Source organism: Arvicanthis niloticus, chromosome 1 (genome assembly GCF_011762505.2).
Source record: "Arvicanthis niloticus isolate mArvNil1 chromosome 1, mArvNil1.pat.X, whole genome shotgun sequence".
Taxonomy (NCBI): domain Eukaryota; kingdom Metazoa; phylum Chordata; class Mammalia; order Rodentia; family Muridae; genus Arvicanthis; species Arvicanthis niloticus.
Window position 1 is genome coordinate 52,012,354 of NC_047658.1, and position 144,179 is coordinate 52,156,532.

Consider the following 144,179-nt stretch of genomic DNA (forward strand, 5'->3'; position numbering starts at 1 on the left):
ACAAAAAAGAAAGGTTCTTTGGAGCAACTCCTGTTTGTGCTGTCTGGAAATCAGCAGTTCAGTTCACAGAGTCAGCAGCAGCTCAGTCCACTCACAAACACTTCACGGATGCACTATCAGTCCAGTTCTGTAGAGTTGGGATAGCAATGACCGTGACACGACCTAGCTCAGCCTAGCCTCAGCCCAGGCTGAAGTCAACAGGAAGGACAAGAAAGGACACCAGAAGAAGTTCTCAGCTGTGCATCTCTCAGGGACGCAAAGATCAGTGATGACGTGACCCACAAGTGCTGCACAGCTGTACCAGCAAGCCAAGCTCTCTCTGTCGCTCCATGCAGTCCTATTTATACCACCCAAACATCAAATGTCCTCCACGTGTCTCGCCTCAGCACAGGTCTCGCCTCAGCATGTCCATCCAATTAGCCCAAGTCTGCAGAAACAGCAACAGACTGCAGCACACCACCAGAAATCTCCTGGTACGTTTCTCTCTTTGGTGTCCCGACAAATGCAGTCAACTATGCAATGTAAGGCGGACCAGTACAAGCATGTCGTTAGCAAAGAGTCCTTCATCACACACCCTTTAATGTGCTTGCTTTAGCAGAACGTCCTTTCTCCTGTGTCTGCTTCAACTAAACCTTCCTTCACATGTCTGCCCCAGCAAAACACCATCCAACCAACTTTCCAAAGAACCCTTAAGTTTCCACTTCAAGACCTGTCTCAAAAAAGAAAAGAAAAAAAAAAAAAGGAATCTTTATTAAATGTCTACTGCCACATCAGCTGAATGAATGCAGTTCTTTTGGGGCCTTGCATTAAGTCCGATGATTTCACCTCTTGAATAGTTTCCTCCTCCTCTCCTCCTTCTCCTCCTCCTTCTTTCTCTTCTTCCTTTTCTTCCTCCTCCCCCTTTCTCCTCCTCCCCCTCTTTCTCCTCCCCCTCTTTCTTTCTCCTTCTCCTCTTCCTCTTCTTTCTCCTCCTCCTCTTCCATGGCCTCCTCCAGTTGCCAAGGGTCATGTGCAACAATGCAAACAGAAGCAGGAACTCAGTAATCGACAGTTCCCGGTCCATGGGTAGTAGTGGTACAATTAGCAACAGGCGGTGGCTTCCTTTTCCTCTCTCAGCCAGTCCGAGTGTATGACCCAAGCTGGTCCTGAGCTTGCTCTGTGGCTGAGGCTGGTCTGTTTGCCTCTGCTCTCCAAGTGCAGGGGTTACTAGTCTGAGTCATCACACCCCGTGAACTGCTGTGTGCAGTGAGTTTACCCTGTGCACAGGTTAGGCAAAGCTCACGGGGGGGTGGGGGGGGGACGACGACATTGTAACCTCGTGTCTGAAATCAAGGAAGGGTGGCATTCAGAACAGAGTGGCATTGTCTGTGTCAAAATAGCAGAGGGATTAGGAAGATTCAAACAAGGAAATGGAACAGAAGAAAAATGACTAAGCCAGGCGTGGTTGTGCATGCCTGTCAGCACAACACTTAAGGAAGCTGAGGCAGGAGGATCACCATGAGCTCAAGGACAGCTAAGTCTACAAATTGAGACTAAGTGGGGAGAGGAATGAAAGATGAGGATAAGGGGGGATGGGGGGGCAAATTAACCCTAAGGGCCATTTGAGGGTCATATGGGATCCTGCTACTGTGGACGCTTCCTATAATATATACATATGTGAAAGAAACAGTCGCTAAATAAAAGGGGAAACTGCCCCCCATGTCATTTGCTACCAAGTGCTGGGAATGGGTTATACCCATTGGCCAAAGGGGCCCCATGGAAACCCCACACATCTCAGGTTATTGCCAAGGCTATTGGCTGCACTCTACAAACTGAGGGTAAGGCCTTATTACTAAAGACAACACTTATGTATCTCAGTGGACACAAAGGAGTTGAGCTGGCATCTAATTAAGCCTTTGCTCTACTGGCAGGTGCCGTGGTACTGGAAGGTACTCTGCCCACTGCCAAAGGAGACAGGCAACCACCAACTCAGCTGCAAACCCTGTGCTCTACAATGGTGTCCTGCATGCAAGATATGCTGGTGTAATAGTGACACAAATGTGTCAGTAACCAACCGCTCTCTGCTTGAATTTAAGGCCCACTCCATGAGATAGAAGCCGTGGTAGCCTGAGTTTTTAACTCCTCTTTATGCTCCAGGAGGGTCTTGCGCTTCCAGCCACCTGCCCAGGAACTCTTTGGATCCATGAATGAAAGACACACACATTAGCTTTTATTTATTTATTTATTTATTTATTTATTTATTTATTTATTTGGTTTTTAGAGACAGAGTTTCTCTGTGTAGCCCTGGCTGTCCTGGAACTCACTCTGTAGACCAGGCTGGCCTCGAACTCAGAAATCCGCCTGCCTCTGCCTCCCGAATGCTGGGATTAAAGGTGTGCGCCACCACCGCCTGGCCCACTAGCTTATTTTTGAAATGCCATCCAACTCAAGGGCTGGGCAGTTCTTATCCTCTGCCTGCTACCCCAGGCCCAATCAGATAAGTGCCAGTGGCCACTTACCCAAATTCTTACATGGCTCGTTGACTCTCCTGCAGCTCTAAATCTGATCCATCTCCCTGCCACCCCCCAACATCATGGAGATCCTCCTTTTCCTCCTCTCTGTCCTAGCCTGCATAAATCTAAAGCTTCCGCCCGTCTCAGTTTACCCAGCCATTGGCTGTTGGCTCATTATTAGTCAATCAAAAATCAGTTGGGGACAAGGACCTTTAGCCTTTGGACACGCAGATTCCCCTTTAAATCAAAGCATGAGAACCAATCCCCAACAGGATAGGCCACGGGCCTAGGGGAAAACCAAGTGCTGTTCAGCTAGAGGAACACCAGCAGTAGAAGGACTCCTAAAGACACTCTGCTTTACCCACAGACCCGTGCTCACTCAGCCACCCTCAGAGAAGCTTCTGCTGCAGTAGATGGAACCAACACAGAGACTCACAACTGGACAATGTGCAGAGAGTGAGAGACCTCGGAACACTGGGTCCTAAATGAATGTCTTCATCCGACCCCCACCCCTCAGGGCTCAGGGAGTTTACAAGGGAAGTGCAGGAAGAGCCAGAGGGGCCGGGGACTCCTAGGAGACGTCTTTCAGACTCAACAGGACTGATGCACATAGGAGCTCACATGTGGGAACATGCCCAGGACCTGCACAGATTCAAGACAGACAGGGTCCCAGCACTGAGAGGGAGAGTGGACACAGACTGCCACCCCTAACCAAGAAGCTATCTGCAAATGATACCTTGCAATGGAAAAAATTGTTTTTTCCCAATGGAGTCTCACTGGTTGTATTAACTATGTGTAAGGGCAGGCCTGGCCCCAGCAGCAGATGGTCAGCACAGAGTGAACTCAACGGTGGTTCTGTAGCCCATCTTGTCTGTCTTGCTTCGTTTGGGCACCTTTGGTCTTACTGATCTTTTGCTTCTATGTTATGGTTTCTGATTTTGTGTTTTTATGGATTTTATTTGTGTATGTCTTTCTTGTTTTTTTAAATCTGTTTTTGTTTGTTCTGTTTGTTTTCTAAACAGAGAAAGAAGGGGTATGGAATTAAGTGGTGGTGGAGGTCTGGGAAGAGTTGGGGGAGGGGGAGTTGTGATCACTATGAAAAAAAATTAAACAAAACAAAATTGTGGGGCAGAGGGAGAAGAGCAGTTGCTCGCTTAACTAGAGATGGGATCCAGAGCCTTCTGCAGGGACTATGGAAGGAAGGAACAATTCTGCCACCAAGCTGTACCCCAGCCTCCTCAGGGTGTTTTTCGTAAGGATTAAAGCAGAAGGGACTAAGGGACTTTCTTTCTTTTTTTTTTTTTTTTTTTTTTTTTTTTTTTTTTTTTTGGTTTTTGGTTTTTTTTTGTTTTTCGAGACAGGGTTTCTCTGTGTAGCCCTGGCTATCCTGGAACTCACTTTTGTAGACCAGGCTGACCTCGAAGTCAGAAATCCGCCTGCCTCTGCCTCCCAAGTGCTGGGATTAAAGGCGGGCACCACCGCCCGGCTGAAGGGACTTTCTTATTGTGTTGACTCTGGCAGATTGGAATCTCATTTTCAGGAAAAACTGGTCTGTTTGAGGGTCTTCTTTCTTAAAGCTTGAACCTGCCTGACTGAGCCCTTGAGAAGTACAGGCAAGAGGATCAAGGGTTCAAAGTCATTCTCTGCTAAATTAGTGAGTTTGAGGCTACGGGTTACATGAGACCTTGTAAAATAAAATACATTGTTAGATATATGAGCTCTTATTTCAACTAGCTGAAAAAAAATTCTGCTGTGGAAGTCAACCTAGAAATAAAAGGAACTCAGTGGTGTGATACGCACTTGTGATCTCACACACAAGAGGCTGGGGCAAGGCTGGGGCTACGTGATCAAGGCTAACCTGGGCAACACATTGAGGAGTAGGCTAGCCAGGGCTATGGAGCAAGACAGTGGTGTCCAAACACCAACACCAAAACCAGAGCAAAATGCAGAAGAAATTGGACTTTGCATCTATGACTGTTGTCTACGGTGTGTATACTAGAAGAGATGGCATGATGGCTTCTCTAGAGTGGCCCAGTTTGAGAGACTGCAGCCTCTTGGTTGTGTGTAGGTGCTCACATGTGTGGATGCAGGTGTGTGTGTCCTGCAGCTAGTGGGGAGGTCAGATGACGAACTTCCGGGGTCAGTCCTCACCTTTCACCTTCATAGAGGCTTTGGAAGCCAAACTTGCTGGCTCTGAGCTTCAGGAGTTTCCTGTGTCTGCCTCCCACTTCCTGTGGGCACGATGGGATCACAGACTCTTGTGCTATTGTGTCTAGCCTTCATTTGGTTTCTGAGAATCTGAACTCAGAGGTCTCAGATATATGTAGTAAATGCTTTTACCCACAGACCCATCTCCCAGGTCCTCTTCCTCCCTGTCTGCTTGGTCCAGGCCCTGGATGAACAAGAGCAACACACACAAACACACACATAAACACACACATATACACAAACACACATACATACACATACACACATGCACACATACATACATGCACACATACACATATAAACACAAACACACACACATACATACAAACACACACATATATACATGCACATATGCACACATATACACATGCACACATGCACACATGCACACATATACACACAAACACACACACATACATACACACAAATATACATACACAGATATGCACACAAACACACACACGCACACATACACTTCTCGTGAGCTCACGAGATGTCATGGCTTGAAGAAGATACACAGAAACATGGGCACAGGGGAGCCCCAGGAATGCTCAGGGAGCCTAGAGACCCCAGTTGGTGAAGGAAACAAAACACAGTCATTGTGCAGAGCTGCAGGTCACCAGGAGGGTGGGCAGGGACTGAGTCAGGCTAGCAAGGCGTGCAGGACAGTGGCAGAGTCAGATCAAGCCCATCTCCTTGAGATCCTTGTTCCTCCTTAAGAACTGGGGTCAGGCTCCTTCCAAAAGGCCAAGCTAGGCTCAGTCAGTTGCCTTGATGACAATCTGCTCTGCACAGCTGTGTCCCTTCAGCACTCAAGGCTGGCACCCATCACTGCCCTGCGAGGCCAAGGGAAAATACTCTTACAACAGGAAAGCCTACTCGTGCATCTGAAGTCAGCTCCTGGGAACCTGCTCTGGGGTGAGCCTGGGTCAATCCTGGGTGAGGGGCCTGCTACAGCCCAGCCTCTTCAAATCTCTTACACATTCCAGTATGCAAGGGGACATCAGACAGGGCAGCTGTCACAGTATGGCTTCTTTAGCAAAGACTTCAAGTAGAGTGTGCACAGGAGCTGGGCATCCATAAAAAGTTCTGGGAACCTTGAGCAAAGGTGAGGCTCCTTGGAGGTGCTGATGGGAGGCCGCTCCTGCTCATGGAGCTGCCACCAATACTTTAGCAGGGCGCCCCCACATTCTTCAGAGACTCAGCCTTCCTGCTCTGTCTGACTCCCACTTTGCCTGGGTCTGGGGCAGAGGACAGAGATGGAAGGTGGAAAAGCTTAGGAGTCAGTTGGCCCTGCCCATCCCTAGTCACGTGACCTACTCTTCACACAATTCTGCTCTGGTTTCCTCATTTATAACAAGGCAACCCTGTACCTCCCAGATGAGATAAACATCTGACAGAGAGAAGGCCTTGAGTCATGTGAACAGATGACTGGGAATGGAGGTCAGTTGGTAGGCAGTTTGCCTAACATGGCTGAAGCCCTGGGTTCTACTCCAACATCGCATAAAACCTATGCACACCTGTAATTCCAGCCCTTGGAAGGTAGAGGCCGGAGAGTCGGAAGTTCAAGGTCATCCACGGTTATATAGAGTTTCAGGACAGCTTGGGTTACATGAGTCCATCTCAAAAAACTGTAACTGGTACTTAAGAGATTTTCCTGATGGGAACTGCTTGGTGGGGTGGGGGTCCATGATCTGCTGGGTCTGCAGAGATGAATCACAGCTCTCTGCTTGTCACCTCTCTGTGTCATGATTGCTGAGCCGCCCTCGCAGAACAGCAGACAGTACACTACAGGGGAAATGCCGTTCTTTCCTGAGACTGAGACACAGAGGTGACAGCCCCCGCCCTCCCCCAGTGTTCTGACATTCACCTGCCTGGCTAGGGATGGGGGTGAGCTCAGTTCACTCGCCAGTTTTGGGAAGGGTGCTTGTGCTGGAGCTCACCTTGGGGTTCTTTTATCAGGAAGCTCTCTGGGGTGCTCAAGGCACAGTTCAGGCAGCTTTGGGGGAGATGGTGGAGGTTATATGGGGTGATACTTCTGAGTTGCAGGAGATGAGGCCGAGAATGGTAGTCTTGCTGACAGTGTTTTCCTCCAGACTCAACCATATCAAGAATCCTCCATGGTGTCCTTGGTGTCCCAATGCCCTATGCTTCCTCCCTAGGAAGCCCTGTCTCTCCATGAACGATAACCAAGACTGCGTTTTCACTTACGCTCAATATCACTTCCTTTTTATGAGTAAGGGATGAAATTGTCTAACTCCATATCCCACACTTGCTGGAATACACTATACAGCCCAGGCTAGTCTTGAACTTGGGGATATCCTCCTGCCTCGGTGTGTAGGAGGGTTGGGAACATAGCTGTGAACCACCAAGTCCAACTCCCTTTGTTTTTTTTTTTTTTTTTTTTTTTTTTTTGGTATATTGAGACAGGATCTCATTATGGATTCCAGGCTGGCCTCAAATGCGTGATTCCTCTGCCTCAGCCTTCCCAATATTGAGCCACCAGGCCTAGCCTTTTGTATCTTTTAGTCCCGCCCCCTTCTTTGAGCTCAGGTCTCATCATTTTTTTCAACAAACCTTAAACTAAAAATAGCTAGGTTCCCCATTATCTCAATTACTGTCACGGTTCTTGCCACATCCATGCTTTGCAGATGAGGACCCCCCCCCATCCCCACCCCCAACTCTGGAAACTTGGTGGAGGTTGTTTAGTAAGGGGCTGTGTGCTTTCCTCCATGCTGAGCATGAGGCCCCAGAGGGGTCAGAGCCAGCAGGATGAGGCAGGGCTGGACCTTCCCACGATGCTCAGGCAAAGAGGCCCACAGGCAGCGAGGAGTGACCATCAGGGAAAGGCTTTCCTGGAGGGGCTGGAGTTGGGGGGAAGGTAAGAAGACTTCCAGAGCGTGGGGGGAGGGGAGTTCAGTTCTGAGTGAGGCTGAAGGCTCAGAACAGGAGTTGGGACTCTGCTCATGGGGGTAGGGTAGGGGACTGAAGGACCTCAGGTGCCAGGGTGTCCTGCACCTTCTGCAGCTTGCCTGGGTGCTAGCTAGAAGACTCCTTCTAGGTGGGTTTAGGACCCACAACTGCACTAGGGCACACACTTCTGGCAAGAGTGTCACTGGCTCCTCCTTCTAAGAGGGCTGGCTGAATGCCTGGGAACCAAGTTGCCTTTCTGAGCAATTCCTAGTCCTCAGCCACCCCAGCCAGTGTGTGTGTGTGTGTGTGTGTGTGTGTGTGTGTGTGTGTGTGTGTGTATGTGCTAGGTAAATGCTTCACCACTGAGCCATATCCCAGCCTCATCTTCCTCTAGCTGGAAAGCCAGCAGACTCAAGTCCCAGGGCCTGAGTCACACTGGACATCTTATCTTTAGCTGTGACCTTCAGAGGTTCTGGGTTCTCACACTGTCTTCCTGAAAAGCTTATTTACACTAAACTGTCAGTGACTCACACAGCTTAAAATGGAGTGACTCTCAGGTCTGGGTATTCATAGGAATCATCTTAGGGGTGTGTGTGTGGGTGGTGGTGTATGTGTGCTGTTTGTGTGTATTGTGTTTGTGTGTAAGTGTGTATGTGTGTTTGTGTACATAATACATATTCAGGAAAAGAACAAAGAACAGGATAGCAGCCCTCTCCCCTTAGGAGGACAGCTTCAGTTGGGTGTAGTAGTGTTTTCCTGTGAGTATAACATTCTTGAGGGTGAGGCAGAGCTGCCTGCCATGAGATCCAGGTCATCCAGGGTAAATAGTAAGACTCTACCTTAAAAACAAATAAATAAGGGCTGGGCAGGGGCTGTAGCTCAGTTGGCAGAGTGTGGGCCTGGTAAGGATGAAACCTTGGATTCAGTTCCCAGCATTTCATAACCAGATGTGGGCAGACACCTGTAATCCTGGTGGTTTGGAGATGAGGCAGGAACACTCAAAATTCAGAGCCATCTTTGGCTATTTCTTAGTTTGAGACCAGCCTGACCTAGAGACCCTGTCTCACAAACAGAGGCTGGCAGGATGGCTAAGCCTTATTTCCCAGTCTGAGGATCTGTGTTAGATCCCCAGGACCCACATGGTGGAAAGACTTTTAAGGACTTCTTTAGGAGTTCTTTATGGCTGTACTTACTTTGTGCTGTGTGTGTGAGCATTTTACTGCATGTGTACCTCATGTGTGAGCCTAGTGCCAGAGATCAGAAGAGGACATTAGATCCCCTGAGACAGTTGTGAACCATTGTGTGAGTGATGCCCATTGAACCTGGTCCTCTGCAAGAACCACAAGTGCTCTTAACTGCTCAGCGCTCTCCAGCCCAAGAGAATGCACTCTAGACAGCTGACCTCTGAGCTCCACACATACACTGTTGCACGTGGGACCTTCTTCTACCCACAAAACAAAACAAAACAAAACAATGTAATAAGAACTTTAAATAAATAAATCAGAGTGCCAGCTGAGGGGCAGGGTTTTTGTTTTGCTCTCAGCTCTGCTCCCAGCATCTAGAACTTCCTAGTACAAAGTAGATGCTCACCACAGCCATTGTGTCCTGTGGCAGAGCCACGTGAATGCCACATGACCATTTTGTTCTGTCCCTCTCCCCCTCCCTTCCTCTCCCCCTCCCTTTCTCTGTCGCTCTCAATCTCTCCCACCCCCTCTCAATCTCTCCCTTCTCTCTCTCTCCTCCCTCCCTCCCATCCCCCCTCCTCCCCTCCCTCCCCCACAGGGTCTCACTGGGCTGGGACTCACTATGTAGCCCTGACTCTGGCTCAAACTCATAGAAATCTGCCTCCCTCAGCTTCCTGAAAGCTGAGATTAAAAGCAGGAGGCATCATGCCCAGCCTCTGTCTTTTTCAAGACAAGGTCTCACTATGTAGGCCAGGCTAATCCCAAATTCATAGTAATCCTCCTGTCTCAGCCTCCCAAGCACGGGGGTGGTGGTGGTGGTAGGGGGTGGTGGGGTGGGGTGGTGGGGTGGGGGGGTGTTTGCAGATGTACACCACCACCACAACCAGTTTGAAAGCCACATTTACATAGAGAAGTTTGGCTCAGGAGAAGGAAACAAATGCTAGATCTGAATAATTCTAGAGTAGGGGCTGGGCTGTAGACTGTAGCCTAGTGAAAGCACAGGTGGACACCCAGGCTTCAGTCTCCAGCACCAAGAAAAGAAGAGTTCATCTCATGCCTGTTCCCTTCTACTTTGGTTATTGTTTTGAGACAGGACTTGACTCTGTAGCCAGAGTTGACTATGAACTTGCAGCAATCCTCCTGCCTCAGCCTCCTGAGTGCTGGGATTACAGATGCCATCCAACTTGGTTTAAGAGGACTGAATTTTATTTGAGTTCAACAACAACAACAACAGCAGCAAAAATAAAACAAACAAAAACCAAAATCTAAACAAACAAACAAAATCCCACCACCAACCAAATTAAACCAAATCAAACCCAAAGTATTGAATATTGAATCAATTTATTTTTACAAGATACATTGTTTCATTAATGATTTCTCTAAGGCTAAGAGTTACCACAGAACTTGGTAAGAGTTGGAAATGTGAGGTTAATAAACGGACTTAGTGGCCGGGCGGTGGTGGCTCATGCCTTTAATCCCAGCACTTGGGAGGTAGAGGCAGGCGGATTTCTGAGTTCGAGGCCAGCCTGGTCTACAGAGTGAGTTCCAGGACAGCTTGGGCTACACAGAGAAACCTTGTCTTGAAGAAGAAAAAAAAAATAAAAGTGCTTGCCATGTAAACATGGAGACCTGAGTTTGGATCTCCAGAATCTACCTAAAAGCTGGTAGAATTGATGGGTGGAAGCAGGTGGATGCTGAGGCTGACTGCCTAGCAGTCTAGATGAGACAGAGCACTGCAGGTTCACAGACCCCCGTCTCAAAGACAATGAGGCTGGAGAGATGGCTCAGTGGTTACAATCGCGTACTGCTGTTCCAGAGCATTTGAGTTCAGCGCCCAGCTCCTACATACATACGAACGTATATACATATGCACACATGTATACACTAAAACCCATCGGAAGCCAGACTTGATGCTGTGTGCTGCAGTCCCAGATGAGTGTCAGGAGGCTGAAGCAGGACGATTTTGAGTTTAAGGCTAGCCTGAGCTGCACAAAATCCTGTCTTGGGCAATGTTTACTGTCTGTTGCTGTGATAAAACACCTGCCAAGGGCAGCTAGAGCAGGTTTATAACCCCTCGGAGGTTAGAATCTGTCATCAAGGAGGCTGGGCTGGAGCTCAAGTCAGGACCCTGAATCTAAAAATCACAGCCCTACTCATCTCCATCATAGGCTTCCTAAACTGAAGGACAGGAAGTAAAGCCGAAGCCACGGAGGAGAGCTGCTGATTGGCTTGCTCCACTTGGTTCACTCAGCCACCTTTCCTAGGAGTGGCTCCACCCACAGTAGACTGGGCCCTCCCTCCCACATCAATCATTAATCAATAAAATGCCCAACATAGTTGCCCACAGGCCAGTCTGGTAGAAGCAGTCCATCAGTTAAGGCCTGTCTTCCCAGAGGACTCTGACTTGTGTCGAGTTGACCAAGAAGACCAGCACAGAGGGAAAAAAACCCGCTTCATTCAGAACATGATCAGCTTTTGAACTGAAAAGGATGCCCATCCCTCCCCATCCCTCTCTCCACCCCTCCCCATCCCCCCATCCCTTCCCATCCCTCTCTCATATCCTTCCTTCCTTACACCCTGGCTCCCAAGGTTTTATTTTTTTCTGGAATGGAAAGCTTGCCCGACCCCCCTTTTCTTTCTTTTGTGCTGGAGACGGAGCCTCTCACAGCCAGATAAGAGCGCCTAACACTCCGCGCTCAGCCACCTCATACTTTGGGCGATGTGTGTCATCATTAGATCAAAGCTGTGGAAATCTGGCGGCAATGCAGGGGAGCTTGCTGCAGAGGCACAGATGAATGGTGTCCCGTGGAATGCGACCATTCGTTGCCCCGCGGGTATTGGTCAACTCTGCATATAGATGTAAATCTAGTCCGCATTCTTTCTTTGCCTACGTACATGTTCCAATCTTCTTCTGAACCAGCTGTCATATATTATTCATTCCTTAATTACTTAACAAGTTAAGTAAAAATTTTGACATGTGTTCATTTTATATTTGTATGAGAGTCAGGATTTTACCGCTAAAAAAAAAAAAAGTACCCTTTTAAACAGCTAGCTAGATTTCATTGCCTAGCCGTTTTAGTCTTACTTCTAAAAAGGGCTCGTGGGTGCTATTTTCTCTGACCTTTCCATGTTCTCTATAAATCCGAACAACTTTACTGGGTGTAGTTTTCTTGGCTTCCTCTTTTTTACAGAACTTTGAAGACTGTGGAAAGGCTTGAGGTCACATTGATTTCTTCTGCTTCTTTGTGTATAGTTGTGAGTGTACATGGATGTGTATGTGTGCATACCCACATGTACGTGGGTGAACACAGCGGGAGCAGGTGCACATGTGTGGAGGTGGAGGTCTGATGTCTTCCCTCTCCTCTTTCTATGTGGAGGTAGACTCTCACTTGAAACCAGAGCTCGCCTATTCCGATGGTCTGGGTAGGTCTGTGTAGCCAGAAGGCTCAGGGATTCCCCTCCGTGCTCTGGGCTAACAGGCCAGCTTTGCCCCTCTCAGCAGTGGTGTGGGTGTGGCCATCCAAAGTCCGGACCTCATGCTTACACTGCTCTTTACCTAACAATGATCTTTGGTTTTTATTCCTTGTGTTCCTCTCCCCCTCCCCACTGCATTCCCTGTATCTCAAGTCCACTGTCTCACCTCAAACTCACTACAGCCAACAGTGACCTGAACCTGGATCCCGCAGCCTCCACGTCCCCAAGTGCTGGGATTACAGGTGTGTACCACCACACTGGGTTTCATGTGGTGCTGGGGCCAAATCTGGAAAGTTGTACATGCCAAGCATGCTCTGCCAGCTGAGCTCCATCTTATGTAGTCCAGGCTAGCTCTGAACTCACATGTATAACCAAAGGCTGGCTGTGCTGTTTATATTTTTGTCGACTTGACACAAATTAGAGTCAGCTGGGAAGAAACTCGGCTGAGGAAATTCCTAAATCAGAGTGGCCTGTGGGCATGTCTATGGGACATTTAAAAAATTATTTTGTCATTAATTGATATAGGAGGAGTGGGTGGGCCATCCCCAAGCCGGTGAGTCTGGGCTACATAAGAGATCTGGTTGAACAGGAGTCAGAGCGAACTGGTAAGCTCCTGTTCATGGCTTCTGCTCCAGGTACCTGCCCTGACTTCCCTTGTGATGACCTGTTACCTAAGTGTGTGCTAGAACAAAGCCTTCCTCCTCTAGGCTGCTTCTGATGGTGGCATTTGTCACAGCATCGGGAAGCAAACTAGAACCCCGGCCTTGAGCTCACGCAGTGATCTCTCCCTTTCCTGGGGATTGCTTCTTCTGGGTGCAGTCTTCCTTTTATATTTTATTCTTATTTTTTTTGAGACTATGCAGCACTGGCTGGCCTCAAATTTAAGAGATCCACTTGCCTCTGACTCCCTGATACTGTGGCTAAAGGTGTGTCCACACCTAGCTTCCTTCTATATTCTTCTTATTTATTTATTTATTTATTTATTTATTTATTTATTTATTTTGGTTTTTTGAGACAGGGTTTCTCTGTGTAGCCCTGGCTGTCCTGGAACTCACTCTGTAGACCAGGCTGGCCTTGAACTCAGAAATCAGCCTGCCTCTGTCTCCCAAGTGCCAGGATTAAAGGCTTGCACCACCACCACCTGGCTGCCTCCTTCTATATTCTTAAAAAGTTTAGGGACTGAGAAGACGATTCAGAGAGTGAAGAGTACTTCTTGCAAAATATGAAACTTACATCAAACTGGACTTGGTGGTGGGTTGTCATCCCAGCGGGGCTGAGAAAGGAAAACCTCTGGAAACTCTCACCAGCTTGAGACCAAACAAGGTTGGAGGCCAGGACAAACACATGAGCATCGTGGCCCATGAGTCCCACTCATATACACAGACGCATGCTCACACAAGTCTAGTGACCCAGGTATGGTGGCACATGCTTGTAACCCAGCCCTTGGGAGGGATGCTGAGACAGGAGGATTGGCAGGAATTTAAAGCCAGGCTAGACTATGTAGTGTGCATGAGGTAAGCCAAACCCAGGCCTGGCACATGCTCCACCGAAGCTTCGTGTTTTGGGACTTGCGTGTGGGTGAGTCTTCTTCATGAACTTGTGACCCTGCTGCTGAGGGGCTGGGTTCCTCAAAAATCATCCTTTTAGTTGTGAGCTGCTGTTTCTCTCTGAATTCATTGTTCTCATGCTATGGTTTCAAGTTTCTGCCCCTGCCCTCTGCCTTGCCATGTGCATGTGTGTATGTCCTGGGAGCATCCTTAACCAGGTAACCGTGCTGTTGGGGTTCTGGGTGGCTCTCACGGCCCTGCAAACTTTCTTTGCTTGTGTCTGTGTCCCTTGTCATCCAGCCACAGTCACTTTGCTGTGGCCTGAGGGACCAGTTTTCAGGAAGCGGCCTGTGGTCCCTTCATCAGTCACTCATGTGATTTCCTCCACAAGCCTGCCACTTGCCATGAGGCTCTCATGCAAGTTCCCGTCTTCCTGTCAGCCAACCCTTCCAGACGCTGCTTATTCTGACACGGAAGCCAGCCCACCCATCTGGCTCCCAGTATGGCTGTGAAAGCCAGGCGTAGTAGCTCATGGCTGTGATCCTGGCATCAGGAAGCCGAGGATTAGAAGCAGTTCAAGCCTAGCCTGAGCTACATAGCGAGACTCTGCTCTAACCTTCTAGCAGAGCTAGCCTGGACTGAGGCATCCCTGGCTGGGGCCACATGTTGCCTTCCTGTTATCCCTTCAATGCCCTGTTCTCCAGGCTGGTCCTGCCCAGCCAGGACACTGTCCACTCTCAACCAGTGTTGTCTTGTGTCCCTGCAAACAGGCCCTGCCGCATTTCAACGGAGGCAGTCTTCTGGGTTTTTATGGGTTCATTCTCCCTGTGATTTATTACTCGTTTTGTCAAGTATGGGCAGGAGTCTGAGCTCCCCTTCAGCCTGCTTTTCCAGTCTCACTCTCCCCCCCCCTACCCCCAGTACATGGTGTGTGGGGGGGTTCACTTCCCTCCAGCTGTGTTATGAGAGTCTGGGCTGGATGGTGGCTTCATGCAGGTGATGTAGGCGTTCAGGCCTGGGGCTGAGAGCTGGTGACTCACATCCAGGATATTTGCCTTCTAGTCAATACAGGCATGCAACTGCTTACTGCAACTGCTTATGTAAGTCCTTACAGCATCCAGCCTGCAGCAGCCTTGGAACACCAGGGAAGCTTGGATCAACCCCCCCCCCCATTGTCTCTTGTCTCTGGTCACAGAGTCAGCCGCACACAGGGAGGCTTAAAGAGTTAAAACTGTGACTCCAGATCGATGGCCTAGAACCTGGGTGGTCCTTCTCAGAGGGCAGAAAAGTCTTTGTCTAAACCACCAGGAGGCTCCTGCCCATTTCTGGGCCTCAGAGAGGAAATGGTTAAGGTCTTCTTCTGGGGACTTTTGTTATAAATGTCACCTAGGGAAGATGGCCAAATTAAGAGGAATGCAGCCAATGTTAGCCCTCCTGGGAGATGAGTGACCACCTCCTCCTGGCCCGCTCCTATTACAGCTGCTCCAGCAGGGCTCCCAGCTAGGGGCTTGGTGTGGACCTTGGCATGAAGCAGCTGGGTGAGTGCCCAGGTGTATAAGAGGCATAGGGAAGGTAGGCAGTCTGGGACAGTACCTGGAGAGTGACTGGTTGGTTCTGGGAGCATCCCATATCTGCCTGGGGCCAGAAATGACTGGGCCATGACTGGGTGGCAGAGCTGGGCAAAGCAGTTGAGCCAAGGTGTCCTGGGTACTATCAACTCTTGGCTCATTCTGTCCTACCAAGAGGTGACCTGACGATGTCTGCCTAGTGACAAGCGGAAGCCCTGGCAGTTCCCACACCTCTCACTTATCCGACTGCCCAGGCCACTCAGCAGCCTCAGATGTAAGAGGGAAGAGCAGACAGCACCTTCAGGCCCCAGCTGTGTTGACAGGAGACGGAAGCTAAGGAAGGCTCCAGGACAAAGCCCAGAGAGGGCGGGGCTCAAAGTGGATCCACCCCACAGGATGACCAACTTCTTACTGAAGTTTAGGAGACAGGAAGGGAATCCCACCAGTCTTTTCTATCAAAAACAAACAAACAAACAAACAAAGGCTGGCAGGAGGCCAGGTGTGGTGGCACTCGCCTTTGGTCCCAGCAGGTAGATCCCTCTGAGTTCCTTGCTAGCCAAGAAGTGAGACCCTGTATCAAAACACCCCTCCCTCTCAAACAAAAACCAAACCAAACCAAACCAAACAAACAAACAAACAAACAAACCCCAAAAAAAACCAAAACAAAACAAAACAAAAAACAAACAAAAAAGCTGCCACAGGACTGTTGCCTTTGTCATGCTTCTAACATCCCCACCTTCTCAAACTTTTTGTCTAAGCAAAAGCCTTGCCTCAGGATCACACCCCTTATCGTTTTTTTTTTTTTTTTTTTTTTTTTTTTTTTTTTTTTTTTTAATTTATTTTATTTTTTTAAAAAAAATAGGACTGGAGAGATGGCTCAGCGGTTAAGGGCACTGACTGCTCTTCCTGAGGTCCTGAGTTCAATTCCCAACAACCACATGGTGGCTCACGACCATCTGTAATGGGATCCGATGCCCTCTTCTGGTGTGTCTGAAGACAGCTGCAGTGTACTCATATAGATAAAAATAAATAAATAATATTTGCTGGGCAGTGGTGGCGCACGCCTTTAATCCTAGCACTTGGGAGGCAGAGGCAGAGGCAGGAGGATTTCTGAGTTCCAGGCCAGCCTGGTCTACAGAATGAGTTCCAGGACAGCCAGGGCTACACAGAGAAACCCTGTCTCAAAAAAACAAAAAACAACAACAACAACAAAAAAAAAAGCCAAAACCAAACCAAACAAAACCAAAACAAAAAGACAGCCTCAAAGACCATAAGACCAGACCCTTGCCAGTAGGGAAAAGACACAGTGCCCTTACGCTGTGACAAAATCCTATGTATGGCACGTGCCACCTGTACAATGCACCTCGTTGTACCCTTCTGTAAATGTCAAAGTTGCCTTGCCAACTCTTTCTGAGAGTGTCTGCTACCAATGCAGTCTTTGGACTCCAGACTTTATGTTCTTTAATCCCAAAGCTGCAAAGCTGGTCTTTGTCTGCTAACTTCTCTCTCTTCTTTGTGTACCCCATTTCCATCTTCCAGGAACCCTGTCCTGGGGACCATGGTTTGGTATTACCTGTCTTTGAATAGCACTTGTCCAAAGTGGGTTGCTGACAGTGTCCCTCAGTGTATGTGGAACCCGTCAGCCACAACCTCAGCTCCAGCTTGTGCAGTGCTGTCCTGCTCCAGAAAGCACTGGTAGTACATCTGGACATTGCAGGCTGGGGGTGGGGGAGGGGTTCGCGCTGTGACTGTGGTTCCCATCAGACCCAGAAACCCAGGGGAGGAAGTGCAATGTCTGCTTTGTTCGAAGGACAAGTTGGCCTTGAAGGTACCGCTCGCAGGCCTGGGTTTCTGGGTTTTTCAGTGCCAGCCAGCCATAAGGGAAGCAGGCTAGGCAGTCATTACCTCCTTTGGAATTCCATCTACAAAAGAGGAAGCTGAAGCAAGAGAGGCAGAGAGCTCAGGGAGCAGATAAGAAGGCGCCTGACTCTGGCTGGCCCACCACTCCTTGTTGTGAATATCTGAGCAAGGATTGTATGGTGCCTCTTCCTCCCCTGGCCTGCTGCCAGGTGCCACATTGAATATGTGCCTTGCCAGTCTTTGATGAGGCAGGTCCTCATTTCCTAGGCTTATCTCCACACCAGACTCCCCGGCAGCTCGAGTCAGAAAAGTTAAAACACACCATTGCCCACAGCTTCACTCCTAATGTGTTCTGGTGGGGAGGGCCTACCCATCAAGGAAGGAGTGGCCTGCTGGCTTCAGACAGGTGGGTGTTCTCCTATAAGTGAGCGAGTCTTCTTTGGTTGCTTCACCTGTTGGTGACACTACTCCAACCCCAGAAATTTGTTCACATTATCTTGGCAGGCTCAGAACAATCTCTATTATAGGGTATGCTGTTGAGATCTCTCTAAGGCACAGATGAGCAATGTACTCGAGCTCACACAGTAAATGGTAAACTTGGCCTTTGACCTTAAGAAACCTAAGCCCATTTAGCAGTCATCTCTACTAAAAGAACTGGTAGGACAGCCTGGGCCACCTCCTTTCAGGAGCTGTCTGTTCCTAGACAGGATGGTTGGATCCTGTTGGGCTCTAAGCAGAGACCTCTAAGCAAATATTAAAGCCATGTTTTGTAGAAAGCTTCTGTTTCCCGTTGGTGCCTGCAGCCCCTCTTGAGTCCTCAGCAGACCTTATCGTGAAGCAGCCTTTGCCCGGCCCAGCAGGGAGACAGCTCTGCTGCAGGCGGGCAGGCCACTCTGGGGGATGATTGCCCTTATTTGACCCCATGGGCTGGCACGGCCTGGGGAATGTCAGCTCACACTTGCTCCCACAGCTTTCAAGAAGTTTCCTTTGCTTCCAGTACACTAGGCAAAGTGCATGCTGGGAGTGGCAGATCTGTTCCTTGTCACCAATTTCTTTAAGATGTACTTTGTGGGGGGGCTGGGTGGACAGAACTCAGTGACAAAGCACCAGCTTAACATGTGTGAGGCCCTGACTTTCATACAAAGCACCACTAAGAGAGAGAGAGAGAGAGAGAGAGAGAGAGAGAGAGAGAGAGAGAGACTTTGTGCTGTACACCATGTGTGGTGTTTCATGCCTGCAATCCCAGCACTTGGGAGGTTAAGGGAGGATGTCTACAAATTCAAAGCCAGCCTTGTCTACATGGTGAGTTCAGGGCTAGATAGGGCCAGCCTTGTCTACATGGTGAGTTCAGGGCTAGATAGGGCCAGCCTGGTCTACATGGTGAGTTCAGGGCTAGATAGGGCTGCAGAGTGAGATGCTGTCTCAGAAACAGCCGGGGATGTAGCTCAAATTGGTAGTGTTTGCCTGGCATGCATAAAGTTCGTGTTCCAGACCCCCAGCACCACATAAAGCTGGGCACCGGCAAAGGCACGGTAGTGGTGTGTGCGAGGCTCCTGCTGGAGAGGTGGAGGCAGGACAAGTAGGAGCTTGCTGTCTCTGGCTACTCCGAAGGCTCAAGGCCAGCTTAAGATAGGTAAGACTCTCAAGTGTTCTCTCCCTGTCCGCCCTCCAGCTGCACTCACTTCAGAGTAGGAAGGGCTCAGAGCTTTATCTCCCTCATGAGGAGAGAGTGTTTGTGAAAATTACCCGTGTGCAAGGATGTTCCACTTCTATGGTCATTACTCTGTGTACCCCTGGACAGGCATTTCAACACTGAAGATGCAGGTAACAGTTATCATGGGGTATAAAGTCGTTTGTTGTTTGCTTGGAGACAAGGTTTCACTTTGTAGCATAGGCAGTCCTGGAACTCACAACACACAGCAACTTCAGACTGGCTTTGAGCTCACAGGCAAATCTCCTGTCTCAGATTCTCAAGTGCTGGGATTACAGGTGTGAGCCACCACATTGGTGAAAATCTTCATTTTTTTGTGGCCCTGAAACCAAAGATGAAGGGGGGGGGGAGGAGATCTAATAGTGTACACCTTAGCCCAGGCTTGGGAGACTGAGGCAGGAGTATCACTTGAGTATCAATTAGAGGCCAGCCTGGGCTACAAAGGAAAGAGAAGAATTTTTTGCCCAAGTCCAGGAAGGTACGTCAGCAGCTGTCCATACTCACCCCTGGGCTGATCCATCCAGAGACACGATTTGAACTCCCATCCTCCACATGGCCAAGGTCTTCACAAAGCCCCTCCCCCCACATGTAAGTAAACTGCAGGTGCACAGGATAGAAAAGGGAGCTGAAACAGAAAAGCTGCTGGGGATTGTATAACACTAAGCACATGATACAGGATGGAGCTTCAGGTCAGTAAATGTGGGGGGGGGCTGGCTAACTATATGACATCAAGTAAGACACAAACACATAAAAGAACTGTATGAATACTGAGGCCAACCAGAGGAAACTTTGCTTTTGTCTTGGGAGGGTGGGACCAGGTCACAGTGGCTTGGCCTATCACCTCCATGGGCTACAAGATGCCATGGTCCATAGACTCAAGTCCCTGTCCCCATCCTCCTGTCTTATTCTCCCGTGAGGAAGTCTAGGCTAAATGCCATCACAGCTGTCCTCCGAATACTCCTCATGCATCCCTCCGGCCGCCTCTTTGCCCGCCCACCCATCCACCCATCCATCTGTCCATCCGTCCACCTGTCCCTCACTGATTCTCCCCTTCACTCATTCCCAACCCCATCCACCGTCTGCCCACTGATCCCGCCCTCTGCTCTGTACATCCACCTGCCTATCAACAAGCACCATCCACTTATCTACCCTTTTCAGGCACTAGCTCTGGGTAGAACCTAGATCTACAAGCCTGCTCAATGCCTGCAAAACAGTAGAGGAAGAGGGAGGATCTGTTGTGGTGTTTGTTTGTTTGTTTGTTTTTGGGGGGGGTGGTCAGTCTGTTTTCTATTTCTATATATAAGGAAATACCCAAGAGCAAGTTACTTATAAAGAAAACATTTAATTAGCTCAACACTCTAAAAGCTGTGAAGTCTCTAAGTTGTGAACTCAGGGCAGAAAGTGAAACTTTAATGGGCGAACATGCTTTATGATACTTGTGAGGTCACTGACTAGGTGGTTAGTTTGTTTTTGTCATCTGGGAAGAGGGGACCTTAATTGAGGGAGTGCCTAGAGACAAGTCTGTGAGGGCATTTTTATTTATTTATTTGGTTTTTCTTTTTTTTTTTTTTTTTGGTTTTTCGAGACAGGGTTTTTCTGTGTAGCCTTGGCTGTCCTGGAACTCACTTTGTAGACCAGGCTGGCCTCGAACTCAGAAATCCGCCTGCCTCTGCCTTCCCAAGTGCTGGGATTAAAGGTGTGCACCACCACTGCCCAGCCTGTGTGAGGCTGGGCAGGTTAGTCATGAGTGGCATAGGAAAGCAGGCTGAGCAAGCCATCAACAGAGCCAGTAAGCAGCACTCCTTCATGGTCTCCGCTTCAGCTCCTGCCTGGGGTCCCTGCCCTGACTTCCTCAGAGACAGAAGGATGGACTGTAAATTCTAAGATGTAATCAACCTTTTCCTTCCCAAGTTGCACTTTTGGTTATAGTCTTTATCACATCGACAGAAAGCAAACTAGGACATTAGTAAAGCCTTGGAGAACCAGCCCACAGGAGAGGCTTGGTCCCTCTTAAAGTCAGGGGTAGGAAAAGGTGTAGTTAAAACCATCTGTTTTTAACTGTTAAAAATATTGTGTTTCCCACCCATTCACTTTGTTCCCAGAAGCAACGACTGAGACTTCATGAATAAATGCCTAGGCCAAAAGCTTTGCTTGTTCCCTGACTAGCTCATGACTCAATAGCCTGTTTATTGTATTCTAAGTCATGCCATGTGACTGGCTACGTGGTCCTCAGTTTCATGTGACAATCCTCTTCTGTGTCTGGAGTGAATCTTCTGCACCTGAATATCTCCCAGAATTCTGCCACTCTGCCAGATGTTCCACCTTCTAATCCTGCCTCAGCTCATTGGCCATAGGCTTTTTATTGGCAGGTGAAGCTTCCATACATTGCACAAGAGATTACCTCTACAAAGGGGGGCAACGATATAGACTACTTCCTGCTGATTAGGGGCAAGTCTGATTTTTGCCATCAGGATATCTAATTTCTTCTTCTCTTCTGTTCTCTTTGTGCATGACCAGTTGACAAACCACAAGAGCAATTAACAGCTTCCAACCACCAACCAGCCACGCACCTATCAGGGCCCTAGCATTCATATATCCTCTGAAAGCCTCCCAACCTCCAAATGTCACACACTTGAAAAAACTATCTTCAGCTGGCAAAATCACACTCCTGCCAGAGCACGAGGCTATTCAGTCAGCTGCTGTGGACAACCTGAGTCAGCCCCACATCCCATACCTGGGATTAAACAAAACACATCCTTACAATATTTCTGTGTTTTTAAAGAAACCACATTTCTCACTGCAGGTCCCCATCACCTGCCTGGCGGGTAACTTGGCTAAGGGTGATTCTCTCTCACAGTGGAGAGCGCCAAGCTGCAGAGCTGTTTAGGGGGTGCCCACCCAAGACCAGTGAGGGAAGGGGGTTAGTCTGTACTTTCCAGTAGGCGAAGGGAAGACAGGAGCCCCATTGGGGCAGACCAGAAACTAGATCCCTGGCCCAGAAGTCCGACCATCAGTGCAGCTCCTGCTTTACGTCACACATGACTGGCTCCCACACGCCTAGCTTTGCTCTTCTTCCTTCTCTGGGGTGTGTTCCCACTGCCTGCTGAGGGGTAAGGGCTGGGTTTGGGGCTAACTAGTATTTGTAGAGTATCTGGTCAGAAGGACATGGTAGTTAGTGTATGCCTGTGGTCTGTTACTTGGGAGTTTAGGGGCTAGCCTGAGCAACAGAGCGAGACTACACTGCCTGCCTCTTCTTAAAGAGAGATCTCCACAACCATCAGGGAAGGAGGCAGTCACAAGGCTGGTGTTGTTTACTGTGTAGATGAGAGACCGGGCTGACTCTGATGGTGTGGACCTGTTGTGGTAATATTTTAAAATGGCGGCACCCAATCTTGCTTGTTCTTAATCAGCCATGGTCCTGACTAGGTTAGGCCTGAGGTCTCCAGCAGGGGCATGTTTTCGCTGCTGCCACGGCTCAGGCCACAGGCTCAAGCCACCCACTCAGACGGCCAGACACACTGGCCCTGCCACCCAGTCTCGTGGGAGATGGCTCTCCCAATCCATGTGGTACCCGGAAGGAATGAGACTTTAAGGCTTAAAGATTAATCAAAGGCTTTATATGTTTGGTAATGCTCAATAACAAGATGCCCACACAATCAGAGGTGCAACCCAATACCCAACCTAGATATATCAACTACCTTTGACTGCTAGAGACACATGCACATCTGCTTCCTTGTTCCCCTCTCTCTGGTCCTCTCTCTCTCTCCTAGCTCCTCCTTTTCCTTCTCTTATTCTCCTTACTCCTCCCACCTTAGCTCCTCTCAACTTATGGGAAAATATGTCACTACATGGACCTATAAATTTCAGCTACTCTGGAGGCTAAGGCAGGATTGCAAGTTCAGAGTCTTCCTGGGCAATTTAGTGAGACTCTATCTCAAGAAGTAAAAGGAGAGCCGGGCAGCGGTGGCTCACGTTTTTTAATCTCAGCACTTGGGTGGCAGAGGCAGGCAGACAAGTTCAAGGCCAGCCTGGTCTACTGAGCAAGTTCCAAGACAGCCAGGACTACACAGAGAAATCAAACCAAACTAAACCAACCAACCAACCAAAAACGAGGCTCAGAGAAGCCACAGAGCTTATAGTAACCTGACTTCTGAGGTCAGGGCAGTGTCTGGTGGGTCCCTCCGAGGCGGGACAGGAGCCCAGGCAGATTCTAGGTGCTCAAGTCCTTACTGTATACCAGGCACAGGCAAGTTGGGAGGGACAGTATCTCGTGGAGCCTGAGTGGGCACGTGTTTCTGCCGTTAACCTCCAGCTGGACAGCACAGCCACCAGATGCTGATTCCTCTATGACGTTAATAGAGTTAATGTTTTGCTAGTCGAGAAGAGAGGGAGCTCAAGGTCTCTCCCATGGAAGAGACCCAAGAGTGCTGGGTTTCAGCTGGTCTCTGGCTGTAAGTCTTGGTGTCCTGCTGCCCTTCCTTCCAGGTTAGGATGTCAAAGGCTGTTAACAGCCAGAAGCTCCAAGTCAGACTTTTTAATTCAAACTCCACTATGTCCCAAGGGTCACTGCCTAGGGTTTCTCCTATGAGAGACTCTTCCCTGGGTGAGGTGGAGCCCAGCCTTGGCAAAGGGTCACATGGTTCCCAGCAGGTACTGAGACAGAGCCAGGTCAGGCTGCCCTTTGTATGAGTATGGCTGACCCTGCATAGAATCCATAGGGCAGACAGGTCTTTTGGGGGGTAAACTCCATACTGTGAACAGACCTCAGTGTAGGGGCCATACAGAGTCTTATCCCTGTCCCTTCCTGCCAGTTCTCAAACCAAATTCCATTGTACACACTTGGCTGGACATAGGGAATCTAGCCCATGGCCCTCCAAGAGGGTTGGGGAGAATGGCTTACCCTGCTGGGGCTCTTTGGGCTTAAGTTCTGGCTTTTCTTGTTCCTTGTTATTTTTAGCCATCAGCAGAGCAGGTCCAAAGGCTACCCTAACCACTGTGTATCTTGTTCCCTCCTCCTCACGTGGCTGGATGAACTGGGAGGTAAAAAACAGGAGGCGCAGTGTTTTGGAAGGCCAAGCTTGCAAGGTCTGGACCTTGGAGCATCGTTCTGTCCTACATAGCTGAGCCCTTGCCTAGAGCACTCAGGAGCTAAGCACACAGATCACAGTACCCTGCAGAGCTGGGCACAAGTTGCCTACTGTGTGAGACTCACTGAGAGCCTCTTTGGTCTCCACCAGGGAGGCTACTCAGGGGCTGTGGGAATTGACTAAGAGGCTGTCAGAGCTCTGTGAGGGAATCTGTTCAGGACACAGTCCCTCTGCCTAGACTCTAGGCCCAGAGGCCTTACCCAGAATTGGGAACCAGACTTGCAGGCCTATTGCAGTCCCTACCTACATAGTTGTGGAACTGGAGATGGTTTGGCTGGGCTTCTGGAACTTTCTAAAGACGAAGGGAGTCTTCTAGGCTGTGGTGAGAGGTGGAGGTACAGCAGTTTCTCAAGAAGAACAGGGCCCAAGGCTTCCATTTCCTCTTTCGGAGAAGCTGTGGCTGAGCTGTGCAGGCTGGCTGTCCCTGGAGCCTGCTGCAAGGGAGCAGAACAGGTCAGGGCAAGTGACCCCTGAGGCTTTGGGAAAATGGGGCTGGGAGAGGTGGTTGGATTGCTTAGGGAAAGGACAGAGATTTGTGAGCTTGTAGACCTGGATTGTACATAATTGCTGCCCTAACAGGAACACATCTGAGAATGAAAGAGGGCTGTGTCAGTTACACCAGGAGAACCAGAGACACACGGGGACCCCAGGGCAGAGCCCCACATCACCCTACTCATTACCACTTCCTTGTTGTGTGCTTGGGCAAGTTCCATAAACCTTTCTGAATCCTGCTTCCTACATAGAAAAGGGAAAGGACACTATGATACATTGCTTCCCAGGGCTGGTGGAGGATGGGTGGATGTGAGCCCTGGATGGCCTTGGCGTAGACTTGATTCTTCATGTTTTCTCTGTGAGGTCATGGAAGATCATTTGTCCCTGGAAGTGATTGGGGTCACCTATCAGCTCTCTGGAATATAAGGACTCAGGGGGCGTATGCATAAGACAGGAGTTCCATGGATGCTGGCCAAAGTTGAGGAGACGTCTCCACATCACTGTTCCTAGGGGAAGGTTTCTGTTAGCATTTCTTCAAGGCTCCACCCCACAGTTACCTGGCAACACTAGGTATGCCTGACTCAGTATAAAAGAGGCTGCTTGCCCCCTCCTCTCTCTCTAGCTCTCTTACTCTCTTCTGCCCCTTCTCTTCCCTCTATGTGCTCATGGCTGGCCTCTACTATTTCTCTCTGCCTTTCTGTCTCTACCCACTCAACTCCCCTCCCCGTGCCCTTCCATACTGTATCTGTCGTATGGCTGGTACCTCAGGGGGAAGGGATGCCTCAGCATAGATCCACAAAGTCTTCCCCTTCCACTTTACCATACCTCACTCTAACAAACATATCTCTGGCTTCCCTTTCTTTTTTTTTTTATAAAACAGGAAAGTTTCTGTTAGACATTTCCTGGTGTTCTTTTATCCTTTTATCTTGGAGAGAGGGTCTCGTGAGGCTGTGGTCAAATGTCTCACCTTCCCTTAGGCAATAGTTGTATAGAACATCTTCCTTGGGCCCAACAGTTTCAGTCACATGCCTTTGCTTGCCTCCTCTTGGAGTTGCCCACGTGAAATGGTGCATGTCCCAGGGTATTTGCTCAGACTGGAGGCCAAGTTGAGGAAGGAGGCGGCTGCATTTTCTACAGCAGTTCCAAACAGAATGTTTCTCTAGAGCTGAGTGAAGCTCTGGGACTGGCCTCATGCAGATTTGCTTTTGATACAAAAGATGGAAGCTGTCCTTCCTTCTGGATGGGCTGCCGCAGGGAATGCTGGGCCTTGCCGGACCCCCAGCTCTCCAGGTGACCTTGACTCCTTGGTTCTTCCTTTACTCTTGTCACCGACTAGAGTCATGCCTTGGAGTTCTGGATGCTCACAAGCACGAAGCTCTCAGCTAACTCAGTTGGCTAGTCTCTTCACTAAACTGCCACAGGTGGCAGAAGTAGGTGGCCCCTCTGCACAGGTGTATGGCCATCTCATGGCCACCTCAGTTTTGAGGTTTCAGGACAGTGGTCTGCAGGCTTCTAGCTCCCTTCTCCTGAATGAGGTCAAAGACATTAGACAAAGGTCAAACCAGAAAATATATCAAAATTTAATAAATATTTAATACATTCTTGTGAGCATAGTCTATTTGGCAGTCCATCCAGCATAGACTAGGTGGGGTTTTTTTCTTTCCTGTTGTCTGTCTATCCTTTCTTTTTCCTTTCCTCCTTCCTTTAAAGAGAAGGTGTCTTCACTGCCCAGATTGGCCCAAAACTCCTAGGCTCAGGTGATCTTTCTGAATCAGCCTCTGGAGACACTGGGACTATGCGCTGTGACACTACACCCAGCCCTGGTGTTGACAATTTGACAGGCAGAAGAAGAGCACCTCATGTTTTAATTTGTACTTTTAATTAGGGAGATGGAGTATTTTTTCATATATTTGTGGGCCACTGGAATTTCTTCTGCGGAGAGTACGCCATTCAAAGCCTTTGTTCTGGTGTTTTCCGTGTTGATTTTTTCTTAATGATTTATAGGTACTCTTTGTATATTATAGGAATTACTCTGTAATATATTTCCTGTTTTCTCTGTCATTTGTCTGTTGGTTTTTGTCAAGGCTGTGTCACACAAGAAGTTTTACAGTTTCACCATGTCCCCTGTTGCCTTTTCTTTTAGCCGGTCATGTTACAACCAGGATTTCTCTGGGGTGGATGATTCAGCCATTGTTACAATTGTTACAGATGCCCTGAGAAACAATGGCCACTACATTTGCAGTAGCAGCAAAGAAAATGTTTATTTAAAAATAAGAACTATCACATGAGATACATTTAAATATTAATAGATAGAAGTGGAAACATCAACAGCTTTCTATTCACAGATGGTCAGATGCCGACAAACAAGAGTCTACACAGAGAAGAACTGTTAGGAGAAGGCATATGCAGGCCTGAGGAATGTTCTATTTACAGGTTTTGGAGGAGCCATAATCCCCAATTTTCTACTGGCTGCTGCTGTTGTTTCAGAATCACATGAGGCCGAGCTGGATCCAGTTGCACTTGAGAATTTACTTTTAGAAGATGTTTTTCTCCATGTAGTAGAGCCCCTAAAATGTGGCAAAGGAAAGAAGATTAAAATGCTAACTAAATGAGACAAAGTTAATGGTCTTCTGCCTGTAACTTGCCAGAGAACAAACATGATTTTCTTTGGTCTTATGTTTGTCTGCATTTTCTGTCTGGAAACCCATGAGAGAGTAAGTTTCCCTACCCCACTATATAAGTCTGTCCTGAATTTCTTTCTAAAGTATCTCAATTCTGTGGCCTGTGACCAACCCACAAACTCTCCTCCTCCAGCCACATCTTCCACAGCCTACAGTCAGAATCCTCTGGGTCTATTCTAACAAAGAGGAAGTGAAGACATCTCTTAAAGACCCCAAATCTCTGGCCATCAGATACCCTAGAATTACTGCACTGACACAGATCTGAGCAAAGCAGCTTTGTGGATAGCGGAGATGGGGCAGAGCCTCTGGGTGGCCTCATCTTAGCCACAGGAGTCCTAGCAAGGCTGCACATGTGGCTCCTCAGGGAGGACCAAGCCGCCTCATACAGTGGTCTGGCATGTGTCAGGGCCACGTAGCCCACCCCTCCCCCCAATACCCACAGAACTGCTAACTTGTCCTCTCTGCTCTGCTGCCTCATGCAAAGAGGGAAGAGGGCCCTGCCAGAGCCAGAGCTGAGTCAAGCACATCATTTCTTTGCTGACCTGAGGATAGCAATTTTCTTATCCTTAATAAAACAAAAAGTGAACCATCCTGTCAGCTGGTCTACGGTGACAGTGGGCAGCCATTTCAGAGCTCTGCAAACCCACTGAAGTGCATCACCAGTTGTATAATCTAGGGCATTTAGTGGCATCCCAGGGCATGCTGCTGGGGCTAGGTAAAGAGTTTTTCAACATTTTAAACCTCTCGCTGGAGGGAAGGCAATTTCACTGCAGATCTGGCGGAGAAGCAGCCTCAAGTTTCCCTCTGCTTATTTCCTGCCGAGAAATGAAGCCCCGAGCAAAAGCCTGCTGTTTATGTTGATTTACAGAATGCATCTGCCAACAGCAGCCTCCATTTCAACGGCTCATCCATTTTCCTCCCACTCAGAAAGCCTAGAACACACCTGGCTCATTGTGTGGTTTTCTGGAGACGTGAGCCCCAGTGGTCTGTCAGGGGTAAAGGGCTCTTGGCAAGGAGCTCCAAGTATTCTCTCACTGCACAGGTGAGCAGCCTGGGGGCTGGAAACCCCTCAGGGTGGGCTGTGAAACCCAGGGGACCAGAGCAGATGCAAAGAAGCTGCTGATGGTGACGAGTTGCCAAGCTGGCAGGCAGCAGAGAGTCCCTTCTTAAACACACAGACTAACTACACCTGGCATGGAAACCGAGCTGGCTGTGGGGCACTATGATGTTGGTTTTGTTTTCTGAGACAGGGTCTCATATGGCACTTTGGAGTGCACGCGTGTATGTATAATGTATATATGTATTTATATATTTGCTTACTTTTGTTGAGACAGGGTTTCTCTGTGTAGCCCTGGCTGGTCTCAAACTCAGAGATTTGTGTGCCTCTCAACTGCTAAGACTAAGGCACACATGACCATGCATGGCACTGAACTCAATATGTAACCACAGATTACCTTGCACTCTGATCTTCCTGCCTCCTACCTCCCGAGTGCTAGAGTAAACCTTTATGCCTGGTGCAAATATGATTTTTACTCCTTATTAAATCAGATTCCAGGTGACACAGCAAAGAGCTCCTGTCTCACAAACAAATGCTGTGAAAATTAAATAAAGGAGCCAGCAGCAATGAACAGTGTTGGTCTCTTCTCCAACAAGTAAAAGCCAGATGTCAAATGGCCCATGTTTTCAAGGAGTGTCCACGGACTCGCAGGAGTAAAAGTGTTCTGAGCCAGTCAGGCCAGGCCAGTGTCCAATCCCACCTCTGAAACAACCAGGCGATAATGGCCTCAGGCAAGCCCTTTCCTCCTACACAAGCCAGGCCAGTTTCCCCATCCTAAACCCAAGGGGGTTGGACCAGAAGCTTTTAAGGGTCTCATGCTCTGTGAGCAAGTAAGGAAACGAATGTTTCCCAAGGGAGAGGAATAAATGAAGGAAATGAGAAAATGTCCTCATTGAAGAGTATCCGATGGTCACTTGCGCACTCAAAACCACAATGTTAAACCACCATTTACAAATGTCTTTAATTCTGTACTCTGGAAGAGGGTTAGCACATGTAAGAAGTTTGTTTATAGATTTAACAAGAAATGACAGTTGGTGACATTGTCTGCCTTTCTCTTCTCCCACTCAATCTTGTTTTTCTCACTCAGAAAAAGAAAACGTTGTAAAACTGCAAAAGCAAACAACCACTTATAAAAGCCATGCAGCTTTGTTTCCCCTGTTCTAAGCAATTCTGTTATAATACGAAGTTCTCTGGGGACCACCATCTCTGAACTGAAGGCAGGAGGTGATGATGGGCATCTAGCAGGGGGAGGGGGAGGGACTCTTGGACACAGTCCAATGGTAGAAAACAAGCCTGCTGCCAAGACCTGGCCACTCTACCTTTGCTTCTCCTGTGCAGACATGTTGCAGCCCCAAGCCAAGCAAAGGGAAAGGAAGATAGAAAACAATTACATAGCCCCCAAGGAAACTTGGCTTGCCCAGTCTTTGGATTTCCCCAAGTGGTCTCCTTTTAGCTATCCTGCCAAGACTAGGAGGCCCAGTCTCCAGGGCATTAAGAGTGGCAGGGAGGGCTGGGGATGCAGCTGGGCTAGCAGTGCTCAGTTACCTTGTAGGAGGCCATGGGCTGGACCTCGGCATCGCACAAACCAGGTGTGACGGCCCATGTGTAATGTCAGAAGTTGGGAGGTAGATGCAGGAAGAGTATAAAGTCAGGGTCAACCTTGGCTTTAAACTAAGTTCAAGGCCAGACTGTGATAGAGGAGACCCTGTCTCAAGAAGTAGCAGAGAAGCCAACAAAATCTTACAGCACAGGGAATGTAGCAAACACCTGCAGACTACCAAAAGCCTGAAGGACACTGCTGTGTTATTTACTCAGTGTTTTTTGGTGAAAAAATACCTTTAAAAAGAATAATTACCTCAAAAGAAACAAAAATTCCAAGGTAAGGTTTGAGAAGGTTTTGCAAATTAGAGTACTTAAAAATCTGAAGTCATGTTTTTATTTTGGCTTAGGGGTTAACCATCAATCTATTAACTAACGACTGTTACCCCTGTCGTTTCCCCCTTCACCCAATGCTGCAAAGACATAAAGACCATACATACCCCTTTGCTCTGAAGCCACCGTAACTAGTTCTTCTCCTCTTGGGCTTTTGGGAGACTGACATTTTCTTCCTCTTTCTTTCATTTCTCATTTGATTTGCAAAGTAGTGAGAAGATACAGGCGCTTCCTCCTCATCAGTCTCCTCCAGGGTGCACCTTCCAGAGCCTCTGCTGCCAGAGCCTCTGGGGCCTGGGGAACCATCCTCAGCTACAAACAGGAAATGCAGACATTTACAGGTGACCCTATGTTTGCAGCCCAATACTAGCAGCTGCTTTCCTGCTGTATGGATTCAACACCTCAGCAGGAATTAAACATTTTTATTTTGAAAAGCTCAAGTGTGTTCAATGGCAATTTATATTTAATGAAAGAAAATCAAAGTTCATTACTTACAAACTTTTGTGCTAATTTTTAACTCAACTGGAGATGTCAGGTTTAGTTTACACTCTGCTCCATGAGGCCTGTTATTTTACATTGTGCAGCTAAGCCTGTGAAGTGAAGTCAAGGCTGCCGTGTTAGCCGACTTTATTTATCATTTTAAACATGCTGAGAAAATAAGTCAAAAATAAAAAAAAAAGGCAACAAATTCTGTTCTCCTTCATCTTTAATCAATAGTCTCTTAATAAACACACCAGAAAATTCAGTACTGTATTTTACTTCTCAAAGACAAAAGCCATTTCTTTGCATAACTGTTATGAACACTTGGCATATCAAGCAGGAACTTGGCCTGACTGAAAACATCCATTTGCAAGGGAGAACATGATTTCCATCAGTATTTGTATCTAAGGTGCCCACAAAGTTGTATGTGCCTAAGGTCACACAGTGGTACACACTCCACAGTTCTTCTGTCCTGCTACGCCTCACTCTCCTAACCTGGAAACAGGTGGTGTGAGGAGAGGCTGAAAAACTACAGGCGAGGTGCTCACTCACTCACTCTATTTTTTGGAGACAGAATCTCACTCTGCAGACCAGGCTGGCCTCCACCTGCCTCTGCCTCCTGAGTGCTGGGATAAAGGTGTGTACCATCACACCTAGCTCAACATACACAGCTACAATGGCTACTGTGCTTCTGACTGCTTCCCTTAGCAGTCTTGTCTTAAGTCAGCTAAATCCCCTTCCAAATTAGTTATCATATGAACCAAATATAATTTCCTACCAAGACAAATATACTCAGAGATGCCTTTTATTGGAATAATTACTATATAAAAGAATTTATGAAAGCCCTATTTCTTAGCACTTTGTTAAATGGACTAAAAACATGCTGTGAGGGCTGGAGAGATGGCTCAGCAGTTAAGAGCACTGACTGCTCTTCCAGAGGTCCTGAGTTCAGTTCCCAGCAACCACATGGTGGCTCACAACCATCTGTAATGGGATCTGATGCCCTCTTCTGGTGTCTCTGAAGACAGCTACAGTGTACATTAAATACATAAATACATCTTTAAAAAAAAACCCATGCTGTGAGCTGGGGGTGGGGTGGTACGGGCCTCTAATCCTAGCATTCTGGAAGCAGAGGCAGGGGAATCTCTGGGATCTCAGTTCATGGCAAGCCTGTTTTACAGAATAAGTTCTAGGATATATAGGACTACACAGAGAAACCCTGTCTCAAAACAAACAAACAAACAAACAAACAACCAAAAAACCAAAAAACAAAACAAAAAACAAAAAACAAACAAACAAACAAAAAAACCCAACCAAACGACCACCGCTGCCCCCAAAGTAAAAGAAAATGCTATGGAGACTTGGGATCCACACTCACACTCGTTTTTATTGTGCTTATGTCTATCACCCCTGAGAAGACTCATCTAACCCAGTTTGAAACAATTTGGCTGGTGTGCCAGGTAGTTTTTTTTTTTTTTTTTTTTTTTGGCCAACTTGACCTAGCCTAGAGTCACTGGAGAAGGAGCCTTAACTGAGAGAGTTCTCCCATCAGACTGGCCTGACAGTGATGCCGGGGCCATTTTCTTTTCTTTTGTGGTTTTTTGAGACAGGGTTTTTCTGTGTAGCCCCGATTGTCCTGGAACTTGCTCTGTAGACCAGGCTAGCCTTAACTCAGAGATCCATCTGCCTCTGCTCCTGAGTGCTGAGATTAAAGGTGTGTGCCAACACTGCCTGACTTGAATTTTCTTGACTGATGAAGAGGAGGAGCATGGCCCACCTCTGGCCATGCTGTCCCTGAGGATGTCCTGGGGTAAATGGAGGCACAGCTGAGCAAGCCAAGAGAGGGAACAACAAGCCAGTGAGCAGTGCTCCTTCATAGCCTCTGTTTCAGCTCCTGACCTGTCTTGCTTCAATGGACTATGGCTCAGGATATATAAACCAAACAAACCCTCTGCTCCCCAAGTTGCTTTTGATCATGGTATTAATCACAGCAATAGAAACCTGACTAAGACAGCAGGTCCGCTGGGGATGATAACAATGCTGGCGTGTAAGTGGACAGCACATTTTGTCCCTTTATCCCCTACAGCAAAATATTCCCTTTTTTAGTTTCTCTCATCCAGTGACTTCTATAGCCAGGGCTTGTGAGGAGGCATCCCAGGACAGACCTAATGCAGCCTTTGAGGAACCTCTGCTGTGATGTCCTCCCAAAGTCAGACTCTTCCAATGACAAGAGCATTCCAGTGACATGTTCATTTTCCCAAAGCACTTCTGCTCTACTCTTTCATGTTATCTTAGACAAGCTTGTTAGATAACATGCTCCTTCCTTAGATAAGGACACTGAAGCACACCTAGGTCGCTCATGTCCTGCTAGGATCACTCAGTGAGGTGACAGGAGATCTGGAATGGGTCTCAGGGCTCACGACTCCTTGGCCACTTCCTTGCTTTATCCAAACACCAATGTGTAGGCCATGGGCACAGAGGTTCTCACCTATGCTCCATTAGTAGGCTGAATGACTGGTTTCCCCGGGGACCTAGATACCACGAGGCCTCAGAGGTGCCTGCTACACCACAGGGACTGTTCTTTGGGTTTGAACTTCAGTGTAACAGGTGTAGGATGCATTAACTACCTAGCTCCAACTCAGTGACCTGTACTGCTGAACACTAACACAGTTCGAGAGGCGGCTGACACTGGGATGTAAAATGAACAGGTCTGAAGGATACTGAACCTGGCAATGTCCATTCTGAGTACTTCTGTAATACTGGAATCACTTCTGCACCGTATTTTTCCAGCTTATCTTCAGTAACACCATCAATCTGAAGCAAAACCTCAGGATCAGAAGATAAAGATTCTGTGTGTGGACATAAAATTAAAAATTTAAATTACCACTCATAGAAAAACCACTGAATTCATGGGCATCTACTCATTTAGCTCATGTTTGTTAAGAGCCAACTACTGCTGGGCATCAGGCCCATGGGGAGTTTTCTAAAAGGTTATGTTAGACTGGAAATGCAGCACACAGGCCAGGAGGCAGGACCCACGGTCCAGTTTCAGCAACAAAGGCATAGATGTCAACGCAGTGGGAGGGAGACAGCCAAGTGCCTGTGGGAAGCTAGAGACTGGGACCTGTGCTGAGAGCTCAGATTTTCAGCACACTCGAATCTTGCCCACTGTCCCCACTGCCAAGGCTTGTCTAGCTGCAGGATGAATGTCCCCATATTTGTAACCAACACTCACATTCTATGTCTAGCTCTGATTCTTTCCCTGCACTGCAGACACACACACACACTCCATCCTAGAAGTCATACTACACTGATGCTGCCCCCGGCCTGGCTGAGTCCTCATCTGGTCAGTCCCATGCAGGGTGACACAGAGATAGCATATGGCTTAAAGGTCACGCTGGCTGCTGTTTGGGAAAGAGTAGAAAGGGGCTTAGTGGCTCTGAAGGAAGAGGGATGGAGCAGGCCGGATACAGTGGTAAAAACCAAGGCTTGGATTTGTTCTGAGGCCAAGAACATTGGCTTTGGAGAGTGAAGGAATACTAATCCCTATGTCTCTGCCTTGAGCAGAGGGTAGATTTCAGATCCTTTCCAACCTGTGATTTTCACCTGATTCTTATGCTCAGAGGAAAGGGCTAGACTGTGGGATAGGCCAGGTTCATCAAGAGGGCTAGTGGGAGACAGAGTGGAAGAAGAAAACAGATGCAGCCCTATGACCCCTGACAGAATCTGTACTGTATCTAGTGAGCTGCTACAGTTTTAGTGGCTTGGGAAAAATTACAATTAAAAGCACACCATGCTCACACCTGGAATTAAGGAAGCCAGTTAGGAAATTACATTAATAGCCAACAAAACCCACCATTTTTTTAAAATGGATTCTAGCTTGCATACTATTTTAACTTTTATTTATTTATTTATTTATTTATTTATTTATTTATTTATTTAATTTTTTGAGACAGTTTCTTTGTATAGCAGAGCTCTGGCTGTCCTGGAATTCATTCTGCAGACCATGCTGGCCTCCAACTCAGAGATGTGCCTGCCTTTGCACCTGCCTCCCATGCTGGGATTAAAGGAGTGCACCACCACACCCAGCTTCACCCTGTTTTAAAACACCAAACTTCTGAAAGCAAGAAGTATCTTATGAATATGGTTGGACAGATGCAGCTGACCTGTACTTACTGCTGCCAGTGCATGTGAGACTTTAAGTATAGTCATTAATATTTAGTGTAGATGCAGGTCACATCACAGAGTGAGCTTAACTACATAGAATGTCTTCAGAAAGACGACTGGGGCCAAGGAGAGGGCTGAAAGTCAGTACAGTGCTACGAGGCCCAGGCATCAAAGTCTGGTTGCCAGCACCCATGTAAAAGCTGTGCCTAAATCGCAGTGCCTCAGGTATAAAGACAGGGAGATCCTGGGCTCACTGGACAGTTAGCCTAGCGAGTCATCTACCCAAAGGTCCTTGTGAACCACCCTTGTTGAACACAAAGTCAATGGTGCTTGAAGAACAATATATTAGAGTCTTCTGGTTTCTACACACATGTACACACCACTCCTCCCCAAACACACACAAGACATATCAATAGCTTGAAGAACAACATATTAGACTGTCTTCTGGTCTCTACACACATGTACACATCACTCCCTCCCCAAACACACACAAGACATATGAACATAGAAATGTAAAAGTAGACGTGGGCTGAGACCACGTACTAGGTGATAAGTTTGGCATTATATTGTCTTTGGTTAGGTGGGGCTGAAGTTCAGAAGTAGACAGTGCTCAGCCCAGGTGGGGCCCAGGGTTAAATTCCCAGTACAACAGTACCAGAAAATCAAACCAAAACCCCAAACCAAACCCCAGGCTGGGGCTGTTGTGATGACACAGGGAAAGCAAAGCCTGGGCAGCTGACCAGAAGGTGACTGCCAAGGTGGGAGTGCAGAGAGAGGCAATAGTTATGTGGGTTCATGAAGAAGGAACAAAAGGGAACATGCAGGCAATTACGACAACTTACTTTCCAGAGACCTTACTACTGAAATTCTAGGTTAAGTTATCTCGGTCCACGCAAATAACTCAGATCAGCAAATATTTCTTAACTAAAGATGCAGCAGTGTTATAGATCCAGATTCAAAGAAGCCTAAAACAGTTTCTTTCATGTTTAGCTTCTCATTGCAAAGCATTTGCACGGAAATAGCTGAGCATCAGGATGGAAGGCAGACCGCACAAGTATTTGACATCTGGCTTTATAGAAGGCAATTATTCACATCCTAACATTCAGCTTTACAGAAAAGCATAAAATTAAAATTATAGCATATATCTGAATTGTATATATTTTTACCTCAAGAAAGAGCTTAAATAGTGTCTCTGGGTTTTCAACCCAGAGATTAAACCAAAAATTAAAATAGACCAAGACTTACAAAGTCCTTTAGCTCATGTTTATAAGCCCAGCACTCAGGAAGCTGAAGACTCAAAGATTAGTGTGCAGCCACCCTGATCTAAATAATAAGTCCCTGTCTCATCAGGTCATAGTGGTACATGCCTTTAGTCCCAATTCCTGGGAGGTAGAGGCAAAGGAAGGCAGACCTCTGTGAGTTCAAGGTCAGCTTGTTCTACATAGTGAGATATGAGACCATGACTCAACAACAACAAATTAAAAGATCCTGTCTGAGAAACAATAAAGACAAAACACAGAGTCCTTTAGTAAGATGAACTGGCCACTAACCTGGGTTGGAAGAGTAAGGCCCAGAGTTACTTACCTGCAAGCTTTTTTAGTGTGGCTGTATTAAAAATATTGAAGTAATGGACACCAAAGACTTTCCCCAGCAATTTGCAGACCTCTGTAAGTTCTCCAAGACATTTCTTAACTACTTCTTCTCTCTGGGAAACTTTGGCCACTAAAGCTTTTTGTTTTTTAATACTGCTCGAATTTTCAGTTTCCATGAAGTCCACCTTAGTGATAAAGAAAACAATCAGCAGAGAGTGCAGAGGTAAACTTGTACCCAAGGAAGGGGCTGTTTGCTTGTTTTTAATTTATTTTTTAAAAATTTACTTGCCAGGCTTGAATGGCAATTATCTTTACCCACTGAGCTGCACTGAGTGCCTTTGCATCTCTTTCCCAGAACAAGGGTGTGCATTCCCACTTTCTGTTTCCAGGGCCTGGCACATGAGACCACCTCTTGATAAATGCTTGCTTAATTATTCTTTCTCTTTTATTGTGTGCACATGCACTTATATATACATGGCATGGTGCGCCTGTAAAAAACAAGTTATAGGAGTCTGCTCTCTCCTTTTTCAATGTAGCCCAGAGATTTCACTCAGGTCATGAAGCTTAGAAGCAAGTGCCTGTACCCACTTGCCAGACCATACATACTTATTTATGGAATATAGGAAGATTTAGTAGCTTGAATATCTATTAAATTCATTTTGACAAATATTGTATTAATTGGATCAATTTCAAGATCTCTTTCTAATTAAAATCCTAATATTCTCCAGAGGAAATAGATATGTGACTTTGGTACCTAGGGCTTCAGGAAGAATAACAAACTTTGTCACGATACATTCTGGCACATTCACTGTAAGATAGTAAAATGCATGTTTAAATACCTTACCTTCAAGTGGCCATTCAGCACACTGTGGGCTTTTGTTCCTAGCATCACATAGGCAATTGGTTGGTCATTGGCATTGATATATAAATCTTCGTCCAAGATTTTGTCTAGAATCAGCTTTTTAAAAAGTCTTTCAGCATTGTGTCGTGAATATGCAGACCCCTTTCCAAATATTCCAGACTGAACTTTGGCACTCTTACTCCCTAATAAGGTTCAAAAGGTTAGATGAGTAATATAGGTGCATCGTCATTCAGACAAGAGGCTAAAAGTCATTCAAGGACATCAAGGACAAACAAGGGATCATCTGTTCCACAGGAAACCAACCCCACAACACAAACAGACCCTCATTTCTGAGTTACAAGCATATCTGAGAATTCTAAGGCTTCTGTGGTTGCATATCTTTTTCTCTTAGTGCCGGGGTAGAAGCCCGCACCGTGTGCACACTGTGTTTAAACTCCACCCCAGTCCCTGGCTGCTCCTACTTTTCCTTGTTTAATTATGTGTTGACCAAAAAACACAGCAAAATTAAACTTGTTATTTCAAACTGTTGCATTCACAGCTTATAAAATTATACTAGAAAAACTAGCAAAGAAATAAAGAATTCACATAATTGCTGACAGCTTTACACTGCTCTCTTGTATTTGTATTTTCTGAGACAGGGTCTCAGGCAGCCCAGGCTGCTATCAAAGTTGCCTCAGCTCCTGATCTTCCCATTTCCACCTTCCAAGTGCTGAGAATTACAGGTGTGTGCCACCATACCCTGCTCACAGAAATTTTAAAAATTATGTTTTATTAATTTATTCATTGTGCACGCACATGTGCCACAGCATTTGTTGTAGAGGTTTGAGGACAACCTTGCAGTAGTTGGCTCTCTTCTTAAATCACATGGGACCCAGGGACTGAACGCAAGTTGTCAGGCTGGGCAGCAGGCATCTTTACTTGCTGAGCTATCTTGCTGGCCCTCAAAGAACTTTTTAATGTTTTTCCAGTGCTGGGGCTAAACCAGGGATCTCACACACACTGGACCTCTATCACTGAGCTTCTGAATCAGTTTTCTAAATATAATCTCTGGTCCTTGTTATTTAAATAGCTACTCACTTACAATGCACATACTTTAAGTCTATATGTTCTATTACACTCTGATAAAGCATATATAAATTCCACAACGAAAACATAGTATCTCACCAAGGAGGTGGAGGTAGAAGTCTTGCCCCTTTCTCTGCAATCTGAGAACAGCACAGGGATGTTCTCAACTTAACATGCTTTTAAATGTTAAGTCAAACGTTTATTTTCTGTATAGGAGAGCTCTATTCGTATGCATGCCTGCATGACAGAACAGTGCATCGGATCCCATTATAGATGGTTGAGCCACTATGTAGTTGCTGGGAATTGAACTCAGGACCCCTAAAAGAGTAGACAGTGTTCTCGACTGCTGAGCCATCTCTCCACCTCCTCCCCGCCCCCCTTTTAAAAGACAGGGTCTTACTACGTAGTTCTCATTGGTCTGGAACTAGCTCTGTAGACCAGGCTGGCCTCAAACTCATAGAAATCCATTTGCCTCTGCCTCTCAAGTGCTAGGACAAAGTCTGTGCCACTATACTCAGGATTCACACAACTTTCTGAGACAGTCTGCTACACAACCCCGCTGGCTTGAAACTCAATCTATACACAAGATTAGCTTTGAACCTGTGATCTTCCTGTCTCTGTCTCTGAAGTGCTGGGATTACAGGCATGCCCCACTATGCCTGGCTTAATAATTTTATCGCAACAACCTACTTAAAAAGCCTGAAACATGGATTAAAATCAGAACTAGAACTTACTTTGAATATTTAAGGGGGTCAAATAATTACATCAATTGAAGTTTCAGATGGTTTTTGGTCGTGTATCTTGTACTATTAAACTGTTTCCTCCAAGTGATTTGCATTCCTTAACATTCTAGAATCAGGACTACTATTCTGCTAGTGGGCTTCTAGGCATGTAGCTATCTCATTGCTGAGCATAACTAAGAAACCTTGAGGATTATTTATTTATTTTGGATATAGGGTGTTGCTATGTAATTTTTGCTGAATTCAAAACTTGCAGTAATCTTCCTGCCTCTGCTGTATCCTAAGTGATAGAATGCCAGCTGTGCACCACGAATAACAAAAAGCTGAAGAATCCGTGTCAAAAATGTTTGCTCCAGTTATCTTTTATTTTTAACAAAGGGTTTCTCTGTGTGGCCTTGGTGTTCTGGAACTCCTTATGTAGACATACAGGCCCACAGATGAGCACCACAACGCATTCCAGTAATACACACCTGTATCTTCTAGTCATCAGGGCTGCCAGAAGTCAGGATAGCTACCTAATGCCAGTCTGGTTTTAGCATCTAGTTTATCTTTCTAAAGTATTCAGGATTATCTCCGAAGGAGTCCCAATATACCTCCAAGGCATAAACATTTGAGCAGAAGGCATTTGAATTCCTGATCTTTTATCTACCAAAACCCCAAGACTTCCCTTAAAACTCACTTTTTTTTTTTTTTTAAATCAACCCCCCCTGAAAAAAGCAAAAGCAAAAACCAAACCAAGTCAAACCCAGGGAAGGCTGATTTCGTAAGCAGAGAAGAGAGATCTCCACACCTCATTTAAACAGAGACTGTCACTAAAACTACCATCCATCTCTAGTCACCTAAGTGCTCACTCATTTGTCTACCTAAAAGTCAACTGTTGTCCCCGAAGTCCCCAACCTGTATAAAGATGTAAAATCCACATTCTTTCTAACTGTCTCATCCGCTTCCCCTGAATTAAGACGGTGTGTATGCAGGGTTGGCCTCAAACTCTTGATCCTTCTGCCTCAGGCTCCCGGGTGTGGGATTAGATGTGTACCACCATTCTCAGCTCACCTGTTTCTTTTCTTTTCTTTTTTTTTTTCTTTTGGTTTTTCGAGACAGGGTTTCTCTGTGTAGCCCTGGCTGTCCTGGAACTCACTCTGTAGACCAGGCTGGCCTCGAACTCAGAAATCCACCTGCCTCTGCCTCCCAAGTGCTGGGATTAAAGGCGTGCGCCACCACCGCCCGGCTCCTGTTTCTTTACTATCATTTTAATAGGGCCTCAGGCAGAAAAGACAGGCTGCCATCTTAAACTGGAAGCTGTGAGCTGGAAAGATGGCTCAGCTTTTAGAGTACTTCTTGCTCTTACAGAGGACCCAAATTCAGTTCCCAGCACCCACATCCAGTGTCTTACAACTGCTCAAGGGGATCTGTCTCCCTTTTCTGGTCTCCACATAAGTGTGCATACTCATACACCAATACATGTGTGTGCATGTATATGTGTACACACACACACACACACACACACACACACACACACACACACACACGGGATAGGGTGGGAGAGATATTGGCAGTTAGGAGCAGTAGCTGTTCTTCCAGAGGACTTGAGTCTGACTTTCGTCACTCACATAGTGGTTTTACAATTGCCAGTAACTGAGGTTCAGGATATCCAATGCTCCCTTCTGGACTCTATGGGCACCAGGAATGCAAATGATGTACAACCATAAATGCAGGTAAAATGTACATAAAATTTGAAAAGTAAAAAAATGTAAATTGGAAGGCAATTTATAGGAGGTCGTCCAAGCAAACCGCATTCTACTCACTCAAATGAGCATGTCTAAGCCTTGCTAGCATCATCTTCTGCATGTGACTACATTCATGTGTGTGCATGCTTGCCTATGTGTGCAGATGCCAGAGGACAGTCATGGGTTTTGTGCCTCAGGTGCTGTCCCCTTTTCTTTAGACAGGGCCTTTCACTGCCCTGGAGCTCACCATGTGTCAGGCTTACTGGGTTGTGAGCTTGGGCATCCCTGTTTGTTCGCACAGCACTGGATTTCAGGCCTGTGTTACCCACATCCGGCTGTGTGTGTGGTATATACATGCGTGAGTATATGTACATGTGCAGGAGAGGATAAAGTTAAGACTCTGAACCTCTCCACTCTGACTAGACTGGCTAGCTGGCAAGCCCCGGGTATCTGCCCATCACTAGGGTTATAGGCAGGTACTACTAAGCCCAGATTGTACATGGGTGCTGGAATCCAGACTCTAGGCCCTCATGCTCACGACAGGAGCAAGCACATTATCCACAGAGCCACCCCCAGCCCATGTCTGGACTTCTCCCCTTCTCTACTTCTTACTTCTTCCTTCCTTCCTTCCTTCCTTCCTTCCTTCCTTCCTTCCTTCCGTCCTTAAGTTCTTTGGGTTTCACTGTGTGTAACCTTAGCTATCCTGGAACTTGCTCTGTAGATCCGGTTTGCCTTGAACTTAAGAGATCTGCCTGCCTCTGCCTCCTGAGTGCTGGGATTAAAGCCATATGCTAGCACACCATTTGGATTTCTTTATGTAGGTTCTGGAATCAAACCCAGGCTTCTATGCTGTCTTGCCAGTCCTATCACCATCATTATTGTTTTAATGTGAAATCTCACCTTAGTGACTTTTTAATGCACTTATAATCACTCCCTTAGATGTTTAATCTGAAGTGACATAATTCACACAACACAGTGAATTGCTTACCCAGGAAGATGTCAACCAGCATATTCAGAGTGAATCTTCCAGCAGGTCCTTGATTTCTTGTTCCTGATGATGAACTATGTTCTTGAACAAATCTTACAATATTTTTCACGTCATCAGTTACATCTTTTGTTTTATAATCCTATGAATAAAAAAAATTACCTTCTGCTATAACTAAAATAACTAGACCCAGGTCACTAGAGCTTAATACTAGATATGGTAAAATTTATAATTCGTTATACACACACACAAAAAAAAAAAACTAAGGCAGTTTCAAATGTTCTTTTTTCTTTTCTTCCTTTCTTTCTTTCCTTTTTTTTTTTTTTCTTTTGAGACAGGATCTCTCTGTGTAATAATCCTAGCTTTACCTTGGAACTTAATATGTAGAGCAGTCTGGCCTGGAACTCACAGGACGCACCTGCCTCTGCCTCTGCCTCTTGAGTGTTAAATGCTCACACTTACATTCTAGAATAGGACACCACAATCAGGTCTCTACAGTGGCCGCATTTCTGTTGCTTCAGACATGTCTTGTCTGTCAATGACCTCCCAGCACTGTCCACACAAGAACCAAGCTCCCCATCCTTCACGGCTCCTGGAGCAGTGCTGTCCCTTGTGAGATGAAGGCACTGCCATCCACGCAGTTCACAGATTCTCTCATCTCTCCTCAGTCCTTGGTGCTATTTAATTTTCCTGCTATGTAGACCAGGCTAGCCTTATCTCATAGATCCACCTTCTGAGTTCTGGATTAACTACATGGGCTGCCACCATGACAATCTCTTCTTTCCTAACCTTTTCCTTTTAGTCCCTCTGCACAATTCCTCAGTGTCTGTCCTCATCACTAGATGATGCTTCTGCCTTCATCTACCCTAATTCTCCATATTGCTGTACCCTAAATTCCTACAACAGAGCCTGCCACAGAGCAGCTGCGTGGCAAATAAGGGTGAGGTGGGTGGAACAGGCAATGAATCTACAGATTCCACAAAGAGTAAATCACTCTCTGCTCTGCCTAGCTCTGTGTATCTCTCTAACACTTCATAGTACACTGTATTACATGTCTGGTTCCCTTCACTGGGTGTTCCTAGTACACTGAAGTTAGTTTAAATAACATAGCAAGCGTGCAAAAGTCTGTAAACAGCGGGTCATCACAAACATTAAAACATGAAACAATCAATCTCTCAACTGACTCTCTTCTCAGACAACTACAGGCTGTTTCAAGTTGACAGTTAAGTAGGCTAGCTATAAAGTTCTGGTCTTTTAAAAGAAAAAAATAAAAAGGTGGTGGTGTGGTATATAGTTTTTTGGTAGAGCACTTGCCTAGTATGGCTTGAGAATTTAGGATCAATCCAGTACTGAGGAGGAGATTGTGTGTGTGTGTGTGTGTGAAATTTAATATAAGTACCGAATGAATGAGTTTAACAGTCTCCAAGCTTATTTTAGGCCTGACAATATTGAACTTATCCAGAAGCCATGTTGTTGTTATTATTTGAGACATGATCTCACTTTGTGGTCCCGGGTTGGCCTTACATTCTCTATCCTCCTGTCTCAGTCTCTGAACTGCTGGGATTACATCATCATGGTGTTTTCACTGCTTTTACAGTTAAACAGGTGATTTTCAAAAATGCTACCACTATTACTACTGCTTTGAGACTGAGATCTCTAAATATAGATTACAGTTGAGTTTAAAATATCCTGCTTGCCCATGTTAAATTTTTTTTGGATCTTTACTTTTTTATTTTTTATTACTTTTTGAAGTAAGGTTTCATGTAGCCCAGGTTGGCCTACAGTAAAAGACCACCTTGAATTTCTGACCTTCCTGCTTCTGCCCCCTAAGCACTGGGTTACAAACATGTGCCACTATGCCTGGCCTACTTTTATTTTATTATTTTACTATTTTACTTTTTTTTGAGATTGGGTTTCGCCAGGGCAGTAGTGGTGCATGCCTTTAATCCCAGCGCTTGGGAGGCAGAGGCAGGCGGATTTCTGAGTTCAAGGCCAGCCTGGTCTACAGAGTGAGTTCCAAGACAACCAGGGGGCTACACAGAGAAACCCTGTAAAATAAATAAATAAATAAATAAATAAATAAATAAATAAATGAGATTGGGTTTCATATGTAGCCTTGGCTGTTCTGGAGCTTACTATGTAGACCCGACTATCTCAAACTCAGGGAGCTCTGCCTGCCTTTGTTGTTGTTCTGTTCCTTGAGCTAGGGTTTTTCTGTGTAGTTCTGCCTGGCTGTCCTGGAACTCACTCTGTAGACCAGGCTGGCCTTGATCTCAGAGGTCTGCCTGCCTCTGCCTCCCAAGTGCTGGGATTAAAGGCGTGCGCCACCACTTAAGTAATTACCTTAGTTTTACAGCAATTGTCACAAGAAACATCTGGGTATTTCTTACAAAAATCAGGATTAAATCCTTTTTCACCAAAGTAAGCTAAAAGCTGTATCCTTCTGCATTCCGTTATATTTTCGCAGTAATGTACCATGCTATATAAATTATTGACGTGCGTCTCCTTTGTATGATAGTTTCCATCTTTTTCCACTAAAAGAGATGAAGAACAGAACAAAATTAAATTTTATAGTAAAAAACCAAAAGAATATGAAAACTGTTTAAAGTAAATTCATAAATAGGAAAACTGCTATTGACAACAGTGCCGATGCTATCCTCTATGCTGCAAGTTACTGGGTGTTAGGGTCACCTCTCATGGGTTTAATGTTATAGGAATGTTGTTCTTCTTCCTCCTCCTCATCTTTGTTTTCTTCCAGATAAAGTCTCACAAGATGGCTTCGAAATTGTGAAATTTTCCTGCTTCAGCCTCCAAAATACTGGGTTATTGGCATAAGCTGTTTCATTTTAAAATGTTTATTTATTTCAAATTGAAAATTCCTTTACATCTAAGCAGACACATGCTGAGCTGTATGCGTACAGGAAGCAAGCAGTACCCACAGCTGAAGTCCTAGCATACTAGCACTTCTGAAACTGGTCAAGAATCCAGGGCATTTCTAGGGAACTCAGAGATAGGATGCCCTAGAGTTAAGGGAAATAGAAATACCTACATCGGCTGCATTGTCCAAACTGGTCATTTGAGACAGTTCATGATATTAAATATAATACAATACATTATATTTGTGGTAGCGTCACAGGCTTGTGAAGTTGGAACTTTTATAGTTGCTGTGGTGTAATGCAATAATGCTAATATGACAAGGCTGGTGGTACATGTCAGTAATCCCAGCCCAGCAATGAGGCAGGAGGATCATGAGTTTGATAAAAGCTTGGGTTACATAGTGAGACCCTGTCTCAAATAAAACCAGGACTGGCCAGGCATGGTGGTGCATACCTTTAATCCTAGCACTGAGGTGGCAGAGGCAGGCATATTTAAGGCCAGCATGGTCTACACAGTGAGTTCTAGGCCAGCCAGGGGTTCATAGTTGAAAGCTAGTCTCAAACAACTACCACAACTACACAACAAAAAGCCCCAAGGCCTGGGGATGTCATTCAATGGTATAATGCTTGCCTAGCATGCACATGCAAGGCCCTGGGTTTGATCTCTAGCATCCCCTACATGTATTTACACAAAACAGGAGCTAGGAGTGTGAGTAAGCTATTTGAGTCCAAGGTTTAAGAACAAGAAGTGGAACTGGTGAGATGCTGAGCAGGGTAGGTGCTATCTGCTATGCCTGATGACCTGGGCTTGATTCCTGGAACCCACATGGCGAAAGGAGAGAACCAACACACACAAGTTGTTTTCTGACCACTACACATACACTGTGGCATGCACACATAGGAAATAAATTAAAACACAATAAAAACCCACTGGTGTACACTTTCCATTAATAGGCAATCATTATTACTAAAGAATCAAATTACTATTTTATTTCCAATTTCTGAGTATTATTTTTCAAATGGTTGCTAGGTTATCGTGATTTGAATACTTAGACTTAATAATGCAAATGCAAGTGCTTTTTAGAGTTATGAAAGGTCATGTTTTTGATAAGGCTGTTTTGAGTTGAAAATATACACGGGATATGCACTTAATGTACCTGAAGATCCTAGGTAAGGAACACAGCAGGTGTAAACTGCTGGTCACTGACTCTGGTGGTTATCAGGCTGACTTCAAGTTGAGACTGCCAACACCCCACACCACAAGATAAGACCAAACTGTATTTCACTAGCTCATAAAAATGTAGGGGTGGAGCGATAGCTCAGTGGCTAAGAGCACCTGCTGCTCATGTAGAGGACGTGGGTTTAGTTCTCAGTGCCCACATGGCAGACCACATTCAGCTATAACTCTAGTTTTAGGGAATCTAATGCCCTCTTCTGGTTTTCATAGGCACCAGGCACACGTGTGGTTCACATATACATTCAGGCATTTACATATACATATAAAATATGTATATGTATATTTACATATATACATATAAAATAAAATCTAGACACGACTGAAGAGATGGCTCAGTGGTTAAGACCAGTGGATGCTCTTCTAGAGGTCCTGAGTTCAATCCTCAGCACCCACACGGTGGCTCACAACCAACTGTAATGCATAATGCCTTTTCTTGGCATGCAGGTGTACATATAGATAGAATATTCATACATAAAATAAATACATAAATCATTAAAAAAAATTAGAGCCTTACCCCCAAGCTCCCTCCTACCAAAATTTAAAATTTAAAGTATGGCTTAATAAACATATCAACCTATCACAAAGCTGAAATCAGTCAGGCCACCATAAATGGAAGACTGCTTATCCAGGTTTTGTTTAAAAACACGAATCAGCCATCCAAATGTGAACTCATTGCTGTGTTTTGAGTAGCCTCTAAGTGCAGTAAAGATCACGCTCAGGCTTTGCAGATAGATGGACCTGCAGATTAGGGACATAAGTCTCACCACTTCTTCATCTCATCTTCTCTGCAATGAGGTAATAGTCTCATCATTTAGAGCTGTGGTAAAGATAAAATGAGCTGACAGGTAAAAACGCATTTCAGACAGAATGAGGTGGCTTGGTGGCTCACTGCTGCAGTCCCAGTGCTGAAAAGACTGAGGCAAGGGATCACAAGTTTAAGGTCAACCTGGGCTATACAAAGTGAGACTGTACCTCAAAAGAAAACCAATAAAACCAAGAAAAAGCCCAACAAACAACAATAAGAAACTAACAACTTTGTTTTGAAAAAAAAAAAAAAAAACCAACAACCAAAACCAAAGCAAAACAAACAACTCAAACCAAAGACTGTCCTAACATATGGGAAGTGCGATGAACCCACACTGCACTAATGCCACAGTGCATCTGGCCATTCCTCCTGTCAATGCTCCCTCTAGCACCTTGGGGGCAAGTTACAAAACCTATTTGTAGGTCACTTTTTCACAGGAGTTACTGTGGCTAGTGCCACTTCCCATGCTCAGATCTGTGCCAGTATAAATGAGACCAGAGTCTCAAAAACACAGGAACAGGATTACAAAACATATTTAAGAAAGGAGCACACACGATAAAATCAAATTCTAAAATACGGATTCATCTGGCCTACCAAGATAGCTGAAATTGACCTGATATATGTAACTGTACAAATGTTGAAAAGCATCTGTACAAGGCTGTGATGATACATGGTGAAGACAGTGAAAGTAAAAAAAAACTTATGATTCTATAACACAATCACATTTACATTTTACTTATGTGTACAAATGAAGACCAGTATGTGCATGTATGTACATGTGCTATCTCATATATGTGTGAAGGACAGAGGACATCTCTTGGGGTACTGAGCTCAGGTTATCAGGCTTGGTGACAAGCATCTAACCACTGAGACACCTTGCAGACCTTCCATTTACATTTTAAGACACTCGCACTTGGGAAAGGCGAACACCAAATACAAGATGTTGTCTGCCTCTAATGGAAAAGGGTAAAGTAGAAAAGGGGTACACAGGCGAATTTGGCTCTATTGCCCCTCTTTTCCTTCTTCCCTTCCTCCTCCCTCTAAGACTGGGTTTCACTACCCCATCTCACTTTTTCTGAGTCAGGGTTTCATAATCAATTCCATTCCTAGGTTCAAGCAATTCTCCTCCATCAGCAAGTGAGACTCAGTCATATGCTGCTATACTATACCTGGTTCTCCTCAACTCTCCATTAACCTGGATGGTTCTACAAGAGAGTTCATCATTTTCCGGGAAGTGGTGTTTTATATAAGAGTGTGAAAGACTAGGTCTGAAAGGGTATAAAGGAAGTCACTATCTGGGTTTAGCCTGCCTGGTCTGGAAACACACCACTTTGTGCATATCAGTATCACTCGACTTTACCAAACAAGAATGTAATACCTTCATAATAAACTAAACTTTACAATATATATTAAATGCCTTCATTTTTCTATGACTATTTAATGAGAACAGGACCCAAGTACTACAACAGCAGGGGCAGACTACTCTCACGAGATGGACCATGACAGGCAGAATGTGGTACATGGCTTACTCATTATAAGTCTCTTCAGTCTGGTCACGTCATGATAGGTATAGAAAAGCACGCAGTGAGATATTTCCCCATCTCTTCCAGCTCGGCCAGATTCTTGGTAATAACCCTCCACAGATTTAGGAAGAGATGCATGAATCACAAATCGCACATCAGGCTTGTCAATTCCCATTCCAAACGCAATTGTTGCACAGATAACCTGATATGAAAATAGAAGTGTATTAGACTCATAATGCATTGAACAATAATCTAAAATAAGTGCACCTTAGCATGACCAAGGTGAGGTCTTCATATTGGGTAACTTATGATTCTATTCAGATCCAAGAAGGTAGAAGATCCTGCTCAGGGTGGCAGGGTCTTTCTATGGACTTGGTATTAACACCAGAAGGATCCTGAATCAATTGCAAGCAGACCTTTGTGTGCTGATTATTCGTCCTCTGCTCCTGATAGGCATACGTGGTAGGTGTTGCTCACATAGCTACAGCATCCAAGTTAAGGTGCACAAGCAACTAGCTCTTCCCAGACCCAGAAACAACGGTGTTCTCCTCTGCTCTGCTTATCATCAACCTTCAACATGTAACCAAGTGATCAAACGCTAACACATCTCATTCGACAGCTGATTTCAAAGCAAAAGCTTATGCAAATTTAACTGTAGCTAAAAGCCTAAGTTGCTTATACAGAAAGAAAACAAAACAGAACAAACAGCAAGGCTAAGGACTGTTCTCCTTGGCCCACACAAATTACTCAGTGGGAGCTAGGCAACAGTTAATCTTTAGGAGCTTGACAATTGCTTTCAAGACTATCTATTCTGAGGCCTAAAGAGATAGATCAGTTGTTAAGAGGGTAAACTGCTCTTGTAGAGCCCCCGAGTTCAGTTTCTAGCACCAGGGTGAGCAGCTCACAATTGCCTATAAACTCCAGGCGATCCAATGGCCTCTTCTGGCTTCTGTGGGTACCCGCATACACATACGTAGGAATAAAGACAAAATAAGCTGGGCTTTGTGAGAAGCTCTACAACTGCCTGCAACTCTAGTCCCCGGGGGAAACCCAACATGTCTTCTGGACTGAGGGCACCTGCACTCACAGATGCACATCTCCCCCATCCCCGTATACACAATAAAAAAATAAAAGAGTATTTCAGTTGAAAATCTAGGACTTAATTTGATCAAGGCCAAAATACTGCATATTCAGGAAAAATATATTATACAAATAAAGTCTTTTTTTAAAGCATTTAAAAAATGACTTGCTATTCCAAGAATAGCATTACAAAAGTGACAGAAATATCTAATAGTCACAGATAAGGCTAATGACATGATTTTGCCACTATGAGTAAAAGAGGCACAGGGTCAGCAAATCAGTATACCATCAGCACAGGATGCACTGACTGGCTTGTACTCCAGGTTACTAATGCATCTAAACCTATGGCTTTGATTAAAAAGAAATGTCTGGGGCTGCAGAGACGGCTTAGCAGTTAAGAGAGCACAGGCTGCTCTCCCAGAAGACCAGGGTTCAGTTCCTAGCACCCACATGGCAGCTCACAACTGTCTGTAACTTCTGTTCCAAGCGATCTGACACCCTCATACAGACATACACACAGTTAAAACACCAATTTACATAAAACTGAGAAAAAGAAAAAAGGAAAAAAAAAAAAAAAAAAAGGAAATGTTCCAGGTAAAAGAAAGCTCACTGCAGCCTCTAATGCTGGAGAGCTGGCAAAGGCTGAGGAAAGGAGAGATGCTGGTCCACAGTAGCTCCAGAGTGACACAGACTCTGCAGCCCCCAGTGTTAGTTAGGTGAGTGCATGGCTGTGAGGCACACGGCACAGGCTATTCTAATCATCTCTGAAAGTTCTTCCTTTTGTTTTTATTTATGACAGCCTCTCAAATGGCCCAAGTTGGCTTCAAACTCACAAGCCTCTGGCCTCAGCTTCCCAAGTGAGGGGGGACCACAGGCATAAGCTGTCATGCTCAGTCATCAACATTTATCTAACTGGAAAAATGGTTTTGTTTAATTCTTACATCCTTATTTTTGTTTTGCTTTTAAACTCAAGGCTACACTCATTCTTTTTTACTTAAATTGTTTTTTGTTTTTTTTTTTTCCCCTCTTTGAGACAGAGTCTCTTTCTATGTAGTCCTGGCTGTCCTGGAACTTGCTATGCATACCAGATGGTCCTCAAACTACAGAAGAGCTGAGATTAAAGATGTGCCCACCACACCTGACTCATGTGTATATATTTTAACAAAAAAAAAAAAAGAATTACACTCATACATTTCATGTGCTGAAGATACAATCTGTGCCGCCATTTACCTTCTAGTCACCCATGTGCACATGCTTAGTTTCTGAGACATTGTTAGCAATTCTTTTCTTCCAAGAATTTTTTTAAGCTTAGTTTTTCCATTGCTCAAGCACATAAATAATATACATCAATCACAATCAGTACTTTCTACTTAACCTCTATTTAAAATAAAATGTATTGTGGTACACAGATGCCCTTGTATTATGTGTGTTGTATGTATGTGGTGCATGCTCATGAGTATGCATGTCTATATCCCTATGTACTATGTGGGATACATTTGTGGTGCATGCTCATGAGTATGCATGTCTATATCCCTATGTACTATGTGGGATACATTTGTGGTGCATGCTCATGAGTATGCATGTCTATATCCCTATGTACTATGTGGGATACATTTGTGGTGCATGCTCATGAGTATGCATGTCTATATCCCTATGTACTATGTGGGATACATTTGTGGTGCATGCTCATGAGTATGCATGTCTATATCCCTATGTACTATGTGGGATACATTTGTGGTGCATGCTCATGAGTATGCATGTCTATATCCCTATGTACTATGTGGGATACATTTGTGGTGCATGCTCATGAGTATGCATGTCTATATCCCTATGTACTATGTGGGATACATTTGTGGTGCATGCTCATGAGTATGCATGTCTATATCCCTGTGTACTATGTGGGATACATTTGTGGTGCATGCTCATGAGTATGCATGTCTATATCCCTATGTACTATGTGGGATACATTTGTGGTGCATGCTCATGAGTATTAAGCAACCCCTTCATCTTTCTTCCTTTCTTTTCTTTCCTTCTCTTTCTTTTTTTGAGATTGGGTCTCATGTAGCCCGGGCTAGCTTCAAACTCAGCATGTAGCTGAGGATAACCTTGGACTTCTGATGCTCCTGACTCCACCTCGTGAGCATGGAGGTTATGGACTTATATTGCCATGTACAGTCCTATCTGATGATGAGGATTGAACCTAGGGTCCTATGCATGAGTTACATTTCAAACCCCATTTCTCATAAATATTAAACTTTATCATTTATTGTTTTTACATGTAACAAATTGCAAATAGTGTTCATGTTATTATTGTTTTGTTTTTCAAAACCGTGGCTGTCCTGGAACTCATTCTGTAGTCCAGGCTGAAGACGTTACATTTCATACATGATGGGAGGAAATACCAGTCTCTTGCAAGTTGTCCTCTTACCACACATGCATGTGCATGCTACATTCTCCCCCAGCGTCTCCCCCGCCCCGTGTGTGTGTGTGTGCGCGCGTGCCAGTGCACACACACACACACACACACACACACACGCTCGCTCACTCACTCACTCAAAAGGAAACAGCAGAGCCAGGTAAGAGGTGGATGCAGGAGGGCTGCCCTGGTTTCAATTACATAGCAAGACCCAGTTTCAAATAAAACCTGTATTATGTACATGCAAAACTGCTGATACACAATGAAAGGTCTGCAGACTTCTGCAAGAATCACCTGGCAGCTGTCCTGGTTGATCCACTTGTGCTGCACCTCATCTCTGGCAGAATCACTGAGGCCCGCATGGTAAGCCAGAGCAGCAAGACCCTCTCTCTGTAAGGTGTCGGCCATTGTGTCACATTCCCTCCTGGAGAGGCAGTAAATTATCCCTGAGTCGTCTGCCAAGAAGCCCAAAGAGTAGTGAGAAATCAGGATTTTTCACTTAAATAACAACACATTTACATATGTTCTTAGAAATACATGACCTTGTAAATAAACCTTATAGCATTCTTATGATGCAGGATGATCACACAGAACAGTTCAAGCAAGTAATTTGTGAACACAGAAAATAAGACTGGACTTGTAACCCTGTTCCTGTGAAGGTGCCCTGGACAAATAATCCTGGGCTGTCTCATACTGACTCAACAATAGGGAGCTACTTTGATACAAATTTTGTAGAAACATATGGGAAAAACTATCAAGAGCCTGGTAAAAACCCTTGACTCAGTTTCTTTCCAGGAAAAGAACCTACAAAATAAAATGATACAAGGAGTTATGCTCAAAGTTTTGGTACAAAAGAAGATCAATAGAAAATATATGAAAATAATTAAGATAAAGGACTATGAAGTAAATATATTCCAACTATTAAAAGTGCTTCCTAAGTTTATAAAAGCCATGAGAGGATGATGAGGATGTTGAAGATGGGTCACGTGAGAGCTGTTACGAGTGTCAGAGACTTTAGCTAACATAACTCAACGGCAAACACACTTGGAGAAGGCACTAAAACAGAAGCTGTGTTATTCACACTGAGATACGACAGAGAAAAAGACACCAACACCAAGAATGATAATGTAAGTGTGTAGGAGGCATACTTAATATATTTTTGTTAGGATTTATTGTTATCTAACCAAATGAGATTTCAAAATTATAATACTCCCCACAAATAGCAAGTTGGTGTTATCATAATGCAAAAAGAAAATGTTAATATGCATTTTATATATTCTATTGTAGTCCAGTGTCTATAGAAAGAGACTTTTAATCTATTACTTTTAGAAGTAATTATACAACTGTACTCACAAGGGTGGTGCTTTCTAATCCACTCGAGGCAATCAAAGGCCACTTTTTTGGGCTTCTTTGGTAATACATAGTATTTCAGATTGTGTCTGTTAAAGCTCATGCTGAACCTGAAAGAAGATCCAAACATAAAATTTTATTATAAAAAAATACAATTGTATCCATTATTATCACCTGAATGCTTTTACCCAAAATGCTTCCCCCCAATGATATGGCATTAGGAGGCAGGGCCTTTGAGAGGTAATTAGGTAGAGAGGTAGAGTCACCAAGGAGATCAGGGTCCTTATAAAAACAGAGGAGCTGGAGAGACATGTTGGCTATTAAGACCAGTTACTGTTCTATCAGAAGACTGAAAATTGAAATCCAACACCCACATTAGACATCTCAGAAACATCTGTAACTCTAGCTCTACAAGAGTCAACATTCTCTTCTGGACTTCACGGGTACCCACACATACACAAGGATGTGTGCACACATAGACATAGTTAAATAAATCGTAAAGAGAAAAAAATCAAAAAACAAAAACAAAAGTAGCTAGAGACCTCATTGAGCCTCGCCTCCCTAGTACACATGGCACCACGTGAATACCACCAAGTATAAAACAGGGAGAGGGGCCCCACCAGACAAAGAATGAAGTGGAATTTTGATCTTTTTTCAGAATCCAGAACCCCAAGAAATAAACGTCTGCTGTCTGAGTCATTCAGTCTATGACACTGTTACAGCAGCTAAAATGAAGGCAGCATCTTCAAACACTAAATACTTATTTTTTTTCCACCATGCAAACCTCATTAACAAGTTTTCTTATGCTAACCATTAACCGTGGCAGGTGATACAAGGAAACACTGAAATGGACATTACGTTAAGAATTAAAGTCTAAAAAAAAAAAAAAAAAGCAAACTGGTGATGAAGAAGGATGGCTACAGACAGATCTGGACTGTAGATTTTTTTTTTTTTTTAAAGGAGGGCTAGAGAGATGGCTCAGAGGTTAAGAGGACTGACTGCTCTTCCAGAGGTCCTGAGTTCAGTTCTGTTCTCAGCAACCACATGGTGGCTCACAACCATCTGTAATGGGATCCGATGCCCTCTTCTGTGTGTCTGAAGACAGTTATTAGTGTACTCATGTACATTAAATGAATAAATATTTTTTTAAAAAAAGCAGTTAAGAGCACAGTCTCAGAGGGGGCTTGGCGGGTAAAGTGAGTGAAATGCTTGCTGTTATAATCAGGAGGACCTGAACTTGGATCCTTACCCCCCATACCAAGAACTCTGTATAGTAGTAGCATGCTCCAGTAATACTGTCACTGGTAGGTGAACACAGGAGGATCCCAGGGACTCATCTGGCCAGCCAGGTCATTAGTAATTAGTCTAGCCTAATTGGTAAGCTCCAAGTTTATCAATACACTCTGTCTCAATTACAGTTGAAAGACACCAGATGCTTACGCCTGGCATATGCACACACCAGCATATATACTTGCATACATGCATGCGCACACACGCGCGCGCACACACACACACACACACATAACACACACACATAACACACACACATAACACACACACACACATAACACACACACAGAGTTTTTTTTAAAGCAGAGATGGCAATATAGTTAGAATGTGTCGCAAAAACACAAACAAAAACAAAAATCAGAGGTGGCTCAAAGATTTAAATGATTAAGGAAAATTGTGCAATAAATAAATGTAACTTAAATATTTAAAAAGATAAGGGGGCATTGCACACACATTCCAGAATAAATGGAGAAATCATGGGCACTTTACTTTTGATCCAGGCGGCAAAGGAAATGTGGTGGCTTTGACACAAGTGTTCTTCTCTGGGTGACTGCTCTTGGGACCCATTAATCCTTCATGTTTCCTTAGCTCATTCTCTGTATGGCCTTCTGTCTTCCTTCTAGACTCTTCTATGAATTCCTTCCTTCTGTCTCAGGATCTTACAGGACTAAAATTCCACAGGCACTAACTACTACTCCTGGCCCCATATTCTCTCTCCTTTACCTCTTTCCCTCCTTGGTAGGCTTCTCAGAAGCTCCAGCTTTGTCCTCAAATCAACTAGTCACACATCCCATTTTACTAGCCACTGCTAGCCACTTCTCTTCTGTTTCTACCCTACCCTACCCTACCAAATATCTGCTGTTAGGTTTTCTTAAAATTACTTATTTATTAATGGGGGGCACTCATGGCATATGTGCAGAGGTCAGACCTTTTCCATTTTCCTCTTCATATGACTCTTTGTCCTTTCTAATATAAACAATGAAATCTTACCTTCTACCCATTCAGAATGTTATCACCACACACTGTTCCAGGATATCAAAGAAAACAAAGTAAATTATGGCATGGGCATAGGTGAAATTTTTTTAATCATAGCACCAGAAAGCCTTGGCAGTACTACCTGTGTTTAGCTGTTTTACCTATTTTTGTTAACAGTAAAGAGTGTTGTTGGGAACAGAGAATTCCAGCCTTGGGGGCTCTGACTTCAGATGTAATGTCAGCATGCAGAGGGAATGATGGCTCTCACCTCAAAAGGATTGACCCTTGAAACTGCCACAGGATGCAGGACTCTGATTCTTGTGATTCTATTATTTAACAGTCATTTCCACCAGGCAAGAGGATATGGATTTCAGTCAGAGCTAGACAAGGCTAACCAGTGAGGCCCTGTACAAAACTACTGCTTAGCAATATAAAAGAAGACGAAATCTGCAGAATTATGTCAGCCGATGTGAGCTTCCTACTAACAGGAATGGCTGTATGTCTACCCACTCCCCACTTTAAACTACATGTTAATTTTAATAAGAGTTTTATTCATTTAAAATATCAAAAATAAACATTGGGATATACGTGAGAAAGTCATAACCCTCACAGATGGATTCCAGGAATATAAAACAGTGCAAACTCTTCGGAAGACAGCCTGATAGTTCTTTAAAGGGTGAAGCAGGGACTGGAGAGATGCCTCAAAGGCTAAGAGCATATAAGCTCTAGCAAAAAGCCTGAGTTTGGTCCCAGCACCTACAACAGACAGCTTACAACTGCCTTCAACTCCCTCTTTTCACTTCACAACTACCTGAATGCATATGCTTCGCATACAAACAGGCTGGCACACACATACAGCCCATAAGTACATGTAAAAATAAATGAACCCTTTAAAGCTGAAGCAGAGTTATCATATGACCCGATGATCCAACTGCTAGCAATACACCAAAGAGAAACAAAAACATGCCTACATAAGAACCTGGAAACATCTATAAGAGCATATTCATAACAGCCAACAAAATGGAAATGATCCTAATATTAGGTGAGGAGCTAAAGAAGGAACTAAAACTACACAATGAAATATTTTTCTAGCATCAAATCTTGAAAACACTTTGCTACCAAGTAGTGAGGGGGACAGTGAGATGGCTCAGTGGGTAAAAGCATTTGCTGCCGAAACTAATAATGACCTAAATTTGGTCCCAGGATCTACATGTGGAAGGAACCAACTCCAGTGAGTTGTCTTCTGAATTCTTGCTTGCCCTAGTATAGACAGACAGACAGACAGGCAGGCATGCATGCACAAAGATAATAGTCATATATACATAGAATGAATGTTTATATGAGACACCCAGTGTAGGCAAACTTATGCAAAGAAAGAGGTCTGGTGGTTGCCTAAGGCTGGTGGGGTGAGGAAAGGGAAGCAGAAGGACACCATTGTTAATGGGCACAGAGTTTTAGAGGATGGCAAAGTTTTCAGGCTATGGTGATGGTGTACAACTTATAACAAGGTGAACTACTGGGTCACATGTTAAATATATGAGTTGGGGGGCTGGAGAGATAGCTCAGTGGTTAAAAGCACTGACTGCTCTTCCAGAGGTCCTGAGTTCAATTCCCAGCAACCACATGGTGGCTCACGACCATCTGTAATGGGATCCAATGCCCTCTTCTGGTGTGTTTGAAGACAGCTACAGTGTACTCATACATAAAATAAATAATTCTTAAAAAAAAAAAAAAAAAAAAAAGAATGAGTTGGATGATGTGGATGTATCCAGCAAAACACTCATTAAAAACATCTGGAACATAATCTGAAATTTGTTTGATTGGTGACTTAATTGGGAAAACAGAACTATTTACTTCTTAATTTGGTCAAATAAACCTTTACTAAAAAGAATAAAATAATATGAGCTTTGAACATAAACTTGTAAATCACAAAACCAATTAAAACTAAAACAAACAAATCATTCTACCACAAAAGGTCTGCAGGCCACTAATGGAGAGCAACATTCACACAGTTTGTTATGGTGGAAAAGTAAACAGACCATCAGAGTTTATTGCTTTTAACAAGCCCTCCAATGCCTGTTGGAAAACAGGATGTTAGGGATCACCAGATACCAAGCTAGACACAGTGCAGAAAGAAAGAAAGAAAGAAAGAAAGAAAGAAAGAAAGAAAGAAAGAAAGAAAGAAAGAAAGAAAGAAAGAAAGGCAGGCAGGCAGGCAGGCAGGCAGGCAGGCAGGCAGGCAGGCAGGCAGGCAGGCAGGCAGGCAGGCAGGCAGGCAGGCAGGCAGGCAGGCAGGCAGGCAGGCAGGCAATTTGGGACAGCGAACAGAATGAATATTATAGCCAGGCAGTGGTGGCGCACACCTTTAATCCCAGCACTTGGGAGGCAGAGGCAGGTGGATTTCTGAGTTCAAGGCCAGCCTGGTCTACAGAGTGAGTCCAGGACAGCCAGGACTACACAGAGAAACTCTGTCTCAAAAAAACCCAAAAAGAATGAATATTATATAGATGAATATTATTCATTGAAATGGAGACTAGAGGTTGCATGTACAGCTCAGTGGTAAAGTCCTCACCTAGTACTGGTTAGACCACGATCCCCATCAAACCATCACAGACACATACATACACACATATACAGACAGACAGACAAACACACATGCACACAAACATTATAACATAGATGACTTGCAAACATGCTTAATGAAGGAACTGAAGTTCTGAAAAAGCTTAACTCCATTTTGGAAAATAATGGAAGTGTATTTTATTTTAGACTTACACTGTATAATCCTATGAAAATGTAAAAACCACACTCGAGTTGTAAGGTACATGAATTATTTCAACAAGTACTTAAAACAAACAAAAAAACCCCAAACAACCCAGCTTAGATTTCACTGACTCCTGACTAAATATAGGAGTATTAAATGTTGCCTTTAAGTGAAGAATTTACCAGACCATGTTGATACATGTCTGTAATCCAAGTTTGAGGGAAGCACAGACAGGAGGATCAGAAGCTTAAGGACAACAGCAGCAGCAGCAGCAGCAGCAGCAGCAGCAGCAGCAACAAACCAAGCCAGGTGTGTTGGTGCTCAGGAGACACAAGCTTGGGAGAAAGGGCAAGTAGGGCTCTCTATATTCAAGGCTAGTCTGGTCTACATAGTGGGTTCCAGGATAGCTGGGGCACATAGCAAGAACCTGTCTAAAAGCAATTGTTTTTAGGAAGGTGAACAGAATGTATTATCAGAATATTTCAAATACATCAGGTACACTGTAGAAGTTCCTCTTGAAAAAGCAAAAAAGAATGCCTCATATTTATTAGATAAAACCTAGTACAAATTTTTAACAGTATATGGTTCAGGAAAAGACTAATAGCAATATTGTTTGTTAGTAAGTTTAAAATACTTTCTAATTTTTTTACCTCCCACAAAATTTAGAGTACCTAACTGAGATGTCACTTGACAGATCATTAAAAATAGTTTTTGATGACAGATCATGATGTAATTTTGGCGTATGCTTCAGAAAGAATTCAAATAATTGAGTGTTACTGCTGGAATAAAAAGCTTCTCATTACCATCTACATGTTTATGTCAGCAATATTTTTCAGGGCTTACATCCATAAAAATAAAATATATGAACTGAGGCAATTCATCTGTAGATATATGAACTGTAAAACAAAAATTCTTCTTTTTGGTTTGTTTTTCAAGACAAGAGTTTCTCTGTGTAGCTCTGGCCATCCTGGAAATTGTTCTGTAGCTCAGACTTGTCTCAAACTCAGAGATCTACCTGTCTCCAGAGTGCTGGGATTAAAGGCCTGTGCCATTAACACCATCGAGCAAAGCAAAAATACTTATCTCATAAGCAGATATAATCTCAGTAAAAAGCTAATGTCTAAAATTATTTTTGAAATATATTTAAGATGGAAGTGGTGGTATATTCTTGAAGTTCAGTTACTTATGAAGCTGAGGTGGGAAGATAGCTTGAGCCCATTCATTCAAGATTAATCTTGGTACCATAGTGAGACTCCATTTATCTATACTAATGAAGTATGCATGTTAAAGAAAGTAATATAAATATGTAACTACTATAGTAATGATGACTAATGATTTTACTTATTGTTGTGTGTGTGCGTGTGCAGTGCTTGCATGTATGAATACAGCATGCCACAGTGCATGTGTAGAGGTCAGAGGACAGCTGATGGGAGTCAGTTCTCTTCCTCCAACATTCCGGTTCTGAGGATGAAACTCAGGTCATTAGGTTTGGCAGCAAGTGCCTTTAACCAATGAGTAGTCTCTCTAGCGCCTAACTAGTAATTTTAGTAATTCAATCTAGATCAAAATTTTGGTACAGGAGATTTAAAAATCAAGTTTTATTTGTTTACACCACTTACTTACATGTAAATATAATAAACAAAAATATTTCATGTATAAAAATCTATAAAATTCATGGCTGCACGTGATGACGCATGCCTTTAATCCCAGCACTCATGAGGCAGAGGCAGGTGGATCTTGACGAGGTCGAAGCCAGCCTGGTCTACATAAGTGAGCTCTAGACAGCCAGGGCTACAAAGAGAAACCCTCTCTCAAAATTAAAAAAAAAAAAAAAAATCTCTGTATATAAATTTTGTAAGACTTAAAACACATTTCTTCTCCATTTTTTCTTTTTCAGTGCCAGAAAACTTAGCCAGGATTTAAATGTATTCTAGGCTCACACTAAGTACTGAAATATTTGCAGACTAAGTGATAAACACTTAAAAACTTTATTTATTTGTTTGTTTGTTTGTGTGTGTGTGTGTTTGCACACCAAGGCCAAAATGTGCCATGAGATGGAGAGCTGGATATATGCAGTTGTGAGCTTCCCAAAGTGGGTATTAGGAACTAAACTCAGGTTCTTTAGAAAAGCAGCAAGCACTTTTAATCACTGAGCCATCTCTCCATCTCCCAATTATACCTTACAATGTAATTTGTGAATTTCATATAGTGAGCATAAAATGGTGATAGTATTTATAGTCTACTGCATAAACGTTAAGGGGCAACATAATAGTTTTAGAATGGTGTTGTTTCAGGGGGCTAAAGAAGTGGCTCAGCAGTTAAAGGTTCTTGTAGAGGTCCCGGTTTCTGTTCCCAGCACTTTACATGGTGGCTTACAATCATCTGTAACTCCAGTACCTGGGGATCTGATGTTCTCTTCTGACTTCCACAGATACTAGGCACGCACACAGCACAGATACGTACACATAGACAAAACATTCATACACATAAAATAAATAAACCTAAAAATTATTTTAAAATGCTGCTGTTTACAGAAGCCCACATACACGCTTGGTGTTGCTGCTGGGTAGTGGAGTGATCAAGCTAAAGATCTGGGTCCTGAGAGAGAAGCACACCATCCACGTGACTAGAAAACCCACACCTGACCTTGTCTGGCAGACATGTTGGAGTAAAGCACAGACATTCTAAAACACTGTTTAAATTTACCTTCCTGGGCAGGAGTTGGTCCTCAGTTGGTATACTGCTTGCCCCAGATGCACAAAGCTCTGGGCAGGATCTCCACAACCACATAAACTGGATATCATGACACATCTATAATCTCAGAACTGGGGAGGTAAAGGCAGGGTCAGAAGTTCAAGGTCATCATCTGCTACACAGAGTGTGAGGCTAGTCTAACAAGTATAACATCTCAGCTCAAAAATGAAATAAAACAAGAAAAAAAAAAGATAAAAATAAAACAAAATAATTTTCCTGAGCTGGGTGGGATGGTAGATGCCTGAACATTTGGTATTCTGCATGCCAGAAAATCTGAGAAAAGCCTAGGCTACCTAGTGAGTTCTAGGCCAACCTGGGCTATACAGTAATACACTGTCTCAAAATGAGTAAGTGAAAGCTACTAAGATGCATCTGCAGCCACAGGTGTTTGCTACTAAGCTTGACAACCTAAGGTCAATCCCAGGGACAAGGTAGGAGAAAACCATTTTCTACAAGCTGCCCTCTGACTTCCACACACAGCACGTTCACGCTCAAGCACACACGCAGTGAAAAATTTTTAAAAAGATTTATTGTATGTATATGAATACACACACCAGAAGAGAGCATCAGATCCCATTACAGATGGTCGTGAGCTACCCTGTGGTTGCTGGGAATTGAACTCAGGACCTCTGGAAGAATAGTCAGTGCTCTTTACTGCTGAGCCATCCCTCCAGGCCCCCAAAAGTGAAAATTTTTAAATAAATAAAACAAAAAAATTAAAAATATATTCCAACTATGTTTATGAGGTATATATGAAACAAATTTCATGTTTAATTAGTCTTAAGTCACATCCCTAAAATACCTCATTATGTTTATACAAATATTCCAAAACTCTAGAAGAACCTCAAATTTAAAACACTTCTGGTCCCAAGCATTGGGGATAATTAATCTGTATGTGAAATGTCCAGAGTAGCGAAAATCTGTGAAGGCAGAAAGTCAATGGATGGTTGCCTGTGGCAGAAGGGAAGAGAGATGGTGGTGATGATTGTGTAAGTCCATGAAAAAAACTAAACACCGCACTGAATCCTGCAATTTCAATAGGTGAGTTTTACAGAATGAATGGCAGATTTTAGTCTAGCAAAGGAAACTTGTCTACCAAGCCGCTCCTTAAATCATCCAACCTCTGCATGATGTTAGACGCTACACTGTTATAAGGCTGACTTTCTAGCCATCCTAGTCTGAAGTTATCTTCAGTTGTGACTTCTGTTCTGCATTTTAGAGCACTATTTAAGGTTCTGCAACCAGATTGCTGGGCTTGAAATCCTCACTCCTATAATATTTGTTAGGGTTATGAACTTGGCAAATTACTTAATTCTCTGTGACTATTTCTTTTACCTTTTAAAAAATAAATTTAAATTATTCTTATGTACTTATTGGATACTGTGCATAAGCATGTGAATAGTGTGCTACCGTGGATATGTAGAGGTCTGAGGACAGCGTAAGGAAGTTGGTTCACTCCACCATGTGTGTCTTGGGGATTGAAATCAGATTGTCAGGGTTGATCGCAGGTGCTTTTACCTATTGAGCCATCTTGTCAGTCTTATAAATTTTATTTTTATATTTTATATTTATGAGTGTTTTACCTACATATATATCTGTGCACCAGATACATATAGTGTCCTCTAGAGCCAGACGGTATTAGATCTCTTAAAACTAGAGTTACAGATGCTTGTTAGTGCTGGTTGTGGTTGCTGGGAATCAAACCCAGGTCCTCTTAACCAGTGAGCCATCCTCCAGCCCCACACCATCGCTTCCTATACCACTACACTACAGTTTGCTTTCTAGCTTGCTTGTAGTGAGGATGGCCTTGAACTTCTGATCCTCCGGCCTTTGCTACCCATCCCAAGTGTTGGAATGTTGGTGTGGTGGCACATGCCTTTATCTCAGTACCCTGGAAGCAGAAGCAGGTTGGTCTCTCTGAATTAGAGGACAACCCAGCCTACGTAGTGAGCTCCAGGCTAGCCAGGGCTACATAGTAAGACCCTGTCTCAGAAACACAAGTTAGAAAAAAACAAGTGCTGGGATCTCAGGCATCTGCCATCATGTGTGCTGTGATTCATGTTTGTCACTTGGCTATGACTCAGTTTCTTTATCTAGAGAATGAGGAGATGGAGGATTATATCTATGTAAGACTTTTGTGAGGCTGACTATATAAAATGGCATATAAAGTGCCAGGAGCAGCAGCTGGCACACCATGGAGAGAGGTGTGTGCTAGCTATTCTGGAGCTTTACAACCCTTAAATCTGTATGTTTGACTCTTTGCTCTCACCTAGCTCATCTGCTAGGGTCCTAAGAGAATGGCATGAAATCTTGTGTTAATTAGTCACTCTTGTACTTCTCAAGTAGACTTTATTTCTGCACGCTTAAATGAGGAATATTATCAGAGAGCTGTAGGAGAGGAGCATGGAGCCACCACTCTAAACCTAGGAGCACCTGACTTCACTAACACCCCAATACAGCAGCAGCTGGCAAATTAATTCAAACAAGGGACTACTGGCAGAAAAAGATCAGGAAACTACCAGAAAGAACTTCTCAAAATCTACTTCTCCCATGGAAATTATAATTTTTCTAAAGCAGAAATAAATAGCAAATTTATTGAAGAATCAGCAGACTTACATTTTACACACATTTACCAAATCCTTCCATATGTTTCACTTATTCGTCCTTATGAGTATCAGATATGCACAAGGCGCCATGTGCTAGCATCCGGATATGTATAATTTTGCTTTCTCAGACACATCACTTTTCCACAGTTCCAGGAAAAGATATTCAAGGTGTCTGTCTCTAGATAAATATGTGCACTGTTCACTCAAACAGAAAACATAAGTCCTACATTTTCAAAAAGTCATTCATATGTAAGGGAATTTTTATAATTTAACTATGGGCTTTTACCAGTTAATATAACTAATTGACAGATAGCTCAGTGGTACAGCATTTGCTTACCACTTGTCATCCCAGCACTGGGAAGGCAGAAACAGGTGGATGCCCTGATCTTTCTGGCCAGCCAATTTAGTCAACATGGTGAACTCCATCCCTGACAATGAAATCCTGTCACCAAAAACCAAGGCGGATGTCTCCTAAGGAATGACACCTGAGGTTGACTTCTGGCTTTTAGAGGCATGCAGGTACAAACACAAGCACCTACAGGAAAACACACACACACACACACACACACACACACACACACACAGAGAGAGAGAGAGAGAGAGAGAGAGAGAGAGAGAGAGAGAGAGAGAGAGAGAATGAATATACAATATACATAATCCAGCATGATGGTGTAACCTGTAATCAAAGCATTCGGGAAGATGAGGCAGGAAGACTGCCAAGAGTTCAAGGATAGCCTGGTCTACACTACAAGTTCAAGCTAACTGGGGCTTCCTAGCAAGAGTCTAAGACTCTGTACCTCTTCCTCAAATAAAAACCACGAGGAGCACAGATAGAATAGAAATATAACATTTTATATAGCATTTCTAGAAAAAAATTTCTAGTATTCAGTATTTATTAGAACCTAAAGCATAACATTAATCTTAAATATAGTGTTAGAGCACATATCTAATATGAAAGCAAAATGCATTCTCTTAGCCAAAACTTACATAAATATTTCTCATTACAAGTGGCATTAAATTAAAACATTCCATTCCACATTTTGTGATTATATACAAAAAAATTCTGAGAACTCAATAATTTTTTTTTTTTTTTTTTGGTTTTTCGAGACAGGGTTTCTCTTTATAGCACTGGCTGTCCTGGAACTCACTCTGTTGACCAGGTTGGCCTCGAACTTAGAGATCCGCCTGCCTCTGCCTCCCAAGTGCTGGGATTAAAGGTGTGTGCCACCACTGCCTGGCTAGAACTCAATAATTCTTGCACTTAAGTATGGTCATTAGTGGTATATAAAAGTCAGATCACCATGAATCTGATGTCTTCTGGCTTCTGTGGGTCCCAGGGACACGTGTGGTGCCCAGATTCCTATGCAGATAAACACTCATACACATAAAAATACGTCATTAAATATATAAAAATCCACCTCAATATTCTGTTCAGCCTTTACTCCTTCACGCAGTCTCCCTGAACCTCAGAAAAACCTCAGCGTGCAAACATGTTCAGTATTTGCTGAGCAAATTAACAGAGAAAGCATCAACAAACTCAGGAAGAGGTATAATGGCCCAGCACCACCTAAATGTAAACAGGCGAATATTTTTAGTGGCTTTTGTTACCAATTAGTTAGTTATGGATTTGGAGGTAGCAAGACACACGCTGCTGAGATGAAATCCAAGTGAAAGTGCTGTTCTAAGAGAGTTCTAGACTGGTCTCAAATCACGCATATAACAGAGACTTTAAGAAGACAAAGCAGGGTCACCTGCTCATTCATGAAGGCTCGTGGAATGTGGAAGCCAAAATAAGATATGCAAAAATGTGATCTGTGAAAAGGATATCAGGGTCACCCAGGACCAAATTTGATTTATCCCACTTCTAAAGCAGAGGATGGGATGACTTTCCTTTTGTTTCTATTTATTTGTTTGTTTATCAGGGCTTGCTTGTGGAAATCGAAAGGTAACAGGCAGGTTCTCTCTTTCTACCAAAGACTGACCTCAGGCAGTCAGGCCTGGCTCGGGTGCCTTTGTGTGTGCTGCTATCTAAGCTGCCCTAGAGTTTTACTTTTTTTTTTTGGTTTTTTTTCGAGACAGGGTTTCTCTATGTAGTCCTGGCTGTCCTGGAACTCACTCTGTAGACCAGGCTGGCCTCAAACTCAGAAATCCGCCTGCCTCTGCCTCCCAAGTGCTGGGATTAAAGGCGTGCGCCACCACCGCCCGGCTGAGTTTTACTTTTCTTAAGTAAAGAAAAAACCCAGATGTTTTCCCCAATTTTTACTACATCACTTAAGGATTAAAAAAAAAAAAATCTTCCAACTTCAGATATTTCGATTTAGCTGTCCTTGGGTATAATCTGGATACTCGGCTTGATAAAGCTCTGCAGGGGATGCTAACGGACAGAATCAGGAAATCGAAAACACAACCTTCAACAACTTACACCTGAGGTCTGAGAATCTTCAGCTGAGTGAGGATGTCCTTCTGTACCCTGGGATTTGCTGTCGCTGTGAGAGCCATCACTGGGACAGAAGGAAACTTCTGGCGAAGCATATTCATCCTTTTGTAATCTTGACGAAAATCATGACCCCACTAATTGGAAAAAAATACTGCTTTCAGGTTATTTGTATCTCTCTGGTCAATATATAAGATGCATTTTATTCTCCAGTGAGGTAGCATATAGATCATTCAGCCACTATCGGTTCTTCAATGTTGTGGTTCTGAGCACTACTGGTGGTATAAACATACTGATATTCCAAGAGAAACTTACCTGACTCACACAATGCGCTTCATCAATGACAAAGCGTGCCAAGAGCTTTCGCTCATACAGATTCTCCAGAGTAGAAATCAGCCTGTTACTTGCACAGACCTAGAATAGAGATACATGAGCTATGTAAACACATCACTTGAATAACTTCCATTACTACCGTTCCAGTTACTCCCTGTTAGAACTAGTCTCACACGAGTGATTCTTCCCTCAGTCTATGAAGAAGGCAGAAGCAAACAGCAAACGAGACACTTCAGTGTGCCATCCACACCCAACAGTTTTACTTATCAGGTTAGTAGCTCTAAAACCCTTTTTTGCCTCAATGTATCTGAGAGTTACCACATGTTTACTCTGGTTACTGGACTTAACTGGTTTTACATTTATTCGTTTTGTGTGTGTGTGTGTGTGTGTGTGTATGTGTGTGTGTGTGTATGTGCATGTGTTGGGTGGGTCTGTGCACACAATGATGTACATGCGTCGAATTCAGATTTAAGGAGGCTGGTTCTCTCCTACCAGAATCAAAGTCAGGTCCTTAGGTTATATGGCAAGCACCCTTACCCATGAGCCACCCTGCCAGCCTGATAATGGGAGTTTAGATGTGTGTTAGGTATGTGCATATTATTTGGAGAAGAACACTATGTATTACATAGATAGTTATATGCCAATAACAAGCACATCTTGACAGGGACATAAGAAAAGGACACAGAAGTCAGGTTGATGAAGCTTCTTCACTGGTCGAATCTAGGCAGTTAAAAATCAAAATACATAGTGAAAATTGATTGTAATTTACTAAATTAATAAAGAACCCACAAGTTCACACTGATAATATGCAGTTCAGGTAAAGCTTTCTTAAAGCCAGGACAGACTGTATTAGTAAACTCAAAACCTGGCATTCATTATAGTAATAACTGATTGAGAAAAAAAATCATCAATGATACTAAAACTTGTGGGGAGGCTCTGGTGTCTAACATGGCATTTCTACAGTCTCAGAACCTCCTGCAACAGAATATCTACTCATTACAAAGTTGGAGGGGGATGGGAAGGTTAAGAACAGTGAAGCAGCAGCCCGGCAATACTATTTTGATCAAGTGACTGGTCAGCGAACACCAGTGGTAATGAGATGAGTCATTGCCAAGTGTCTTCTGATAGCACACAGAGGAACATGCCAGTACATCTGCGGCATCTCTGCCAAAGTGAGGATATAAATTTAATCAGCAGGAAACAAGGCAAATTCAAACTGAGGCACAGTCCTCAAAACTGGCCCTTATGTTTCAAAAATGTCAAAATAATGAAACTGTTTGGATAGGAGATGAAATTGGGATTTCTTTTTTTTTTTTTTCTTTTTTACAAAGGTCATTACTGAAAAGTTAATTGGCTTAAGTAACAGTATGTGTCACTGTACATTTCCTGACAGGTAAATTACAGCGTGGTTACTAAGGGAATGCTATATGGTCAGGAAATGCACACTGAGGTAAAGCAGGGTTAAAATGGCAGGTCTGTAACTCACTCTCAATGAAGTGTTTCAGAACAAACTGGAGAAAGAACGAACAACACAGGAGGCAGAGAAAGAAGACTTTACTATTTGTGGTCTGAAGTGATGGTTATACAAGAATTCATTAATGTATATAAAAATTATCACCAAGTTATTAAAATATATGTATTTTAGTGTATTGTAATATTACACTGAAAATAGTGAAACAAATACAAACCTTCTCTGGAGTAACATACAAAAGCTTGATGATTGGGTCTTTTTTTGATAATTGGAGGTAAATATTTGCAGCTTCTGAGTCAGTCTTATCCCCTGTCAGATATGTAGCTGGAATCTGAGTTAAAAGTAATAATTTAAATTTCGTTTTATTTACACATTAATCAGACATGATCATGTTTAGGTTTTATAAGTCATATATCACACTTGCCAAAAAAACAAATATCTCACCATAACAATCAATGCACCATTTTTATTATTATTTTTTTTTATAATTTATTTTATGTAAGTACACCGTAGCTGTCATCAGACACCCATATGAGGGCATCAGATCTCATTATGGATGGTTGTGAGCCACCATGTGGTTGCTGGGATTTGAACTCATGACCTCTGGAAGAGCAGTCAGTGCTCTTAACCACTGAGCCATCTCACCAGCCCACCATTTTTATTTTTAAGTTGTGTTTTCTGAGTCAAGAGTTTCATGTTGAGTCTCAAACTTGTGACCTTCCTGTACCCTCAGCTTCCAAAGTACTGGTAACTAAAGGCATGTGTCACATCTATCTAGTATAAATATTTTTAAAAATTCATATTAAATGCAACTCAAAATAGCTCTCCCGCCTAGGTATGGTGGCATAGATGAGGAATCCCAGCGCTCAGGAGGATGAGAAAGGAGGTTTGGGAATTCAAGGCCAGCCTTGCCAGCCTAGCAAATCTGAAGCTAGCCTGTACTATGGCAAGATGCTTCTGTGTCAAAAAAAAACCTGCAAAAGCCTCTTCACTGTTCCTTCCATTTTTTATACGGTTTCATCTCAAAAAAAAAAAAGACCATAATGTCTGTGTAACAAGGGCTCACTATATAACCCTGGCTGGCCCCAAACTTGCTTGTATGACAGGCTTGCTTCTAATTGACAGCAAGGAACCTCTTTTTGCCTCCTAAAGTGCTGGGGTTTACAGGTCTGCACCACCATGGCCGGTTTGGCTACACTGCGGTGTATGGTCTCACTGCGGTGATGGTGACTGCTGGTTAGAATACTGCTGTGACATTCTTTGGAAGAAAAATCAAACCAGTTGTCACATTGAGCTGATATGATTCGTAACACTGTAATCAACTCTTTTGCAATGTGAAGACTTTAATAGAGTGCAGCAGTCATAATTCCTTCAACTCAGCAATGAGGAAAAAGACAGGTGTACAGGCACACATATGTGCATAGGGAAAGAGAACTATGATGATCTCACACTAGCCAAAAAAAGAAAGCCCTTTATATTAGTAAAAAAAAGAAAAACCTCAAAACCTACATCAGCAAAATGCAGGCTAAGAATTCTTACTAAAATACATTCTTATAGAAGAATAAAATCAGATTGAATTACAGATTATTATTTGAATCAAAGTGTTTTAACACATGTGCTTAACTCTACAGCTTAATTTAACTGTATGCTTTATTTATTTAATCTTATTTATTTTTTTGCAGTATGTTAGGCAAACACTTTGCCATGAAGCTATATATCCAGAATAATTTGTGAATTATTCTTATAATTTAAACAATAGTTAATAATTTTCCTAGCATACTGTCAGGTATTTCTAAGGCACATTTTTTTTTTTCAGGGGAGAGCGCGAACGCAGTCCCCCACTACCACAAATTATGCAGTCGAGTTTCCCGAATTTGGGGAAATCGCAGGGGTCAGCACATTCGGAGTGCAATGGATAAGCCTTGCCCTGGGAAAACCACCTTCGTGATCATGGTATCTCCTCTGCCAGGTAAGTATTCTAAGGCACATTTTTATTAATAGTTTTATGTAATAACTTACATCAAAGGAAGTCAGCTTTTGGACTTGATCCACTATTAGTGATCTTAAGGGAGAAATGACAATAGTGACCCCAGGAGAAACACAGGCAGGGAGCTGGTAGCACAGACTTTTACCACCTCCTAAGAGACAAATAATGAAAAACATGTCAGTTTCCAACTTGAGTGTGAAGGTAAAAGTTACAAAGAAAACCAATATAATATTTAAAATAATTACCAGGACATCAAATAGTATTACCCACAGGGCTAGCCATAATGAACTAAATGAACTCTCCACATAACTATTTAAAAAGTCTACCAGAAATCCAAATAAACTTCTTTTATATAAGGGGTCTCTAAAATCCTAAATCTGTGACTAACATTATTATTATAAAAATTATTCCTTTGAAATAAAAGAGTACATACTTTACTCTTTTATTTCATATGTACTCATTTCCCTCTCCCTGCCTGCCCTGCCCCATGCTGGGGCTCAAACCCAGGGCTCCGTGTACAGTGGGCAAGTGCTCTACTACTGAGCTATGCCTCCAGCCCCCAAGAACATATTTTAAAATAATTACATGATTATATTCTAGTTAATTTGCAATTTCACCAATCTACTAATGGCAAAAGTTGGGCTAGGTAGGTTTTAGGACTTCAATTTATTTTAAAAATATATACTATATTCTCTCTTTTCCACATAGTGAATAAATTTCATTTTGGCATGTATGTAGACATGTCAAAGAAATAGTGGAACACTGAGAATAGAGACCCGCTCTACCAGCTGCATGAACTCAGACAGACCATTTAACCTGCCTAGGCCTTAGTCTCCTGTAAAATCCATGAGGCCAATGGTTTAAAGTGTTGTCCAAGAGAAACTGTGGAATATTTTGATTATATCTGTCAAGAGGCTGAAATCAGAGTGAGAAGGTCTTGAAAATAACCCCTGAAGCTAGGAGGAGTCACTGACAGCCTCTGACTTCATAACTGCCAAAGTCCTTCCCAAGGTCAGAGCATTCAAGGACCAAACCAGGGTTGAAATGGAGGTGAATAAAGTCTGAAATGTGGATAAGTTATCTCTGTCTAATATTTAAAACCAGTTTGAGGGCCTGGATAAAGACTGCTGCACAAGTCTGACAAGACCTCCGCCACACCCCATTACATATAGAATTACGTAATAATAATGTTTTAAAAATTTGAACCAGGTTGAAAAAAATTCAGCTGTCCAGTCAGTAGTATGTAATAATAACAGCAGCAACAACTGGAACCTGCTAAAGCCTCTAACAAGAGAAACAACATACAGAAGATCTACATGGAAGAACTGAACCTGCTTCCTTGCCTAACTGCTTAGCTAACATTCTTTTGTTTGTTTTGTTTGTTTGTTTGTTTGTTTGTTTTGAAACAGGGTTTCTCTGTGTAGCCCTGGCTGTCCTGGAACTCACTCTGTAGACCAGGGTGGCCTCAGACTCAGAAATCCTCCTGCCTCTGCCTCCAAGTGCTGGAACTAAAGGCATTAACTCATTAGCCTCTGAGATGGTAACATTCTTGTGTGTTTGATTTGAAAGCACTGAGCAGCTTACAGGCTTTGATGACAATGCAGTCCAGGTCTCTTCAAAGCCTCGGCTAAGGAAGACCTGTGCTGCATTCTTTTCATTTGATCCTCATGTGTGAAGTGGGCACTATATTCCTGACTGTCCTGAACACACACAGAGAGTGAAGTGGCTTGTCCATGGCCACATCCCTTCCTGAAAGGGGCAGAGCTGCACTGGAATTCCAGGTTTTCACTCCAAAAGTAGATGATGAGAACCACCAGGCAGCACTATCAAAGCACCAGTCAGAAATGGTCTTGGTCTCTCATATCCATCCTCTGTTCCCTTCTAGGCTTATTTAGATTAGAAAAAAAATTTTTCCCAAGGAAAAGTTCTACATCAGGTCAACGCAATGAGCTTTCTGAGTTAACAACCTTAAGCAGCTATGAAGCTTACCATGTCACCAGCTAGAGCACAGGCTGACAGACTTTCTTACTGTGGTTCTGGGGTCTAAAGGGTCCCTCCACAGTAAGAATCTGTGAGGTGTTCTTTTTATTTCTATTAAAGAGCTTTCACTTAACATCTGCCAATGGACTCCTGCCAAGTCTTATCTAAAAATACATACCAGTGGGCATTAGGATAAAGCAGTCTTCACCAAGCAGCGCAGCATTGATCGCCTCTAGCTGATTAGTTCTAAAATTATGCAAGCCAAATTTCTTATGGAAAATCTTCATCATTTCTTTTGTATGAGGAAAATTAAGACTTTGAAAATGTTCATGTTTTGGATTTTTTTGTGCCAACTTATCTACAAAACAATGTTTAAAAAACATCAGTACATTAACACAGTAACAGTTTAGCATTCACCTTTCCCCTGAAGAATCAATGGCATACTTTCCCTACAGCATACTTTATGCTGTTACATGCTTCCTTCCCAATTAGTCTCAGACATTCACAGGGCCTAGTCAAGTCTTCCCTGACTGTTTTGTAGCACCTATAATGCACTTTGTTCATCCTTCTTTCTCCTTCTCCTTTGGTCTTCAAGACAACCATGCCTTTTCTACTTGTTTTATTTCTGCCATGCTACAGAGCAAACCTAGGGTTTGTCCATGCTAGGCTGTAGTGTCCTATCACCAGCACACAGCAGTGTGCAGCACAGTGAGCTGTGCCCCAGCTACTCTTCCAGTCTTGAATTCCCTTCCTTAGCTCCACTTCTGCTCTTAACTTTGGTAGTCTTTCAATATTGTGGACTGGTTTCTTGACACATTCTTCTTTGGAATTTTTCTAGTCCTGTGCTTTTAAACATCATCTGTGTACAGAGAATGACCAGCTGTCTGACACTCTCCTAAGTGCCCATCCCACACACATCCAACTGCCTGTAAGACAACTGCTTTCTTTTATAAACATTTTTTGATTTATTTATTTTATTTTCATTCTATGAGTATGAGTGTTTTGTTTGCATGTGTATCTATGTACCACATATGTGCCTGGTGCTTGGGGAGGCCAAAAGATGGTGTTGGATCCCCTAGAACTGGAACTGCAGACAACTGTGAGCTGCTGTGGGAGTGCTGGAAACCTAACTCTGGTCCTCAGAACAGCCAGATCTTTTTTTGGGGGGGTGGGGGGGGTGGGGGGGTTTGAGACAGGGTTTCTCTGTGTAGCCCTGGCTGTCCTGGAACTCACTCTGTAGACCAGGCTGGCCTCGAACTCAGAAATCCACCTGCCTCTGCCTCCCAAGTGCTAGGATTAAAGGCGTGCGCCACCACTGCCCGGCAAGAACAGCCAGATCTTGACTGACAAGCCATCTCTACACACACACCCCCAAAGACGACTACTTGAATGATTTTCCAACTGTTTTAAGTTCAACAGTCTGAAAATAGCCTTTCTCAACTGCTTTCTAAATCAAATTCAGCCTTGTGACTTCCTCATTTCTGTGAATGGTATCATAGTCATCTAGGTCTGAAACCTCAGTGTCACCTGAACTTCTCAGATCCTTCCTTCACTGTCTCTCACATCTCTCCCTGCTTGCACTCTTACCGGGGTAGAGAACTAGAGGCTCTCACACAGCAGCTCTGGCAGCTCCTCTCACTCCAACACTCAACTGTCTCAAAGATAATTGCAGACATCAAGTATGACACATTCTAACATACCAAAATAAATCCATTAATGGCTATTTTAAAGGTCAACAGCATCACTCTAAGAACAAACTCAGAACTATTAAGTCATCAATGGCAAAAATAGGGAGGGTTGTACTTCATAAAATTTTGTACATGTATTCTTGTTTCAGTAAAAACACTTTGAGATAACTTTATAGGGCTGACGTAAGGCTTTAAAATTAATTTAGGCTTCATTCTGAGGTCTTTGCAGTAACTTAGTTCATTCCTCATTAAACTGTGAGCTCCAACATGGCTTCTCTGAAATCTTCCCACAGCCCAATTCAGGACATGGCACACTGAGCCTTTACTGAGGAGTTAAGAAATGTTTGTTTTGAGACAACGTCTCACTTTATAATCCATCCTCCTGTCTCAGCCTCTAAGTGCTGGGATTACAGATGTGAGCCATCATGACTAACTTAATATTTATTGAATTTCTGATTTCACATCCTTATGCTGTCTCACATTTTAATGCTGTGAGACATGAAACAATTTTCTACTTATAAATGAAGTACTTCTCATCATTCAGAATTCTAAAAATATACATATTTTGAGTATATAAATTCACCTTTTTATTTTGCCTACCTCCAAATCAGTAAAAATTTGGCACCCATGAACTTTATTGTTTTAGGGACTAAAAAAATGTTACTTTAAAGGCAAAGGAATTTATGATGACTTTAGAGCTTTACTACAATAGGTTATAATTACACATTTATAAACCTACAGCTGCTACAGAGACAAAAGAGCAACCTGCTTTTGAAATTGTGATTTGTAATTCATATTATCAGTAGACATTTGAATAGAAACAATGTAGTGCCCAGGCAATGACGTGTTGCTATGCTATACAACTTATGTTAGACGGTGGTTTTCCTATAATATTTAAGCATTCAATTTACTTTAGACTTACCAGAGCAATTCTGAATTGACTCTGAGGGGTCTTTATTTTGAATAGTTGATACCACTGGAGAAAACTTTGCCTTCACTGAAGAAATCCTTTCTGATAGAGATTTAACTGGCCCACCTTCCTTGATAGGTGGGTAGGCAGCTGTGGAAGATTTGCTGGCTGAAAAATTGTGCATTATGTTTTCCCAGTCATCATCATCATCATCAAAGTCATCAATGTTAAAATGGTCCATATTATACGAAGCCTGGACATCTCTCTCCACGTTACATCCTGAAGCAGAATGTTTACTCTGATCTTTCACAGTGGTGCTTGTGAGAACACTCCCTGGGAAGTAAGTGCTTTCGTTTCTGCTTTTCGTCCTTGGTGTTTCAGCCCAGTTGCTACTTACAAAGGACTTCTGTAAATGGGAATTCAATAACGGCCTTTCAAAGAGATTCTGCAGGGTGGCTGAGATTCCTGTCTTTCCTGGAGTGGTGGCGGGTAAACATTCCTCCGTGGACGGGGAATGTGAGGAAAGGTATGGAGAATTTAACTCTTTATTAGAATGCCCCACAGGGCAGGAGTCACCATGCACAGTGTTATCAAGTGAATCAGGCCTGTGCCTCCACAGAGAACCCAGAAGACTGACATCATTTCCGTTAATACCTGCTTCAGCTAGGAGCTTCCTCCTGAAGAAAGAAAACACATTAAATACAGTCAGTGCTACAGTAGCCATAAAGTTTACCTTCATTTTTAACCCCAAAAGAAACTATAGAACTTCTCCCCATCTCAAAAATTTGAATATGAATCTTCAATGAATGGTTTGAAAATTGGATAAATTTGAAGTTTAGTGATGTGACTATCATCCTTATGTCTAGGCCAGACAGCCCATTTCGTTACTTGGAGTACTTTGCCCATTTCGTTATTTGGAGTAGTGGAACTGCAATCAGATATCTTCCAGAAGGAGGATAATCAAGATACCTTATGTTTCGCTGTTGAAGCAGTTCGGTCCCACAATTCAAAGCTTTCAGTTCATCAGTAGGAACAGTATCAACTAACTTACAGATGTGCTCCATCACATGAATAAGCTGCTGCTGTATGCTTATCTGCTGGGCTATAAAACAATGATAAATAAATAGGTAGGTAGGTAGGTAGGTAGGTAGGTAGGTAGGTAGGTAGATAGATAAATAGATAGGATCCCAGAACCCCGAAATGCTAGTGTGCTACCTCACTGGCCCCACCACTTTTTTCTTTATTAACTCATACAACTAAGAGATACAATTTCAAAGGAGTTGATATTTCAGACGAAGGAAAGAAAACAAATGAGGTCTAGAAGCAATATAAGCAGAGAAAGTGCCCACTCAACTTCACGGGTTTATAATATGAAGGGAAAAAAAAGACAGTTTACACCAGCTCCAGGGAGACAGGATTCTCTGGAGGCAAAGAAATAAGAACAAAAGTGCTCAGAGAAGAAAAATGAGAGCATATAGCTGCAGATGAAAACAGCCAGCAGGGGCTGGGCATGCTGCACACCTTTAATCCTAGCACTTGGGAGGCAGAGACAGGTGATCCTTGAGTTCGAGGCCAGCCTGTTCTACAGATGGAGTTCCAGGACAGCCAGGGTTACACAGAGAAACCCTGTTTCAAAAAAAATAAAATAAGAACAGCTGATGTGTTTAAGGGACAGGAGGAAAAAACAGGCATACAAAAACCAAGGACAACGGTCTGCAGGAGAGCCAGGAAGTACACAGTTGCCTACTGGGAACTGTGGGAAAGGGGCATGGCTGTGAGCTGCTGAGTTCCTATGGCATGTTGCTTTTCTACATAAGGAACCTCAGATTGGAAAGAGGAGGTTGCACAGTGGTCTGAAGAAACTTAGAGCCAAGGCAGGCTCAGAAAGACACCAGTACCTACACAGTGGCCAGGAGCTCAGATTTCCCTGCTAGACAGGCCACATCTCACTGCAGACTACAAGGAAAACCCTTAACCACGGCCTTAAGAAAAAGACAGACAACCATTGTTCTGATTTTCAAGGGAAAAAAAAAAAGGGTGGTTGCTAAAAGCTACAAACTAGTAACCTTCAAGGCAAAATTCGAGAACATGTTATCAAAATGCTGCTTTGTAGCTCCAAGAAGAGGAAACAATTATGGAATTAGGGAGAGTTCATAAAAACACAATAGCCATCTTAATGCTTCTCCTTGGAAGGATCACTAGACTGGCATATAACAACTGCCATTTACTGAGGGCCTACAGTACACTTGAAATCCAACAACTATCCAGCAAGGCAGGCATTATTCTCCTCATTTTTTACAAGAACACCTGAGAGAGGTGCGGTGCTGCATGCCTATGATCATAGATCTCATGAGGTAGAAGCAGGATTATGGGCTGAAAGCTGCTTCAGCTACAGTGTGAGACCCCGATTCAAAAAAACCCAAAAGTTAGTAAGGTCAGTAAGGAGGTTCAGTTAAAGTGCAGCCACACTCCCAGGAGGAGACAGGTTTCTGCTGCAGGTCTGCACTTACAGCTAACACCGCATCCCTTCACTCTTCCTGCCTCAGACCTTCATGTTTCTAGAGTCCTATATCCTAGTCTTTTGTAATTCCATAGAGAGGAAGAGAAATATCTTGAAGAAAGGTTCGTAACTATATGATGTCAGCTAAGAGGGAAGTCTCTCATGATACTAAAGGCCTCTGAGCATATCCTTATCCTTGGAACCAATACAATAGAGAAACTTAGAGATGGAGAAACAGGCTAGTACCATGGTTACCAGGGTGAATTTAAGAGTCTCCAGGTTGCTGGTTCAAATCCCAGCTCTGCTGCTGCCTTAATTCTGCAACTACCTAATTATTTAGTTCTCCTGTACCTTAGTTTCCTTATTTCCTTACCCCCAATGAGAGAAAACAGCAACCACCCTAAGGGGATGAAGCATGGATTCAACAGTTTGCATTGTAGGCCTCTGAGAAGAGTGAGAAATGAATATTTTGGGGACATTTCCAGTAAGAAAAGCAGAGATCAAAACAAAGTAAAATAAACTCTGGGAGAACAAACAGCAGAGAACACCATCCACATACAGTACGTGCACTGCAGGGGAGTACGGATGTGTTTCATGAGCAGCCAAAGAGTGTGTCACGAGTCTCACGACCTACAGAAATACTCAGAGAACAGAAAAGAGCTCCTGGGTTTCCAGGAGCTGAATAAATAAAAACAATAAATTTTAAAAAGTTAGTGATAAAACTGAGAAATTTTAGCCAGGTGTGGTGGTGCAGGCACCTCACAGGAGGTAGAGGCAAGCAACTTTCTTGAATCTGAGGTCAGCTTGTGTACATAGTGAGACCCAGTCTCAAAACAACCTGAGAAAAATTTCCTAAAGCGTAGAAAACTAAGAGATCGGTAAGAAAATTAAGGAGATGTGTGTGTAACATCCAAATAGCAGAGATTCTAGATGTTGTAAAAGAGAGAAAAAATGTTAAAAATACTGGCAGAAAAACTTCCTGAATGAAAAACATTCTGGCTGGTGTATCTACGAAGCTGAAATCAAAGGATTGCTGTTTTTCAAAGACTTGGAAAGCTATTGGCTTATTGGCTAGAAACTTGGAAATGAGGAAAACAAAAACAAAAAAAGAGAATCAGAAAGAATTGAGACATGGCTGGATATACAGATAAGTTGTAGATCTCAGAGGCCCTGGGTTCAATCATAGCATCAAAGAGAAGAAGAGGAATAATTTAACAGGCAAAAATAAGCATTAACTTACAATGGACATCTAGACCCAGATCAGAACATATACAATGGAGGAGATGAATGATCTAAGAATCAATGTGACTGTAAAGAAGACTTGAAAGATGTATATGTGTGTAAACTTATACAAGTTTTCTGTAATTTTAGTATTCAAGAAGCCAATGAGTTCAAGGCCTGCCTGGGCTATAACAAGACCCTGTACACACACACACACACACACACACACACACACACACACACCAACAAAACTCATAAAATTTCTAGGGGTTTTTAATTCACCTAAGTGAATTAAGTTAAGTTCACAGATAGGCAAATTCTGGCTCTACCTGTGAAATGAGCCAACAAGCATTATTTTCCAGATAAAATGAACCTTGTGAGATGCTGAGTTCAGTTCTTCAAGTAAACACTAGCTAACCAATGAGCCATGATTTATGCTATCCGGACAAAGGATACAGTACATATACCATTTTATACTATGTAGCCACAGTATGCAAATGCAAATATTTTATTTACAGAAGTAACCAAAATATGTTTTATACCATCACAGTCTTTATTGGTTCCTGGATCAGACTTCTGTGTGGTCATTTCCTCTGGTTTTGACAGAAGGTCTTTTGAGGTGCTAAGAATGTCCTTCTCTTTGTCAGAGTCATCAAGATCCTTTAGCATACTACAAGACACAAAAGTTACCCCAATCACACTCTGGATGAAATAAATGCACACTTGGTTTCCTACCAGTTTTTCATAGATATATAACAGATAAAGAAAAGGTTTTTGTTGTTTTTTTAAGACTGGGCCAAGTAGCACAGGATGCCCTGGAACTTGTTGTATGGCCAAGGCTTACTTAGACCGAGTCCTCCTGATTCCCCTCCCAAGTGCAGAGATTACAGTCTTGTACCACAGATGGAAAACCTTTAACTGACCCTGAAGCCTTCCACCTTCTGGCCCCAAGAGGCCCTTTCAACTCTTATCTCCAAGTATATGCTTTCAGTTACACTAGGCTCCAATCATACTGCACCACTGACATACCTTATGAACTCTGTGTTGTGTAGGTCACAGCTTCTGTTCTCTCAATTTGGAAACACACACATACATACACACTTTATAGATTACACAAAAATATATTAACTAAAAACATGGTTTGTTTGATTGGATAGGAAAATTGTTTAAGCTAAGTGTGGCTCACAGCTGCAATCTCAGCACTCAAGAGGTGGACAGGAGAATCAGGAGTTCAATGTCATTCTTGGTCAAAAAAACGAGTGTAGGTTGAGGCCCTTTCAAAAACCAAACACAGGGCTGGGGGGGTGGGGGGTGGGGCTGCTCAGTCCATAAAGTGCTTGCCCTGCAAACCTAAGAAGCTGAGTTTATATCCACTTCACACACGCAAGGGACAGACAGGTGGATCCATAAGGGGTTGCTTGGACAGTGAACCTAGTCAAACTGGTCAAAGATCCTGTCTCAAAATAAATAAAATACAACAAATAAGAACCATGAGAATGTGCACAGCCACCTAAACTAGACACTGATGTGGATGGCTGGAAGTGCATGCTGACAAGAACATGATATAGCTGTCTCCTTAGAGGTCTGCCAGAAACTGACACATTCAGAGGACGATGCTCACAGCTAACCACTGATATGATCAAGGGTTTCCCAATGGAGGAGTTAGAGAGAAGACTGAAGGAGCAGAAAGGGTTTATGACCCCATGAGGAGAGCAACAATACCAACCAACCAGAACTCTCCAGGGTCTAAACCACCAGCCTGGGAGCACATAGGGAGGGACCCATGACTCCAGCTGTATATGTAGGGGAGGATGGCCTTTTCAGACATAGGTGGCAGAGGAGATTCTTGGTCCCATGAAGGACGAACACAGAGTGTGTGTGTGGGGGAATGTGAGGGAGGGAAGGGGGCAGTGGAGGTGGGGGGTAGGTGGGGCACAGCCTCATAGAAGCATGAGGAGGGGGGGACGGGATAGGAGGTTTCTGGGTGGTGGGGGGAAGTGGGGGAAGGGGATAAAATCTGAAATGTAAATATAATACCCAATTAAAAAAAAAGAACCAAGATACTGAATAAAACATGCATAAAATTTAAGCATATATCACATAATGAATCCAAGAAACTTCTATTTCAATTTTACAATATGTAGTGGTTGAATGAAAATGGCCCCCCTAGGCTCATAAGGAGAGGAACTATTAGGAGGTGTGACCTTGTTTGAGTAGGTGTGGCCTTGTTGAGGGAAGTATTTCACTGGGGGTGAGCTTTAAGGTTGTAAATGCTCAAGTCAAGCCTAGTGTCCCCTTCTCTGCTGCCTACTGATCTGGATGTAGAACTCAGTTACCCTCCAGCACCATCTCTGCCTGTGGATCACTGTGCTTCCTGCCACTGACAATAATGGACAAAACCTCTGAACCCAATGAAATGTTTTTCCTTTATAAGGTCATAGTGTCTCTTCATAGCAGCAGAACACTAATACACAATATGTACAATTAGTCACATTAGGCTGTAATAGAAAATAAAGTATCAAGCTTGTAATAATCATTTCCAATTGTGAAACATCTAAATATTATGCCGTGGATCTGAAAGATTAATGTATTTGGACACCTGATGGTGCTGTTTTGACTGGTTGTAGAAATCTTTGGGACAAAGGGCTTAGCTGGCAGATAGAGGCCACCAGACATGGATCTTGAGAGTTTAGTTCAAACTTACATTTTTATAGCCTGACCCACCAACCTGTGACAGTGACAGTGCTACGCTCCTGCCCCACATGCCGCTCTTGTCAGCAAGGCCAGCACCCTCTGAAACTGTAAGCCAAAACTATCTTTATTCCCTCAAGTTGTTTGCCACAATTAGAAAAGCAATACGCTGAGTAAAGTTACTCATGGCATAAGAACTCAAAGAGTTATGAAATTGTAATTTTTGTTGTTGTTTTTGTTTGTTTGTTTGTTTCTCTGTGTAGCCCTGGCTGTCCTGGAACTTACTCTGTAGACCAGGCAGGCTGGCCTCAAATTCAGAGATCTGTCTGCTTCTGCCTCCTAAATATTGGGATTAAAGGTGTGTATCATTACTGCCTGGCAAAATCATTAATTTTTAAATATAGTACTATGAAGAATAATGTTAGAGAAAGAATCTGAAATTACAGATGTATCAATTACAACATGACAATCAAGCAGATGGAGAGGAAGACGGAAACCAAACAAGGACAAGAAAATAGTTTGTTAGAATCTTGGAACTAAAAATACTTCTTCCCTCTTATTTAAAATTCTAGTTAAAGTGCCTACAATGCCATTTGTGCAGCAAACATATTTAATAAAGTATAAGCTAGGCAGTCAACATGGAAACAGCAGGATAAGAACAGAATACCACATGGATCTTAGCCACATATTACCTAGTTTATAAACTGTTTGTATCAAATAGTAATCATACTTCAACCTCCATCACTTCTCCAAACATCACAATACAGCAGTTAAAGCAAACCAGGGCTGGAGAGATGGCTCCAAGGTTACGTACATTGTTCCTCTAGAGGACCTGGATTCAGTTCCCAGCACCCACGTGATGGTGTACAACCTCTCCTAAATCCAGTTCCAGAAGATCTGATACCTCATTCTGACATTCTTGGGCACCAAGCGGATATAATGGTGCACACACATAAATGTAGGCAAAACACATCATAAATGAATAAATCCAATAATAAAAATGTTAAGGCACAAAGCACAAGGAATTGCACAGTTCCTTCTTTTCCTAATCCAGACGATACACTATGGGGATGTTTCTCTCAAATTAGTGACTCAACAATATAGTAGTGGATCTCCCCCACATAACTGGGCTGAGATTTGGATCAGTCAATTTTCCTGCCTTAATCTCTGGAGTAGGAGGTCTTTAAAACTAAATGGCAATCCTCCTGTCCCCCAAGTGTGGAAGCTCCCATAAGTAATCCTGGCACTTGGGGGACTAAGGCAGGAAGATCCTGAATTTAAGGCAAGCTTGAGTTACACAGTAAGAGTTTTATGTTTTGGTTTGTTTTGAAGACACATTCTCACTATGAAGACCACGCTGGCCTCAGATCCAACTGTACTGCTTCCCCAGTACTGGAACTAAAGGCACAAGCCACCAAAACCAACTAAGAATAGTTTCTAAACAACCAAATAATAAGTAACAATTTTTTGGCAGTATGCTTTCATTTGCATAAAAGATAAACTACAGAAGCACAAAGGATACTTATACAGAAATAATATTCTCTAGCTAAGCTACATTAGTTAAGCCACCTTAGAAACAAACAAGAATATTGATTATTGACTATTTTTACCTGGAACATTTCAACGAGGAAGAAGCAGTGGAAATGACTTCTTCTGGAGAAGGTGGAACAAAATCTATATCATAATCATTGTCATTGTGTTCAACATATACAGCTTCATCTCCATGGCTCTTCTTTTCACTGTCTTCTACAGAAATACAGTTGATAAACACAGATTATTTTAATAACCAATGAGACAGACTAGGCATGAGTTCTTATGAGTGAGCTTTTTTTGGGCAAGTCATAGCCACCAGAACGTTTTGCATTGGAGTCTTGTGCAGGTTAATGTCGGCTGATTTCTTCACAAAGAAGTGAGACAACTGTTAGAGGGCTGAAGCTGGACTAGAGCCAAAGATTTGCTTAGGAAATTCAACCTATCTCTAGTTAAATTATGAAACTCGTGTTAAGGTTCTTCTGCTTTCTACTCATACTTAAGTAAGAGTAATATGCAGCAGGTAAGCCTAATAGCACAAACACCGTGGGTCTGTCTTCTTTCTGTTTGGTTTGAGACAGACTTTTTAATTAACTCTATCTTCCTGCCTCTGCCTCCTGATGCCAGGATCACAGATGTGTCACACAACTGGCATATACACTGGTACTATACAGACCAATAATCTTCTCTATCACAGAACTGTCCTAGCTGTACAAGCATCTCTTCTGGTGTTCTCCAGTTTTACCTTTTACCATCAGCCTAGTATTCTCTTGAGAAACAGCAACACAGTAGACTGAACAACAGTTTTGCTGTTCTTCTTCATCATCATCATCATCATCATCATCATCATCATCATCAACAACAACAACAACAACATCAACATCAACATCATCAACAACAACATCAACATCCCTTTCCAGCCATCTCTCATTGTGTAGCAATTTTAATAGACCTGGATGCTCAAAAACTTTAGACATAAAAATAACCAGTACAACATAAAAAAAAATTTTATATGACTCTATAACCAGTGCATTTTATGGCTTAAGCTAAGTGGTGTTACAAGAATTAAAAAATTAAAGCTTAAAAGTTCCAATGAACTAAAAGTAATTATTCAAGGGTACACTTTTGAGACTGCTATGGGTTCAGTGCAGTCTTTACACTATACTGAAACTGCTAGCAGCATCCTAAACCTCCTGTCCCTTCCCACTCACTCAGAGAAGCTTCTAGTTGTACCAGCTCCATTCCTGGCGTGTACTCTATTCAGTACATAAAATTCTTGAAAAAAAATCATTATTTATATTTACTGTACCTTTTGTATATCTAGAAATATCTGGACACAAATATATTTCATTGTGCTACAAATACCCACAGTACTCACAGATGAGTGGTTTGGAGCTTCCAAACAGGCAAAGCACATAACCGAGGTGTGTAGTTGGCTCTGCCATCTGGTTAAAGCAAGTGTACCGTGTTTGCCTGACATGGCCTAATGATGTAGTTTTCTCAGAACATATCCTTGTTACCAAGTGATACACTGACTGTAGTAAACAGGATGATCAGGTATTACCATCAATATTACATGTACACTTTGTGGTAGCAAGCCATTAAGAAATTACACACATGGAAAGGCTTATCTCACTTTCCAATCCTATCACTAGACACCTATTTCAACCTCTGCAGACCTGCCTTCTTCATGTCTAAAGTCACAGAACTAAGCCCAGCAGAGCAGAGAGTAAGACACTCAAGGACACAAGCTGGTCTATTCTCCCAATGCTCAGCTTTAGATTAGAAAGCACTGAAATGAAGATGAGATGACGGCTACCTCTTTCAGCTCCCAAGGGAACTTTTGAAGACTGACTTTCCTGTGTGTCTTTCTCCATGAGCTCCTCAGAAGCAGGGTCATTGTCAATGCAGATCACATCCCTGCTCAGGTAGTCTGCCGCCTCCTCCTCTTCCTTCGTTAAATCCACTTGCAGGCATTCGGGGGAAGGAGTCAAGTCAGTCTTTACAGCAGTTGCTTTATGAGGTGGTGGTTTAAAGAAATTTCTCTTAGTCTTTTTCGGTTTCTGAGCGGTGCTTACTTTTGTGGCAGGATTCTTGGTCAATGAAACAAATGCGTCTGATACCGACATATCAAAGTCATCCATATCAGCCCAATCACTGAGGGAGTCTGCTGAAGAACTAAATTCTAATTTCTTGAAAACAGACATGTGGGTTTTCTTCACAGCTGGGGTTTTTGGGGTAGTACATGAAGCATTCTGAGGAATCTGTACTACATCCGGCAGTGATGGTTCAGAGTAGGTCCCCTTGCTTTGCTGCCCTTCAGGGGAATTTTTAAAGAAGCCATCAATCTTTGCCTGTTGCTTTGGTTTGTGGAGTGGAGGTTCGGTGAATGAAAAGGCCTCAGACACATTCACATCTTTATCACTTAATGCAGGTGTCTTTACCACAGACACACTAGTTACAGACACATCACCCTCTGATGTTTTCTTTTTAAAAGTAAAACCTCTGAAAAATAATGGAAAAACTGAATTAGTGAATTCACTTGTTTCTGCTGCTGAGGACTGAACCCAAGGCCTCATTTATGCTAAGCACACATTCTATCATCTATAGATGATAACCTATAATCCCAGGCCCTGATGGATCCATTTCCATTTTAACAAACTCATTAGCCTATAAAACATTTCTTCAAGTGTAAGTCACATTAATTGTATTACAAATGAGCACAGAACCCATCTCACTCTGCGGTTTTGAAAATTTACCAGGTAACTTAAATATATTTGGTTGCTCTGATCCTTCCCATTCAGAGGCTAACTACTGGGCACTGAGAGTTCCCAGGCCAGTCCCACAATTTATTTCTCAGGCTGGAGGTCCTTAATAGTCCCCTCAGAAGGAAAAGACAGGATGTGTTGAGAGGGGGGAGGAGGGGCAGACAGACAGACAGACTGACTCAGAGTGGAATTTGCTACTGTGACAAAGAAAAAAAAAATGTAGGGAAGAAAGGAGTTTTTAGAAAGCTGCTGCGATCTGAAGGACATAAGAGGCAGAGGCTGCCTGCCTGCTGACATTAGAGACTAAAGGTCCACAGTGACATTAAAGTAATTTTAAAGCAGCATACCTGGAGCAGTGCTTGTGATCTGATGAGGGCGCAACCTAAGTACAATTTATTATTAGGCACCTTAGGAACTTGGGATATAACTTGCAGGAGACACAAGAACTAGAGTGTTCCCTAGTGTATAGGTTGTTTTCCTATACAGTTTTACAGAGAATATGAGATTACACTAAAGTATAATATCTGTCCAAATTTACAAGAAAATTCATTACTTGTTCATCCAACTTTACTGAACAAGTATGTGCCAGGACCCGTGTAAATCTAGAACAGTCACACCCAGATCTGCTAGCACAGGCTCTACTATTAATTTGCAAAGTGGGAAAACCGCTGGGCCCCTCATTTTCTCTGTAAGGAAATGAGAGAGCAGGAGGAAGCCTGGTGTGGTGATAATCCGAGCACATACAAGGCTGAGGCAGGACTGCTACAAGTGTGAGGCTAGGCAGCCTGGACTGGAGTGAGTTCTAGGTCACTAGATCCCAGACTCAAACAGAGCTGAAAGGCAAGAGCTCCATTTGTATGACACCTGAGCTGTCTTCTACATGTATGAGAATGAACATACTTACGAAGATTTTGGTTTTGAAAGGCTGAGTTGATTATTAAGTTTTCTGGCTGAGTGACGCTGTAGTTGTTCTTGTAGATTGTTCAGAGGAACAGCAGCCATGATCCTAAAAGAAAGAGGGCAACCTTAGGTACTTAGTATCATTGGGCATATTTACTGAGGAGGGAAAGAACTTGACTTAAATAGTCACTATTTAGTTCCAGATGTGCCCAAAGTAACATGATTTTGCTGCTTTTTTCCTCTCTCTCCTCTTCCTCCTCCTCCTCTTCTTTTTCTTGTCAAGATTGCTTTAACATTTTCATCCAGTGACATTTAAAAGACGTAATTTTTAACTAGATTTACTTTAATAGCAAAATGGACTGGTTTCCTCGTTTCTTCAGCAGATGCTAAAATCAGCACAACAGATAATGGAAATGATATAGATAATAGAAGGGCTTGAAGAAAAATGGAACCTGGCATAGGCTTGGAGGACACATGGGAAGTGAGAGGGGAGGAATGATCAAAGCAAACTAGGAACCCAGGGGACACCCAGTAAGTGAATTCTCGGTGCAAAAGTAAAGATCCAGCAAAGAAAGAACTCCCATGAGTGCAAAAGCTAACCAGCAAGAGAGCATGCTACAGTCACTTTGCCCCAGCCTATGGCAGTCTGCCACATACATTTATATCCCTTGTGTAACAAGTTCTTGCACTGCTTAGCTTTCACCCAGATAGAGCACAGCTCAAGCCACCTTGAAATCACTGAATTAAAGAAAGACAGCTGTGATCTATGAAGTTTTTAAAAAGTTACTTCAGATGAATTATAAACCATCTTCCCCACCCAATTTGGATTTAAAGCAAAATTTATTATTAGTGTGTATGTGTGCATGTGCCTGTGTGCTTGGTGGAGGACACCTGTCATTCACAGATGTGGAGGTCAGAGGGCAGCTCTGTGCAGCAGCTTCTTTCCTTCCACTTTTCTGGAGGTTCCAGGGATGAATCCTGGTCCTTGGCTTATAGAGGAAGCACTTTTACTCACTGAACCACTTTATAGATCCCTCTGTTTTTTCCTGATACAAGGTGTGGTGGTTTGACTAAGAATGGCTCCCATAGGCTCATATACATGAATGCTTAGTCACCAGGGAGGGGACTCTTAGAAAGAATTAGAAGGATTCAGGGGTGTGGCCTTGTTAGAGGAAGCAGGTTACTGGAGATAGGCTTTGAGGTTTCAAAAGTCCATGCCAAGCCCAGTCTCGCTCTTCCTGCTGCCTGAGGATCCAGATGTATAACTCATAGCTCCTTCTCCAGTACATGTCTGCCTGTGTGCTGCTATGTTCCCTATTACAATGACAATGGACTAAACCTCTGAGACTGTACGCAAGCCTCCAATTAAATAAGAGTTGCTATGGTCATGGTGACTCTTCACAGCAATAGAAGTGTTTGTGGTTCTATGTGGGTAGTTTTATTATGTTAGGTGTAATTATAACTTGGTTAAATATATAATAAATTTTGTGATTGTATGTGGGATAGTTATATCATGTTAGGTGTAATTATGACCTGGTTATTGTTTTCATTTGGAAATTAAGCATGACACAAGGAGATATGATTATGTCAAGTGGGCAAGAGATGGACTTGTGATGGCTATTCTTGGTTATCAAATTAACTACATCTGGAATTAAATTAACTAAAACCCAAATGGCTGGGCACACCTGTAAGGGATTCTTAAGTAAGTAATTTGAAATGGGAAAAGCCACTTTTAATCTGGATCTTTGAGGATGGAAGATACACCTTGAATCTGAGCTAAACATTCTGCTGGCAGCCTATATAAATGACATGGAAGAAGGAAGCTTGCTCTTTACTTGCTTGCTCTCACTGGCTAATCAATTCCTTTACTGGCATTAGAACTTACATCATCATGACTCCAGTGTGCACTAAAAAGATCAACTGAGATAGCCAGCCTCATGGACTGAAGAACTACTGGGTTCCCGGACCTTCTGTTGGTAGACAGCCATTGCTGGATTAGCTGGACCACAGCCAGTAAGATTAGTTCTATGAATCAGTTCCTCAAGAGAATCCTGACTAATACACAAGGTCTTACTATATAACCTTATCTCAAACTCATGAACTTCCTGTGTCCAGTGCTGGGATTACAGGCAAATGCTACCATACCCAGTTTATCATTCTATTTTTATAATACACCTTTGTTTTATACCATATACATATCTGGAGGAAGGATTAATAATTTTAGATAGATCACACTACATTGTTCTAGAAGTCCATTTTTGAAAATGGTGATATTTAAATTGAGTCATAATTTTTTAATTCAGTAACTGGAATTATCTTATTGGTTTCAAAATAATAAATCAGGTCTGGGGAGATAGCTCAGTGGGTAAACTCAGTGTGAAGACCTGAGTTTAAAACTAAAGTACATGTATAGTATGTATCTGTAATCTTGGTGCTTCTGTAGTAAGCAAAGATAGGAGAATCTCTGGAAACTTGAGAGCCAGTTAGCCTAGTGTATAGAGTGAACAACAATGAAGACACACACACCCCAGGGGAGTCTTCTAAACAATGAATCATTCTTTACCTCTAAGAGTGATCTCTTTTTTCCAAGTACCAGTATGAAAAATTAACCATACTCAGTATGTTTCAGTCCAATATAGTATGGCATTTCAAACCCTTATGAATGTCACTGTGTTTCATGCTTGGCCAATGGAATCTGTTTCAGACGAATCAGATATCAATCACAAGTACAATTTGAGACGTGACTAAAAATGTCTTTTACATGGAAAAAGAGAAGTTATGGTATTTTTTTTGTTGTTTTGTTTTTTTGTTTTGTTTTGTTTTGTTCCAGACAGAGTTTCTCTGTGTAGCCCTGGCTGTTCTGGAACTCACTCTTTAGACCAGGCTGGCCTCGAACTCAGAAATCCATCTGCCTCTGCCTTCCAAGTGCTGGGATTAAAGGCGTGCACCACCACTGCCCGGCAAGTTATGGTATTTTAACCGAACGTGAGTAAGCACAAAGCTAAGTGGAGTGAAGAGCGTAGATGCACACATACATAAAATAATGAAACACAGGGTGCAGTGGAATCCAGCTCATGGATGAAGAAAACTTAAGTTACAGAATGAGACAGGCTCAAAAAGAAAAGATGTAAAAGGAGTGAATCAAACAAACTGGAAAACTATATCCAAGCCAGGCATGGCGGCTCACACATGTAATTCCAGCACTTGGGAAGCTGAGACAGGAGGATCACTGATGTTTGAGGCCAGCCTGAGCTATATAGTGAGCTCAAAGTCAGCATGGTCTACACAGGGAAACCCTATCTCAAAAAACAAACGATGAAAAGAATAAATTAAAGGAATCTTATTTGAACTAGGTCTTGACACTATGATTTTAGATCAGAAACAGAGGGAGCCTATCAGATCATGATATTCCGGGGTAGTTTTTTATTTTTGGTGGTACTGAGGAATAAATTTATTTGTCTGAATTAATTGTTGGCTCCAAGAACCAACCGTCTCCTTCTGCTAACCTAGGCCTAGTCTTGGAATCTTCTAGCCTCCATACAATCTTATCTAGGCCTAGAATGTTTTCATTCTCTGAGACTTACTGTTGGAATAAGCTCACCCCTTCTTGTTCTTTCTGAACTCTGTCTGGTTCAAATGAGCTGATTGGGTTCAAACTCCTCTCCAAGCTGACTGATTCAATCTGATCTCCTTTGCCTCTCACTGAATTGCTCTGCTTGGCCTCAAAGTAACTGTAGCAATCTGTTCTAATCTTCTGGCTCTTCTCATTCTCTGGCCCCTTTTGTCTTTACCTGTATTTAGGTTGTTCTCTCTTCTACCTGCCTCTGAAAACTCTCCTGGTAAAACTGCCTCCTCCCTTTTTTATCTCTGTGCTGCTCTCTTAAGTGGCCTCTCTTTTCTCTCTATTCTCATGAGGGTTAAGCATTTCTTATTCAGTCACATCTTTCTCTAATTCATCACTTTTGCCTGCCACTCAGTTAGACATCACTTTCAAACATGGTGATTCCTTCTACAAACTAACTTTACCTTCATAGTTTGTGATTAAAGGTATGTGCTAAGGATGATGAAACAGTGCATCACACCACCACTAGGTAGAAACAGGTTTTTCCAGCAAACAGTACAATTTTGGGGTTCACAGTGTGATCAAATATCCTGCAACACTGAAGATTGAATGTAGGCTTCACACACTTTAGGTAAGTGCTCTGTCACTAAGCTACATTCTTACCACTTTTAAAACTTTGATTTTGAGACAGGGCCACACTAAATTTTTCAAACTGACCTTGATAACAAGATTCTCCAGCCTTGGCCTCCTAAGTCAGAGTCCTAAGAGGTAATCTTATAAAATTAGGTCAATTTAAAAAGAATGTTTAAATTCTCCAAGTGGATGGGGTGGGAGAAAATCAATGAAAATAAAAAGTAACAAACAAGAATAATGTTTTTTTTTTTTGAGAACTATAGAAAAGAACATTTTTAGAAATATTAAGAAAAACAACAGGCAACATCCACTCACATTTGATAGGAAGGGAATGTGTTCTAAGGAGGTCCCCCCCCCTTTTTTTTTTTTTGAGAAAGGGTCTCTCTATGTAGCCCTGGCTGTCTTTGAGCTCACAGAGATCTGCTTATCTTTGACCCCAAGTGCTGGGTCTGTGCTATCGTATTTATTTGTTTAGTTGTTCTGTGTGACACTCCAAAGACATCTGTAAAACTCAGTTCTCTCCTTCCACCACATGTGTTCTGGGAATCAAATTCAAGTTGTCAGTTTTGGCAACAGGCAACCTTTACTTACTAAATATACCATATTTTAATAAGCACGACCAGGTGGTGGTAGTGCATGCCTTTAATCTCAACACTTGGGATGCAAAGGGAGGCAGGTCTCTGAGGCCTATACAGTGAGTTCCAGGACAACCAGAACTACACAGGAAACCCTGTCTTGAAAAAAAACAAAACAACAAAACAAGCCAAGCATGGTGGCACAACAGAACTTGGGAAACAGAGGCAGGTAGATCTCCGTGACTTTAAGACCAGCCTACACAGTGAATTCTAGGCTAGGTTACATAGATTGTCTTAAAAGTCAAATCAAATCAGTAAATAAAAGATAAATAAATAAATCTCTTTATTAACACAGAGACATGGCATAGAGAGAACAGGTTGTTTGGGGGTTGGTGTGTGGAAGATCCATTTCTTTCAAATAAATGAAACAATTTTTAGATCCATCAAAATTAGGACTACCTTCTCTTTCTAGGTCAAATGTTCCTTTCATTCTTTTTGTTTAACAAGACAGCTATTTCAGAATATCAAGAGGTGGACTGCCAAAATGACTATTCTAAGACACTTGGTGCCAAGTAACAGTCAGATGCATACTCTAGTTTTCTGCTAAAAGTAGAGGTTTTAGAAAGTTGTTCCTGAAAACACAGCCAAGTTCTGTGAGCCTCTTACCTAAGGGTGACCTTCCCTGGGAAAAAAGCAGTAAGCCTCACACATGAACATAACTCATGAAGCTCCTCTGTGACCCTGAACAAGAGCTCTATGAAACCAAACACTAAGCAAACAATTGCAACAGATTTTACACAGGACTCTTAGTAACATTGTATGTTTTTAAAAATACATACATACACACAGTTTATTTTCTGAAAAAAGTGATGTGAGGTTAATTATCAACTTGACAGAGTCTAGTATCAGTTGGGAAATGAGACTATAGGCATGTCTGTGAGAAAACATATTGATTAACTGAAACAGGAAGATACATCTTAACTATGTGTGGCACATTCCCTGGGCTGGGCATCTAGGCTGGAGAGAGGGAGCTGGGAAGCTGCACATACTCATCCCTTTGCTTTCTGATTGTGGCTGCCTTGATTTCCCTGAAATGATGGACTGTACACCCTTTCTCTCTGAAGGTACTTTTGTCAAGGAAATTTAGCATAGCAACAGCAAAAGAAACTAGGACAAGACTTGCAACATTCTGTAACTTAAAGTAGCAAAACAGCTGTCCAATGTATTCCTGAATTAGTTATGCTTATCAGAGTCTTAGCCCATTTTTTTTCTAAGATTCTTCTCAATTACTGTTTTTTTTAAATAGGTTTGTCTCATTAAAAAATATCTACAGTAAAAATGTAGTCAAGTAATTCTCAGCCTTTTACAAATAGGTTATATTTCAATAATGTGTTATAGGCAAAATTATGCAAAACAATTTATAGGAAATATAAATAGAATTTACATGTTATATCAAAAGAATTCAGGAATTAAAAAGTTATAAAAATAAGCTAAAATGTCCAAACTATATTTAATCTATATGACATTTATAAGAACATAACAAGAAAATGCAGAAAACTAAAAGTTAACAAAGTTAGGGATGTTGTACACCTGCATAATCCTAGCACTTGAGTTAGGAGGGTTACCAAAAAGATCTTGATTAAAAGGTCCACCTAGATTACAGTGAGGGTGTCTTCATCAATAAACAACACTAGGTGACTCTTTCCAGAGAAGCCCACATCTACCCTTAGGTGCATAAAACAACCCTGTTAGTCTTCCTCTCTTTCAATGCCTATACTCAAATATGTATCAAAAGCTTTTCATAAAACCCACCTTTGAGCCAGGCGGTGGTGGCACACACCTTTAATCCCAGCACTTGGGAGGCAGAGGCAGGTGGATTTCTGAGTTTGAGGCCAGCCTGGTCTACAGAGTGAGCTCCAGGACAGCTAGGGCTACACAGAGAAACCCTGTCTCGAAAAACCAAAAAAAAAAAAAAAAAACCAACCAACCAAACAAACAAACAAAAAAACCCCACCTTTGTTTCTGTAAAACAAAAGCCTGCTTATTTCATATGGTTGTTATGCAAAAAGAATACATTAATATTTGAGGTATTTATGTTGCAACTTCCTCCAAAAACATGTCCATCTTAGAGGGAATCTTGTTTTTTAAGACATAGGATGTTAAAGGGGAGGTGGAATAACAGGATATTCTAAATGGAAGTAGAACATTCTATCCTAAAAGGATGCTTGTTAAATTCAGGAAGTAAACATTCAATGACTTCAAGAAGTTCCTGAAACTGACCAGTCAGTAGGTCCCTCCTTCTGCAAACACACACTCAGATGCACACAAGCAGCTGAGACATTCTCTGTCAGATCGACTGAGCCGCCTGGAAGGATCACTTTTTACGTGTTGAAATGTACCATGTTGATGTTTCCAGCTTTCATGAGCAGTCACCCCTAGTGGGTGATCAGTATAGTAATTTCTGTTCCTGTAAGTAACCTCTCTCCCATATTACTGTAAATAACCCCAATAAAGTTTACTGGTTCACCAAATGGCAATCATGTGGTATATCAGTACTTTGGTCTACTGTCAGTTTTGTCTGAGGAGAATGGACATTTGCTCAGTATAGTAATTTCAGTATAGTAATACTGAGGACAATGTCTGAGGAGAATGGACATTTGCTCACATCTACCCAGGAATAGTGTCACACAAGTACAAAAAAAAAAAAAATAAAAAAAATAAAAAAAAAAGGAAGAGTACAAACAATAAATATTAAGAGTTCAATAAAGTTACCCTATAATGTTATCATAAGCATAAATAGCTTTCAATTAGAGTACTTATAGTTGCAATGTAACATTCACTTTATAATTATTTGACTGGATGTTTTCTCACTTAATTGTAAACACAAATACGAGTTATTACTAGTTTTCCAACCATTAGAATCTCTATGTCTAGAGTTTAACCTATCTATCTATCTATCTATCTATCTATCTATCTATCTACCTACCTACCTACCTATGGGCAGGGTTGGTCAGTCTATCATCTATCTATCTATCTATCCATCCAACCACCTACCTACTACCTACCTACCTATTTATGGGCAGGGTCTCTCTCTCTCTTTCTCCATTCATCCATCCATCTAATTATGGGCAGGGTCAGTCAGTCATCTATCTATCTATCTATCTATCTATCTATCTATCTATCTATCACCTACCTACCTACCTACCTACCCGCAGGGTCTACCTACCTACCTACCTACCTACCTACCTACCAACCAACCTACCTACAGGGTCTCACCATCTAGGCCAGTCAGGCTACACAGGAGGCTCCCTGTGCCTTTTCTCGGTTAGATTAGTTCTGTTATTCTTTTCTGGTTTGTTTACTTTTTTTATTACATTTATTAAATGTTACGAATGTTTTGTCTTCATGTAAGTTTGTATTCCAGTTGCATGGCTGGTACCCACAGAGGGTAGAGAGGATGTTGGAGCCCCTGGAAATGTAGCTACAGATGGTTGTGAGCCACCATTTGAGTGGAATCAAATTGAAGTTAAGTCCTCTGTAAGAGCAATCAGTGCTCTTAACCATTGAGCCACCTCTCAGCCTACTGCTTTGTTTTCTTTTTGAGACAGGGTTTTACTATGCAGCTCAGGCTGGCCTGAAACTCATAACTCTTCTGACTCTAGCTCCTGAGAGTACAGGGATTATAGAAGTAACCATTACACTCAGCTCCTTGGACTTTCTTGGTTCACTTGTTACTTGTTATCAATACCTTTTTTAAAAGGATGTGTGATAAACTCAAACCATTATTCTATTTTATTTCAAGTTACGCGTGTGTGTGTGTGTGTGTGTGTGTGTGTGTGTGTGAAGTATAGCTATCCAATCTTTGATGTATTCTCTAAAAAATTCTGGAGCCATAATCTCAACAACACTGGGAACCCAGAAAGGTGACAGAGCACAGAGACTTCTATTGTGAGAATGTCTGTCTAAATCTGAGAACTAGAACACCAGTTTATGTGTTTGAGGAGAAGCTTAGAAGTGAAGGCCAAGGCCCAGGAAGGTGTGAAGTCTTCTATAAACCAGCATTCCCAAGAATTATCTCCACTGGGGAAAAGGAAACAAAAAAACCCAAGTCCTACTTCCCAAGAATCTACAGGAAAAGTTACCTGTTTTTGAAAGATTAGGTGAAGGCAACACTGAAACACAAACACAAGCAACTACCTACGTAATTGTAATTAAAACTCTAAGGTGTGACTTCAAAAGCCTAACACCAAGGCACTTGGCAAGCACAAAACCCTGTACGGAAGAATGTGACTTTATTCTAGACCAAGAACAACTTAAAAGAACAGGCATAGCAATAGCCACACACATGCATGGGAAATAAGAACTAGTAAACAGAGCTCAAGAGTCAACATTTTCAGATCTGAGTATAAGGGGTGTGTGTGTGTGTATGTATGTATTTATTTATTTTTACAATGAGTTATCAAACATGTACAAGGATCCTGGGTTCAGTTCCTAATACACACACACCCCAAGAAAACATTGGGCACAGTAGCATATACCTATAATCTCAACACTTAGGAGATAGAAGATCCAGCAAATAAGGTTTTGTGTGTGTCTGTGTATTTAATATATTTAGGACCATATAAATATACATTTTAAAATGATCAGAATTCAGTAATTTGTTACCAGCAAATGAGGCTATTTTAAATATGGCCTTTACATACATCCTTAAAGAATATCCAGAGTGTCTCAAAACCAATCTCACATAGACATCAAAGGATAACTATTTTGACATGCAAATTATCTGACATTTGGCCAATGGGGTTGGTACTGCTTCAAGCTGTCTTTTTAAAGTTGTTTATTGCACGAAATTATACATGACACGTGATTTACTATCACTATCATATAGTGATAGTATATAGATTATAGAATGTTCTGTGGGGCAGTCGAGATAGGTCAACAGGTAAAAGCACTTGCTGATCCAGCCTGATAACTGGAACTAAACCCTTGAAACCAAAGGTAGGAGGAAGCCCACTTCCAACAGTGGTTCTCTGACCTTCACATGTACACCATGCATCAAAGATAAACAAACAAATGAAATGGTTAGTGTTTAAGAGAGTGGCATTGTTGTGCCATCAAACACAGAAAGTTTTTAATTTTATAACACAGGCACTTATCCATTAATTAACACTGTCTTCTGATTTCTCCTTCCTTTTAGATACCATCAACTATTGTCTATAGTCTGACTTCTAGATTCTTCATTTAAGTGGAATTTTTATAGCTGTTATTTTACTGAACATAATATCTTCAAGGTTCACTCAAGTAGAATAAGAATTTCCTTCTCTTTTAAAGCTGAGCAATGTTCTAATATATATATCATACACACATTCTCTCTCTCTCTCTCTCTCTCTCTCTCTCTCTCTCTCTCCATTTTGCTTATGTTTATCTCTTGATGGACATTTGGATTGCTTCCACTTTTTAGTTACTGTATTAGTCAGGATTCTCTAGGGAAACAGAATTTATAAAGTGAATCTATATTTATATAGGCTGGGGGCTATGTAATGACTTATGTATATTTGTAACATATATGTATATACACTATATGTAATATTGATATACATTATATACATGTACATACACACATATATGCATACATTATATATGTAATGTTTATGTAATGATATATATATCTGTAATGATGTGTGTGTATATATATATATACACACACACATATATATATGGGATGTAATCCAACAATGGCTTTTACCAATCAATAGAAGATCCAAAAAACTAGTAGTTGTTCAGTCCAGGAGGCTGGATGTCTCAGCTGGTCTTCAGTACACACCGGAATCCTGAAGAAGTAGGCTCTAATGCCAGTGAAGGAATGAACTTGCCAGCAAGGTCAAACAGGTAAAGAGCAAAAGCTTCCTTCTTTCATGTTCTTTCTATAGGCTGCTTGCAAAAGGTTTGGTCCAGATTTAAACTGTATTTTCCCACCTCAAAAACTGAGATTAAAAGTGGGTCTTCCCACTGCAAATGATTTAATTAAGAAAAAACTTCCTGGGTCTGGCATAGTGGCACACACCTTTAATTACACCACTCAGGAGGCAGAGGCTAGTGGATCTCTGTGAGTTTGAGGTCAGCCTGGTCTACAAAGCTGGTTAATCCATTGACTAGGCAAGAACCCTTAGGATCTCATGAAACACCGTTACAGACATGCCCAGAGTATACTTTACTAGTATCTGAGGCTTTCTCCAATCCAATGTAACCAACAACTAAATTAACTATCACAGGGCTAAAGAAATGGCTCAGCTGTGAAGAGCACTTGTTGCTCTGCAGAAGACCTGACTTTGACCCTGACTTTGAATTCTCTTTATATCATTTGAGCAACTATCATGCTGTCATACTACTGTCCCCTGAAACACCACTTTTACTCTGCTACCAAATTAACAAGGCTTCCAAATTTTCAGCATCCTTAGCAACACTTGCTTTTTAGCTTTTCCTCTCTCCCCCTCCTCCTCCCCTTCTTGTGATATGATAGCCATTTTAATGGATATGAAGTTATCTCACCTGATTTTTACTTGCATTTTTCTAACAATTTACAAGAATGAGCATTTTTTTCATGTGTTTGCTGACCACGGTGTATTCTCTCTGGGAAAATGTCTATTCAAATCCTTTGCCCATGCTAGATTTGTTCTGGTACTAGAAGGAAACCTAGGGCCTTTCAAAGAGTGTAACCACTAAGTTAAATTCTCAACCGACCTATGCCCTTTCAAACTGGGTATTTCTAATTTGCTAAGCTATAGTTCTTTTTATATTCTATGCTGACCTCTTAACATATATATATGATTTGTAGTACAGCTTGAAAGTAATTTTAGTGTTAATTTTTTAACTGGATGTGAGATTTATTTATTAGTGAACATGATTTGCTAGGCTGTGGTGATTTGAATATGTTTGGCCCAGGGAGTGGCACTATTAGGAGGTGTGTGTGGCCTTGTTGAAGGAAGTGTGTCACTGTAGGTGTGGGCTTTAAGACCCTCATCCAAGCTGCCTAGAAGTCAGTCTTCTGTTTGCCTTCAGAAGAAGATGTAGAACTCTCATCTCCTCCCACATCATGCCTACCTGGGCTCTGCCATGCTCCTGCCTTGATGATAATGGACAGAACCTCTGAACCTGTAAGCCAGCCCCAATTAAATGTTTTTCTTATAAGAGTTGCTTTGGTCATGGTGTCTGTTCATAGCAGAAAACCCTAACTAAGACATAGGGTGTGGACTCAACACAGTGGAGGCCTTTGGGAGTACAGGGTCTACCACTTGTCCAGGGCACCACCACTGGTGACATTTTGACCCCAAAGTCACTACAAGATAAGCAACTTCTCAGCTACTATATCTTCAAGTTAACCTGTATTAACTTGAGAGATGTGGATCTTTGGGCAGCCAGGAAATTGAAACTGGGCTCTTACAAGTTCTTAATCAAGTCCTTATTCCGACCTTGGTTATGATGGACATGAAAACCTGGTCACTGTGCCCAAGGGCAGCCTGCATAGATGTCTAGTCTATGTTAAAGACAGAATTAGATCAGACACATGTATATGTTTGGCCCAGGGAGTGGCACTTAGGACAACACATACAGGCTGCACACTCTACCAACAAGAGGCAGCAGCCTTGGACTAATTGCACACAGGCTTTCATGAGGAAAGAATCCTGAACTGTAGCCTGTGCCTACAGTTAATTCTTTAACTTACGGTACAAATCACCAGTCATCTGGTCCTAAGATTTTCTTGGTGTCCAAGAACATTCCTAATTAAGGACTTGATCTACTTATTAATTCTAAGTCTGCTCAAAATTTCCATTTCTTTTCCTGATCTAGTAGTTACTCATTTTTAGAACTTACAGATTTTATTTACATTATTAAATGAGTTATTTTCTGTTGTTGTGACAGAGTACCTGAAACTGTGTAACATAAAAAAGGTTGGTTTTAGCTTATGAGAATCAGGAAGTCAAAGAGCAAGGCTCTAGTGTTTGTCTGTTCAATGTCTGCTGGCCCTCAGAATTGAAAGGGGCTCATGCAGAAAAGAGAAAATACACCAGACACATTCCCATGAGAAAGGCCTTCATGAGTCATGAGGTCTCTCTTTCTATAATCCTGACACTCTCAGCTAGTTCACACCCCACAACACTCACACTGGGGAATTAAAGTGCCTACACTGGAGTTTTCTTTTTAAAGATTTTAAGTTTTTCTGCATATGAGCATTTTGTCTGCAGGTATGTCTGTGCAACATGTTCATTCTTGGTGCCCAAAGAAACCAGAAAAGGGCAGCAGATTCTCTGGAACTGGAGTTACAGGTTGTTGTGAGCCACCACATAGGTGCTGAGAACTGAACCCCAGTCCTAGAGGGGAACTCAGTGCTTTCAACCACTGAGTCATCTTTCCAGCTCCATTGTAAACTCTTCAGGGGACACGCTGAAATCATAGTTGTCAGCATATAACTGTTCATAGTATTTTTATAACAAGCATTTTATTCCTTTGTCCCACCTAACACTGGGGACAGAAGCTAGGGGACTGCATCTTCCAGTCAAGTATACTGCCACTGAACTACATCCAACTAAACTTTTCATTTTACCTTCAGACAGGTGTTATTAAATTATTCAAGCTTATTTTAAACTTACTCTATAGGCTAGGTTGGCCTTGAACCTACAATTTTCCTGTATCAATTTCCTGTATAGCTGAAGTTATAGGCCTGTATTATCAATAAAATAATAAAAATCCTTTTATTTCTATAATCAGTTATAATAGTTCCTCAGTTATCTGAGTTTCCTTTCTTTTTGTGGGGTTTCAATGAAAATGGGCCCCAAAGGATCATATATTTGCATTCTTGGTCCAGTTGGTAGAACTGTTTGAGAAAAATTAGGAGGCGTGGCCTTGTTGGAAATGCATCACTGGTTTTGCTATTTCAAAAGTCTATACTTCCCCCCCACCCCCATCTCTGCTTCCAACTGGCAGATGAAAGCTCCCAGCTACTGCCCTAGCACCATGCCTGCCTGCTTACCTCTACTATGCTTCCTGCCATGATGGTCATGCTCTCTACCACCCCTGGAACCACGGGCCCCCAAATTAAATGCTTCCTTTAATAAGTTGCTTTGGTTGGGGTATTTGGTCATGGCAACAGAAATGTAACTAAGACATTTCCTAGTTCATGTTAAAAGATTGTCAATTAAAAAAAAAATCTTTCAAGAGCCCATGAAGATGGCTCAGTGGTTAAAGGTACTTGTCACCGAGTCTGATGACCTTAGATTCTCAGAACCCACATGGTAAAAGGAACTACTTCAAGTTGTCCTCTGACCTCCAAATCTTTTCAAATAAACGACTCTTGATCTTGTCTATTTCTTAACTGCTTTATTTTCTATATTACATTGGTCTCTGATGTGATCTTTATTACCTCCTTCCCTCTATCAGTTATAGATTCAGGTGCTAGCACTACAGGTGTATGATCCAGACCTGGTTTCATGGTTCTGCTTTTGTTTGTTCTAAGTGAACTTTAGAATCATCATTTCTAGCACCAGAAAGAAAACTTTGCAGCTATTTTTACTGAGACTACACTAAATGTGTGTTAGGTTATGTAAACCAGATGCTCTCTGGGTGTTAGGTTACTCTATCCTAGGAAAGGTACCTTGCAACTTTTGTAACATTTAGCTGAGTTTTAAAGATTTCTTCACTCATCTTTTAAAATTCCTAAAATTTTAATCCTTTTGTTTTTACTATGAGACTGTCTCTTCCTAGTCATAATTGTTAAACGCCTGGTTTGTGGGTTAGGCGTATACTGTGGTCTTACTAAACTCTGTCCTCTGCATGTGCCGTTGTGAAGACGTTCCAGATCGGCCTCAAACTCACCATGCAGTTGAGAATGACGGTAGCTGGGTGTTGGCTACTTTGTGGGTTCCTCTTTTCCCCACTCTTTCAACCCCTAACACTAGATAAGAGAGAAAGGATAAAGAAGGAAAGGAAAGAGATGCCTGAACAAAGTCAGAGGTCAGACAGGGACAATGTTATCATTAGACTACTTCCTGCTACATAGGGATTAAGTTACTTGAGGCAAGTTTGAGCTTCAATGTATGTGTATCTAATCTCTTCTTGTTTCTTCTTTGTAGACGACTACTTAGTAAACTGCAACTAACAACAGCAGCCAACCAACAACCCATCCTACCTGTCAAGGCCCTAACATTTCTATATCCTCTAAGGGTCCCCAGAATTCCAAACATCACACAACCACAGAAACTATCTGCAGTTGGTAAAATCACGCCCTGACACAGCATGAGGCAAATCAAACTTAGCTGACGTGGATGATCTGAAGTAGCCCCACCTTCCCACATCTGGGATTAAACCAAAAATATATTCTTATATTTCTGTGTTTTTTAAAGAAACCAATATTTCAAAATTGTCACTATAGATGACCTTGAATCCAAGTCTCAGGCAGTCACCTCTGAGTGCTGGGGTTATAGGCATGTACAATTGGGCTGGGCTAAATTATTTTTCATTTTAATTATTTAGGTTTTTCTTTTTTTTAAAGATGTATGTATGTATGTATGTATGTATGCATGCATGCATGCATGCACATTGTTGCTATCTACAGACACACCAGAAGAGGGCATCGGATCCCATTACAGATGGTTTTGAGTCACCATGTGGTTGCTGGGAATTGAACTCAGGACCTTTGGAAGAGCAGTCAGTGCTCTTAACCACTGAACTATCTCTTCAGCCCTATTTAGATTATTCTTATGTGTTCTAGATAAATTCCATATCATCTGCAGGTAAGGACAGTAGTACTTTTTATTTTCTAAGCCTTGTGCCTTGAATAATTTCTCTTACCTGATTTCACTGTCTTAAGTCTTCAATACAATATTAAATAACTGGAGTTGGTGGGGGATTGAGGCAGGTTGAGCAGGAATTCAAGTCGAGCCTCAGCTATATAAAGAATTTAGGCTCAACCTGGGATGTATGAGATCCTGTCTCAAAAAAATTAAAAGTGCTGTGCGCTGTGGCTAATGCCTGGGCAGCTGAATGAGGACTGCTGCTGTCAGTTTAAGGTCCACTTTGGCTACAGTGAGTTCTAGGCAGTCTGAATTATCACTTAAGACCCTGTGTTTAAATAAAAGGGAAGGAAAGAAGAGGGAAGGAGAAGAACAAAGAGTGTTCTGAGCATTTATAGCAATAAAGCACTCCAGTTTCATACAGTCAACCCCAAAGTACAAATCAACTTCTCTTGCTCTACACCTTCATCCTAACAGCGAACACTGCAATCCAGTGCAACCATAAACACACAGGCTAATTCTCATTCATAGATGTAGGAGTAAAGGAAGTTTAGCTACATATAAAACCAGATTCTGTTGTTTTAGGAATACAAGGCTAGTTCACCATTACAAAATCACCTAAGAAAACTCACTACAACACTAGATTATAAAAAACAAAACAAACAAACCAGCAAACACTATGGCTACTTCCTCAAGTTCCCCAGAATAAACATATAACAATGAATGGTGAAACAAAAAACAATGAATGGAAGAAAATCCTTGTCCTGACAGAAGGGATGTACATCAATACAAATCGGTCTCCAATGAGCTTAGAGGTTTGTTCTCAGTGCAGCAGTACGAGCCCCACTCGAACCACTTTCAGAAGACATGCATTACAACTTAGTGGAGAAGCAGACAAATGAAAGGTACCTGGGGAGAAAGAAGCAAAGCCATCAACACTTGCAAACTGTATGGTTGCATGTGGAGCACCTAAAACAATCTTCAGGTTAAACTATGAAAATGCTTAACCCAGAATAATGCCTCATACTCTCCTTACCCACAGAGGTCTACACCCTAATCTTTTCAAGCTGTGACTGTCTGGTCATGTGGTAATGAAGAACTACTGCTACTGGTGGATTATCCTAAAACAGAAAACCACTGGCTGGTAGCAACACGCCTTTAATCTCAGCGCTTGGGGAGTGGAGGCAGGTGAATCTGAGTTTGAGACTAGCCTGCTCTACAGAGTGAGTTCTAGAACAGCCAGGGCTACACAGTGAAACTCTCTCGGAAAAACAAAAACAAAAATAAAAACAAACAACAACAAAAAAACCCAGAATGACTAAAACAACATTTATGTTAATGAATTTTTTGTTCTGTCTGATTTTGGTTAGTGGTTTTATAAACTCATGAGTTTCTTTTTTGTTTTAACTTGTTTCTTTTTTAGAAGTATTTGCTTGTTTTCTGTGTATGAGTGTTTTGTCCACATGTACATATGTGCACCACATGTATGCAGGGTACCCATGGAGGCCAAAAGAGGACATCAGCTTCCTTGGAACTGGAGTAATAGGTGTTGGAAGCTGCAGGGCCTCACTACATAGCCCTGGCTGGCCTAGAACTCATGCCAACCAGGTTGATGGCAAACTCACTGACACTTTCCTGGCCCTGCTTCCCAAGTACTAGTATTAAAGGTGTGTCCGACCACGTCTGGCCCCAAAATAATTTCTAAACTAAAGACTTAATTTTAAAATCTTATTTTAAGAAGCATGCCAAACATATCTGAGGCATTAAAATGCTTTAAATAAGGGTTTTAGGGTAAAAAATTAAGGTGAGAAGAAACAAACAAATAAACAAACCCAAAACTACAGGAAGACTTTCCTAGACCATGCAAGCAGTGCCAATGTAACCACAAGTGTCTTTTTAAGTGGGAGAGAAAAAAATCTGGTGGTAGACCAGATAGTTGACCAACTAGAGAAGGATTCCACCCAAGATTGTTGGCTTTGATAAAAAAAAAAAAAAAAAAAAAACAACCTCAAGCCAAGGATGTGGTCATCTGTAAGCAGCTGACAAAGGCAATGGGCCTATTTTCCCCAGAGCCTATAGGAACAAATACAGCTCTGAAATCCCGTAGACCCTACTCCAGGTAAGCCCATTCAGATTTCTGAAGTACTCAAGTGTAAGATAAAGCTGTCATTTAAGCAACCAAGTTGTAGAAATTTGGTGCAGTAGCTTTATGAAGGACTGCTAGAAAAGACACAGCACACACAAAACACTCTTTTTATGTGTCACTGATGGACAACTAGAAAATAAAGAACAAGAAAACTGTTTACAGAGGCATTAACATTTAAGTATCCTCCAAAATTATCTGACAAACTATGGCCATATATATTCAAGAAACTATTAAGTTATTTTTAAAAAATTAAAGAATAGACAAATGAGCCAATTCATGACAGGAAAGCAATATATTCAAGATGCCAAGATCCCAAACTGACCTATGACAGTAAGATTCCAATCAAAATCCTCAGTTTTCTTTTTCTGGAGGAACCTACTAGTGGATCTTTGTTCACACTGGGCTGCATCAATTTGGCACGTGTGCGGAGGGTAGAGGACAATCTTCCGATATTGGCACCTCACCTTTCCACCTTGCTCCGAGACAGGTTTTCTCCACCACTGTGTAAGTGAGGCTAGCTGGCTTACAAGCTTCTAGAGACTCTCCTGTCTCCACCTCCCACTTTCCAGGACTGCACGAGGAAGCGGGACACTTGCACAACTGCATCTGCTTTCGTGGGTCTGAGAACCCAAACTCAGACTGCAAGGCTTGTGGAATGACGAGCACTTGTACTAACCCCCTGGTGTAAAATTATAATAGATATAAAATGGCAAAAATAGCCAACATACTCCTGAAAAACAATACTAAGTGAGATTTGCTCATCCAAATGAAAGGAAAAAAAATGACCTAAGTATGAAAGACATATAATAAAGTCTCTAGGATATAATTACAAAAATAACTTTCAAACCTTCAAGAGATTTATTAAACAAAATGACAATGGCACCTTGGTAGCTGGGCATCGTGGCACATTCCTGTAATCCCAACACTTAGACTGCTGGCATATAATGAGTGACAAGCCAACCTGGGCTGTAGAGTAAGACCTTGTATCAAAAAAACAGAGATGGGTGGAATTTTCTCTATTTTTTTGCTTTGACCATTGCACCCTCACAGTGCAATGCAAACAATAACAAAAGAGCTAGGCATGGTGGTGCATTCCTATACTTCCTGTACTTGCAACAGTCAAGGCTACACAAGACCCTGCCTCCAAAAAAATTTAAAACTATACATATGTATATGATATATATACACACACACATGCGCACGCGCACACACACACACACATACACACACATGTGTATATAGATTTAGCAAGGATGCAGAGCAGCATGAGATCAGTACAGTGGTGGAAGAGTAATCACTTAAAATTAGCATTTTACAGTAAAATAAAATATGTATACCCTTGACTCCAACCACTTGTACATTAATACACTCTTGCTACTGGGGGGAGACAGGTGAAGTGACTTAGTCACCAATGACAATGATATACTCAATCACACTTAAGCAATGAAGCCTACACAAACCCTGGAGAACTTCTGTGCTGAGGTATGGAGGCTCCATTTCTTCCCACATCCTTTGCATTATGTTCTTTCTTCCACTTTCCTGAAATGTACCTTTTTAAAAGCAAACTATAACCTAGAAAGCAGATGTCTGTTTTTCCTTGAGGTCTATGAGTTGCCTTAGCAAATTATTGAACCCTTGAAAAAGAAACAAACAAAAAACCCAGACATGCATGCCAGCAAACTACCCATAAACGTAAACTACATTTTTTAGAAAATTATGTAAAGGGGGCTAGAGAATGATCCAGAGGTAAAGAGAACATATTGCCATTGCAGAAGCCCTATGTTTGAGTCCCAGCCCCAACAAGGTGGTTCACAACCATCCAGAGCTCCAGTTCCAGGTAATTCAATACCCTTTTCTGACTTCTGTGGGCACCAAGCATGCATGTGGTGCACATATACACATATAGGTAAAACATGCATGAAATACAATGAATAAATGTAATACACTATGAGATAGTTACAATTTATCATTTATATAACAATTTGTGAATAATATAATTTTAAGGCATATCTGAGAGAGAGAGAGAGAGAGAGAGAGAGAGAGAGAGAGAGAACGCAAGTGCATGAGTTACTGTGGAGGCCAGAAGTCAATATTAGGTGTTCTCTCACTGAACCTGGAGTTCACCAATTTGGCTAGACTGGCTGGCCAGCAAGTTCTTGGCTCATCTCTGATGAGATTACAGGTTTGTGCCACTGAACTGGCTTTTCTTTGTGGGTTCTGAAACTTTGGTCTTCATGCCTGTGAAGTAAAGTACTTTACAACTAAACCATCTCTCTAGCCCAGATGTTTCTTAGAAACATTATCCACTACTAGATTGTAATGCAGTAGTGGTAAAACACTTGCCTGGCATGCACCAGGCTGTAGATCCAAATCCCAGCACCACAAAAGCAAAAAAGCAAAAAAAAAAAAAAAAAAGGAAGAAAAAAAAATCAACAAAACATATCAAGAGCTGGTGTGGTGACATAAAACTATAATCCCAGCACTCAGAAGGCTGAAACAAGGATAGCCAGGTCACGGCCAGCCTGAGCTATATAATAAAATCTTGTCTCAAAAACCAAGAGCTCTCTTAATCTCTTACTCTCTTATTCTCCCCTTATCCTCCTACCCTCTTGCCTCTCTGCCTCTTCCTCTCTCTCCACGTGGTCATGGCCGGCCTCTACTTCTCTTCCTCTCTTCTTCCATCTTCTTCACCCGACCTTTGCCCTATCTCCTGAATAAACCTCCCCCTTGGGGGGTGGGGAGCTGATATATATATAGTTCACAGTTAGAGTGCTTGTATGCTACATAGAATACTAAACTAAAAAATCTGAACCACTCAAGTATGAGTACATTGTAAACAATTACCTAAGAAAATCTATATAGCTTATTTTATAACTAAAATGTGGTAAGAACTTGTGAAAAACAAAAATAGGACCATTCGGTGGGCTTCTGCACTAAGAGTGCTCTCCAAGCATGATAACCTGAGTTGAATCCCCGGGCCCCACACGGTGGGAGAGAACTTCCAAGTTGCTCTCTGATCCCAACAATCTCATACACAAATAAAAAAATACGGTTAAAATTTTGTAATGAGTCGGCAGTAGTGGTACGCACCTTTAATTTCAGCACTCAGGAAGCAGAGACAGGCAGATCTCTTGAGTTCAAGGCCAACCTACAGAGTAAATTCCAGGATAGCCAGAACTACTATAAATGTAATGAGCACTTTAATGTTGGTTTTGGGTTTTGGAGACAGGATCTCATAGTCTAGACTGGCCTCAAATTCACTACGTACCTGAGGAAGACTTTCAACTCCTGATCCTCCGCCTCCACCTGCCATGTGTGTGGATTATAGGCTTGTAGTGGCAGGTAGCTTGTTTCTGTTTTTGAAATAGGCTTTATAAGGCTGCACTTAACTTTCCACTCTCCTGTCTTATGCAAATTGTTCTGGTAATAGGTGTGAACCGCCATTCCTAGTGGCAACAGATCATATTCTACAGGTAAGCAAGATACTCAGAGGCTTCTAGGCACTACATTGTACAGATAATTTTTCAATTACTTTGGACCTGAAAGACAGAAAAGGCTCAGGAAGATGGCTCAGTCAGTACAGTGCTTGTAGTACGAACATGAGGACCAGATTTCAGATCTCCAGAACCACTTAGAAAGTCAGGTAATGTGAATCTATGATGCCAGTCCTGGGAGGCTTGCAGGTTTAATCAGTAAATTCCAGGTTCAGTGAGACTGCCCCAAATACTAAGATGGCAGACAATTGCAGAAACACACACACACACACACACACTTGCACGAACATGAACAAGGACACACTCATATCTCCATTTCCCACAAAAGACAAAGGTAAAAATATAGAAAATAGAGTGTGTGCCTGTCAACCAAGTTTAAGATGTTACATTCTATCTGGCAGTAGCAGCCCACTCCTTTAATCCCCAGAGGCAGTCGAATCTGAGTTCGAGGCCAGCCTGGTCTACAGTACAAGTTCCAGGACAGCCAGGGCTACACAGAGAAATCTGTGCTATTCTCTTTTAAAGGTACACATTTCAGAATATATACATTTTAAATAAAAGGATTGGTGACATGAGTCTATAACTCCAGCACTTGAGGGGTTGAGGCTGAAAAGATATGGAGTCCAAAGTCACCCTCAATTCTACAAGTTTGAGGCCAGCCTGAACTACAAGAGCTAAAACAAACAAACTGGTACTAATTCTCTATCTTGGGAACCTAAAAATCCCATTTCATCTAAGCAAATTTAAAATGACCTTCAAACAGAATAGCAGCCAGGCTAACAAAATGCTGATTCAAGCCGGTGTGGTGTCAACTTAGCACTGGATGGCTGAGGCAAGAAGATCCTTTCAAGCTCCACCACAGATTCAACTAAATGATTACTCCCCAGGCATCTGCCTCTCTTCTGCTCCATCTTGTCATCTTTCAATCAGTCTTTCCCAACCCTGCCCCTTGCTGAGGTAGGAGCGCTGTGTATTTAAAGGAAACATCGGGAGATGGCAGGTGGAAGACCCGCTCATCTCAGTCACACAGTAACCTATGACGGTTAAGAGGGACTGGGAGAAAGCCTGGGGCAGAGAGATATGCTTCCGAGCTGGGCGGGTCTTATTCAAATCTTATCTGGCATCCAAGCCCGCGTGCCCTTTCCGCAAAAGAGGTCCGAGCTCCGGCTTCTCCGGCTAAAAACAGGGCACTTTGACCTCTTCTACAGTCTTGAAAGCATGCACTGCTATGAAGGGTCGTTGCAGCGTTACACAAACTACGGGAAGCAGATGAGATCATTTCTCGCGTATAACAGACAATAATCAAGGTCCTAGACCTTAAGAAATGTGTGCACAGTGAGACTCAAGGCTCGGCCACCTGACATGGCCTATAATTTCTGGGTCTCCAGGACTCTACTCAGGTCTGGGCTTCTCCCACAAGCGAGGCTTGGAGGAACTGGGGCGGATGACTGGGGAAGTAGCCGAGGCTTCGGCTCCAGGCCAGGTCCTGCCGGGCCGGGGGGAGCCAGTTACTCGGCGGAGCTACCACAGCCCGGCGCGCGCGCAACTCACCTCAATCACGTTCACGCCGCGCCGGGCTGAACCACCATCCAAACTCCGCGCGCCGACACGGCCCTCCTGCGCCCCGCGCCGCACGCGTCGCGCCGCAAGAAGGATGATTCTGATTGGATGAACCTTGAAGGATCTAACCAACACGGTGGCCTCTGGCTCCTGGCCCCGCCCCCTAGGCCTGCTGGGGCGGGATCACCCGAGTACGTATTACCAAAGCCCAATCAGATGATGTCAACGGGTCAGGTGACTATGGCAAACTGCCTGGCTTCCGGCGTAGGAAGGCTTTGTTTTGTTTTATTTTTTCTAGTGTAGGAGAAGGCACCTGAAGCCCAATCTGTCGCAAGATAGAGTTTTGTGGTGTTCAAAGACAGCTAAGACTTGGCAGTTCCGGTAAACCAGGCGAAGCGTCTGTGGACCCCTTCTTTTGGATCTGACCCTCTATTCTTGTGAAACTTCGGCGGTCTTCCACTGCTGACTGTCATTAATGGGTTCTCAAACTCAGACGCTTCAGCGGACATGCACGATGCCTGAGTGAGTGTGAAGCTTCACTTCTAGTGGATAGTTGCCACCATGAATACGGCCTGTGATGCCTGATCTTCTATTTTTGTAATTTTTAGGTTTTTTTTTTTTTTTTTTTTGAGACGAGACCTTACATAACCGAGGTTGGCCTCAAACCTCCTCCTAATTGTGTAGGAGAAGCTGACCTTGAACTCCCGATCTACTTACCCTCCACTTTTCAAATACTAGGATTACATATTTCACCGTGGTGGGTTCCTGTTAATTCTTTCTCTTCCTACCCTGTCTTCTGTCCTTACCCTCTTTTAAGAAGGATTAAATTCAAACTGTTACAGCAATATGGAAAACAGTACAAAGGATACTAAAGATACTAAAAGTCACCGCATGACCCAGAAATATCTCCTCTGACATATAACCAAAGAAAATTAATAAATAACTTAATAAAGCTATCTGCTTTCCCTTGTTCATTGCTACATGATCCACAATAGCCAAGACATGAAAATAAGCTCTCAGGGAAAGAGTGAAAGTGCACAATAGAATAGTAATCAGCCCGGTAAAAAGAACCGGATCTTACCATTTAGAGGCATTATGTTAAGTGAAACAAGCCAGACACAGTAAATTACTATTGCATGATCTTATACGTGGGATCTTTATAAAATTTAAATATTCATATCTAGAGAAAACTGGTGGAGAGATGTGGGTTAAAGGACACATAAGGTGAAAATATCCAGAGATCCAATATACAATATGCAAGTCCTATATATTGCATTTGTGCTAAATTATTACAATTTCCAAATCCAAGGAAGAATGGCTGCAGATGATGACTAAATTCATTTGTTTCATTACTGTAACCTTCTTACTACCTATATGTATCTGCACCTGCAGGCATCCTGCTAACAAATTGTACAATTTTTTTTTAAAGCAGTGTCTATGTAGCCCTGGCTAGCTTGTTACTTAATTGTGTAGATCAAGCTGGCCTCAAACTCAGAGACAGCTGCCTGCCTCTGCCTCCTGAGTGCTGGGAAGTCCAGGCATCCCTTGAAATTTCTTTCTTTTTTTAATTTTTTTTGTTTGTTTTTTGAGACAGGGTTTCTCTGTGTAGTTCTGGCTGTCCTGGAACTCACTCTGTAGACCAGGCTGGCCTCGAACTCAGAAATCTGCCTGCCTCTGCCTCCCAAGTGCTGGGATTAAAGGCGTGCGCCACCACCGCCCGGCGAAATTTCTTTCTTCCTTCCTTCATTTCTCTTTTCTCTTCTCTTCTCTCTCTCTTTCTTTCTTTTTAAGATAGGATTTCTTTGTGTAGTGGCTGTCCTGAAACTCACCCTGTAGATCAAGCTGGCTTCAAACTCCAAGATCCGCTTGCCTCTGCCTCCCAAGTGCTGCCATTAAAGGTAGATAACACCACTGCCTAGCTATGCATTGAAAAATCAATGCTCTTGCCTTTAGAGGAGCAGGCCTGCAGCACCAGACCCCAATTAAGCAGTTTTTAAATAACAAATGGAAAAGCATGCAGAATAGAGGTAAGGAGAAGATATGGACAATCTACCAAGATGATTAGAACCAACAACACTCAAGTGATAGAACCTGGCACTCAAGTGGTAGCACCCAGGCAGTAAGTGTGATACTCACAACTTCCTGAAGGGACACTCTGCTAAATGTGCCTGCATATCACATTCTCCTTTGTTGTTTATCTTCACTGCTCTTCAACTTTTTCCCTAGTCAAGTCATTGTGCTAGATGGGCCCTGAAGAACTACAACTCAGCAGGGCTCAGTCTGTCAAGAGGGACAGTACATAAGTTAATATTCATTGTAGCAATACAAGCTAGCTGTGGTGGTGCATGCTTAAAACTGAAATACTTATAATTGAGGCTGAGGCAGGAGGATCTCCAGTTTGAGGTCAGCCTGAGGTACATAGCTGGACCCTGTCTCAAAACAGTAATAATCAATGTCATGAACATGCTAGCTCAGGTTATGCTATCACAGCAGGGATGCATATGTAGATGTGGAGGACCAGGAAAGACTACAGAGGTGCCCTGAGATCTGAGGGTAAGTGAAGGACCCTCATGCTTCCATGTTAGGCTTAAAAGCCATCTTATAGTAAAAACAAACTAGGTTCACTTCTGTTTATGATTCAACCTTTGTTTCTCAAGGAATTGGCTATGTCCCACCTGTAACTACAAATGGTTCTCTACTGCCTGTTTTAGGAATGACAATCACATCTTTGTTTCAAGAGGTCATTATAACTAGCTTGTTATGTGTATGTTCTGATGTGTATGTTCTGCTCCTGTAACCCTGAGTATTTGCCCACCAAACCCCTCATTTGGAAACTCCCTACCCCTGAGCTATAAAAGCCTGTCTTTCTCATATCCAGGGCTGCTCTCTAAAATCCTGACTTAGGGTGAGATAGCCAGCTGGCCAGTCCTGGGTGCACCTCTAAAATAAATCATGCTTCAATTAGATAGTTGTAGATTTGGTCTTTCTCCTCACAATTTTCAGACTTAACAGTAAGGCCAGAAAAAACGGGAGGGTTACAGCTCAGTGGTAGAACAGGAGCTTAGTACAGATAAAGCTTTGGATTCCATCTCTAGCACAGCCTCCCCACACCTTCCTCAAAACTCAACAAGATAGAAAGACTCCAAGGCAGCTTTGATGAAATGCAAGAAAACAGAGGTACAGAGCCAGACCCTGTCTCAACACAAAACAGTAACAGTGGAAGCCTCAAACATGCTTACTCAAGTCATGGGATCAGCAGCTCCTCTACATCTGCATATGCATGATCATATCTGCATATGCATGATCATATCTGCATATACATGATCATATCTGTGTATGCATGATAAATGTCTAATGAAAGGAAAGCAGACTATCTGAGTTTGGATTACATCTTGAGGTAAGTAGAAATTGTTGGGAGGACTTTGTGACAGTAAGAGGTGATGCTGAGAGGTTTGCCTGATAATGGCATGTGTCTCAGAGAGAGAGAAAGAAGGGGGCAAAGTTATACATAACATAGTCTGTGGTTTCAGCCAACCTTGAACTTTTTTTTCTTCTATGTAGTCCTGGCTGGCCTCTCACAGAGATATGCCTGCCTTGGTCTTGTAGGTGCTGAGAGTGAATGCTTGCACAACCACAACCAGATCGAATTTTCTTTTTATGTTTGTTTGTTTGTTGTTTTTAAAAGCAGTACTTTTAAGAACTTTTAAGCTGGATAAGCAGTACTTTTGAGCTTTTAAGCTGGATATGGCAGGTCATACTTGTACTTCCAGAATTTGAAAGTCTGAGGTAGGAGAATTGCCACAAGTTTGAGACTAGCTTGGACTACAGAGTGAAGCCATGTTTTAAAACAAAATGATGACAGAAAAGCCTCTAACCATCTATCTTGTGTTAGTATATTGTAATTTAGAGATGATTTCAATTATACTGTGTGCCTGGGAATGTAGTTCAAAGGTAGAGTACTTGCCTCAAATGCTCCAGATCCTCTGGGTTTGGAATGGGCACTCACCCATATTATATATTCCAACAAGAAGAAATGTTATGGGGTATCCACCCTCTGGACATTCTCAGACATGGGCTTATACACCAATAGAAAGTCTTTATTAGCCTGGCCAGCAACCATACTGGGTATTCAGGATCCCAGTGTAGGCTCAAGCCTTCCTCAGAGTGAGCTTTTAAGCACAAAAACCATATCCTGGGTTCACATACTTCAGTTAACAAAACCAGCCAGAAGCAGAACTACAGAAACCAAAAGGCAAGGTTAGTCCATTTTGAGACTTTCCCAGAACTACAGACTTTGATAGATTAGGTCTTTGTTTTCATTTTGGCAGGTGATACTGTCTACATACTGAGTTTTATGGCCTGAATGGTACTTCCATCATGGAGTCAGTCATGCTAAGGTCTAGAACCCTGTTATGAAATGGATATCTTGGTTAATGCCTCTGTTGTCAGGAACTCCAAAGGGAACAGGGAGTGTGTGTCAAACCTTGTATTGTGATTGGTGTATATGAAGACAGCTGTGACAGTCATTTGCCCTTTGTGCATCCATGAGGCAAAACTTTTTTACCTTGAAGGAGATAATTTTTAGGTAATGGTAAAGGACTTTTGCCTCATAAATGTGAAAGTGAAAATATTTGCTGACCAAAGCCTCTTGTGATAAGTCACCAAAAGTTGACTGAGTGTGCAAACCTCTGAGCTTGTCTTTTTTTCTTTTTTGTTTGTTTGTTTGTTTTTCGAGACAGGATTTCTCTGTGTAGCCCTGGCTGTCCTGGAACTCACTCTGTAGACCAGGCTGGCCTTGAACTCAGAAATCCACCTGCCTCTGCCTCCCAAGTGCTGGGACTAAAGGTGTGCACCACCACTGCCCGGCTTGAGCTTGTCTTTAACAGGTACCTTGACTAAGAAATGGAAAGCCACCATGCTCACTAAACTTCACCCCATTTTGGTGACTGGCAGTACCATCCCATCAGCCATAGGTGCCCAGTGCTGTTCAGTTCACCCTAAGGTACTGCATTGCCCAGGGTGGACTTCACCTAGCATGATAGTATCTGCCCAGGAACCAAACATAGTGGAAACCACTCCTTCCTTCAGGTGGAATACACCAGATGGCTCCACACTGGCCTTTTGTTTGGTTGAGACAGGGTCCTGTTAGGTAGCCTCTTGAACTCAAGATCTGTAATCCTCCTGCCTTAGCCTCTAAGTACTGAGATTACAGGTGTGGGCTGTCACACCTTTTTTTTTTTTTTTTTTTTTTTATCTGCAATGTTAGAGACTAGATCCAGGGTCACATGCATGCTCAGCAAGTGCTCTACCAACTAAGCTACATTCCCATTCCCAGTTCACCATTCTGACTTAAGGAGGCCTTCATAACTATGCCAAGCTTGTGGGGTACAGTTTTCATGATGTAGAGTATAGTTGGCCACTAGGTCTCATGGATCAGGGTTAGGGACCATGAGAGCCTTATTTCCTAGAAATACCCCGACATGGAGCTGGTTGCTGGTCATTTTAAGAATATACAGTATGAGGCCACTCACATCAGCAGCCTCAGAAGTAGTCTGAGACTGAAGGAGGATTAGAAGATGTGCTTGTTATTGACAAAATAGTCAATAAATTTAACAGTACTGGGGAAAGGGTTGGGAAACTCTAAGGAATAGAACTAGACCATTAAGATTGTAGTTTTCCACAAGAAGATTCCTTGGATGAACTGACCCTTCATCCCCCTACCCCATCCTGCTAACCCCCTCTCCCAACTTGCTGAAATCCTTACCTCTCTTGTGACTATGTTTCAGATCTTACGGAGGAGATGAGATTACACAAGGATGTAGGGTGGGGCACCAACTGTGATGGAGTTATAGTCCTCACAGGAGAGATCTCTGTTTCTAGGAACACACAATACACTTGAATTTACTATGCTCTGTGTTGATTGCATTGGATAATCTGTGCTCAATGTGGGCAATCAACCTCTGAACACTAGGAATTGAACCCAAGGTCTTACTCAGGATAGGACAATGCTGGACCCTTGAGCTACAGCCCCAGTTCTGCATTGGATAACTTTAGAGCAGTAGAAACGAACACCATGGGGAATGTAGGCAAAACCTAATATCTTTAAAGAGAAAGATGAACATGGGGTGGTACCTGCCTGGCACGAATTAAACCCTGGGTTTGATTCCCGGTAACACATAGACCAATTGTGATGGCTCATGCCTGTGAGCCCAGTACTTAGGAGATAAAGGCAGGAGATTCAGAAGTTCAAGGTCATCTTTGGCTACATAGTAGATTTGAGGCCAGCAGGGCTACATGAAATCCTGGAGGGGTGGGGAGCCAGATGAGGTGATTGTTGCCAGAAACCCTACACTTAAGAAGTGGAGTCAGAGAGACTTCACAAGCCTGAGCTATGTAAGAAGACCCTGACTCAAAACCACACAAGGCAGACTTTGATTACCACATTAATTAAGATTTGTATGTTTGTTCAGGTGTTTATGAGTTGTGTTGTAGGTAGTAGCTGTTGGAGACACAGGGTTCCTCAGGCCAGGCTGTAGGTAGTTGGCTGGGAACACTCTGGGTTCCTCCAGCTGGAAGTTAGGCCCGGCTGCTGTGACTCCGTGGTTAACTACACGAGAAAGTCCTTGGGTTTCCAAAACAGGTTTATTGACATGAGGGATGGTGGATGGATCTGGATGCACCCCCACCCACCCACCCCGTAAAACCCAGGGCAGTCCTGAGTTAAATAGGGAGGGAAAGGGGGAGGGGCTGGGGAGGAATGCTTAATTGGCTCCACCCTCTGGCCTTCATGTACCTCATTAGTATGTAAATCTCTCTAGGGCCTGAGACCTGTTTATCACGTCCTCCGCCTGTGTCCTACTTGACTGAAGGGTGCAGGTTGAATGGAGATCAGACCTTGTGTCAGGAGCCTGGGTTCTGGGAGTGTGGCCGAATACCCACAACCCAAGAACCAGGATACCCTTCCACAGCCCGACATCCCACTCTCTTTTCTTTCATAAAAGGAGGGGCAACTCTGTGTTAATGAGAGATGTGGACCACATGGAGTAGTCTGGAATCCGGGAGCATGGGGAGATAAATGCCGTCCCTGGCAGGCAATGTCCTGTTGGGTCCCCGGCTATCTCAAACCCAGCGCTCTACCAGGGAGACCAAACTATCTCTTTATTGCCCAACATCTCACTCTCTTTTAGTGAAAATTTTGGATGAGAGAGTCAAAAGAAAACACTATGAAGGCCATAGGGTGTGGCACAATTAAGCCACAGGGTAAGGGGAGCTGGGAGTGGGGGTTAGGAAGGCAAGGGATAATTGAAACAATTAAACACAGGTAGTACAGTTTGAGGGTAATAACATCTAATTAATCTAAATAGACAGTATGTTTTTCTTACTAACATGTAACTTTAGCTATGTGACTTTGGCAAAAGAGTTCATCTGCAGCTGGAACGTCTGGATCTGTCTTCTGTAGTGAGCGTCTCTGGATCTGGCATGTGTCTCTGGAGTCTTCAGCATGTGTCTCTGAGTCTCAGTGTGCATGTCTGGGTCTCAGTGTGTATCTGTGGGGTCTTCAGTCAGAAGAGGTGGCTGGAAGAAGGTAGCTTGGCGTCCCAGGCAGGTTCCAGGAGATGACATTGTCTTGGCTGAACTTGTGGGAGCACCTATAGGATAATGACAACAGAGAAGCAGCACCCTGGCAGGGGGATGTCTGCAAAGGGTGTGTAGCAAGCATGTCATGGTCTGTCGTTGAGATCCTAGAAAAGCAAAGGTGTTTGAGGAAATTTAATCTTAGAAGGCACCTTTGGGTCTGCTTTGGATGGCTGAGGAAGAAAAACATCATGTTAATTATGTATCTAGGGTAGGCAGCAACAGTTTGTCTGTAAAAGGGAACTAGTTGTTAATTAAAAGCTGAAGCTGGTGATCAGCATGTTGATTTAACCTGTGGAAGTAGATTAGATGACTTTTGAACCTTAAAGAAATCTTAAAATTTGAAAAAAAAAATGTTGGGCATGTATCACTAGTGTTAAAGAGAAAAGGAGACATTTAAACCAAAAAAAAAAAAAAAAAAAAAAAAAAATTTTTGGTGGAAAAGCAGGGAACATTGTTGCTTTAGGTGTTCCTGTTAGGGAGAAAAAGAAACATTTAAAACTTTTGCTTGAAAAAACGTTGTTGTAGGTCTTCCTGTTGGGGAGAACAAGCACTAATGTCAGGTTTAGAAGCAGTGGGGGGAGGGCCTTGCTCTGCCATGTGGCGTCTGGGTGCTCTGGCAGAGAGGTCCTGTATTCCCCCTTTGTTTTCCTTAGAAATCTTAAATGTAGAGAAGGAGGAAAAGGCTAACTTTGAAGAAAGCTTAGAGGAAGAGACATAGAGGCTTGATAGGAGAGCCAACAGTCAGAAAGGGTGAAAGGCTGTGTCTATGGGAGAGACATGTGGAAGTTGGATTTGAGCCGGCAGCTTTTGGGTGAAACTGGCAGTTTCTCTAGGCTCAACCTGGAGTTTCTAGCCACGCAAAAGAAACTGTCTAAGGAACGCAGGGCTGGGTAGCAAGCAGGGTTTCGCCCCTGTTGCCTCAGGCAAGCCAGCTAAGCCAAATAGCTGTGTGCAAATGAAGGGGAAAAGCCTATGCTAGCAGGCTGTGTGTGAAAGACTGACTCCCTGGGGGAGAAACGCTGGGGACTAGAGTTTAGAGCCAGTGTTCTTGAAAAGCTAGCAGGCCAGAGAGCGAAAATTAGGAAGTCACCGCCATCTTGTCTAGTTGGAGTGAAGACCCCCAAACTCGGGAGACCTTTCCTCAAGTCTCTGGAAATCACGACCACCCAAAAATCACAAGAAACCATACCTGGATGCAATCAGGAGAGGTTTATTGGGGAGAGTTGGCTAGCCAACAGTCAAAACTGGAACAGAATTTTGACAAAGGCCAGCAAGCTGAGGAGGTTTTTTTATAGCATGAGGTGGGGAAAGGAAGGCATTTTTACGAGGTTACACATGATTGGTTGCATTTTCATGCAGTTACACATGATTGATTGTTTTACAAATTTTGAACATCAGCAGGCTGTAACACTGGGAAAACCTCAGGGGGGGCGGGTAGCCAAGAACAGTGGAACATTTCAGAGGAACCTACCCTAAATGATTTAGAGCCACGTGAAAATCACTCTGCATACTCATTCTTCTCAAAAATGTAGTTTTACCATGTCACTGTGCCCTACCCTGCCACTACCAACTATTTCAGGTTAACTATTTTTCACTTGTTCCGGCTATAGCCCCACCTAGATGACTTGCATCTTTCTCTGTGGTCAGGAATGTGTCTTCTTGCTTTGGGCTTTCCCCACCCTGACGCTTGAGGAATGTTAATCCAGCAAGTGTCCTCTGATTCAGGAATAATGTACTCCACCCAGAATGTGTCCCGGGGCAGTGAAGGCCTGAAATCATACATTCAGCATTCAGTTCCACGTTCTGGAACCTGCACTTTTTCTGCTCAGGTCTAAGGGCAAAGAAAAAGTCTACATATATTTCATAAAATGGTCTTATATTTTTCACTCTACATCCCCCCATTTCCTCTAATGAAAGTTTTTAATCATAAAAACTTAGACCTCAGTATCATCATAATTTTCATTTTCTTGACCTAAAGCTCTATATTGATGGTGCAACACAAAAAGCTGAACAGCACTTATCCTTCCTCTAACAAAAGTTACTAATCTATTTAAAATGCAAGGACCTATGGTTCACAAGTGGTCCAGCAAAGGAGGATAATAGGGTTGTCAACCAAGGGGACTTATTGAACCAACTCTCGAATCAACTTTGCTGCACCTCTTTATCTTTCTGTCTCTGGTCTAACCTTAACATTCTTCTCTTAGAGCAGCACACAGACCTTCTTCTTTAAGAAACAGCAAGTCTAGTCCTCTTAGCAGCACCTGTCTCCACACCTGCGGCCACTCCTAGTCTCAATGTAACAGCTAGAGTCAAGGAAAATAGACTCTCTGCAGAAGCGTCTAGGGTACATCTCAAAATCATGTTCAAGAGTATCTGTAGGGTGGTAGAAAACCAGGGGAACTAGCTGGACAAGTATATAATAATTTTTGGCCTCATCTAAGACAGAAGTAGATATGTAAAGGGTTAATCTTGAACTGTAAGCTCACCATTTATCAATCTTAGGCACTAAGTATCTGTTAGCAGGGGTCCTCAGGATCTATTTTATTAGCTAGGGGGTCTCAAAAATTTTCTATTTCTTTCAAACACACTTTCAAAGTTGTCCTCTGACTTTTACATATATTGTGGCACATAGATGTCTACATACACATAAAATCACATATATAATAAAGAGAAATTGCAAAAGGAACAAATCTATATAACTCTAGATTCACATTTTGATTTCAATCTTGGAATCACAAGCTGTCATTTAACTTTGGGTGTACACACCCTAAGCCCCACCCTCTAAGGCTGTAAGGCCTGCTACTCTTTAGCCTTGTAGAATAGCAGAAGACCTTGAGCTAAACAGCAGGGGGTTGTTCTGGATATTCTTCAGTTGGCATCAGGCACAGGTGGTGTTGGTGAACTTGAAGGAGGTCGGATGGTCAGCAGCACCAGGAACAGTCTCTTAGTAGCCTGAAAAATCATTTCTCACACAAAAGGGACATTCTGAGTGTGGAACAAGGACAAGGGACGCTCAAGCCAGCTCCAGTTCCCAAGGGCAATTTAGTTTTAGGGCTCTGTATATTCTCTCTACCTGTCCTGAGCTTTGGAGACAGTATAAATAGTGGAGCCTCTAATTAGTCTCTAATATCTCTGACAATTCCTGACTTACCTTAGAAACAAAAGTAAAACTGCTATCTGATCTAATTACCTAGGACACTTGAAACCTCAGGAAGGTCCCTATTCTAGGCTGTTTTTTTTTTTTTTTCTAGGTATTTTCTTACTTAGTCTAAGTCTTATTATTTCTCTGGCTCAAAACCTAAGGTCCCTTATACGATTTAAATCTCTTGGCTGCTTGGTTGCACTTATATCTTAAGAGTCCATCTGTGCATTTAGCCTGGTAAGTCTTTTGCTTTCTGGGGAGTATAGTTCTCCCTTCTTGTGTGCACCATTGCCTCTTTTCCTCTAGATAGTAGCTAGCAGGATGGCTAGCAATCTGAGTTCTTTCTCTTACTCTGTGTTTTAAGTGAGGCCATCTCTTAGGCCCAAAACCAGGAGGGGCTCCTGTATCAAGCCACTTGATCTGTCCGGTTATTGCCTCAGGCCACTGGGTCTCCTCCCTTTTGGTGTCCTGGGCAATGAATAGTTACAGCTGCTGGCTTCATCAGGGTTTCCTCTCTTGGTATATAGCCCTGCGGACATGGGCTGTGGGAAAAGTATACCTGCTTGTTGGCCCCAGGTTCCAAGGTTGCTCTCTGCACCAACGATCCCAGGGGTGGGGAGTCAGCCCAGATGACATTTGTGTCCACCACAGTAGCTTGTCTCTGACCAGCATGGAGAAAACTGCTCCCGTCTGCAAAGCAGGTTACCTCGTCTCCCAGCTGGAGTCAGTAGGAGAAGCCTTTTCTTCTACCCGTGAGTTCTTGTCAGCTAGTTGCAGCCCGTCAGGTAGGAAGGGTTGTATCTGGACCCCCATCCTGGGGAGTAAGTCTCAACCCGACAGAGGGTAGGAACAGTCTAGGATGACCATAAATGAATGGGATATCCAGCCCATCTCTTAGTCCACCATTTTTGGGGTAGTCCATGAATACATTTTAGCCCATTGGCCTGGAGGAGGACCCTGTGTCTATCAAGAGTTGGGTGGCTCCAAGCCGCCCCATCTATCTCAATAGCTGTCTTTACACAAAGCTAATATCTTCGCCATTTGGCATGTTTTTCAAGGCCTGGGATTTCCTGGCCCTGGCTTCTATTTGTTGGGGCCCTCTTGGACCCCGAAGCTGGCTCCTTTACTTGCAATGTGCACACTGGTCTTTTTCAAGGAGTTTCTTATCTCCCTTTGATTGGAGTCCCTCTTCTCTGCTTTCTGTAAATTCTTTTCCTGTTACCTTTCTTTTTCTTCACCTCTCTCTAGTCTCAGCAACTTATACTAGACCTTTTATCTTCTCTACTCTTCTCCTCTAGACTTACACTAAACCGTTTATCTTACACTAAACCTTTTATCTTCTCCACTCCTTTTCTCTAGACTTAAACTAAACCTTCTCCACTCCTCTTCTAGACGTATATTAAACCTTCTAATGACTTATCTTGTAGTCTCTCTAGCCTCCCTGTTTAATCTCATGTTCCTTGGTCAAAATTAGTGAGGTCTCATGTTCTTACACAAGATCTATCAACGGGATCTGGAGTGGGCCTTTGGGTGTCCCTTACCTTCTGTAACCTGCTGTTGGCCACGGCCTGATCAATTGATGGGGTCCCCATGTCTGAGGGAACATTCTTTTCCCTGTGTTCTCTCTTGTTCTTCACTCCTGAAGAGCAGAACCTACAAGGGTCTTGCGGAAGAAAGGCTTTTATGGGGGGGGGGGGAGGGTACTCTTCTACTAGATTTATCTAGTTGACTATATTGGGCACTAGATCTAGGTGTCTGAGGGATCCTGGCCTATCTATTGCTTTGGTTACTAACTTACTTTTTACTATAAATTTGTATCTGTACAAAAATGGAGGCTTATTCTTTTGGCTCTCTGACTCAGGACAGCCTGTAACTTCTTGTAATAGGCAACCTGCCTGACCTGTCTGACCTGTCTGCAGGCAGTTTTGTTGGTTCAGAGTTTCTAAGATGGAGTCACATCATGTGACTTGTCTCAGCGCTACTTATTTACTTTCCCTTTTTTCAAAATCTCAGTGCTATTCACTCACTATATTTTTAATAAAAAATATATAATTATAACTCTCATGTGAATAATCTTGCTGGGGCTGTTTGTCCAGCTGCCCTGGCTCCACTGCCAGGTTTTTAATTACCTGGGCCCTATCTATCTTCATAGGCGGCAGGTGGAAAACCGCTGATTTGTTACAGCAGTGACCCCAGATCCCCAATACAGTTATACACACCAAATTAGGTGGCGGCCAACTTATGTGGCTGGGTGGTTCAAGGGGGCTGTGCTGGGGAACCACGAGCTGTCGCCCGCACCCTTCATGTGGTGTTACCTGGAGGTTACCCTACATGCGGTAGGCAGGCTGTCTAAACCCGAACCGTGGTTGGTGTCCCTTACTAAAGGACCTGCCCACCTCTCTCCTCTGCATCAGCACTCTTGTACTGGCAGCTTCATCTCTTTCTCTGCAGGCGATCATGTTATCTCTTATTAACTCAGGATTTTTAACACAGATTAACGGCTAACACAGATAATTTGCCAAGAAAACACACACACACACACACAAAACCAACACAAATAGCTCACCCCTCTCACAGGCGGCACATAAACCAGTTTTTGCCCCTGCCACGGGCACAGAGACCAAGTTACACAATAAGGGCATAGAAAGATAACCAGAAAACCGCCTGCCTCTGTCTCTCAAGTAAGACTCCAATAACCAGATAACGCTGTCAGTCTTCACAGATTCAGATTTAACAGGTTCAGACGACTTGGCCAGCCTATGCTGGACCAAATCTAACAGATTTCTAACACACCAGCAATGAACAACCCAAAAATAGACACACTGCCATGAGAGCACAACAAGTAAGAGCACAACAACCACTGCCCTAGGCTGCAGTGGCCATTTCTGACCTTTCCTCTCTGCCCCATTGGTAACACACAAAAAGACTAACAAAAACCCATCTCTGCTAGTGCCAGCCGAGAGGGATTCCACATCCTCTCCGGCACCTAGATGAACCCAGTGCCAGCCGAGAAGGATTCCACATCCTCTCCGGCACCTAGATGAACCCCCAGACGTCTCTGGGGGGTGCAGCAGCTAGTGACCTCACAGCACATCTGCTAATCACCCATTTATCTCCTCTCAAAACAGAAACGGTTTACTGCCCCTCATGAGACAGAAACAGCTGCCAGTCCAAAACTGAAAGTGCACTTTTCAAAAACCAAATAATTCAGACAGACGGGCAAAAACAACTTAGAAACCAAACAACTTAGACAAACTTAGATAAAATGGCACACAAGAAATCAGAGGATTTAGACAACCCAGCACATGAGAAATCAGACAATTTCACACAACAGACAGACAGACAGACAGAAAACCACAATTTCACACAACAACCAAAGAGATAGAAAACCACACCACAGTGTTCCCTGACCTCCCAGGGGGTTCTTGGATTAGGGTGGTCACAAAATCCCGGACGAGCCCCCAAATGAAGACCCCCAAACTCAGGAGAGTACCTGGATGCAATCAGCAGAGGTTTATTAGGGAAGAAAGCTGGCAGCCAGCAGTCAAACTGCACGCTCGAGCAAGAGTAGAGTTTGACAAAGTCAGTCAGTTTGAGGAGGGTTTTTAAAGGGGTAAACCACAAACCAGGGGAGTGAGAAGGGGGTTGAGGGATTGCCAAGGATACATAACATAAGAATAGCGAAACATTTCAGAGAAACCCACCCTAAATGGTTAATAGCCATGGAAATTACTCAGTACACTCATTCTCAAAAATGTGGTTTTACCATGTCACTGTGCCCTACCCTGTCATTACCAACTATTTCAGGTTAACTATTTTTCACTTGCCATAGCCCCACCTAGATGACTTGTATCTTTTTCTGTGGTCAGGAATGTGTCTTCTTGCTTTGGGACTTCCCCACCCTGAGGCTTGAGGAATGTTGCTCTTCCCTGAATGTATCCCAGGGTAGTGGCAGTAAAGGCCTGAAATCTTACATCCAGTTCCGTGTTCTGGAACCTGCACTTTTTCTGCTCAGGTCTAAGGGCAAAGAAAATGTCTGCATATATTTCACAAAATGGTCTTTATAATTTTTCACTCTATAGAAGAACATGTGGGGAGAAAGAGAGAAAGAAACTTATGTTAGCAGGCAGTGTGCAAAGGCTGAAGTCAGCACTCTTGAGAGCTCCAAACAAAAGGGGAATCTCTCACCTAAGGAAAGAGTCTTAGAACGAGGGTCACAGGAGGTTCTGTGGCCTGGAAGACAGCTGTTAGCTGTGAAGGAGCCCCCTCTGAGGAGCTGTGGGATGGGCAAAGTGAAGGCTAGGAAGTCCAACATCTTGCCCTTGACCTGGAGAGCACGTGGAGAGGGAGAGACAGAGAGAAAGAGGAAGAGAAAGGAGTTAAAGCAGAGAAGCGGGCCAAGAACACATGGAGAGAGGAAGAGTGGGACCTAGTCTTTTTGAACTTGGCAGGATCTAGTGGTAGCTAAGAATTAGAAGATGTTAGCAAGGAACACCTGGAGAAAGAAAGCGAGAAGAAAGCAAGAGGGGAGACAGAAAGAAGCCTGCCTAGTTTTGTGAACTAGTCTGGAGGTTACTCACTGTCCTGGAGTTTCCTGGAGAGGCTTTCTGTGGGCACCAGCGGGGGGGGGGGGGGGGGGGGGGGAGGGGGGAGACACTCTTGGAGCTGGCTCTGCCGGAGTCCTCTACCACCTGTAGGGAACCATGTAGGCTCCCATGCGGGCACATGTAGGCTTGAGTCTCTGTTGTGTTGTCGGTCCGCGTGTCTGTCATGGCTCAGTCGGCTGGAACTGTGGCTCAGTATGGCAGAAGCAGAAGTGTGGGATCTTTAACTTAGTTGGTTTCAGGGTTTGTATACCCTAGGGTAGCCCCAGGCTCATGGCAAACTTCCTGCCCCAGTCTCTCAATTACTGGAATTCTAGGGAACAAACCACCATGTTTCACTTTATGTTTTTAGTTGTAAAATCTGGCATCACTTCAGTCTATAAGAGAGCCTGAGTATTCTGCTGGCCAGGGCAGAGAGAAGTCAGTGTTCCAGACACTATAGCCCCAGGTTTGAAAGAAAGCAGAGTAAAGAGCAGAGGTGTTCCCCACGGCAATGTCCTGTGAGGCAGGGACAGGCTGGGGAGCGGTACAAAAGTAACTGAGTGGGTGCTGTCTGTTCCTCATGTTCCTTTTTAGGGGAATTAGAGGATTAAGGGAATTAGAGTTAAAGCAGAGGGAGGTTCGGTGCAATGCCAACATAAACTTGCCCATTGAGGGAACTTGGCTGTTTCTCTGGATTTCTAGGATGGTTAGAGGTGGGGCTTCATTTTTAATTTCTAGTGTTGTCCGTTTATAGTCTCTGCAAGTCAATCCCCTAGTCCAAAAAGGAGTTGTAGATATATTCCATATAGTATACATATATATATATATATATATATATATATATATATATATATATATAAATACATAAAATTACATTTGTAATTTTGGAGACAAAGTCTCACTAGGTAGCTTTGGCTATTCTGGAACTCCCTCTGTAGACCAGGCTAGCCTCAAATACACAGAGATTTGCCTGCCTCTGCCTCCCAAGGGCTGGTATTAAAGGCATGTGATACCATGCCTAACATAAAAAAATTTTTTTGAGACAATGTCCAAAAAATGTCCAGGCTAGCCCCAAACTTTCTATATAGCTGAGAATGACCTTGAAGTTCTTCTGAGCCTCCTAGGTCCATGTCCCAGGTATGGGAATTATAAGAGTTGTATTACCACACCTGGTTGTATGTGTGTGCTTGTGTGTGTGTGTGTGTGTGTGTGTGTGTGTGTGTGTGTGTTCTTATGACATGAATAGCCTGAAGTCTCCCTCAGTAGTCATCCCTCATACCCTCCAGCAAATGCTATTATGCTGTGGGTGTGGGCTTCAACATAAACATTCAGGTCATAACACTCCCCCCCACCCCATAACATGGGCAGGCTTTGTCTAATCAGTGGAAAGCCAGAAAAGAACCAAAGATTGGGTTTTCTTTCATGCAAGAGGACTGTTACAGTAGATAATCTTAGATTTTACTAGCCACACTGGGTCTTCCTGGGGGCATTTATTTATTCAGTTACTTATAGACAAGAAGTGGTGTATCCCAGGCTGGTCTTAAATGCACTGTGTAGCTAGGATGACTCTCAATTTCTGTTCCTCTGTCTCTACCTCCAGAGTGCTGAGATGACAGGCTTAGTTCATGCAGCCCTGGGGATTTAACTCAGGGCTTCATGCACACTAGGCAAACTAGCTGAATACATTCCCGATCCCCCTGGTGGCTTTGAACTCATGCAATTGCTGGATTGGTAAATTCAAAATTTGTAAGGTGGCCTTGTGGTAGAGAAGACACAGGAGAATAAGTGGTGTGTTTTGGGTTTTTGGTTTTTTTTGTTTTGTTTTGTTTTTTGTTTGTTTGTTTTTGTTTTTTTTGTTTTTGTTTTTTTTGTTTTTGTTTTTTTTGTTTTTGTTTTTTTCGAGACAGGGTTTCTCTGTGTAGTCCTGGCTGTCCTGGAACTCACTTTGTAGACCAGGCTGGCCTCGAACTCAGAAATCCGCCTGCCTCTGCCTCCCAAGTGCTGGGATTAAAGGCGTGCGCCACCACCGCCCGGCGTGTGTTTTGTTTTTTAAGATGTGTGCATGTGTGTTTGTGTATCTGTGTTTAAGTGAGCATGTGTCATATGAATTTATGCCACAGTGTGTGGGTGCCCACAGAAGTCAGAAAGGATGTCAGATCCCCTGGAGCTGGAGTTACAGTTGGACGTGAGCTGCCTGACATGGGTGCTGGGATCAAACTGGAGTCCTCTGTGTGTGCAGGAAGTACTCCATCTCTATAGCTCCAGTATTCTGGTTTCTGTTTTTGTCCTGCCTATGGCTGACCCCAGATCTGTTGTATCTTGACTCTGCTTACAGTCTCTACAGTCGTCTGTTTTTGAGCATCTACACGATGCTGCTGTTACTCACTCTACTGTTCTTACCTTGTGGATTTGTGGATTCGATTGCCTATAGTATGTCAGGGGGCTTGGAATATGCTCAGATGTGCATATTTAATCTGCAAGTCAGCTGGGACTCCCATACTCTCTGTTTCTTAAAAATGATTTAGATAACATTTCCTGGAAACTGTGTTCTTATCTAATATGTTAGCAGCCTTCTTTTGACCTCCTCTTCATTAAAAGACCTCAGAAGAGATTTCTTAATCTCCCTTTCTTCTGCATCCTTAAGAGCTATAAGGCTGCTAAAAAAAAAAAAAAAAAAAAAAAAATTACAGTTATGCCTGTCCCTAGCTCATTGGGTGTACACAGTATTTCAGTGAAACAGAGACACTCTCTGTTCTGGAGAAACAGCTGCTCTCAAGGGACCCAAGCTCCCCGCTGTTCCACTAATGCATACCTTCTTGTCCATGTCTGGCCTTCGCTGGCAGGAGATATTAAAATATGCTTCAGTACAAAACTGCTATTACAGCTAACCCAAGCTAACACCATTAAATAATTACCTTGATCTCAACATCTAAAAGGCTTTTTTCTCCCTTAAACAAGTCCTGGTAGTACCCCATTACAGTAAGTACTTTGCTCTCTTCCATCATTTAAAAAAAAAAAAAGACTTAACTGTGATCCTGCAAACCCAAAGTAATGAACCACTGCCTATTGCCTAGTGATGCCCTCCTTGCTGTGTGGCATCTGATGTGGTGGAAACCCTACTCTGGCGGAGCTGCTTCCCTTTTCTTCCTCACCCCCTTTAAAGTAGGCTGTGCATCTCAGGTCCAGGCTTGTCTAAGGAACCCAAATACAAAGCTAAGTGTGGCAGAGAGTGTCCTTCCTAATCCTGGAACTTTCAATGCTGAGGCAGGAGGATGTGAAGTTCACGATCATACACAGATACCAGTATTGAAAGAAAGAAAAGAAAGCACATAAAATACATAAAATGTGCAAAACATCCAAAGACAGTTCTGGTCAGCGATCCAAGCAGTTGACTTCATCTTACTAATCTCTACTGATCACATCATCAGTACACGGGTCTCTAAATAGACTCGGCCTTTCTACTGGTAACTCCAAAACACTAAAAACCTCACAACTGTCTTGTGGGTTTGGTCTTAATGCCACAACCTTATGCCTTCACACACAAGTCCCGATTAGACAGGCTCATTCCTTGATGGCGATTGGTCTAGCATTGCTGTGTTAGAGGGTTCTGACCAATGAGACATGAAGACACATCTGACAGGAAGGTGTCCATGAAAAGTTGCCTGTTTCCCAAAAAGAAATAGGAAAAGCCCTCCTCTTTTGCTAGTCATTGTTAGGCCTTGATGTGGTACCTGGAGCTACAGTGGTTAATCCCACAGATGTGGGGAGAAAGAGCACATACCTAAATCATCACGGCCAAGTTAAAGCAGGAAATTAATTAAAGAAAGCTTTCTTATTTGTATACACAGATTATACCTCTCTAAAGGTGGGGTTCAAGAGATCAGCACTGGACTTGGGTAAGATAAGGGCTTTTATAGTTCAGAGTAGGGGTTTCCAAATGGGTGATTTGGCAGGCAAATAGGTAGAGTCACAGAAGCGGCACATAGACACAACAAGTCGGTCATAACAACCTGAAACAAAGACATGATTGCAAGGCGGTCATAATCAGGGGTCATGACAAGGTAGTAATGAGGTGGTTGTAACTTTTTGAAACAACAGCAAAGTTGTCATTTCCTTGAACAGTCGGGACAGAACAATTTATAGTTAAGGTGATAGGGGAGGCATAGCCAATCCTTAAGAAACATAATTAATCATAAACAGGCATGGATCTAGTTTGACTATAAAATGGTTTTCAATCCCAACCTGGAGGCAGGTTGATTTATCACAGCAGACTTTTATGACCAGGAAAGAGTCTAGTTTGGGGGGAAGCTAGAGGGGGAAAAAAAAACCAAAAGGAAGACGTGGGTCCTCTACAACATTGCTACCCGTACCAATTGTGGTGTCACGTGATTTCAGGAAGTCTTGTTAACTGAGATAATAAGACACTCCAGTTCTTTACTTCACTCCAGTAAATGTGAACTTGAATGTAGCAGGAGCTCCCTCCCCATCCTAGTTTGTCCCTTTAAAGTATATTTCCAGTTTTTTCTTGAATCAGGGGGCTGGATTTGGCCAATACTGGTGGCGTACACCTTTAATCCTAGCACTTGGGAGGCAGAGCCAGGTGGATTTCTGAGTTCGAGGCCAGCCTGGTCTACAGAGTGAGTTCCAGGACAGCCAGGGCTACACAGAGAAACCCTGTCTCGAAAAACAAAACAACAACAAAAAAAGAGCTTAAAAGATTTTCTGTACTAATTTTTTAAATCACTCATTCATGAGGCTGGTGAGATGGCTCAGTGGGTGAAGGCCTTTGCTGCCAAACCTGACAACCTGGGTTTGATCTCTAGAGGTCACAGAATGGAGGGAGAGGACCAGTTCTCTTGAGATGCCATTTGATCTCCACGTGTATGCCATGGTGCCCTTGAAAATACACATACATAATAATAAATACACAATTTTAAAAATAAGTAAGTTGTTTATTGTTGGATGGTACACGTGTGCTGTGGTGGCTATGTGGAGGCTGGACGACAAGTCTCAGTGGTCACTCCCTTCTGCTGTGGTTTTGGGGACTGAACTCATAACTCAGGAGGCTAGTGTTTTGCCTGCTGAGCAGTCTTACAGCCCCTCCTGCTCATAACTGAAGCATCTTCGTTCTTCGGTTTAAATGTAACTGGACATATACTCTCTAAGTTGTCAAGAAGTAAAGTCTGTGAATTCTCCCAGACAAGCCTTTCATGATAGATTTAGCCAATATGGGCAGAAAAAAAGACAGAATAGGATCTTGACGACTAAATTGGTCAAGATAAGTGTAGAAGTCTGACTCTACCCACCTAGGTGCCACTCCGGGTTCTTGCCAGTACAAGACTCATCACTATCAAAGAGACAAGACTTTATTATCTTGAAATATGAATGGACAGGCCCAGGATACTTTCTGCTAGGTTTCCAGAAGAATGCACTTAAAATAAATCGTGTGCTAAGTGACTGACTCCTAAATTAGTCAAAACATCTTTCAGAGAAGTGTGCCAAGGCCTTCTGCTCTGGAGCCTGCAGTGGCAAAGTCTGTGGGGTTTCAGGGTTTCATCTGTGTCTTACAATCACTGTGCCATTTCTGCGGCCACCCTCCAGCCTCAGTGTCTCCACCCCCTGTGCCCCATCTGTTCCTCTTTTCCCAACTACTTTCCCTTTCTTTATTCCCTCCCTCCCTCTTTCCTTCCCTTTCTCCCTTCCTCCTTTCTTCCCTTTTTCCCTCCCTCCCTCCCTCCCTCCTTCCCTCCCTTCTTTCCTTCCTTTCTTCCTTCCTTCCTTCTTTCTTCCTTCCTTCCTTCTTTCCCTCCCTCCCTCCCTTCTTCCCTTCCTCCCTCCCTCCCTTCCTTTCTTCCTTCCTTCCTTCCTTCCTTCCTTCCTTCCTTCCTTCCTTCCTTCCTTCCTTCCTTCTTTCCATGTTGGAGATTGAACCTACAGCCTGATCATGCTAAGTAACTGCTCTACCACTGAGCTACAAACACAACCATTTTTTCTTTTTTGTTTTTTTTCCTTTTGGCTCTGAGGGTTGGATCCCAGCCCCAAGCACAGAGCCCCTTGTTTTTTCATGGCTTTACCTTGTGACTTGGTTTGGTCATGCTTGGGCTCCTGGACAGCTATGAGTTGACATAACTATGCTGCCTACGAGTTTGTGCGTCCCCCTTCCTGTGGTTGTGGTTCTGACTGGCAGGGGTGGGAAAGCCCAGCTCCCTTGTTTGAAGTTGGGCAAGCTCTGAACTGTGGCTGACCTGGCAGAGCTCCCTTCACATGGTGCTGAGGCTGAGAGTTGGCCAGCATCGTGCCCTTGCCTTCTATGGTCACCTCCCTCACATCTTCCCTCCACTCCTTTCATTGTGTGCTGGGAGCACCTCCTTAGTAAATCCCCTGCTCAGAGACCCTGCTTCAGTGTTTGTTTTCAAGACCCCAACCTAAGAAAAAGACAAAGAAACCTTCCCAGACAAACCCTAATGAGGTGTACAACCTAGAGGTGTACATCAAAGTTCAGCTAGGAAAACCTTGGCTGATAATCTATGGCCAGATAATCTTTGACCCATTACTACAGAGGGACTTGCCGCGCTGCTGGAGCCGGAGGGAGGGCATGGGCAAACACAGCTTTGCCCTTGACACTTAAAAACAAAAACCAAGAACGGAGGGGTTGAGGAGACACCATAGTAGGCAAAGTGCTTGTTGGTTAAGTGTGAGGCCCTGAGTCGGGATTCTCCGGTACTCATGTAAAAGGCGAGGCATAGTGGCAGACACTGGTCATTCTAGCACTGGGGAGGTTGAAACAAAGGGGATCTCTGGGGCTCACTCACCAGTTAGTCCTGCCACAATGATAAGCTCTAGGTTCAGTGGGAGATCTTGTTTAAAAAAAGAGAAAGACCTACCATTGACCTCTAGCCCCCAAAGGTATTTGAATACACACACACACACACACACACACACACACACACACACACACAGCTTCAAGGGAAATGACCCATCACAGCCACAGCTGCTTTGTGAGGGAGGTCACCAGGACCTGCCGGTAGTAGTTGTGTTCTTGAAACACTATGGGATGGTTTGGATCTCTGTTAACTTCTTACCCAGATGAAGGGAGTTTTCAACTACAAAACAAAGAGATTTTTGCCGTGCTTGTAAAAACCTCATGTCTCTGATATATTGGCCACTCACTATAATATTTTAAAAACTTATTTTATGTGTGTGGGTATTTTGACTGCTGGTATGTCTGTGTACCACATGTGTGCCTAATGCCCTTGGAAGCCAGTAGAGGGTGTTAGATCACCTGGAAGTAAAATTATAGACAGTTGTGAGTTGTCATGTGAATGCTGGGAATCCTCTCTGGAAGAGCAGCCAGTGCTTTTTTTTTTTTTTTTTTTTTAAGATTTATTTATTTTATGTATATGAGTATGCTGTAGCTGTCTTCAGACACACATCAGAAGAGGACATCAGCTCCCATTACAGATGGTTGTGAGCCACCATGTGGTTGCTGGGACTTGAACTCTGGATCTCTAGAAGATCAGTCAGTGCTCTTAACCACTGAACCATCCCTCCAGCCCCAGCCTGTGCTTTTACTCATCTCTCCAGCTCCAGCCACTCACTGTAATTTGCCCACTTGTCACCTCACTAGAAAAAGAAAGCAGTGCTTTATTTTGATTGACATGTAAGTGTGTAAAACTGTATAAGCCAGGGAGCAGCAGTGGTGGCACACGCCTTTAATCCCAGCACCCAGGAAGCAGAGCAGGCAGATCTCTAAGTTCCAGGACAGCCTGGTCTACAGAACGAGTTTCAAGGCTACACAGAGAAACCCTGTCTCAACTCATCCACAGACAAACAAACAAACCCCACAAAAGACCAACTTTCCTGGTTGGCTATGGATCCTGGAAATCTAGATATTTTAAGGTAAAGTCAACAAAAGCTCAAAGAGCTCACTCACTCTCATCAGAATGTGTGCTACACAATGTGCTGAAGGTTGATCATCCGCTGAAGGGCAAGGGCATCAGATGAAGTCTTGAATCTTGGGGCTGTGGAGGTGGCTCCTTTGGTAAAGTGCCTGCCCTGAAAGCTTGAGTTCAGATTCCTGGCACCCACTAAATAGAGAAGGAACTGAGAAAGAAGACACCCAGCATCTGGCTTCTACATACATACATATAGACACAGACACACACACAGACACACACACACACAAATACACCATAATACACCAGCACACATGACTATATAATGATAAAGCTGAGACCCAAGTTCAATTCCCAGCATCCACATAGTGACTCACAATCACCTTTACCTTCAGTCCCAGGGCATTCAGTGCCCTCTTCTGGCCTCCAAGGGCAGTGCACACATGTGGTATACAGACATGCATTCAAGCAAATATTTATACACTTCATTTATAAAGTGTATTTCTTTATAAAATAAAAACAAATACAATCTCAAAAAATTAAAATGATAAAGTTTATATATGCAGGAAGGAGTGAAAAATACAAAACATATTTTTGCTACTTTCTTGTAACTCCTTTGAAAAACCATTTCAGCAAAACCAGCCACTTTTTTTATTAGAAGCTTAAAAACCCATAAAAGTAAAATACATGATAATGATATCAACATAACAATAAACAGAGCTTTTTGGGGGAATATACATTTTTAGGGAAATTGGCATACACTCGTTTCAAGCAGAACATGACCAGTAAAGGGTGCACATTCCGACCACCTGGCCATGAAGTAATAACACTAGGACAAGGTTGAGCTAATCAAGACAAACAGAAGAAACAGAGCAGAGGTCTAGGAGTGTGTGATTAAGTGAAGGCTGGAAAGGAGCACTAGAAGGAAAAGAAAAGAAAGCCAGCAGAAAACAAACAGCAAGGTAGTAGACCTAAACCCAGCCACGCCAAACACCACACCAACCGTAAGTACATTAAACACCCAAGCTAATAAACAGACTATCAAATGAGATTAGGACTCCAATGTATCCAGCCTTAAGTGACTTACTTCAAATGAACAGATAAAGTAAAAACGAGAGAATGGGCAATGTGTATTATGTAATAAGATGTAATAAGATAGTAAGAACTACAAACAGGAATAAGAACAAATAAGAAACCTGTTGTGGTGATATTACAGTCAAATAAAGTAAGCTTCAAGTTAAGGTTTGTTACCAGATATAAGGAGAAATTTTTTCTTCTTCTTCTTTGTATTGAATTTTATGTATCCCAGGCTGGCTTCAAACTTGTGTAGAGAATAACCTTGAACTTCTAAAAAAAAAAAAAAAAAGACTTTTATGCATATGGATGTTTTGCCTGCATGTTTATCTGTGCACATGAGTGCCTGGTGCTTATAGAGGTCAGGAGAGGGCACTAGATTCTCTGGTACTGAGGCAGAGACAGTCTTGCTGGCCGTTGAACCCATCTGAAAGATCATGCAGTGCTCTTAACTGCTGAGCCATCTCTCCAGCCCCGCCTGAACTTCTGATCCTCCTGTCTCCATTTTTTGGAGTCCTGGGATTACAGGTGTGCACCACTGCTGACACTCTATTTGATGTTAGGGATTGAATTTAGGATTTACCTGTTTGGCAACCACTTTACCAACTGAGCCTCCTCCTGAGCCCTGAGATTTAGATGTTTGAGACTAGGAATCGGTTCTGTCTGAAGGCCATCTTCTCTCTCTGTTGTCACAGTGTTCTCCCTCAGTCAGTTCTAACCCCACCAGTGTGCACGTGTGTGGTTGCTCAGGCACCGTCTACCTTTGTTTTTGAGTCAGAGTCTCTCGATGACCTAGAATTCTTTGAGAAGCCTGGTTGGCCAGTGAGCTTCAGAGAACCTCCTGTTTCTGGCTCTCCAGCACTGGCACTGCAAGTGTATATCACTGTGCCTGGCTTTTTAAAAACAGGAGTTCTGGGAGTTCTAGCCGGGCGGTGGTGGCGCACGCCTTTAATCCCAGCACTTGGGAGGCAGAGGCAGGCGGATTTCTGAGTTCGAGGCCAGCCTGGTCTACAGAGTGAGTTCCAGGACAGCCAGGGCTATACAGAGAAACCCTGTCTCGAAAAACAAAAAACAAAAACAAAAACAGGAGTTCTGGAGATTAAACTCAGGTCTTCATGATTGCAAAGCAAGCACTTTACTGACTGAGCTATTGTCCCAGCCCAAAATTTCTTTTTATAAGGACATCAGCAATACTGGATCAGAGTTCACACTAAGTACCTCATTTGAATTTGATTACCTCTGTACAGACCCTGCCTCCAAATACAGTCACATACGCAAGTATTCAGGACTAGAGCTTTAACGTACGGATTTGCTGGGAGTATGCATGTGTGTGTGTATGTGTGTGTGCATGAGTGTGCGTAGCTGGGAGGGGTGGGGAGCACAGATCAGCTAACATTGACACAGCTTCAGAGGAACTGAAGGAAGCTGGATATAGTGATGCACACCTGAAATACCAGCGCTCTGGAAGATGGGATAGGTGGATCTCAAGTTCAAGAGTTGCTTGGACTACATACCAAGACTCTGTCTTACTAAATAACAAGAAAGAAGAACCAGATGTAGTGGTACATCCTTGTGGTTCCAGAACATTGGGAGGCCGAGGCACACACCTTTAATCCTAGCACTCAGAGGCAGAGATCTACTCCACAAAAGAGTTCCAGGACAGCCAGAGCTACAAAGAGAAACACTGTCTCAAAAACCAAAGCAAACAAAACCCAGCAACAACAACCAAAGAGAAAGAGAAAGAATGAGAGAGAGAGAGAGAGAGAGAGAGAGAGAGAGAGAGAGAGAGCAAAGAAGACTAATTTTAACCTAAAGTGACAGGGAAAAAAATAATAGAACTGACAGCCAGATGTGGTGGCACATGCCTTTAATCCTAGCACTTCGGGCAGAGGCTGGTGGACCTCTGTGAGTATGGAGGCCAGCTTGGTCAACAGAGTGAATTCCAGGACAGTAAAGGCTGTGTAGAGACTCTGTCTCAAAAAAAAAAAACAAAAAAAAAAAACAAAAAACAAAAAAAAAAAAAAAAACAACAACAACAAAAACCAAAAAAAAAAAAAAAAAAAAAAAAAAAACCAAAAAACAAAAACAAACAAATCAAAAAAGAAAGGAAACCTACATAAGAAAATTACAATTTAGTTTTGGAAAAGATTGTTCAGGCTCATAAACTCCAGCAAGACTTATCGAGAGTTGGGGTTGGGGGCGGGCAGTGAGGTGGGAGAGAAGGAAAAGCCAAGCTGAGCGGAGCATAGTAACATCAGACTCAGGAAGCTGGGGCAGAGGGACTACAGGCCTGGGACTTGATGAGACCTGGTCTCAAAAACCAAACCTAAACGGAACCACAGCCAACATAAAAGGCCATCTGTCCCTTATAGACTGTGACTGCAAGATTTTTCTATGTTTGAAATTATATCAAAATAAACATTTAAACACAGTGGGGGAAATGTATAAACCGATCCTAACACAGGCCCCAAGTTTCCATGAAGACAGGCTGCCTTTTTCTGCTGATGTGATGAGAGGAATGGGAGGGATGCCAGAAGGAATGGAGTTATGGCTGAAGAAAAGGGCGAATCCTTACTGCGCATGACCTTGGCTGGTTGTGGTCCAGTGCACTTCCCCTCTGCCCCCAACCCCCACACGCCTACACAGGCTGTGCCACGTCCTCATCGCCTGGAGCATTCTGACCTGCATCAGGTTTCCGCACATGCCAGTTTGTGTTCTCCCTCGGAGTCTGTTTGTTTATTTTACATTTTTCTGCTTTGTATTGTGTGTTGGGGAGAGGAGAGTGTGAGTGCCACACTCCATGTGTAGGAGCCATAGGACAATTGAGGACAAAGAGCTCTCTCCTTGCACAGTGTGGGACTGAACTCTGACAGTCTCTGACAGCAAGCTCCTTTACCCGCTGAGCTCACTCTACAACCCTCCCTCTGGTTTCTCAATACCAGCACCCTTTGCTGCTCTAACCTAAACACCTCGTAAAGGCATTTTCCCCTCCGCAATACTATGGTGGGAGAGGACTGAGCTTTCCAGGGAGAGAAGACAAAGTTTAAATTTAGATACGTGGATGAAAGCGCACGCCTCAAGCTGCTTCTGAATCGGAAACGAGGCAGGGCTGCTCCTTACTTCTAAAAGCCAACAGCTGCTCAGACCGAACCACTTCCTCCTGCTTAGAAATTTTCAGTACATACATACTCGCGAGTACATACATACGGTTAGAACAAAGGAACAAAACGGAAACTAAGTCATTGAGAATGCTCTCAGGGCGTGGGTTACAGCGCACATGACTTAGGGAGGTATATGGGCGAGGGAAAGAACTAGACATTTCTTTTTTCAGGAGTGATCGTTCAGATCTGTGACTTCAGAACTGGAGAAGCTGAGGTAGAATTGTCCTGAATCAGAGGCCAGCCTGGGCAACAGAATGACAGTTTGCCTTTTAAAGAAAAGTTGGAGGGGCTGCCCAGGTAGCTCAGGGGTTAAGAGCACTGACTATTCTTCCAGAGGTCCTGAGTTCAACTCCCAGCAACCACATGGTGGCTCACAGCCATCTGTAATGGGATCCAATTCCTTCTTCTGGCATGCAGGTAGAGCACTATATATATATTATATAATTATAACATATATAATTTTTTAAAAATTGGGTCTGATGAGCTTAGTGGGTAAAGGGGCCTTATACTAAATCTAAAAACCTGAGTCCCTGGGATCCAGGGATAGAAGGAGAAAACCAATTCCTGCTAGTTGTTCACACACACACACACACACACACACACACACACTTATTAATTCTAACTTGTTTTTATTTTGAAAAGTTCAACCCTACACAAGAGGACAGTGTGGCCATCCCATCCCATAACCATCACCCATGGTAAACAATCCAATTCCAAGCAGCGGGAACGAATTATAAAGTAGGAAGTCTGCAGTTCAGGATCTAGAGAGAGGCAGAGTTAAATTTAGCTTCGCTGGGAGCTTGCTTCAGCTCCATTAGTAGGCTAATCAAAGCTCTTTGTTTAATTTCAGTTTCCTTATCAGTGTAAAGCAAAGCTATTCCCCACCACCATCTGCTCCAAGTTCTGTAGGTCTGGGGCAAAGTCTCAGGCTCTGCTCACCATCCTGGTCTCAGAGGATTGTTTTGTTTGTTTGTTTTCTCAGTCTTGTTTTGTAGCCCAGGCTGGCCTTGCCTCCTGATCCTCCTGTGTTTGCCTCCCAGGGCTAGGATTGTAGATGTTTGTTACTATGTACAGCCTGGGTGGTCCCTTTTAAATTAAGAATAAAAAGACAGCTTTGTATTATTTTCCTTTTTTTTTTTTTCCCATAAAAGGCAGACTATTTTCAGTTTTTGTTGTTTTGGGACAGGGTCTCACGTGACCTAGCCTGGAGGCAAACTTGTTATATGGCTGAGGATGACCTGGACTCCTAATCCGTTTGTCTCTGCCCCCAGAGTGCTGGCACTATAGGCCTATGGTGTCAGACCTGATAAGATTGTTTCTAATTCTGGGCTGGAGAGACGGCTTAGTGGTTAAGAGCACTAGCTGTTCTAGCAGAGGACCTGGGCACCGGTCCAAGCACCACATGGTGGCTCACAACCACCTGTAACCACAGCTCCAGGACATCCAATGCCCTCCTGTAGCCTCTTCATGGATACCAGGAATATACGTGGTACATCTACATACATGCAAGCATGTGAGCATACACATAACATAAATAAATCCTTTTAAAAGAAAGTGTCCAATCACAGGGCTGGAGAGGTAGCTCAACCGGGAAGGAATGCCTGCTGTTCTTCCCAGCAGATGAGGAGTCCAGTACCAGCATCATGTGACTCCTGCCTGTCACTTCTGCGCCACAGGATCCGACACCCTCTTCGGGTCTCCAGGGGCACCAAACACACGGGGCAGGCATACATACCAACACACACACACACACACACACACACACACAACACGTACACACACACATAAACCTTTTTGTAAAAGTGTCTAATCTCACCAAAAACATATTTTTAAAAGGTACTTTTCTAATTCTATAATGTGTTGGGTTTAAGATGGTGATAGGCATCCATATGGAAATGATCACTGAGCAAAGAGATCTATAAATTTAGATCTTGGGATTAGTCTGGGCCCAGAGATCTATTAGCAGTGATAGACTAGAGCTGGAGAGATGGCTCAGAGGTTAAGAGTATTGACTGCTCTTCCAGAGGTCCTGAGTTCAATTCCCAGCAACCATATGGTGGCTCACAACCATCTATACGGGGATTTGATGCCCTCTTCTGGCATGCATGCAGAATATTGTATACATAATAAATAAGTTTTTTTTTAAAGTGATAGTTTACAGTGGGTCAGGTAGCACAGGCCTGTGATTCGTACTCCTGAGGAGGCTGCAGTGTGAGTATCCAGAGTTTAAGGCCTGCTTGAGTTACAGAGCTAACTCAAGGCCCAGCCTGGGCAACCCTAGTAAGACTCTGTCTCAAAGATTTTTTTTCTTAAAGTAAGAAAGGACTAAGGCTATGGCTTGGCACTTGCCTAGCAAGCTTAAGGCCCTGGATTCAATGCCCAGTACAGACAAGGAGGAGGAGAAGGGGGAAGAGGAGGGAAAAGAGGTGTGTCAGTTTGCAAAAAACAAACAAACAAACAAATAAAACAAGAGTTTACTGCGTTTATCTCATGCCACTGCTGCTGGGTGGGTGCTGGGCTTCAGGGAATTTCGGAGACACCACTCCAGGGGTGGGAAAGCACAGTCTGAGATGTGAAAAAGCCAGAGCTGGTTCAGGAGTCCCAGGGGCTGCGATGAGGCCAGAGCTGAGAGCGTTCTCTGACTCTTGGACATCCAGGTACCACTGGGAGTCACAGAAGAACGAGAATGTGGTCATGGCCTGTGGGATGTGAACAGCATCTAGCCTGGGGCAAAGGGGGCTCCAGCTTAGCTCAGGGGTGATTGTCCTTAGCTTGGCAGAGGCAGGCTGGAAGTACAGAGAGGCCTTCTGTAGGAGATTTAGCTGTGGCTCTGTAGACAAAGACCTTCTGCACGTTCCTCATGGTGGTGGTAGAGGAGAGTCTGTGTTTATCCCTATCGTATATTGGCTGTTCATTGTGGAAAATAGATGCATACTGTGCCATACCAACTTCTCAGGGTGGACCCAATATTAAATACCTTTTGCAGGGAGGAATGTCTGGGAAGGGGAATTTATTGGCTAAGCCCTCAGAGCCTGTAGGTATCTCATTAGCATGGAGAACTCTGTTCTGTGCCTACATGACCACAGATCACAGTTCCTTATGTGGGGAGTGTGGCATGTGTTCCAGGCCAGGAATCTGGCAGGGAGCGGGGAGTTGCCTAAGTCTCAGGTGTTTGCCCACCAAGTCTCTGAGTCTCAACTCACTCTCCCCACCAAGCTTTCTGACATGACCCCACAGAGGTGACAGTTCCCCTAAGTGAGAGACAGTGCTAGGGAGGACAGTAAGTAAGCCCTGGGGGGGGTGGGGGGCGGCGGGACCCTCTGTGACACTTGGCTTTGTAGTAAAGGCATGTGAGAGCTAGGCCAGGAGAGGAGAAGAGAAGAGAATCAAAGGGACTAGATAGAGAGGGAAGTGCCCAGGCCCTTCCATCTGAGGCAGGGGAGTAGCCTGCCACTTACGTGGGAAGGCAGAGGTAAAACTGGAATTGCTATCCAGCTTGCCTCACTCTTTCCCAGTCCTGGAATTCCTTCCCACCAATCTTCTTAGCCCCTCCTTCCTCTAGCCCCTCACCCCCAATAGTAATTCTTACCCAGCAGCCATCACTCAGCCTGTGATGTTCCAGGCCACTTCAGGCCCCGTGTATGCACTCTGTACTTTTCTTCCCACAAGTGTCACCATGGTTACTGTCTATTTTCACAACACACTGATCAAAACTTAGGTAGTTCTGTCCTTGAACGATGGTGTCTGGTCAACTAAAGAGGCCTCGGTGTCCGGCCTAAGTTGTGCTCACTCTAGCTTAAGTGTGGTAATGATTAAATGAATGGATGATTGAACGGGAAGAGTCATTGACACAGTCTCAGGACTCTAAGCTCGGTATTCTCAGAAATTTCTCAGAGGATGGAATCTTATGGTCTGCAGTTCCCACTAATGACTCTGGGTGGGGCCCTCCCAGGGCCCCTAATGAAGATGCTTTCTCTGCCAGGTCACTGGATGGCTTGCTGAGATGAGCAGTAGACTGGAAACCAGACTGGCTGGGGTGGAGGTGGGGTGGGGTGGGGTGGGGGTATGGGGTTGGGTGGGTGCGGGGCAGTGAGGAGGATGTAGGTGTTTATTTTGTTTTGAGTTCAGGGCAGGTTTTTGGTTTGGGGATTTTTGGGTTTTTTTGAGATTTAAATGCAAATGAAGGTGAGTTGGAAGATTCCAGGTAGAAAAGAAAAATCGAATGAACAAGTGTGTGAAGAATCCCAGGAGAAGGAGGCAGGCCTCAGGAACCCGTCCCCATTAACTGGCTGTTCTTTCTGGCTCAGAGTTGGCTGAGGTCCACAGTGAGGCAGCCCCTCCCGACAACTCCGTCGTGGGATTCTAGACCTCCACTTGGGACCTGGAAGAGAAATGTCCAGAATGAGTTTGAGTCACTGTACTGACCACCCACTTCCAGCTTTCGAAGAGGAGGAAGAGGAGGGAAGGCTTTCAACAGAGGCCTCAGGCTGAGGAAGATTTCCTGGTGCTGGGGCTCCACCCTCCCATGGGGACACCTGGGGAACCTGAAGGGTGGCTCCTGGAGCCAGGGACCCAGGGCTCTTCTCTGAGAGGGGTGATCCTGAGCACATGAAGGGCATGGGTCACAGGTGTGAGGAGGTGGTCAGAAGTTGGTCCAGAGCAAGATGTCTCTGAATTTTCCTACTCACAGCTCCCCTTTATCTAGGAAATGTTTATGTTATATGTATAAATACATAAAATAGGCATGCCAATCAGGCTGCTGAGACACTCAGCAGATAAAAGGCATGTGCCACTGAACTGGACATCCTGAGTTTGGTCCTTTGAACCCAAGTGGTAGAAGTTGTCCTCTGGAGTCTTCACGTGTTGTAACCCAAATAAACAAAATGAAATAATTAAAAATCTCCACTCATAACCCCCTTTTTACCTGAGAAAATGGAATGTGATCTTGGGCTATAGGTAGAGACATACAAATCAAATATCTATTGACAATAAATAATATTTCTATTTAAAAAATTCTTGGCATACATGTCATTTAACCAGTTATTAAGGATGAAAGAAAATTTACATACTAAAGAGAGAGGTGTGTGCTTATTTTAACATTAAAAAAAAAATGTCAAATCTGGGCTAAATGTTTGGTGCCATAGGATGAAGAGCATTGTCAACATTTCTCAGAACTGACTGATGTTTTGATTTTATGGTTGCCGAGGCTGAGTGTGCTGCTTCGCATCAGTATGCAGCGCAAACCGGCGGAGGCATGTTTAAGGCCGCTTAAGAAATTGTTGGAAATCCTGTCCTAATCCCAAGCCAAGATTGATTGGATGACTTTTTATGAAATTCAAGTCAACAACTCAAACAGGAATTTTTATTGTCTTGCACATAGACATGTGTCTATGCCTGTTTCGAGTGTGTGGTTGCACATGTGTGCACATCTATGTGAGAGCGGGAGCTTAAGGTCAGACGTGTCCCTTGATCTCTCGCTAACTTATATCTTGAGGCAGAGTCTCCCACTTGAACCCAGAGTCCTAAGATTTGGCTGGTCCTGCTAGCCAGCTTGCTTGGAGGACCTTGTTTCCGCCTGCCGTGTGCAGGATTATAGGCAGGCGTGGTGGCACTTATGTGGATGTAGGGTTCTGAATTCTGGTCCTCATGCTGCCACAGCAAGCATTTTAACCACTGAGTCATATCCTCAGCCCCTCAAACACGAAGCTTTTAAAGATTTATTTTATTTTGTATTTTGTGAGTGTGTGTGTGCACATGCTCCTGTTTTTATGCCGCATGTGTGAGTTTCCCCATGCAGATCAGAAGTTGTTAGATCCCAAGTAGGCAGGCAGAGTTGTAGGCAATTGGGAACCACCCAGTATAGGTGCTGAGAACTGAGCCTGCGTTCTCTGGAAGAGCAGCAGCAAGCACTCTAACTGCTAAGCCATCTCCCTAACCCTCAGAAAGCAGTTTTATAAACCAGACATTTTACGCAATATAATCCAAAAGGATACTCATTTTGAACTTACATGTTGTGCTGACTAGATTTATGGCAACTTGACACACACTACAGTCATCTGAGAGAAAGGAACATCAATTGAGAAAATGCCTCCATTTGGATGGGATTGTGGGCCATTTAGAGCATTTTCTTAATTAGTGATTGATGAGGAAGGGCCCAGCTCATTGTGGCAGTCCTGGGTTCTATATGAAAGCTGAGCAAGCCACAAGGAGTAAGCCAGTAAGCAGCACCCCTCCATGGCCTCTGCATCAGCTCCTGCCTCCAGGTTCCTGCCCTCTATGAGTTCCTGTCCTGACTTCCTTCGATGGTGAACTTCGATATGGAAGTGTAAGCTGAATAAACGCTTTCCTCCCCAACTTGCTTTTTGGTCATGGTGTTTTGTCACAGCAATAGAAACCCTAATTAAGACACATGCTGGGAAATGACAATAGGAAAATATCATCTTTGTCTCATTAAGACAGAGTCTTGCCATGTTGGTTGCCTGACATGGACTGTCTATACAGAGAGGTTAGCCTTGAACGCTTGAGTTTGAGACCAGCTACTCAGCTCAGGCTAGGCTAGCCTAGACTTGGACTCAGGCTCTGTCTGCCTCTGCTTCTTAAGTGTGGGCATTCCAGGCCTATGTCACTATACCCAGTAGAGTTCCCACTGCCTCTTAACACGTGGTGATGAGAAAGCTTCTCACATAGAACCTTTTAGAGAACAAGTGATATGCAAATCTCAGTAGGACTCTCAAGCACCCTTAAGCCCCAAATGAAAACAGATCACACAAACAATTGCTGGATCCTCAGTCTAGAACCTTCCTCAGTGGGCCTCTCCCAGCAGGCATCTACCTGGCTCAGCTGCAGGCTTCCCTCAGGACCCACGGTTTATTTTCCACTCACAAACACATGGCTCATACAGCAGGCCCATAGGCTTCTTAACCTTGTACACATTTTATTTTTCCTAAATGGCAAGACACTATTTTAGTCACTGTTTTACAAGGGAAAAAAAAAAAAAAAAAAAAAAAAAAACACACCGTTTGTCCTTGTGATTCATTTGGTGGGTTCCAGTGATGCTGTATTGATTCATGCAACTCACCCGGCATCTGGTATGAATTAAACAGGACTTTCTCTTGGTGACAGTAAAACTGAAGATTAAACATGTTGGACAGTAAAAAGAAGCCTGAGGACACTAAGGGCTTTGAGTAATCTTGGGGACTCAGTCCAATGGGTCAGCTGTGGTCTGTCCTCTGAGCACTGGGCTGTGTCCAGCTTCAGGGTGGCGCTCTGGCTGCCCAATTCCACCCCTCACTTTGCCTCCATGATTCTGCAGGTAAAACAACTAGCTTCCCATGATGCCTCAGTATTCTCCAGAGCCATCATCCCAATTATACAGCTGGGGAAATGGGCCAGACAGCACTGCAGACATCACCTAAGGAGCTAGCTCTTCCCCTGCTTGTTCCAGGAAGCGTTCCTCAGAATCCCAGAGGACTGCCAGCGGTTTTTAATGAAGGAGGGTTTTTTGCCATCTGAGGGGCATTGGGAAATGTCTGGGACATTTTTGGTTGTCACAGAGAGGAGGAACAGCTGGCATCCCGAATTGAGGGGAGGGCAGGGGTGCTGCTGCTCACAGCGGCTCACACGTCAGGAGAGTGGAGATTGAGAAACCCTGCTCTGACCCAAACTGACCCTAGTGCCCAAATGACCCAATGTCTCCAAGCCACCAACTGACTTAATGGAGATGCCTCTAGACATGGTGAAGGCATGAAAAAGCACAGGACGTTTCTAAGATATATGGGGCTGGCAAGGTGGCTCAGTGGGTAAGGTGGCTGTTTGCCAACACTGACAACCTGAGTTTGATCCCTGGGACCCACATGGTGGGAGGAGAGAACCAGCTCGCTAAGGCTGTCCTCTGGCCTCCCTGAACGTGTTAGACATGCCAAAGACACACACATACACACGAGGGCAGGGTAA

At 43.3% G+C, this 144,179-nt stretch overlaps 1 protein-coding gene and 1 non-coding gene across 2 annotated transcripts; both read right to left on the minus strand.

Annotated features, from left to right (window-relative positions):
• Positions 1 to 26,831: 26,831 nt before the first annotated feature.
• Blm (BLM RecQ like helicase) lies at positions 26,832 to 108,915 on the minus strand. Its single transcript, XM_076936673.1, has 22 exons — positions 108,722 to 108,915; positions 85,978 to 86,079; positions 84,125 to 84,810; positions 82,386 to 82,521; positions 78,627 to 78,754; positions 75,333 to 75,465; positions 74,376 to 75,040; positions 71,944 to 72,123; positions 69,818 to 69,936; positions 68,016 to 68,129; positions 66,310 to 66,408; positions 65,983 to 66,131; positions 53,175 to 53,281; positions 52,116 to 52,276; positions 48,332 to 48,527; positions 44,228 to 44,418; positions 41,888 to 42,026; positions 37,350 to 37,549; positions 36,498 to 36,690; positions 33,473 to 33,595; positions 30,374 to 30,578; positions 26,832 to 27,163 (listed from the first exon to the last, which is right to left on the minus strand). The coding sequence occupies exons 2-22, from the start codon at positions 86,073 to 86,075 to the stop codon at positions 26,986 to 26,988; spliced, it is 4,200 nt and encodes a 1,399-aa protein (XP_076792788.1). The 5' UTR covers positions 86,076 to 86,079; positions 108,722 to 108,915; the 3' UTR covers positions 26,832 to 26,985.
• Positions 69,612 to 69,775, minus strand: LOC117699826 (U1 spliceosomal RNA). Its single transcript, XR_004605303.1, has one exon. It is a non-coding gene; the product is annotated as a U1 spliceosomal RNA (small nuclear RNA).
• Positions 108,916 to 144,179: the final 35,264 nt, after the last annotated feature.

Excerpts from the sequence above, each read along its gene's own strand:
- Blm (XM_076936673.1), bottom strand. The coding sequence starts at position 86,075 with ATGGCTGCTGTTCCTCTGAACAATCTACAAGAACAACTACAGCGTCAC. Across the intron at positions 84,811-85,977 it reads CTTTCAAAACCAAAATCTTC|AGGTTTTACTTTTAAAAAGA; the intron begins GTAAGTATGTTC and ends ATTATTTTTCAG. Across the intron at positions 68,130-69,817 it reads AAAAGCTGACTTCCTTTGAT|ATTCCAGCTACATATCTGAC; the intron begins GTAAGTTATTAC and ends CTTTTAACTCAG.